General features: G+C 41.1%; 1 protein-coding gene, 1 long non-coding RNA gene and 1 pseudogene across 2 annotated transcripts; 1 reads left to right on the forward strand and 2 right to left on the reverse strand.

Moving 5' to 3' along the window:
• Positions 1–1,759: 1,759 nt before the first annotated feature.
• LOC113029435 (uncharacterized) lies at positions 1,760–3,683 on the reverse strand. Its single transcript, XR_003273414.1, has 3 exons — positions 2,823–3,683; positions 2,305–2,533; positions 1,760–1,847 (listed from the first exon to the last, which is right to left on the reverse strand). It is a non-coding gene; the product is annotated as an uncharacterized LOC113029435 (long non-coding RNA).
• A 3,867-nt stretch (positions 3,684–7,550) lies between these two features.
• On the reverse strand, positions 7,551–57,107 carry LOC113029418 (zinc finger protein 724-like; annotated as a pseudogene).
• Positions 41,383–75,631, forward strand: LOC113029417 (zinc finger protein 420-like). Its single transcript, XM_026180281.1, has 4 exons — positions 41,383–41,400; positions 46,555–46,854; positions 74,269–74,733; positions 75,059–75,631. Exons 1-4 carry the CDS (start codon positions 41,383–41,385, stop codon positions 75,629–75,631), a joined length of 1,356 nt encoding a protein of 451 aa, XP_026036066.1.
• Positions 75,632–144,179: the final 68,548 nt, after the last annotated feature.

The raw sequence follows: 144,179 nt of genomic DNA on the forward strand, positions 1-144,179 counted from the left end.
TTCAGATCTACCATTTATCAGCTCAAACATCCAATGACATGAATGCTTCAAAAGCATGTTTATTGTATTGCTCTCATTTTCTTCTGCTTGTTTTCTTTTTTCTTTCTCAACAGCTGATCCAGGTGATTGATATATGTATTTTTTTGTCTGCTTATTTACTTGGTTTTTGTTTTGTTGCCCTTTATCCCCGTCCCTCTTCTCTGCTGTTATTTTTCCCTCCTCCTTTCTCCCTTTTCTTTTCCTCATTCAAGTCTGTCCCGTATCTAGCAAGTGAACATAAAAAAATAAATAAAATAAACAATAAAAGGTGAATCAAATAGACCATTACGGCAAGGCTGGGATGGTCAATTTGGTAAAGTAAATCCGTTGGGCATCTTTCCTTGCCTTTAGACAATAATTCTGATGGCAAAAGAACCAAACAGACAAAAAAAAAGAAAAAAAAAAAAAGAGTGTGGCTGGTAAGGATGAAAACACATACAGAGCGTAAACTGTCTTTGTTAGTAACAAACGTCAGGAAAGAAAAGACAAAACACACAAACACTCATGATATTCATGAATAATTAGAACGCATCTAAACATTCTGGTCGTGGATTTTTACAGTCTTATTTGCACTCGGTCATCTTCATAATCATCCTGATCAATACATGACAGGGGAGGTCCTGAGGTAGGCGGGGCTCTCTGGTGATGTCAGCATGAAAGGCAGGACCAGCGTCAGCCACATGTTGGTGAAGCATCACAGTACACTGGTGTGGGTTCCTTTCCAGATGTTTGACATTTGACACTTCAACGTTGAGGCGAACAAGAAGACACAGTGTTGGGTGAGGTTACTGCAGGGTTTCTAACTGACCAAAAGCAGAAGCACACAGACCAACAGGGATCAGATGCTGAGTGTTAGAGGAACAAGCTCATCTGTGCTGATCACTGAATGCTGCTGTGTTCTTTTGTTGAAGTTGGCTGGTGGGACAGTCTAATAGTGATATCCTGCCCATCTGAGGAACAGTTTTAAAAAACACATGCAATACTTTGTTTGTATTACAGTCAAAGTTTATGTTAATTTTTGTCCTTTAAAAGTGTTGCTGTACTATAAAGTACTATAATTTGGGCTAAAATGGCTCAGATAGTCTCTCTCTCTCTCAGAGTATCTCCTTTGAAAGTGGAGACTTTTATCCACTGATCCACATCACTTTACCTGGATGTTTTCTTTGAAGCTGGATGAAGACTCCTCTCCCTCAATCCTGTTGCAGCTTTGTGGTCCAGTTGGCCTCTGAGGTCACAGTCAACATTTTAATTTTAAAGTTAATTTTTGTCCTTTAAAAGTGTTGCTGTACTATAAAGTACTATAAAGAGTTAGGAGTTCGCCTTGTAATCGGAAGGTTGCCGGTTCGAGCCCCGCCTTGGACAGTCTCGGTTGTTGTGTCCTTGGGCAAGACACTTCACCTGTTGCCTACTGGTGGTGGTCAGAGGGCCCGGTGGCGCCAGTGTCCGGCAGCCTCGCCTTTGTCAGTGCGCCCCAGGGTGGCTGTGGCTACAATGTAGCTGCCATCACCAGTGTGCGAATGTGTGTGTGAATGGGTGGATGACTGGATATGTAAAGCACTTTGGGGTCCTTGGGGACTAGTAAAGCGCTATATAAATACAGGCCATTTACAGGCCAGGCCATAATTTGAGGCTAAAATGGCTCAGATAGTCTCTCTCTCTCAGAGTATCTCCTTTGAATGTGGAGACTTTTATCCACTGATCCACATTACTTTACCTGGATGTTTTCTTTGAAGCTGGATGAAGACTCCTCTCCCTCAATCCTGTTGCAGCTTTGTGGTCCAGTTGGCCTCTGAGGTCACAGTCAACATCTGTAGCAGAAGAGGAGAAATAAAAATCCAGGTTACCAAAACTGGGACCTTTTCCAAAATAGAGCGTAACTGGAATTTTTCAGCCTTACAGGCAGATAGTCGTCTAAAGCTGCAGCTTTTTCTTTTTAGCTTTTTCCAATCTCTGCTCTCTGCTTTCTCTGTGAACATGTCTGCTTTCTTGGCATGGGTCTGTCTGCTGTTGGTGAAGAGACTAAATCCACATACTCGCTACTAAGATCTCCTCAAGTGGTCTTAACCAGATAACAGTTTAAGAGTAAATGTCATCCTGAGAGTTTCACCTTGGGCAGATGCTGTCTTGCTAACATGCAATCATGAGCATTAATCTATGAGGTGAAAAAGAGATTTTAAAAACTCCAGCCACAAGTTTTATTTCATCTGTGTTTTGGTCAGAGTCCCGTCAGACCTCCAAAATGGTGTCAGAGTGTTTTCTATTCACCTTCCACGTGATGAGCACAGGCCTCAGGTCCAGACCTCCACGGGCACTATAGCCTCTTTGGAGCTAATAGGTGAAAGCAGGTTTTGTTGGGACATGAACTGAAGAGGAAACTGACGAGGAAGGCAAGGATCTTCTTCAGCTCCTCCGAGCCCGAGCCGGGACCTCTTTGCGTAGGCCAGCATTGGTCAGGTAGCCCTCCAACGTCGCTGGATGGCCGACAGTGGAAAACCTAGAGGAGTAGGAGAGAAAAAGCAGCTTGGAGCATGTCTTTATACTGTTTAGTTTTTAGAGCCACAGACTTTCTTTTAATCTCATTGTTCAGGATCTATGATTGATTATGTATTTATTGTATTCCTCCATGACTGTGTGACAGAAAGTGGAAAAAAATCAGCTTTACCTTTGTTGATATGCTTGTAATTTTAATATTGATTACATTGCCCATGAAATAATAGAAAGCTCATATATGAAAATGTATTTTAAAAAAGAAAGTTCATCTGAATACAAAGGAGTACACTCACCTTCCTGTAGATGGAGTTGTAGCGAGCGCTGGTGACCATCCAGGCCTCCTCGTAGAACTGATCACTGATTGGATCCAAAACATCGATGGAGGATCTGTGTAAGCGCTGAGGATCGTGCTGATGGACAGAACAGAAGGAGAGTGAGACAAGTGAAGATATACTAAACAATACTGTGAAATGAACTGACCCATACAGAGTTTGATTCAGAGGTGATTGACACATTATTTGACCACAAGCAATCTTTTCTGGTTTGATGCCGTCTTTGTAGCCAGAAACCAGCTCTCTCCTCGGCTTCCTCCACTACACGCTTCCCCCACGCCAGTCTCCTCAGTCACTATAAAGGGGAGAGTCATGAGTTCCATCACCCTCACCTGTGCCGTCCAACGTCCCGCCACCAGCCTCCACTGCAGCAGGCCAGAGACCACACCCCTGCCACAATAAGTAAAAGTATATCCTTGCTGTACCCTTAATGCTAAATATGCTAAATTAACCGCTCCCCTTGCCCCTTTGGGATTATTCTTATGTCACTGGGATGTTGACCTTCACATTAGAGAGGTGGGCAGACATAATTAGTGTATGAATTTTAAAGTAACAGGTAATAAAGAGAGTGTAGCAAATGTAGTCAGGTTTATTACTCTATATCACACATGAGTGCCCGAGGGAGGCGGGGCTGACTGGGGAGAAACAGGGAACATAGAGACAGGGGTGACTCGACATGAAATGATGAAACGTGGGACACGGGAACAGAAACTAAACACAGGCTAAGAAGAACACTGAGGCAGGGAGAACTAAGATTACTGAGAGCCTGATAAATAAGAATAACAAAAACCAAGAAAAACAATAGTCAAAGAATATTAAACGAAAAACACAAAGCATTGGGCCAGGACCCACTACTGTGACATTTATATGCGATAAAAACATTAAAAACTGGACAATCTGCTCAAATGTTGAAATCTTTCTACGTATACTTTAGGTTCAGCTCTCCATCCTGGCATTTGGTTAAGCATGATTCAAAAATTTTATTTTTAAATCGTTTTATTTTGTTTAACTGGTTTTAATTATTAGTTACTTTTTGTGAAAATTTGTTGCGACATTTAAAAATACATCATTTATTTTCAAAAAGGAAATTTAAAAAAGTATTTTTCAAACTTATTTGATTTAGAGGATCATATTTGACCAACGTAAATTTTTTCATTTCATATAAAATGACTGAAACAGTGAACTAAATATCTGAAATCTTTCCTTGCTTAAAAGTTATAATCCTACTTAAGTTATAGTGCAAACGCTTAAGCAACAAATATACTTAATGCTCATTAATTAATATTTCACTTTAATGTTGCAACTACGCACTCACTTCTGTCTTTAAACAAAATATTTTCCAGTTACAGAAATCATGAAATCCAAACTAAAGTGTTACTGTTGCTATATGCATTTACTATAAATAATCGATGATGGTGCTGACATGAAGGAAGAGAAAGTTACAGGTTGCATCCTTTGAGTTTGTCTCCGTGCCTTTGGGCGATTTTCAGAAGGACAGATGTTTCTGTTCTATTCTTGAATTAATTTTTTCAAACACAAACACTATTTTAAAGCTTCTAGAGAGTAAAATAATAATGATAATTATAATAACAGTAATAAAAACAAAAGCTCTCAGATCCATCAAACCAAGCAGCAGAAAGAACAATAAGAGAAGATAAAACTTTAACCTTGTAGACTTCATTATGTTCCAGCTGCTCTACAGACGCTGTGACCTCGAACTTAAGCAGGTCGTAAAGTATGTGCAGCTCAATAACTTCATAATTACACCCTGTGGTATTTAGGCAGCAGAACAACTAAGAATAACAACTACAAATAATGTTTTTAGGTTTCTGTTGTACTGCAAGGTTCAGTACAGGAGAAACAAACCAAGAGCAAATATTATGTCTCATTTACACCCGAGCACGAAGAGCCTTCAGAATTTATCAAATTGAATCATCTTTGTTTAGATGCAAGAAGAATCATATGGAAATGAAAAAGTATAAATATAAATCCAGAGCAAAGATATCTTCTAAATCAGCGTAGCACATGTGCAGCTGCTGGGATTCACTTAAGCATTCGGCTCGTCGCTGTTGCAGATTTTTCTCTCGCTGTTCTGGCTCACAGCGCTGCAAGCACAAAAATAAATATCCCCAAAGGTGTGAAAGGGAGCTAATTAGTAAGAGTATTGTTACTCTCCCCAGGAGTAGTCCAGCAGTAGAAATCAGTCCAATAACAAGGTGTGTAACATCTAGCAGGGTGACAGAAAAACCCAGGGTAACTTCTAAGGACCTCAACGTCTCTCTCACATTGCGTTTTTTAAACATGTTTCCATTTGTCACTTCAGTCTTTACTCTGAAATACAGGAAGAGAAATCATGGCTGAAACAACTTCTCATGAAACCAGGGGTGTGGTCCAACAGTCAGTTTTGGTGAGGAAGGTTCCTAACTGAGAGAAGTGACCCAGAAGTATCTGTGTAGCAGCCACAATGAATCAAGATCATGAGCTTTATTAACTGATCAAAGTCTCTTCTTTCATCTTCTGTATTATTCAGTTTGCATTGGTAATGCCCATTATTGTAATGCTTTTTTAAGATAAGCAAAACTTTATTTCACTTTGGGTTAGCTGGGATAAGTGATGGATGGAGGGAATTTTACTTCAGCCACAGAAATCCTAAATAGGAAGGAGGAGCTGAGTTACAGTGGATCACTATCCAGCAGGGAAACAAGATTTATTTCAATTTCTTGGCCATGAGTGAGATTTACTAAGTGGGAAAATTAGGGTGATGACACTGTTCCAGAGTGATCTATTAATAGTGCACCAATTTACATTCAGAGATGCATGCAGCCAGTTCATTTCAGCATTAACCGGCTTTCTACCAACAGCAGCACATGGAGACACTGAATCTGCTAAACTAATTAAAACATTGTAAGTTCAGGTCTTCAGTTTACGTTTCTTTGTGAAAACAGCACAGCAAAGGAGACTCTGTGACGTTTTGATATAAGGGATAAATCTTCTGACCAAACCTGCTGGGACTGTGTGAGGTCCTGAGGCTAAGAGTAAGGATTTATCCACAGGAGAGCTGCGTTCTTACAAACCATCCCACTGTGTAAACCTGATATCTGTGGAACAGCTGAGCTGTATGATGTGTACAAGGACACAAAACATTATTTACCATCAGATCCCGAGCCCTCTATGTGTTAATCAAGACACTGCTGCTGTGCTACATCCATAAATAATGAATAAATTAGGAGCTGAAGCTAAAAGGACAGTTTATTTGTACCATCTTCATGTCAACACATTCAAGAACATCACAGATGAAGAAACATTAAAAACTTCCACACTACATAAAGCAAGAAAAATGATTTTTCTTGCTTTATGTAGAAAAAACAGAAACATCAAACACCTCCAAGACTCTCTTTGAAAGAACTAAAAACCTTTATTCTCATGGTCCAATCATGAGTGAACTCCCCGATGAAGCCTTGTGTGCTAAAACATGTCAGAGTTTAAAGGTTAAACATGAGTTTCCAAAACGTTTTGCTGGAGAACAATGAACTATTGGACTGAGTTTCAATTATTTACAGACGAGCAAAACCAGGACAGAGAAAAAAGGACAAAACTGACTCAGTAAAACGACAGAAAATAAGATCCCATGTAAATCTGTATTATGTAGAAGTTCAGCCCAGCAACCAGTTCAGTCCAACACAAGTTTAAATGATTCTATCTGAACTCTGTGGAGCCTGATCTCAAGCTTTTTGAGTCTGACACTGAAACCAGAGGATCTTTCTGTCTCTTCAGATTCACTGTGATCCAGTGATGGGAGTGATTTCAGCCCTGAGTGATCACGCTGATGTTTGCACAGAGCAGACAATGAGGTGAATGTTTGGGCACATTGGTAACAGTGAAACAGTTTATTAGTAACGTGGGATCGTTTGTGTTCGGAGTATGAACTGAGATTCCTGAAGCTCTTGTCACACTGGTCACAGCTGTAGTTTCCTTCCATGTGTGTACGTTCATGATAGTTACGACTACATGAATCTGAGAAGCTTTTGTCACAGTGTCTGCACTTGTATGGTTTCTCTCCTGTGTGGACTCGTTTGTGTCTTTTAAGCTTACATGCAGTGGTGAAGGATGACCCACACTGATCACAGAGGTGCTTTTTAACCCCACTGTGAATCAGTTCATGTCGTTTTAAGTCACCTGATGTGGTGAAGCTTCTCCCACATTCTTTGCAGTATTTCAGTTTGTCTCCAGTGTGTCTACGTTGATGTGTTTTTAGGGTCTGTTGCCAACTGAAAGTTTTTCCACAGACGTCACAACGAAAGTCTTTCCCACCACCACAGTGATGACAGGGTTGAGAACTAGATCCATCTGTGTCGCTCTGCTTCTAAACAAAGACACAAAGACAGTGTAAGTCAGTCCTTCAACATTTTTATCCTGAACGTCGCCTGAAATAAAGAGCATCTCTGCAGACGTCCAATTACATTTGACTGTTTCAGTTAACACACTCAGTTTACTGGGCTGCAATAACTACAATACTACCACCATAATACTACAGTAATACTAAAATCATAACTGACATGAAAATCTGAATAATCATTCAGAGCTGCTTTTCCATGCAGTAGAATTGCTAACATGCTAACACAGTTTAATGAGCAGAGTTGTTCCAAACAGTCAGGCTAAAATGACAAGATAACAATATAAATACATACCTCACAGTAACTGCACTTGTAGAGTCTCTTTCTGCTGTGGATCTGTTGGTGTTGTCTCAGGTAATGTGGAGATTTAAAAGTCTTCTCACACAGGTCACATTTATAAGGTCGTCCCTCAGTGTGGATAAACATGTGTTGTTTTAACTGTGTGTCTGTAGCAAAGTATTTGCCACACTGTTCACAGCAGTACACATCATGTCTGGTGTGAATGCGTAGGTGTATATTTCGGTTCCCTCTCCGGCTGAAAGTTTTTCCACAGATGTCACAGCTGTATGCCTTAATTCCAGAGTGGGTAACTAGATGACTCTGTAAGTTGCTACTGCGAGTAAAAGCTCTGCCACACTGATCACAGCTGTACGCTTTAACTCCACTGTGGATGAGTTGGTGTGTTTTTAGGGAACGCTTCAAGGAAAAAGACTTTCCACACAACTCACAGCTGAACGGTCTCTCTCCAGTGTGGATGACCTGATGCTGTTTTAGTTTATCCTTCCTAGCAAACTCCTTCCCACACTCGTCACAGCTGTATGCCTTAATTCCAGAGTGGGTAAGTAGATGATTCTGTAAGTTCCAACTGTGAGTAAAAGCTCTGCCACACTGATCACAGCTGTACGCTTTAACTCCACTGTGGATGACCTGATGGTGTTTTAGATTAGCCTTCAAAGTAAAACCCTTCCCACACTCGTCACAGGTGTGTGTTTTCTCTCTCTTTCTTGGTTGAGGTTTGTCGGCCTCCTGAGAGCGCTGACTTCTCGCTCCATGTTGGTCCTGCAGTGACAGAGATACAAACAGAGGCAGTGAGTGAAATGCAGTCGTGGAACAAACTCAACCTTCAAACTCCCTCCATTAACACTAGTTTTAAACCTGAAGGTGGAGCGTGGCACCAAACACCTTAAAGGTCTCTTATCCCCACCTGCTGGTAGTTCTAACACATTACATCCAACCTGCTGTTAAAAATAATTCATGACTGTTCAAACACTAAAATCATGCCCATCCCTCCTGATTGCACGCGCAAATAATATAAATTATATTATTTTATAATTTATATTATTTTGTTGTTTCTAATACATATTTCTATATTTTGTATAGATTTATACATAATTATTCAGTGATAATAAATCCTATGTTTGTTTATTTGTTTATTCAAAAAGAACCCCATTAGCTTCCATGTTGCTCGTCTTCCGTCAAATACAATCACATAAAATATTATACAGTAAAGTGGATTCAAGATATCCACATGATTTGGGTCTTACATCCACAATGAGGTTTCACAATTGTTAAAATATAAGCAATCAATAATAATAATACTAATAATAATAATAATAATAATAATAACAACAACATTGAGGCACATTACACAAATTTCAAAAACAAACCATCTCTTACAATATTTACAACAACTAAAAGTTCTGTAAATCGGCTTTTACGTGTTCGTTGAAGTTTTGAATAGTTGGTAATAATTCTCTAATTTTATAAGGCAATTTATTCCACTTAAACGTTGCTCTAAATATAACAGTTTTACAAAAAGTTACTTTTAACTCGAGCATTTACTAAATTGCAGTTTGTTGAAAACTGTGTAATATCATTATGTATTTCATCTGGATACTGCAGCTGAGCAGAAATAAATGTGGTGTGTTTAAGAGAATTGCTTTCTTTATAAATACAAGTAAGCCATAGAATATTTTAGCCTGTACAGGAAGCCAAGAAAGTTGATTATGCATTTTATCAATATTATTATAGTATGAACATCTTAACACTAATCTGGACGCCTTATTCTGGACTAACTGAAGTCTGTTAAGATCTGTCTTATTAGCTGCTGACCAAATGATTGAACAATACTTCAGATGAGACATTACTAGTGCATTAATGACATCTTTCATAATTGAAGTGATACAGAAAGAGCATTTCATAGCCATAGCTATGCCTTGTCCCATTTTCTTAATAACAGAGTCGATGTGCTGAGACCATGAAAGGTGGAGATTTATGGTAACTTCTTATGAGCGCCTGCAATCGTTCTGGTGCTGTGACATGAAAACAAACGCTGACCCGAGACTCTGGCACACAGTTTTGCCTCTTTTGATCATTTTAATGTGCGATTAGTGCACAATCAGGGTGCCTTTCATGTAGGGCTGGGCTATATCATACCGTTGACGGTAATACCGGTATAATGTTGGGCAACGATAAGAAAATGAAATATCACGATAGAATATGGTTAAAACGCGCATGCGCAGTGCTTTTGTTTTCATACGCACATGGAGGAAAAAACATGGCGGTGACGGAGAATGAGAAGGGTGAAAGCGGATCGTTGAATGAAACAGATGAACCAGAATTGGTTTGTAAAAATGCTGCAACTTCAGTGGTGTGGAACTGGTTTAGCTTTCGTACGTCAGATACACAACAAACTCTATTTGTGGTAGGACATGCTAGCAGGCCGTCGTTATTACCGTGTTTTTTGTGGAGTTGTAAAGTATTTTGTCTCGCGTCAATTATATCATCTGCTACATCGTTATCGCAAATTTTCAAATGTATATCGTGATAAATATTTTTGGTCATATCGCCCTGCTCTGTCTGTCACCTTCTGTGTTGAGCTCATAGTTTCCTCTGTAGTGGCTGAGCTGAGTCCAAGTAGCTGAAAATGTTCCTCTGCTGCTCCTTCAGACTCTTCTCCTCCTGCTGATCAGCTGGGACACAAAGCAGATCTTTGTTAGGCTCCACACTGCACTGAAGAGTCAAAGTGTCTCATATGTTCATCTGACAAGTAAAAGAACACATTTTTGCTTCCCGAGGTGGGAAACTTGTTGGAAACAAACACAAAAGGCTTGAGCACTGATACCTGGCATTGCTGGCATTGAAAGATGCAATGCCAGCAATGAGGATTGTCAAGACTAAAACAATCATTAAGCAAAGACAACTAATCCCCACCACGATTTTTTGATACGGGCAACCGCCCGTATCAAAAACCGCTACTGAGTGTCACAAGTTAATCTGGCTGTAGGCTATGGTACTTGGCCAGAGGTTGCGCTGGTTGACTCGACTCCATTTGAGTGCACACAAAGTAAATTGCACACTTTAGCTGTGCAGCGAAAATGAAAATCGCCCGTATCAAAAACCGCTACTGCCTATACTACTGTGCTGTGATGTCGCTCGTAAGGGTGAAACTCATTGTGAAACGTTTGAGAACCACTGCTACAGAACAATGGAGATTTCCGTTATATGGTAACGCCTGCAACTCACGTGACGCCCAGAATTGTACAATACTGATGCTCGAGAGCGCGCGTGTGATGCAAGTATGTGTAGAGTGTTGAGCGCGTGATCAGTGGTGAGAAAAACAACTCACGAAACTTGACCTTTCTTTACTCGTGGCTCACTTGCACTTCTAATCTATTCTTTTGCACACACGCACACACAGCCAGCTGCTGTTTCCTGTTTTGCTACACTCTGGAGAGCCTCGCCTTTAACGGTCTCCTCTCACAGAGAGCAACAGAAAACTTAAAAAAACTCGAGATTGACTGAACTCAGTTCAAAGTTACCTTGACACTTACCTTTAGATGTGAGAGGTAGCGATGGTCTGCTTGAAGCTGACGCTCCGGTGCGTGTGTGAAAAAGATCAACATACTGCTTCAGAAGCACCGTGTCGAGGCTTGATTCGTTTGGCCAGAGTCACGTGATTAGTGACGTCTGAAGCTTCATTTAGAATGTACCTTTTTTTAATTGAACTTTATTGAAACACACAATAAGTATACAACATACAAACACATGAAGTTTAAGAAAGAACAGAACATGAACATACAAAATCAGGGGTAAAAAATTATCTCATCAGTATGCGCAAAAATCAACATATATATATTATTCTGAGAGCCTTTTTGTTGGTTGAGTCTGATATTGATTGTATGTACAATTCCATATCCTTCTAAAAAGGCAGAAATATGGTGTTTTATTAATAAACTTACATTTATGGATAAAAAATTAGCCAAAAGTATTAACAAATTTATTATAAAAAAAATTTATCATTCTTCCTGGTGAACTTAAAGAAACAGAATAAAACATTTTCCCATCATTAAGAAAACTCCCTTAAAATATGGACAATAACAAAACTGTTAAATTCTTCCAGAATCTCTGTGTAGAGGAACAGTACCAAAAAAGATGTGCTACAGTTTCTAGATGATCCCCACAGAAAGTTCAATTAGTATTTATGTGTCTTTTAAATGTTACCATATAGTGACTGGCTGGGTAACATTTATGAAGAATTTTACATGAGATATCCTTCACCTTGTTTACAATTAGATATTTATGGGACCATCCAGACTGTCTTCCAGGTGATATCTGGAACATGTCGGTTCCAGTAAGATATTATATATATGGGAGAGACACGATATCTTCTTGGAATAAACTACGTATTCTCTTATTGCTGTTACCAAGTTCCTGTGAAAAGCAGATTTTTCCCACTGCTGACTCAGCTGGATCAGAGAGAGTGACTGAGGTAGATATTGAACTGTCAGTGTTTTTATATAACATTAAAGTACCTGAGGGTATGGCACCAAGCACCATTGAGAATTCCCAAACACTTACGGGAAAATTATAAAATGTAAGGAATTCATTGTAAGTAAGTCGTACTCCCTCTTTATTAACCAGCTGAGCCACCAATAGGATCCCATTTTGGGCCTAAGTTTCCAGGAAAAGTGATTTATTTTTAAATAAAATATCTCTCTTGTTCCAGATGAGGTGGACGTCACAACAATGTGATTGGTCACTGGCAATGTTGAACCTGGAACAACATTTATTATGATGATGTGGGAACAACACCGACACGAGGATATCAGATCATTCCAGGATGAAGGTCAAAGGGAAAGTCCCTGGGACTCTTCCGGTTATGTTTCCATCCGGCGTAGTCATCTGACCGGTCCGTGCTATATCGCCCGTCTTGACCCGGAGTGGTATAACGTTTTGTAGAAAAGTTGGATCGATTCTCTCTCTCCCTCTCTTTCTCACTCTTACAAAAATAATAAATTCTCTGGGGGGGGGGGGGGGGGGGGGGGGTTTTCTCATACATTTATGGTACCCGGCGGAGGAAACATTGACCGGGATTGAACCGACGGTCGTCTGACTCCTTCTTGATGTGCGTAAAACAAGGCCATTTTCTTTTAGGGTTTCTGTCTATTTTCTGTTAATGGGAAAACCTGTTGTAAAAAGTAGCTACACAGGGAGTGCAGAATTATTAGGCAAGTTGTATTTTTGAGGAATAATTTTATTATTGAACAACAACCATGTTCTCAATGAACCCAAAAAACTCATTAATATCAAAGCTGAATGTTTTTGGAAGTAGTTTTTAGTTTGTTTTTAGTTTTAGCTATTTTAGGGGGATATCTGTGTGTGCAGGTGACTATTACGGTGCACAATTATTAGGCAAATTAACAGAAAACAAATATATACCCATTTCAATTATTTATTTTTACCAGTGAAACCAATATAACATCTCCACATTCACAAATATACATTTCTGACATTCAAAAACAAAACAAAAACAAATCAGCGACCAATATAGCCACCTTTCTTTGCAAGGACACTCAAAAGCCTGCCATCCATGGATTCTGTCAGTGTTTTGATCTGTTCACCATCAACATTGCGTGCAGCAGCAACCACAGCCTCCCAGACACTGTTCAGAGAGGTGTACTGTTTTCCCTCCTTGTAAATCTAACATTTGATGATGGACCACAGGTTCTCAATGGGGTTCAGATCAGGTGAACAAGGTGGCCATGTCATTAGTTTTTCTTCTTTTATACCCTTTCTGGCCAGCCACGCTGTGGAGTACTTGGACGCGTGTGATGGAGCATTGTCCTGCATTGTCATGTTTTTCTTGAAGGATGCAGATTTCTTCCTGTACCACTGCTTGAAGAAGGTGTCTTCCAGAAACTGGCAGTAGGACTGGGAGTTGAGCTTGACTCCATCCTCAACCCGAAAAGGCCCCACAAGCTCATCTTTGATGATACCAGCCCAAACCAGTACTCCACCTCCACCTTGCTGGCGTCTGAGTCGGACTGGAGCTCTCTGCCCTTTACCAATCCAGCCACGGGCCCATCCATCTGGCCCATCGAGACTCACTCTCATTTTATCAGTCCATAAAACCTTAGAAAAATCAGTCTTGAGATATTTCTTGGCCCAGTCTTGACGTTTCAGCTTGTGTGTCTTGTTCAGTGGTGGTCGTCTTTCAGCCTTTCTTACCTTGGCCATGTCTCTGAGAATTGCACACCTTGTGCTTTTGGGCACTCCAGTGATGTTGCAGCTCTGAAATATGGCCAAACTGGTGGCAAGTGGCATCTTGGCAGCTGCACGCTTGACTTTTCTCAGTTCATGGGCAGTTATTTTGCGCCTTGGTTTTTCCGCACGCTTCTTGCGACCGTGTTGACTATTTTGAATGATTGTTCGATGATCACGCTTCAGAAGCTTTGCAATTTTGAGACTGCTGCATCCCTCTGCAAGATGTCTCACTATTTTTGACTTTTCTGAGGAAGGAAAGGATGTTGCCTAATAATTATGCACACCTGATATAGGGTGTTAATGTCATTAGACCACACCCCTTCTCATTACAGCGATGCACATCACCTAATATGCTTAATTGGTAGTAGGCTTTCAAGCCTATACAGCTTGGAGTAAGACAACATGCATGAAGAGGATGATGTGGACAAAATACTCATTTGCCTAATAATTCTGCACTCCCTGTAGGGACAGCAAGTAGGCCTGCAGAGCGAGAGCGAAGTGCTCTAATAGGGTGATATGGTACTACAAGGTCATTAAGATAAGATGGGGCCTGATTATTTAAGACCTTGTATGTGAGGAGCAGGATTTTGAATTCAATTCTGGATTTAACAGGAAGCCAATGAAGGGAAGCCAAAACAGGAGAAATATGCTCTGTCTTTCTAGTCCCTGTCAGTACTCTTGCTGCAGCATTTTGGATTAGCTGAAGGCTTTTCAGTGAGTTTTTAGGACATCCTGATAATAATGAATTACAGTAGTCCAGACTGGAAGTAATAAATGCATGAACTAGTTTTTCAGCATCACTCTGAGACAGGATATTTCTAATTTTAGAGATGTTGCGTAAATGGAAGAAGGCAGTCTTATATGTTTATTTAATATGTGCATTGAAGGATATATCCTGGTCAAAAATGACTTCAAGGTTCCTCACAGCATTACTGGAGGCCAAGGTAATGCCATCCAGAGTAAGAATCTGGTTAGATAACTGTTACGTTTCGGTGTGTCAGTGTTTTGTTTTTGCGTGACTGTTATGTATTTCCTGCTTTACTTTGAAAGTCTGTGTTATCTTAGTGTGTTCAGTTTACGTTTTCCCTGTCTCGTCAGTTCTAATTTGCCCCAGCTGTGTTTCCCTCCTGTGGTCCATTCCCTGATTGCTCCTTCTATGTATTTAAACCATGTGTTTCAGTGTGTCATGGTCGCGATCTCCCCCGTGTTGTAAATAGTTTGGTGTTTTTGTTGTAAATAAATAGTCTGTTGTAAATAGTGGTGAATGGGTTTGTTAATCGTTTCGTTTGAGACACCTTCGTTTTGGGATTTTGGTGGAGGGCCTTCGTGGTTTTATTTTCCTTATTTTTGTTTTTCTACGTTGCACCCCGGTTGCCTAGGCCGGGGTGTAACATATGGGGGCTCGTCCGGGATCGGTGGAGGGTCCGAAGGAGGGACAGCTTCGGCCTTCTGTCTTCGCTGGAGGGTCCGAGGACCGCTTCAGCCTCCGTCTGTCTTCGCTGGAGGATCCGAGGGACCGCTCCAGCCTTCATCCGCCTCTGCTGGAGGGTCCGGGGGACCGCACCAGCCTTCGTCGTCTGCTGGAGGGTCCGGGGGACCGCACCAGCCTTCGTCGTCTGCTGGAGGGTCCGAGGGACCGCTCCAGCCTTCTGCAGCTGGTGGGCTGCGTGTCTATGTGTGCGGCTAGTGAGCTGCTCATCCGCCTTCGCTGGAGCGTCCGAGGGACCGCTCCAGCCTTCATCCGCCTCTGCTGGAAGGTCCGGGGGACCGCACCAGCCTTCGTCGTCTGCTGGAGGGTCCGTGGGACCGCTCCAGCCTCCATCAGCTTCGTCTGCCTTCATCCGCCTTCGCTGGGGGGAGGGTCCGTGGGACCGCCCCAGCCTTTGTCGTCGCTGGAGGGTCCGTGGGACCGCTCCAGCCTTCATCCGCCTTCGTTGGAGGGTCCGTGGGACCGCTCCAGCCTTCGTCGTCTGCTGGAGGGTCAGGGGGACCGCTCCAGCCTCCATCAGTTTCATCTGCCTCCGCTGGAGGGTCCGTGGGACCGCCTCAGCCTTCGTCGTCTGCTGGAGGGTCCGTGGGACCGCTCCAGCCTTCATCCGCCTTCGCTGGAGGATCCGAGGGACCGCTCCAGCCTTCTGCAGCTGGTGGGCTGCGTGTCTATGTGTGCAGCTAGTGAGCTGCTCGTCTGTCTTCGCTGGAGGATCCGAGGGACCGCTCCAGCCTTCATCCGCCTTCGCTGGAGGGTCCGAGGCACCGCTCCAGCCTTCGTCTGCCTTTGCTGGAGGGTCCGAGGCACCGCTTCAGTCTTCGTTTGTCTTCGCTGGAGGGTCCGAGGCACCGCTCCAGCCTTCGTCTGCCTTCGCTGGAGGGTCCGTGGGACCGCTCCAGACTTCATCCGTCTTCGCTGGAGGGTCCGTGGGACCGCTCCAGCCTCCACCAGCCTTCATCCGGTTTTGATCAAACATTTCACTTGGGGTTACATGTTTGATTTTTGGGTAGGGGGAAATGTTACGTTTCGGTGTGTCAGTGTTTTGTTTTTGCGTGACTGTTATGTATTTCCTGCTTTACTTTGAAAGTCTGTGTTATCTTAGTGTGTTCAGTTTACGTTTTCCCTGTCTCGTCAGTTCTAATTTGCCCCAGCTGTGTTTCCCTCCTGTGGTCCATTTCCTGATTGCTCCTTCTATGTATTTAAACCCTGTGTTTCAGTGTGTCATGGTCGCGATCTCCCCGTGTTGTAAATAGTTTGGTGTTTTTGTTGTAAATAAATAGTCTGTTGTAAATAGTTGTGAATGGGTTTGTTAATATTTTCGTTTGAGACACCTTCGTTTTGGGATTTTGGTGGAGGGCCTTCGTGGTTTTATTTTCCTTATCTTTGTTTTTCTACGTTGCACCCCGGTTGCCTAGGCCGGGGTGTAACATAACATATTTCTAAGACTTTCAGGGCCGAGTACAATAACCTCAGTTTTATCTGAATTAAGAAGCAGAAAGTTAGCGGCCATCCAGATTTTTATGTCTTTAAGACATTCCTGCAGTTTAACTAATTGGTGTGTGTTACCTGGTTTCATGGATAGATAGAGCTCCGTGTCATCTGCATAGCAGTGAAAATTTATGCTATGTCTTCTATGGGAAGCATGTATAATGTAAATTGAATTGGTCCTAGCACTGAACCCTGTGGAACTCTATAATTGACCTTAGTGTGTGAAGAGGACTCTCCATTTACATGTACAAATTGGAGTCTATTAGATAGATATGATACAAACCACTGCAGCACAGTACCTGTAATACCTACAGCATGTTCTAATCGCTCTAATAGGATATTATGGTCAACAGTATCGAACGCAGCACTAAGGTCTAACAGGACAAGCACAGAGATGAGTCCTCTGTCAGAGGCCATAAGAAGATAATTTGTAACCTTCACTAAAGCTGTTTCTGTGCTGTGCTGAGCTCTGAAACCTGACTGAAACTCTTCAAATAAGCCATTCCTCTGCAGATGATCTGTTAGCTGTTTGACAACTACTCTTTCAAGGATTTTTGATATGAAAGGAAGGTTGGAGATTGGCCTATAATTAGCTAAGACTGCTGGGTCTAGAGATGGCTTTTTGAGTAAAGGTTTAACTACAGCCACCTTGTAGGCCTGTGGTACATAGCTGATTATTAGAGATAGGTTGATCATATTTAAGACTCAAGAATTAATTAATGGCAGGACGTCTTTGAGCAGTTTTGTAGGAATGGGGTATAAAAGACACGTTGATGAGATGATGAGAGATGATGATGAGATAGCCTTTATTTGTCAGTTGCAGGTCTTTTGCCCACAACCGAGATGACAGACCTTGCCGACCGTACATACAATACACAAACATCACATTGGGGAGACAGGTCAGGCTAGGTAGCGAGGAACAAACATTGAAATGTGTAACACAAAAGGATAATACAGGAATGCACAGATATCAACACACCATAGCACAATAAACACAGACAAGCAACATGGGAAAGAGTTCCAGTGTGTACATCTGATCTGGGACCGCTGCAATCTTTCGATTGCGCCTCCAACTGACAAGATGTCTACATCAGAGGGGAGGTAAGCGTTGGAGGTGGCGTTGGATCCGGGGTAGGGAGGGTGATGCGTCGGTGAGTGCTTATCAGTATCAGTATATGTATGTGTGTTTGTGTCCATAGTTCAGCTGAGACAGTGTCCTTCGCCCTGCCAGGCTAAGTAAACAGTCTTCCAGCCAACCCAGGTGGCCTTGCATGGAATGGGAAGGAACAGACTAAACACAGTCGTTATCAGGGTGTTCAGCTCCGGCCTTGCAGCTGGCGCCGAGAGGGTATCCGCATGAAGTGATGGTATTTTTTACTTTAGTGCGAACAGCTCATATGAATTTCAAAGCAGTTCTACAGTCCAAAACTGGTCTCTCACTCTCCCGTTGGAGAGCCGCGAGCTTCGCCATACTTGCGTTCTGTGATGTTGTCATTTCTTGTGCTCAAGGAGCCAATTTCTGAGAACTCACAGCAGTGTGCCTCCCCGAGATGTAATCCAATTTTGCGCCCAGAGATGTTATTCCGAGCTAGCCCTTCCAAGATGTATCCAGTTTGCAGTCAGAGATCTTATTCTGAGTATTCACAGCAGCCGTAGCCTCTCCAAGATCTTATCCGTGCTGACTCAATGAGCCCATTTTGAGAAACTCACGCCTCTCCCATCGTTCCAATTCCAGTGGGCAGCCTTGTGGGGGTTTGAACAGCCGATTCCGCTTTCTTAATTCTTCGATAAGCCAGGGCCAAGCCAGCTCCGATCAGCCAGAACCCTGTTACCATGGTTCCAAATAGGTAGATATCTTCAGCACTCAGGCTCACCCAAGCCCAAACTTCTCGTTGAGAAAGGGGTGTCAATTGCATTTAGGGACCAGTTGATCCAATCCATAATTCCTCTTTTAGGTTTTAGAGAACAGACTGTGAGAGAGTGTTCCAGGGAAAATACAAAAAAAACCCCACGAGACTAGACAAGGACATAAGCAGGGAAGATTTAGGGAGAGGAGAAAAAGTGCGTCCACCTCCTCCGAGAGCAAAAGAAAGAGCTGATGGTTTGGAGGAAGTAATTATTGAAGTTAACTCAGAAAGATCAATTGGAGAAAAAGAGTCTAACTTAACATCGATGGTACTAAAAGTAGCTGTAGATAATATTACATCTGTGGGATGATTATTGGTAATTTTTTCTCTAATGATAAAAATTTGTTAATATCCAAAGACCAAAAGTCAAGATGCTCGTCAAACTTCACTCCGATTATACAAAAAAGAATCCGAAAAAAGTTCAACCAGTGGCTGCAAAGGGATTTATCTCTGAAAGGTAGAGTTTTAATTACTAAAGCTGAAGGGATATCCCGACTGGCATATGCTGCTCTCTCCTTACATCTGGATAAGAAGATTAGTAAAGACATTGACTGCATGCTCTTTAATTTTATATGGAAAAACAACAGACATATTTTATTTAAAAATAAATCACATTTCCTGGAAACTTGAGTCCAAAATGGGATCCTATTGATGGCTCAGCTGGTTAATAAAGAGGGAGCACTACTTACTTACAATGAATCCCTTACACTATATAATTTTCAAGTCAGTGTTTGGGAATTCTCAATGGTGCTTGGTGCCATACACTCAGGTACTTTAATGTTATATAAAAACACTGACAGTTCAATATCTACCTCAGTCACTCTCCCTGATCCAGCTGAGTCAGCAGTGGGAAAAATCTGCTTTTCACAGGAACTTGGTAACAGCAATAAGAGAATACGTAGTTTATTCCAAGAAGATATCGTGTCTCTCCCATATATATAATATCTTACTGGAACCGACATGTTCCAGATATCACCTGGAAGACAGTCTGGATGATCCCATAAATATCTAATTGTAAACAAGGTGAAGGAAATCTCATGTAAAATTCTTCATAAATGTTACCCAGCCAGTCACTATATGGCAACATTTAAAAGACACATAAATACTAGTTGAACTTTCTGTGGGGATCATCCAGAAACTGTGACACATCTTTGTTGGTACTGTTCCTCTACACAGAGATTCTGGAAGAATTTAGCAGTTTTGTTATTGTCCATATTTTAAGGGAGTTTTCTTAATGATGGGAAAATGTTTTATTCTGTTTCTTTAAGTTCACCAGGAAGAATGATAAATTTTTTTTATTATACATTTCTTAATACGTTTAGCTAAATTTTCTATCCATAAATGTAAGTTTATTAATAAAATGCCATATTTTTGCCTTTTTAGAAGGATATGGAATAGTACATACAATTAATATCAGACTCAACCAACAAAAAGGCTCTCAGAACAATATTTATATATGTTGATTTTTTTTCGTGTACTCATGTAATTATTGTTTTACCCCTTGTTTTTTTATGTTCATGTTCTGTTCTTTCGTAAACTTCATCTGATGGCGCGTTATGGAAGCCTCGCTTCTGTCAGTCTGCCCCAGGGCAGCTGTGGCTACAAATGTGGTTTGCCTCCACCAGTGTGTGAATGTCAGAGTGATTGAATAGTGGCATTGTAAAGCGCTTTGGGTCCCTTGAAAAGCGCTATATAAATCCAATCCATTATTATTATTATTATTATTATTATTATTATTATTAGTTGAAAAACTGTCTAAAGTCTTTAATAAAATGATCAGCATTCTGCTCTACCAGGTGTAACAATTGAGTTTAACATCCAGCCATCCATGAAAACTGAATTTTTTGACATTTAATGGAGTTAGAAGTTAGCAGGAAGTTAGCTCGCTAGCTTCTATCTAAATACAATATAGTCAAAGGAGCTTGCAAAGAAAAGCGTCTGGACTTCTTTAAGTTACTTGAAGACGTTTCACCTCTCATCCGAGAAGCTTCTTCAGTTCTAAGGTCAAATGGTGGAGAGTCCCAGATATAAACCTAGTGGGAGTAACCCCCCACAGAGGGACAAAAGGACCCCCTGATGATCCTCTAATCGCCTGAGACAAGGTGTGAAACTGGGTGTGGGTCCCAATCAGCCAGAGTTTCGGGTGAGTTCATTGTGAAACCTGGCCCCACCTTATCATGCGAATTCCTGAGATCAGATGGCCCAGGATGTGAGTGGGCGTTAAGGCGTCTGGGAAGGGGTTTTGTCTTTCGGGTGAACCAGTTTTTGTCTGAGCGTGTTGCTGGGTCTGAAATGCACCGGGATGTCATGCTTGGAGAAAACTCTCCTGAGTTTTTCTGATACACCGGCTACATAGGGGATGACAATGTTGTTGCGTCTGTCCTTCTTATCAGGACATCTTATCTTGGTCCCTCTGTGGGGGGTTACTCCCACTAGGTTTATATCTGGGACTCTCCACCATTTGACCTTAGAACTGAAGAAGCTTCTCGGATGAGAGGTGAAACGTCTTCAAGTAACTTAAAGAAGTCCAGATGCTTTTCTTTGCAAGCTCCTTTGACTACGATGACCTGGATGACTGAGAACCTTCACAGACATAAATACAATATAGCATGTCCTGACTGCGGGGTTTTGGAAACAATTTGAAACGTACAGCTCTGTTATCACTTCCAACATAAATGAAGACAGAAAACTAAAGTGACGTTTGTAGGGTTACTGAAGTTTGGCTAGCTGGTATATAATGATGTGCTACGTGACCGCTAGCGACACAGCCATGTTAGCATAATATAAACAAGCTAACTTTTTTTCCACTCGATAAAAGTTAACGTGAGTGTTCTCGGAGGTCAGGAACAAATGTAATCGCATGGCAGGATGCTGTAAAAGGACCAAACTTCAGCCAGGAGAACAACTGAGATAATCCATCCACAATACGAGGTTAGTCATTCATATACTGCTGCATGGGCTGGGCTGTAGTTACATCCTAAGGTTTTAAAAACTGAGCTTAAATAAATGATTAGCGGTAATAAAAGCCGAGGGAGGTCAACAGTGATCACTGACTGTTTTAGGAGCTTTTTGAGATTAAATAGAAGAAAATACAAAACATTAAACATGTTAACAACACAAAAGCCATATTAAACGCAGACTACTTTAGGTCCGGAAGTAGGATTCGTCACATCATCACTTAACGACCGGATTGAAATCAGTTACACAGCGATTAAAAAGAAACAAAAATGGCAAGAAGCTGTTGTATTATTAACAGCAATAGCCGGTGACATGAGAGCTACGGGAAGCCGACGTGTAAAGAGATCGGTTGTTATCGGATTACGTCGTTGAAGAGAAATTGTTCAAGCCATGTTTCTGAAGTAACAAAGAGCCAACGGATGGCCTGGATTGCAGCCATTCGAAGACTAAATATAACGTCCCAGAACACTCCAGCTCACAGGTTAGTCTGCTCCAAGCATTTCCACAAAGGTAAGTGTTTTGTAGTAGTTAACATGTAATTTTTCATAACATAATTGGTGATATAAGTTACAAGCAAGTCTGGCGCTGAACAGAAATTGTTGCGCTATGGTCCTTTGTTTATTGTGCATAAATAGTGAATTGTCCTGACACAACATTGCGTTTCGCTTCTGTTATTATGGTACACTGACAAAAACATATACTTTTATTCACAGGATAAAACAGTTTTTTTTTGTATCACTAATTGGCCAGTACAATTACAGCATACAATATTATTGTCACTGCTACATTTCTGTGATGCGTACCAGAAATTATTTCCACTACTAATTAATTACTGTTGAGCTCAAAGGTCCTATTAATAAACTGTTAACGAATGTGTATTTATGAAGACGATTTGTGAGACTGGTAAACTTATGATACGTACGATGGTCTTTCGGTGCATTTCAAGGTCCTGTACCCATCCGTCGGTAAACTGTACCTGGGCTTGTTGCAGTGACCTGAAGTTACTAAAAACGTCATGAGTGTATGCACTCACTCCAAGAACCGTATAATTATAAATATGAGCGTGGTGAAAGTTGGGCAGCATGCTAACGTATTTTGTCCACTCTGTGTGCTCGTCAGGGTCTGACCCTTTCACTCGTTTGATTTTTTCCTCGTATCTTTTCTTTGACTTTTCATCAAGTCTGTCTTTGTACGGACCGGCATTGTTCTCCTTTGTTTTTTACATACCTTTTTTGGGGGGCAAAGAAAAAGCAAGAAGGTATTGGAACCGGAGAATGAACGTTTTGCGGTGCTGCAAATGCTTGCATTTGATTCATTGGTTTGATTGTTTTGCCACTAGTACCCGGCATGCAATGCGCGAAAGTCACGTGGTCTGTCAATCTCTATTCTGGGTGTCACGTGGGTTGCAGGTGTTACCATATAAGGGAAATTACCATTGTTCTGTAGCAGTGGTTCTCAAACGTTTCACAATGAGTTTCACCCTTACGAGCGACATCAAAGCGCAGTAGTATAGGCCTATTTAACACCACATACACATGAAGATGTTTCACCTCTTATCATCCGAGAAGCTTCTTCCGTTCTAAGGGTCAAATGGTGGAGAGTCCCAGATTTAAATGTATTTCAAGCTTCTTAAAGAAGTCCAGACACTTTTCTTTCCAAGCTCCTTAGACTACGATGACTGAGAACCTTCACAGACACCACATACACATATTTGCCAACATTCAAAAGGTGTGTGGGTGTGGGCCAGGTCCTTCGAAAATCTGGTAGGCTGGACGTGACTGATTGTGAGGTTGGACGGTCTAGCCTTCAGAATTGCATCACAACCTCTCTCAGTGGAGTGAAACTTTGCCGTCTGCTCCTTGCTATCTAAAATATAACCGGACGCATAAATTCTTGACCATCTCACACTTTTGTTTAATCAGTTTTCTGTTTGACGTGTTTTCAGCTGTGTGAAACTCCCAGAGGAACCCTCCCGAGGGAATAATAATGTTTTATTGTGTATGAATGCGAGAGTGAATGAATAGTGGCATTGTAAAGCGCTTTGGGTGCCTTGAAAAGCGCTATATAAATCCAATCCATTATTATTATTATTATTATTATTTATTTAATTTAATAACTTTGATCTCAGCCTAACTGATTTAGTCAGGAACAAATAAAACACTGAAAAAAGCCAAACAATAATATTTTTAAGTTGTCTGAGTCAGCGGTCCCCAACCTTTTTTGCGCCACGGACCGGTTTATGCCCGATAATATTTTCACGAACCGGCGTTTAAGGTGTCGCGGATACAACAAAATAAAACTAGTACTGGTACCGAAAAAAAGAAGATTTATTCATAACACACGTGAAAAGACCCAGGAATAATAATAATGGATTGGATTTATATAGGGCTTTTCAAGGCACCCAAAGCGCTTAACAATACCACTATTCATTCACTGGTGGAGGCAGCTATAGTTGTAGCCACAGCTGCCCTGGGGCAGACTGACAGAAGCGAGGCTGCCATATCGCGCCATCGGCCCCTCTGGCCAACACCAGTAGGCAAGTAGGGTTAAGTGTCTTGCACAGGGACACAACGACCAGGACAGAGAGCCCAGGGATCGAACCGGTGACCTTCCAGTTACAGATGCGATTCCCAACCCCCTGAGCCACGGTCGCCCATTAAACAGAGTTAACGATAACAAAATAACACTGAAAACCGATATAAACCCTGAAAACCATACATTTCACACCTGAGCCTCAACTCTCGCAGCCGGTACCAAACGACTCACGGACCGGTACCGGTCCGAGACCCGGGGATTGGTTGAAACAATGACGGCTCGTGCGATCTGACACTGATGTTCCTTGAGTATGAACTTCAGCTTGGATCTCTTTAGAAGTCTTTCTGGGCTCTTTTGTTACCTTTCGGATTATCCGTCTCTTTGATCTGTCATCACTTTTCCTCCTGCGGCCACATCCAGGGAGGTTGGCTACAGTTTCATGGATCGTAAATTTCTGAATAACATGTGCAACTGTAGTCACAGGAACATCTAGCTGCTGGTAGATGGTCTTATAGCCTTTAACTTTAACATGCTTGTCTATGATTTTCTTTCTGATCTCCTGAGACAACTCCTTCCTTTGCTTCCTCTGGTCCATGTTGAGTGTGGTACTCACCATGTCACCAAACAACACCTGGAGTCCTATATATAGGCCCACTGACTTATTACAAGATTGTAGACACCTGTGATGCTGATTAGTGGACACACCTTGAATTAACATGTCGCTTTGGTCACATTCTTTTCATTCTTTTCTAGGGGTACCATCATTTTAGTCCAGCCCTGTTTCATCCATTTATTATTTAAATAATTCAGTTGAAGCATGGTTGAAAAGCAATGTCTGATTTTCATTGGTTAAGATTCATAGAATTTTATTTATTATTACTTTTGTCAGATTAAAGTTTTTTTCTGTGACCATTGTGAGTTCTTCTTTCATTGACTGAAGGGTACCAACAATTTTGTCCACGTCTACAGCGCTACTCCCTCGGACCGAGAAACTCCTCTCTCGGGCCTGGGTGACGGTATTGCTCTTGAGCTCATGTAGAGCACACTGTCCTTGCTAGAGACAGATGAAGGCGGATTCCTCTTCACTCAAGTCTTCCTCCGACAGCTGGCTTCGCCAATTCACTGTTGCTGGCTGCAAAGGGTTACTACTCACTTGCAGAAGGGGCCCCCACGTTTTCTGGTACACTCTCTCTCCCAGAAGAGCCCCGGGAACGCTTGTGTCATCTTTGCATACCTCCACAATTACATATTGTTTAGTCTTTAAAAAAAAAATTGAGGTTTTCCGTGTACCACCAGAGAGAGACTAAGTACTACTAGTGGTATGTGTACCACAGTTTGAGAACCACTGTTCTAAACCATGCTGTGAAACTCCTGGGGACCACCCCTTAAGGGTGAGATTAAAAGTATATGTGTATGACTGAGGGGCTGCCCCTCAGATCTGCTCTGGGAGAAACATAAGAATGTAGAAGAGGTGAAGGGAGTGTGTTTTTAAAAAAAATAAACAAACAAATACGTTCGATAAAGTGCTTTCGGTTCGGTATGCATATGTATCGAACAATACAAAATCTTTTATTTGTTTTATCAACTTTTCTTCCGACGATGCTGTCTGTGTTGAGCGCTCAGTAGATCTGTGTTCGACTACCCCGCCTAGGCTGCACTGTCGAGTGCAGATCCACTGAGCGCAGCGCAAGCTAGCAAGACAGAAGCCAAGCTCGTTGCAATATGGCAACTGCCTCAACGCTACCCGAAATTGAACCTCCCCCACCTTCATTCAGATCTGGCGTTTGAAACTATCTTGATGTTCATGTGAAGCATGACCCTGAAGGTAAGCGCGTCATGGACAAAAGTAAAACAGTATGTCGAATGTGCCACGCAATGCTCAATTGGTGGGAACTAGTGCGTTAGCGCAGTTAGCTCGTTAACATGTTGATGCCGTCCAGCCCCACGCACACGATCCATGGTAACTCGTTAAGGGAGATTTGCAGCGTTATGGCGTTAACGTCATTTTAACGAGTTTAACGCTGACAGCACTAGTGGGAACACAATGAATATGTCTACACATTTATGCCGACATCATCCTAGTGCAAAGACAAGTGGAAGCAGACAAAAACAACAAGCACACATGCCACAAACGTTACCAGAGTCATTTAGGCAGCCGTTAGCACATGATTCTCCTTATGGGGACCTGATATGTTTAATATGCTGCTGAGAGTATAGCCCAGAAGAAGCGTATAGAATAGCTTTTTTTTTGGAAAGAGCCATTTCTCTGTAATAAACTCTTTTCCAAAGATGATTGAGTTTTCTATCAGATTTATTTATTTTTGTTGTTTCATCAACATTAAATTTAAAAACTGTACTTTTGAGTTAAAATATATATTTATAATTTTAATAAATGACAAATTAAAAAGGCATGAACATTTTTTTTTGTATCGAAAAAATATTGAACTGTGACACCAAAGTATCGAACTGAACTGTGAATTTTGTGTATCGTTGCACCCCTAGTTGGAGGTAAAAGTGCTATAATGAAAAACATTTCAAGGAAATGTAAAAAAAAATGTATTCCAGGATAAAACTCAGCTGTCTTTGTCTTATCGGTGCAAATCGGTGTGTCGGCCCACTGGGCATTTGATTCTAATAACAGGCCTCAGTCTCTCCTGCTACTGGTCTGCCATACTGCTAAATTTGGTATCCGTGCTCAAACCTTTTGTGTCTGTTTGCCCACTTGGGGAAGCAAAATTTTTTTGTTTTTTGTTGTCAGATGAACATATGAGACACTTTGACTCTTCAGTGCAGTGTGGAGCCTAACAAAGATCTGTTTTGTGTCCCAGCTGATCAGCAGGAGGACAAGAGTCTGACGGAGCAGCAGAGGAACATTTTCAGCTACTTGGACTCAGCTCAGCCACTACGGAGGAAACAATGAGCTCAACACAGAAGGTGACAGACAGAGCAGGGCGATATGACCAAAAATATTTATCATGATATACATTTGAAAATTTGCGATAACAATGTAACTGACGATATGATTGACCCGAGACAAAATACTTTACAACTCAACAACTTTATTAGTGCAAAAAAAAAAACCCCATTAATGTATTTTCACTTAAACCAACAGCTGTTTTTTATGTGCATTAAAGTTATATAAAAATTTAACAGTGCAAATACAAATGCCTTGGAGCAAATGTCAGCCAATTTCCTCTGGAAATGCCTTTTGGTTAAACTGTCAGCAAGCCATTTGCATTTGCACTGTTAATTTTTTATATAACTTTAATGCTGGACCCAATGCAATTTGCATACCGCCATAACCGCTCAACGGACGACGCCATCTCCACTGCACTCCATCTTGCCCTGACACACTTGGACAAGAAGGACTCACACGTCCGAATGCTGTACATAGATTTCAGCTCAGCATTTAACACGATCATCCCCCAACAACTGATCGGAAAGCTGAGCCTGTTAGGCCTGAACACCTCCCTCTGCAACTGGATCCTGGACTTTCTGACCGGAAGGCCTCAGTCAGTACGGATCGGGAACTGCACCTCCAGCACCACCACACTGAGCACTGGGGCCCCACAAGGCTGTGTGCTCAGTCCTCTGCTGTTCACACTGCTGACTCATGACTGTGTAGCAACACACAGTTCAAATCACATCATTAAATTCGCTGATGACACGACCGTGGTGGGTCTCATTAGCAAGAACGACGAGTCAGCGTACAGAGAGGAAGTGCAGAGACTAACGGACTGGTGTAAGGACAACAACCTGTCTCTGAATGTTGACAAGACAAAAGAGATGGTTGTTGACTTTAGGAGGACACGAGGCGACCACTCACCGCTGAGCATCAACGGCTCCTCTGTGGAGATCGTTGACAGCACCAAATTCCTGGGCGTACACCTGGAGAAGGACCTCGGCTGGTCCCTCAACACCAGCTCCCTGCACAAGAAAGCCCAACAGCGTCTCTTCTTTCTGAGAAGACTGAGAAAGGCCCGGCTTCCACCACCGATCCTGACCACCTTCTATAGAGGAACTATTGAGAGCATCCTGAGCGGCTGCATCACTGTCTGGTTTGGGAGCTGTGCCATATCAGACCGCAAGACCCTACAGCGGATAGTGGGAACAGCAGAGAAGATCATCGGGGTCTCTCTAACCTCTATTGAGGACATCTACACCACACGCTGCATTCGCAAAGCCACCAGCATTATGGCTGATCGGACACACCCCTCTCACACACTCTTTACACTCCTGCCATCTGGAAAAAGGTACCGAAGCATTCGGGCACGCACATCCAGACTGTGCAACAGCTTTTTTCCACAAGCCATCCGTCTCCTCAGCAAAAAGGGACTGACTGATAAACACGCACACACACACATACACTAACATTATCACTCAGCTTAACTCAAATACCTCAAAACATTGAGACTGGACTGACTAACCAACACAAGCGCAAACACACTGACCTACACCACCAAACGATCGCACACACCAACCTGTAAATGCTCTTTTGCACAATATTATTACTAGATATATTATATATTATTATTTTTTTTGCACTAACTTGTCTTGTAGCACCTTGGTTCCTGGAGGAACGTTGTTTCGCCTCACTGTGTATTTTTAAACTGTATATGGTTGAAGTGACAATAAAGTTGAACTTGAACTAATGCACATAAAAAACAGCTGCTTGTTTAAGTGAAAATACATTGATGGTGTTTTTGCACTAATAAAGTTGTCAATTATATCGTCAATTATATTGTTTTCACAAATTTTCAAATGTATATCGTGATAAATATTTTTGGTCATATCGCCCTGCTCTACTTTCATGTGTTACTGTTTAGGCTTATATGTGTTTGATGTTTGGTTTCTTTTTCTTAATGTAAAAAACCCTTAGGTTACAATCAGACATTTTTCTTCACTGAACCAAGCTGGTCATTTTACCAGCTCAGCTCTAATTCATATGACAGATAATATATGGTATAAACATCTAGATGATGGGAAAGTGGTATTCTTGTACTTTAGTGCTGCATTTGATTTGATAAATGATGATCTTTTGATTGATAAACTAAAATGTTATGGATTTTCACCAGCTGCTTTGTGCTGGATGAAAAGTTATTTGGACAGAAGATAGCAGAAGGTTTATTGTAATGGTTATTTCTCAGTTACGAACTGCGGTTTACCCCAAGGCAGCTGCCTTGCTCCACTTCTCTATTCAGTTTCCACTAATGATCAGCAATATGTCTTGACTTAATCTTGGGTAAATAAACAGTATGTTTTGTGAGACTGACATGCTTGATTCAGCTGAACAGTGTCTCGTCGTCTCTTTGCTGAAATGCACTCTCTGTATGCTCTTTGTGGATTATAGCTCGGCATTTAACACCATTCTTCCATACAAACTGGACGCCAAGCTAAAAGAACTAGGGCTTCCTCACAGCACCTGTAAGTGGATCAATAGCTTCCTCACTGACCGCAGACAGAGAGTGAGAGTGGGATGTTACACATCTCCAGCCCTAAATCTAAGCACTGGGTCGCCACAGGGCTGCGTGCTTAGTCCACTGCTCTACTCGCTTTATACACACGACTGCGCCCCCGCCCACCAGAGCAACACCATTGTAAAGTTCGCAGATGACACTACTGTGGTGTGGCTCATATCTGGGGGAGATGAGTCTGCCTACAGAGATGAGGTGGAGCGGCTGTCTTCATGGTGCAAGGATAATAACCTTCTCCTAAACACGAAAAAGACCAAAGAACTCATAATTGACTACAGAAGACACAAGACAGAAATCCAACCACTAATCATCAGCGACGACCATGTGGAGAGGGTGGCAGACTTCCGCTTCTTGGGAGTCAGCATAGAGGGAAACCTATCCTGGAGTGTGAATACCTCTGAGCTACTGAAAAGGACACAACAGAGACTGTACTTTCTGAGAGTGCTTAGGAAGAACAACATCACACAGAGACTGCTGGTGTCTTTCTACAGAGCCTCCATCGAAAGCATACTAACGTACTGCATAGGCATATGGTACGCTAGCTGCACAGTGGCTCAGAGGAAAGCACTACAGGGAGTAATCAACGCTGCCCAAAGGACAATCGGCTGCCCTCTCCTCAAACTGAAAGATCTACACAGTTCTCGCTGCCTCAAAAGAGCCCATAACATCATAAAGGACACCTCACACCCTGGACACTCCATGTTCGAACTGCTGCCTTCAGGCAAACGGTATAGAACAACACACACAAGGACTAACCGACTCAAACACAGTTTCTATCCAATTGCAATATCATGTCTTAATGCTACAAAAAGTAGATGACTCTCATTGCCCTGGTTGTCATTTGTGCCCTTGATGTTGGAATGCTTTTAGACATGTTTTGTTGGATGCGCTAACAAACTGATTGAGTGATTGATAGTTTGAGTGGTATATCAACTAGGTTATATGTTGAGTGTCTGTATGGGGCCTTAGGCCTGGATTGCGTGGGTGTATTTACCGTATGAGAATACTGTATTTTATATGTATTTTTATCCTTTATATCCTATCTATTATAGTTTTTTAAGTATTTATCTTTCGTGATGTTGCACTGACCGGAGACATCTTTCAATTTCATTGTACTTGTGACAATGACAATAAAGAATATTCATTCATTCATATTCATTCATTCATTCATTATTTATATTCATTCACTCTGTGGGATCCAACTCGAGTCCCAGGCGCTGAAAGGTGGAGGCAGAACACACTTCTCCGAACGGGCTCCGGAACTGTGTCCTAGAGTGAACTTGGAGCCCGGGCTTGTCCGGCTCCGATCTCCCCCATGGGGGATGTTAGGCATGTTGTTCTTCTTGTGGTCCGACTGCTTGGCTGGTGATGGGGCACCCTGAGCAGCAGCAGGCGGGACATGTTTCCTGGGCCAGTGGGTCTTAGGGTTCTGTGATCCTAGGGGACCCTGGGCCGCGACCTGCGGGGCTGGGCGGCGAGGGATTTTAAACGTCGGCACACCGGCTGGATGGCTGGTGACCTGAGCGAACGTGCGGCGACTGGGTGGAGGCGGGGGCGCAGCCTGTGTCTTCCTAGGGAGAGCCTGAAAAGGATAAGCGGAAGCGAATGAATGGATAGCGTCCATGTTGTTTACGTGTTACAAACCCTTGTGATATATTTTTTTAAGTGAAAGGATTGAGAGAATGGTCAAAAGGAAAATGCAAAAATGTAGTTAGACAGGAAGATTAACACTTACCGATTGATATGTACATAGGGAAAGCCACGGCAGTTGTTGATGATACCTGGTTCCCGGTTGTTGCGAGCTCATTTCCCGCAGGCTCTTCTGCACTTCGGGCGTCGCGATGAGGCTCAAAACACCCCAGTCAGACGAAGTAAAGGCAATCTGCGGTGTTAGCGGGCCAAAACTTTCACCTGCTTTTAGTTGATAGAAATAGATTTCGCTCTCTCTGAGGCTGAAGGAATAGCCCCAAAATCCGCCGGAGCTGAGACGGATGCTGTCCTACATTGGGTTAGCGGGTGCTGGCTGAACCCTACAAAGATGCATTCGTGTGAGTTGCGCTGGAGTCGCGGGGGCTCTGTAGCTAGTTACTGGGGTCTGAGAGACCACAGTGAGGTTGGCAGGTCTGGCATCCATGTTGTTTGCGAAAAAAGAGAAAAGTCTTCTTTTTTCTGAGGGAAAAAAAAACAGTTCAATTTAGGCCTAAATGTTAAATTATTTCTCCTGAATGTGAGCGAGAGAATAAACCTATCGCTGTGAATGTAAATCGGACCTGCATCCGATTGGCTAACCGGGGTGCGAGGGGAGCCGCCCATTTGTTATGTGATTGGCAGTGGGGCGAAGTTAGGCACGCCTCAGAGACGAGTTGGTCTCCGGCGCAAATTTTTGAACGAGCTAAGCAGCATTCGGGAGCTAAGCCGGGGAGTAGGACAAACGCTTTTTCTTTCTGCGCTGGCTGCGGCTGCGGGTTCGAGTAAGAGCGAAGGGAGAACTTGAGAATTTGAGGAAGAGGGATCGTTTGAAGAAAAAAGACTAAGGATTTTTTCAGGAGTTTTCCCCTGTTTTTGAATATAAGGTTTTGGGAAATAGAGGGTTCCCTAAGTTATTCTAGGGGTTTTTTTTGTTGTTGTTGCGCGTGTTTTGGAGAAAGACGGAGGGTTTTCCAGGAGGTTTCCTGCTTATTTGCCTAAGGGTTGGGTTGGGAGCCGTGAGAGTTCTATCGAGTTATTCTAGGGGTTTTTTGTTGTTGTTGTTGTGCGTTTTGGGAGAAAAGACGGCGGTTTTTTCAGGAGTTTTTTGCTGGGAGCCAGGGCGACAGTTTTTTGCGACTCTGACTTTGATTCTAAATCTCCTTGTTCGGATTATACAAATGCAAATAAATTGAAATAAAGTCTTCCCCCGAGGCATGCAACCTGTATGTCTCGCCATACTGAATGTTACAAAAGCACAAGTTTAACTAAGCGCTTTTACTCTGGTTTAACACATTTTCACACACACAAGCATGGTCCCAGAGACACGAGAGTGCACAGACACACAGGCGCGGGGGCGCGCACGCGCGCACACACGAGCAATCAGTTTAGGGCAAAAACCGGAAATCAATTTTTGGCAATCAGTTTTTGGCGCAACATCAGTCATTCTTACACAAGTACTGTCTCATATAAAATATATAAACTAAATATCTTTGAAACTGTCAAGCTCTTTAAGTTTTTGCAGCTTCCCCGCTTGAAAGGGATTGATGCATCTACCACAGGTGTTTAACTGGATTTCACTCAATGACCAGGCAGTTCTTTTGTTTTCCTTTTTCTTTAATCTTCTTTTCGGTCATAGTCAGCCATAGGTGAAAAACCTTTAAATACAAACCAAAAAACAAATTGTTTGTTATCACACATCTGCAAATACTGTGAACAATCCCAAACATGTTTTTTAACACATCAATGCAGTGCATAAAGCTTTGTAGTACAATATTTACAAGTAATTTCCCCATGGGGATCAATAAAGTATCCATTATTATTATTATTATTTTACTTGAGTATTCTTAAATACTGCTTTCTATTAAAGTGCTAAATTAAATGATCAATCTGCATTAGAACTTAAGCAGTAACAATAGTATTTATAACCAGCTTCTCTTAACCATATGCAAGCATTAACAGTCTTCCATATGCAGACCAACAATAAACAATGGTGCCGCTCGTAAACAGGCGACCAACTTGCGGCACAGTGCTAATGCTACGTAAGCTAGCAGCAGCCTCGATTCTTTAGCAACTCGCTTCAAAGTCTTTTAACATAGGCTGTATCCCAATTCAGGGTCTGCAGCCTTAAAGTACGCAGCCTCAATGGTCCTCAAGCGCCGCATACTCAAAGACCGCTAAGGCCGGAAGTGTGAGGCTTGTGAAATGGGACGGTCTAGCCTCCGTCGCGCTGCCCAGGTTGCCTAGCAACCATGATAGCTGGAAACGTGTGGTTGACAGAAATGAAGGAGAACATATTTTGTTCGTTTGTTTGTTTCTACATGAGCTTTGTTTGACTTAATAAGTATCTGAGGCTGAGACCACAGGACTGTAAAACATGATTGTTGGGCTTCATATATGTACTGAACAGTCATATAAGATTAGCTAGTAAATAACAAATAGTTAATGTTGTTCATGAGACTAAAGTCAGTGTAAATATGATATGGCCAATATTATAGTTATTATACTAATCATTATTAGTTATTACAGCAGTGAGTTTGAACTCTCAAATCAAATCACTTCTATTGTCACATCACATGTGCAGGTAAACTGGTACAGCACATGTGAGTGAACTCTGTGTCAAATACTGAGCTTCAGTAAAGATACTAGTTGCAGCTATTTATATATCCTATCACCTTAAATCTTCACTCAAAGACACTCAAGTATCTTTGACAGTGTATATATAGATGTATCATATATAAGAGACAAATGTTGTTCCTTCAGTATGTTGGCATTACTAAATTTGGCTCAGTGCTTACATATATGTGTAAAAAGAAAATGTACGAGCTGTGATAACTGTGTCTGATAGAATGACGAGTAGAATGATATATGAAATATTCCTTTATTGGGTGAGAAAATCAGACCATGTCATAACTGCCTTAAGTCACACAGAATAGATATCAGAGCCTTAAACAGGCTGACTTTTGCTAAATGGGTCAAACTGGGCAGAAAGTCTACAAACACATAACATCCTTATGTTATGTGTTTGTAGACTTTCTGGTGAAAGTGACCTACTTTCATCTACTTTCATCTCCCTGCAGGGAGGGGTCACTTGCCCCTCCCTTCCTTCCCTCCCTACTCACACTCTCATTACACATACATATAGGATCTTGGGGGTGGGCACGATACACGGAATCCAAGTTACCATCAGGGTGTACACCCCACCCCTGGCGTCGTTGCCCACCTCTCAATTTTAAATACACGTAGACATTGAGGGCTATCAGGAGGGACCATGCGCTTACCTGCTGCTCTCTGGCAGGTAGCTCCAAGCCCTCCTGGGTTTTAAATGCACCTTAGAACACACATGCATCAACACTACAATGAGCGGTTGGAGGGAGGTTTGGAGTCTTCTCTCACCCCCGTTCTCTGCGACCTGCTGGAGCGGGGGGGCTAGGAGGAGGAGTTGGCCATCCGACTGCGGTCTGGAGTGTGGGGCCTCCCTGCTGCTGCGAAGTCGGGGCGGTCTGCCTCCCCCCACCGCAGGGAAAAGGGTAACACCACCTGGGTCTGGGTGCAGTTCCCCCCTCCAGGAGCAAGGGTACCTAGACCCGGTTTGTAGAGTACGCTTGGGGAGTGTGATCGTGTGTACAGCGTCTCTTTATGTTTGTCTCCATGTTGGTTGAGTGTGGAGTAAGTGTATATGAGAGCACGAGGGTGGGAATGGATGTTTGTATCTGTGTGTGCCTGTATGTCTGTGTCTATATGTCAGGTTGGGTATCAGACACCACCTCTCTGGGGACATCTCAGGCCCTCCAAGGTTTGGAGGCCTATCTCCCCCCACCACCACTTCCCCTGCCAGTGGCAGATGCCCTCAGACATCGGTGTGTTGGTGGTTCTTTGTGTCTGGGGATGGGCGTCTCGGCCTGGGGCTCGGTCACTCAGGCACAGCTGGCTGCCGGCGGAGCTCACGGGCACGTCACTGCAACTCCCCCTGGCTTCTGCTCCGCGGCTGCTGAGTGAGCCCTCATCTGGGACTCTCCTCAGCTCTTTCTGGGACAGTGGCGCGGCTGCCCCTCTGTTGGTCTTCCTTGGTCTCTTGTGTTCTGGGGGCCTCTGGATGTCTGGAGTTTTGATCTCCTCCATACCTGCTTCATGCCCTGGAGGACGGGGCTGTGGCCCCCCCACACCCTCTAGCAGATCATTACATGAAGGAACCTTTTAAAAAAACAAGCGCGTCCATGCTCACAGGTGTACACACGGGTGATCACACCCACAAACTACACCCTTTTTGGCTCCTACCTCAAAGCACACTGTGTTCTGTTGATCTTATGTGCTGCACAATAATGTTTAATATTTAGTATTTACTGTCATATTCCCATATATCATCGTGATGTTGTTTATTCTATTACTCTTGTTCTCTTCTGCTTGTTTTCTTTTTTCTTTCTCAACAGGTGATCCAGGTGATCGATATATGCATTTTTTGTCTTTTTTTCCTGCCCATTCTGTTGGTTTTTGTTTTTTGCCCTTCTCCCCGTCCCTCTTCTCAGCTGTTTCTCTTTCCCTCTTTCTTTCTCCCCTTCTTTCCTCCAGTCAAGTCTGTCCCATATTCAGCAAGTGAAAATAAAATAAACAATAAAAGGTGAATCAAATGGACCATTATGGCAAGGCTGGGATGGTCAATTTGGTAAAGTAAATCTGTTGGGCATCTTTCTTTGCCTTTAGACAATAATTCTGATGGCAAAAGAGCCAAAAGGGATAGGCAAAAAAACAACAACATAAGGACGGAACAGGCAGACGAGACACAAAGACATAACAGGGACACACAAAGGTGAGGGAGACTTAAACCCAGAGGACACAACAAACACACGCTGAAGACACGATGCTACAAACATAGTGGGGAGACACAGACATGAGAGTAACCTAAATAGATAAAACTAAACAGGGAAACAGAGAACACAACCATAGAACTAACTGAAGGTTTAAGTCTCTACTATACAAACCAGAACATAATACAAACGGGCATAAAACTCAAAATACCGGCCCGTGACAAAAACGAGCTTTCTTCATTTCTTTCATTTGTAACTGATGGTGAGTAGTATTTCTAGTACATTAAAGCACATCCACAGTGTTTCGTACGTCTCTTTATTTTTTTTTATTCTAATTTGAATTGATATTACAGCACTAGTGTTTTTTTTTTTTTTTAAAAACAAACGATGGAAAACATGAGATGAAACGCAAATTCACATTTGAAGTGTGTATCTGGATTAACTTTTTTATTGCTGTATAATAATCGACACGACGTTTGCGAATGGTGGTAGATTTTCCCTTTCTGGGTCCTTGTCCATTAGGTTCCTCTTGTGTCTCAATCCTCTGTGTCCCTCTTTGTGTGATCGTTTTTATACGTTTGTGAGTTTGTGTGTGCGTGTGTGATTGTTGTTGTTTGCTTGACAAAGGCAAAGTGTGCTTTGCAATATTACACACAGTAAAGCAGCCCAGAGTTCAAAGTTCAAAGTTTGTATTTCTTCATAAAAGTTCAAAATAAAATATTTACTACACATTTCAGCCGGTGTCAGTCTCTGTTTCACTCTCTAACTGTGGCTTAAGTACATAAAACATTCAAGAATCTGATAGATTAATAATATCAGACAGAATGTGTTCCCAGCACTCGATATCTCCCATTTGTGGTCTACTTCTCCTAGTTTTACATATCAACTGACATTATTGTCTACATCACCAGCACTATAGAAGTGAGTGGGCTATTATACCATAGTGCATGTTAAGGTAAATACTGCACAAAAAGTAAGTAGCATCTTGTATGAGATGATTAGGGTAAGCAGTAATGTGTATGTGAGCCTAAAGAAAAGGAATTTAAATACACCAGTACCAGCTTCAGATCATATTGTATATTATATGTTTCTACTTCTTTTAATATGTCATCTGTCATGTTTATATGCAGTGACAATTGTACATGTGGAGTTGTGCTCATATTTGGTTTTTACATTCAGTGTATCATTTGTAAAATGTTGATATTTCTTTCTTTTATTATTGTCTTGTTTGTTTGCACGTGCTTGTAAATACAGCAAATATTTACAACCTTTGTTTTTTGAAGAATGTTTATGTTTGTGGCAATCAAGCTATCTGGCAACATGAACCTCATCTTCATGCCCATCATGTGGCTATGGTACAGGATTTAGGTTTAATGTGATGCATATGCAGGTTACAGCCGGGGAATGGCAGTAAGCTGTGGAGTGATTTGGCATGTTCGAGTACTGTTACTCTAAATTCTCTCACATATAACATGATAAAGCCCTCTTACCCAATGTCATGGAGTTTCACAGGTACACAGAGTCAACACTAAGTCACATCAAAGAAGCCAATGATGGTGAAATGGGAAGTTGATGGTGTCATTATACATATCCAGGAATATGTGGCTGAGGATAGTTGTCATGAAAGGTGTAGGAACATACCCCACTACCAACTCAGTGTCAAAAGAGTTATGTTGGGAAAAAAGAGTGTTCAGATTTGCAGCTCCTTCCTCTTGAAATCAGCTGAAATCAACAAAAACTGAATGAGCTGATCTCACTTAATAGACTTAAGGAGATTTTCAACTTGAATGACTTGGATGCAGCTATTTCAGCCTGCAAATGTTTGACCTGAATATTATTATGTTTTTTTCTGTCATTAGACACTTTTCATCACTTTTCATCATGTTCAAGTTTTCCTTCTTTATAGATTCTGAAGTTTTGGTCGTTTTAGTTTCTAATTTTTATGGCCTGTATTTAATGTACTTAATGTATGTATTTGTTTGTTTGTGTATATGTTACCAGTTTATGCAGCTTTATTGATTGTTTTGCTTGAGGTTTTTTAATCTGATGAGTTTTAATTTCCATAGTAAAATAAAATAAATAGGTGCATTAGAAAAACAAAACAAAAAAAACTTTCAAGCTGAGACGCAGACGCTTCCTGTAAGGTGGAATAAAGATGAAGTGAGATGGCTCACACAGTAAACTTTATTATCCAGCTGCTGTGGATTAACACATCAGCAGAATTTATTTGTTAATTATATTCATAGAGAGAATTAATTGGCTGAGATTTTTGGAAAGTTGTTATTATATCTCTACCAAATGTCTTTATAGGGTTCATATAACACCACATGGGCTTGTCCAGGAGCTGAACCCGGGAGCTTGCACACCCAATCATTACCCAGACCAACAAGCCACAGAAACAATGCAGTTTTAGCAATGTTGAATGTTGGAGCAAATACATGAAACACGACAGAAGAATGTATGAAAGAATATCTTGAAAGCCGATGCTAGCTAAATGTCCTGCAGCTGTGTGTGAGGCATTCAAGGAACTTATGTGGCGAGAAAACTGTCTCAAAAGAGTGACAGATGCCTACAGTATGATAAACACACAAAAACAACTGACCACACAAACTTTCTGATCAGAAGGAGGCTTGTGAAAAATCTCAAGCTACAAGTTGAAGGAGCCATTTCAGTCGTTCAAGATAAAATGCCACATTTGTTAATTACAGAGTTCAGGACTGTTACATGTTACATTGTTACAAATAATTGGAGCCATAAATAAAAGACTAAAGAGACAAATGGGAATGTGGTTGCAATCCAAAGTCAGAGTAAGATTTTTTTCATTTTCGCAGTCTTTTATTTACAGTCTGTTTCTTCTGGTGGTAAACCTGTTTCACATGTTTGGACCACATTTTAGGCCTACATAGCTGCTGGTTGCAGCTATGTATGTTGTTTGCAGCAATGCTGCGAAGAACATCTTAAAAATACTAAATTCTTCATTGATTTGAGTTGTGGGGTTTGCTACACGTGGCAGAAAATTAAAGAGTAAACAGTGAAAGCCACAAACCCAAGTCACGAGATCCTTGAATTCCATTTTTAATCTGAACAGAAACTTCCAAGGGTCTGTGGACAATGGATGACCATCCAGTCCAGCAGGTGGTGATAATGTACCTTAAAGCGCTGACCGCCAAAAAGAAGAAGAAGACGACGAACACGACAACGACGAAGAAGAAGCCACAGAGTTCCCGTTTCATTGCTGTTTGTTTCTCAGTTTTTCCCTCTCCCATCTAAAAGTAAGTGCCAAGGTAAGTTTGATCTGAGTTCAGTCAGTCTTGAGCTTTATGAAGTTTTCTGCTCCTCTCTGTGAGCGCGGGCGGGAGAAGACCGTTAAAGGTGAGGCTCTAGAGTGTAGCTAAACAGCTGGGTATGTGTATAAGTGTGCAAAACAATAGATTAGAAGTGAGCCACGAGTATAGTATGGTCACGCTTTGTGAATTGTTTTTGTCACTACTGATCACGCGCTCAACACACACTCTACACGTGCTTGCATCGCACACGCGCACTCTCAAGTATCAGTATTAGTGATGGGATTTCCGGCTCTTTTTAGAGAACCGGCTCTTTCGGCTCGGCTCACTAAAAAGAGCCGGCTCTTTCGGCTCCAAACCGGCTCTTCAGGTTGTTTTGTTGCTGTAGTTAATTTATTATTAACAATAATATAAAATTATGCACAAAAGGAATTACTAATGTAAAAAAAAAGTGGTTTTATTTATATATGTTTATATATGAATATATGAGGTGGCCCCTAGAGACAAAACATGTACAAACTCTAAAACACATTTCTAGCGTTAACTGAACTTCCAAAACAGAGCTAGTAGATCACTTAAATTACACAATTGAAAGCATATGTGTATTGTTTGTGTATTTATACACAAGCACTCATATATATTCAAATAATTTTAAAAAAATGTTCATTTACCTGTTACTACCACACACCAAATCAGGTCGTTGGTACTTGCTGGCTTGTGTAGCCACTAAGTAACAAAAGCTCAACACTGCGCCTAGCATTCTGGAGCACTTCTGTTGTCTTTTGTACGTGTTTTAGAGTTTTTATGTGCTTCTGAGTTTTTACGTGTTTTGGAGTTTGTACGTCCTTCAGAGTTCGTACGTGTTTGTACGTGCTTTGTCTCTAGGGGCCACCGTAAATATACTTTTATTTATTCACTCCACATAAAATGTGATAAATAAATCATATAATACAAAAACCAACTATTCACATTTCAACTTTTAACTATTTAAATTTTCAGCTTTTAACTTTTAAACAAATTTAAAGTGAAACAACACAAAACACTGCAAACCACAACACAATTAAATATAATTTAAAATATGAAAACTAAAAGAAGATGCACATTCTCTGTCATATGGGTCTGCATGAATAAACTTTCTGAATCCTTTATCATCTGCAACTGAAAATAGTTGTGGATGATTACTATACCTTTCTAATGTGACGTTGTTGTCCCTGGCTCTCTTTCTCTCTCTCTCCCTCCCGCTCTGTTCCTGTGCTACTGCAAGCGTAACTAACGCCACTCCCCCCTCTTCCCAGCGCAAAGCACAAGGCTCGCGTGCAGAGTGAAGCGGAAAAAAAGTGCGAGAGAGGGTGAGAGAAAGAAAAATAAAAAACCACGGCTCGCGATAAGGAGCCGGCTCCCGTCGTTCATGTCAAAGAACCGGCTCTAAGAGCCATTTCGTTCACGACCGACACATCACTAATCAGTATTGTACAATTCAGCTGGACTGGCCATCGGACATACCGAGCATTTCTTTGTTTATCGCCCACTTTGCCCCAGAAAGAGGAAAACAGCGTATGTTGGCGGAAAAGTGCTATAATGAAATCCATTTATTTATATTAAAACACAGCTGCCTTAATCTTATTGGCGCAAAGTTGTGTCTGCCCACTGGGCATCTGATTCTAATAACAGGCCTCAGTCTCTCCTGGTACTGCTGTGCCATACTGCTAAATTTGGTATCGGTGCTCAAACCTTTTGTGTTTGTTTCAAATAAGTTGCCCACTTGGGGAAGCTAAAACTTGTTCTTTGTGCTGTCAGATGACCATATGAGACACTTTGACTCTTCAGTGCAGTGTGGAGCCTAACAAAGATCTGTTTTGTGTCCCAGCTGATCAGCAGGAGGAGAAGAGTCTGACGGAGCAGCAGAGGAACATTTTCAGCCATCTGGACTCAGCTGAGTCACTACAGAGGAAACAATGAGCTCAACACAGAAGGTGACAGATACTAGTGATAACTAATACTCCATTAAAAGCTGAAGTACTGATATATATTTTACGCAAAACTTATTGATCCTTGTGCTATATTAATGTAATGTAATGTTTTAATAATGTAATAATACAATGCCTACACTGTAGAGGGTGACATTGCCTCTAAACAGGAACATGAGCAGGGAAGAGGTTAAAGTGGGATTGAGCAGGTGGGAACCCTAAAATCAGCTGTAGTGGCTCAGCGTGGGGAAAAGAATCACAGCTCACAATAATTTCTGTTGAGAGCTCCAGTAGATTTTCTTAAAGTACAGGCTGTGATCAGCTGACCTGCTGCTCTCTGTGGATGTACACAACTGAATTCAACCAGATGTCAGCAGATGTTTCATGAGCTGTCCTGGCTGGTTTCCATCCTCTACACTGACAGTACACTGTCTTTATATTAGACACTATACTGTTGGTATGAAGGTGGAACTCAGTGAATGAATGTCAGCATCATGAGCTTCAGTTTAAATGAATCTCTGCTACACTTGATGTAATCTAACTCTGACATGAGCACCACAGTCACTGTGCACCAGTCACACACTGTTCTTTACTTTAAATCCATCACAGTTCAGCAAACGAACCTGTTTATCCTGCACTAACCTGCAGAGGATCTACATGCAGTCTTTAAATAACACAGTTAGTCTGCCTCAGATTGTTTTGCAACAAGTTTTACAACCTGAAAAAACAATGTCACATGTACAGACATGTATATTAATCAAATCCCACTGAGCAGTCCTTACCTTTAAACCTAACCCCCCTCTTCCTCTCCTGTCCTGTGTGTCGACCTTGTTCTCATTCGACAGCGTAACATACCGACGATTTGTCACATCCCGAGGCGTTCCTCAAGCACGCAAAAGTTAACCTTCTGTATTCCTATGATATGCACCGGGTTGTGGATGGAAAGCAATAGATTGGCGCTGCCGGCAGTAATACACGTTCCAGCTGTGTATTCCAGCTATGACCATAACCTGATCCCTAACACAAGCACCACCTTAATCATGTTAGATAGTGTTTTCCAAAACGATTACAGTAAACGTACATGTGTAGATTCATTCCAAACGGTATAGGGATGTGTTGGGTGGCGGAAAGCGTAACATACTGAAGATTTGTCATCTAGCACAAGCATCAACAACCTTTAAAACCCAAAGAGCCATTTGGACCCAGTTTCTAAGGAAAAGGAAACACTGGGAGCCGTAAATACTTGTAAACATCTAAAAAAAAAAAAAAAAAAAAAATATATATATATTAGGGGTGCAACGATATTCGTATCGATATTGAACCGTTCGATACAGTGCTTTCGGTTCGGTACACATATGTATCGAACAATACAAAATTTGTAATTTATTTTATCAACTTTCCTTCTGACGATGCTGTCTGTGTTGAGCGCTCAGTGAATCTGCGTTCGACTACTCCGCCTAGGCTGCACTGTCGAGCGCAGATCCACTGAGCGCTCAACACAGACAGCATGTCAGAAGGAAGAGCGCAGGGCAAGCTAGCGAGACAGAAGTTAAGCTCTCCTTGCAACATGGACCTCCCCCACCCTCATTCAGATCTGGCGTTTGGAATTATTTTGGTTTTCATGTGACGTATGACCCTGAAGGTAAGCGAGTCATGGACTAAAGTAAAACAGTATGTTGGATGTGCCATGCAATGCTCAATTACATGGGTGGGAACTAGTGTGTTAGCGCAGTTGGCTCGTTAACGTGTTGGCCGTCTAGCCCCATGCACGGGGCGATCGGCGGTAGCTCGTTAACGGAGATTTGCCGTGTTGTGGCGTTAAGGTCATTTCAACGAGATTAACCTGAAAGCACTAGTGGGAACACAACGAATATGACTGCACATTTACGCCGACATCATCCTAGTGCAAAGACCAAAACAACAAGCATGCTACTAACTTTAGCCGAGTCATTTAGACAGCTGTTAGCACATGATTCTCCTTATGCTGCTGAGAATATAGCCCAGAAGAAGCGGTTAGTATAGCTTTTATTTTGGAAAGAGCCATTTCTCTGTAATAAACTCTCTTTTCCAAAGATGAGTGATTCCTCAATCAGATACAGGGCTTGCAATATCGCTAGCCCGACGTCCTGGGGCTAGCGATTTTTTTCAGTCGGGCTACCAAAATCTATCTCTTCCCTGCCCGTCGGGCTATTGTAGGAAGGAAAAATATATGTCAATGCTTTTGCATTCTTTCAGAAATGTAGCTGGGTAATTATGTCATTGGCATCGGTGAGCCACTGTCAATATGTGACATATTGAAATCGCGTTTGAATTTGCGCTTGTTTTTTTGCTTTCACTTTGCAATCGTGCGAACTGTGTATAGAGAGCGACAGCACTGATCTGTGAGTGATGATAATTTGTGCACCAATTCCTCTGACATCGTCTTATTAATCGTTAGCTTACTACGCAAACATGACAAGTGAAATCTCCCGCAGCAAGCTTAAACATGTGAGAGGTTGATCGCGCAGAGAATCGCTGAGCTTATGTGAGTGCGTGTGTAAAAGCAGCAGTATATATATTTTAGTTCTGCTGAGCCAAATAAGACAGGTCAGGGTGAAGAACTGACAGCCAAAGAAAAGCTTACCGCAAAACGGAGAAGTTATGACAAATCAGACTATAAGGCAAAAAGAAAGTGCAGCTTTATGGTTTCATGGACAAAAGAATTTCTGTGGCTGCAATATGACGAGCTAAATAACCAGGGCTGCACATAAGTGGTCCGCAGGTGCGCATTCGCTGTCAAAATAAAAAACACGCACAAGGGTTAGGGTTAAATTTAAAAACTGTACTTTTGAGTTAAAATATATATATTTATAATTTTAATAAATGACAAATTAAAAAGGCATGAACATTTTTTTTTTATCGAAAAAATATCGAACCGTGACACCAAAGTATCGAACCGAACCGTGAATTTTGTGTATCGTTGCACCCCTTATATATACTGACCAACCTGTGCACTGCCTGGATTGATTACAAGAAGGCCTATGACTCAATGCCCCACAGCTGGATACTGGAATGCCTAGAATTGTACAAGATCAATGGGACCCTAAGAGCCTTCATCAGGAACTCAATGGGGATGTGGCGTACAACACTAGAGGCCAACTCCAAGCCCATAGCACAAGTCACCATCAAGTGCGGGATCTACCAAGGAGATGCTCTGTCCCCACTGCTGTTCTGCATAGGCCTGAACCCCCTCAGTGAGATCATTAACAAGACTGGCTACGGATACCGACTACGGAACGGAGCAGTTGTCAGCCACCTCCTGTACATGGATGACATCAAGCTGTATGCCAAGAGTGAACGAGACATCGATTCACTGATCCACACTACCAGGCTATACAGCAATGACATTGGAATGTCGTTCGGACTGGAGAAGTGTAGTCGGATGGTAACAAAGAGAGGGAAGGTAGTCAGAACTGAGGGGATTGAACTACCAGAAGGCAACATTGCAGACATAGAGGACAGTTACAAGTACCTGGGGATCCCACAGGCGAATGGGAACCATGAAGAGGCCGCTAGAAAAGCTGCAACCACCAAGTACCTGCAGAGGGTCAGGCAAGTCCTGAGGAGTCAGCTGAATGGTAAGAACAAGATCTGGGCCATCAACACGTACGCCCTGCCCGTGATCAGGTACCCTGCTGGGGTAATAGGCTGGCCAAAGGAGGAGATAGAAGCCACTGACATCAAGACAAGAAAGCTCCTTACCATGCATGGAGGGTTTCACCCCAAGTCCAGCACCCTGAGGCTGTACGCTAAGCGGAAGGAAGGGGGCCGGGGACTGGTGAGTGTCAGCACCACAGTCCAGGATGAGACAAGGAACATCCAAGAATACATTGGGAAGATGGCCCCAACTGACCGAGTGCTCAGTGAATACCTCAGGCAGCAGAAACCCAAGAAAGAGGAGGGAGACGAGGAACCATCATGGAAGGACAGGGCCCTGCACGGTATGTACCACCGGCAGATAGAGGAGGTGGCTGATATCCAGAAATCCTACCAGTGGCTGGACAAAGCTGGACTGAAAGACAGCACAGAGGCACTAATCATGGCAGCACAAGAACAAGCTCTGAGCACAAGATCCATAGAGGCTGGGGTCTATCACACCAGGCAAGACCCCAGGTGCAGGCTGTGTAAAGATGCCCCAGAGACAATCCAGCACATAACAGCAGGGTGCAAGATGCTAGCAGGCAAGGCATACATGGAACGCCATAACCAAGTGACCGGCATAGTGTACAGGAACATCTGTGCCGAGTATAACCTGGAAGTCCCGAGGTCAAAATGGGAGATGCCCCCAAGGGTGGTGGAGAATGACCGAGCTAAGATCCTGTGGGACTTCCAGATACAGACGGACAAAATGGTGGTGGCTAACCAACCGGACATAGTGGTGGTAGACAAACAGAAGAAGACGGCCGTAGTGATCGATGTAGCGGTTCCGAATGACAGCAATATCAGGAAGAAGGAACACGAGAAGCTGGAGAAATACCAAGGGCTCAGAGAAGAGCTCGAGAGGATGTGGAGGGTGAAGGTAACGGTGGTCCCCGTGGTAATCGGAGCACTAGGTGCGGTGACTCCCAAGCTAGGCGAGTGGCTCCAGCAGATCCCGGGAATAACATCGGAAATCTCTGTCCAGAAGAGCGCAGTCCTGGGAACAGCTAAGATACTGCGCAGGACCCTCAAGCTCCCAGGCCTCTGGTAGAGGACCCGAGCTTGAAGGATAAACCGCCCGCAGGGGCGTGCTGGGTGTTTTCTTTTCTTTCTTTTTTTTTTTTTAATATATGTGTGTATATATAAGTGTATATGTAAAAAATCAGGGAACAACAATAGGAAATAAAAAAAAGTATAGACCTGGTAAATATTTATATATGTATACATTTTTATATATCTGTGTACAATCAGGAGGGATGGGCATGATTTTAGTGTTTGAACAGTCATGAATTATTTTTAACAGCAGGTTGGATGTAATGTGTTAGAACTACCAGCAGGTGGGGATAAGAGACCTTTAAGGTGTTTGGTGCCACACTCCACCTTCAGGTTTAAAACTAGTGTTAATGGAGGGAGTTTGAAGGTTGAGTTTGTTCCACGACTGCATTTCACTCACTGCCTCTGTTTGTATCTCTGTCACTGCAGGACCAACATGGAGCGAGAAGTCAGCGCTCTCAGGAGGCCGACAAACCTCACAGAAGAAAGGGAGAGAAAACATGCACCTCTGACGAGTGTGGGAAGGATTTTACTTTAAAGGGTCATCTAAAACAGCATCAGGTCATCCACACTGGAGAGAGACCGTTCAGCTGTGACTTGTGTGGAAAGTCTTTTTCCACGAAGGGTTACCTAAAACAACACCAACTCATCCACAGTGGAGTTAAAGCGTACAGCTGTGATCAGTGTGGCAGAGCTTTTACTCGCAGTAGCCACTTACAGGATCATCTAGTTACCCACTCTGGAATTAAGGCGTACAGCTGTGACATCTGTGGAAAAACTTTCAGCCGGAGAGGGAACCGAAATATACACCTACGCATTCACACCAGACATGATGTGTACTGCTGTGAACAGTGTGGCAAAGAGTTTGCTACAGACACACAGTTAAAACAACACATGTTTACCCACACTGAGGGACGACCTTATAAATGTGACCTGTGTGAGAAGACTTTTAAATCTCCACGTTACCTGAGAGAACACCAACAGATCCACACCAGAAAGAGACTCTACAAGTGCAGTTACTGTGAGGTATGTATTTATATTGTTATCTTGTCATTTTAGCCTGACTGTTTGGAACAACTCTGCTCATTAAACTGTGTTAGCATGTTAGCAATTCTACTGCATGGAAAAGCAGCTCTGAGTGATTATTCAGATTTTCATGTCAGTTATGATTTTAGTATTACTGTAGTATTATGGTGGTAGTATTGTAGTTATTGCAGCCCAGTAAACTGAGTGTGTTAACTGAAACAGTCAAATGTAATTGGACGTCTGCAGAGATGCTCTTTATTTCAGGCGACGTTCAGGATAAAAGTGTTGAAGGACTGACTTACACTGTCTTTGTGTCTTTGTTTAGAAGCAGAGCGACACAGATGGATCCAGTTCTCAACCCTGTCATCACTGTGGTGGTGGGAAAGACTTTCATTGTGGCCTCTGTGGAAAAACTTTCAGTTGGCAACCGAACCTAAAAAGACATCAACGTAGACACACTGGAGACAAACTGCAATACTGCAAAGAATGTGGGAGAAGCTTCACCACATCAACTGAGTTAAAACAACATGAACTGATTCACAGTGGGGTTAAAAAGCACCTCTGTGATCAGTGTGGGTCATCCTTCACCTCTGCATGTAAGCTTAAATCACACAAACGAGTCCACACAGGAGAGAAACCATACAAGTGCAGACACTGTGACAAAAGCTTCTCACATTCAGGTAATCGTAACAGGCATGAACATACACACATGGAAGGAAACTACAGCTGTGACCAGTGTGACAAGAGCTTCAGTAATCTCAGTTCATACTCCACACACAAACGATCCCACGTTACTAATAAACTGTTTCACTGTTACCAATGTGCCAAAACATTCACCTCATTGTCTGCTCTGTGCAAACATCAGCGTGATCACTCAGGACTGTAATCACTCCCATCACTGGATCACAGTGAATCTGAAGAGACAGAAAGATCCTCTGGTTTCAGTGTCAGACTCAAAAAGCTTGAGATCAGGCTCCACAGAGTTCAGATAGAATCATTTAAACTTGTGTTGAACTGAACTGGTTGCTGGGCTGAACTTCTACATAATACAGATTTACATGGGATCTTATTTTCTGTTGTTTTACTGAGTCAGTTTTGTCCTTTTTTCTCTGTCCTGGTTTTGCTCGTCTGTAAATAATTGAAACTCAGTCAAATAGTTCATAAATAATAATAATAATAAAGGTTTTTAGTTCTTTCAAAGAGAGTCTTGGAGGTGTTTGATGTTTCTGTTTTTTCTGAAACCACCTGAAAGAAAAACTATTTTTCTTGCTTTATGTAGTGTAGAAGTTTTCTCAGATGTTTCTTTCATCTGTGATGTTCTTGAATGTGTTCACATGAAGATGGTACAAATAAACTGTCCTTTTAGCTTTAGCTCCTAAGTTATTCATCATTTATGGATGTAGCACAGCAGCAGTTTCTTGATTAACACATGGAGGGCTCGGGATCTGATGGTAAATAATGTTTTGTGTCCTTGTACACATCATACAGCTCAGCTGTTCCACAGATGTCAGGTTTACACAGTGGGATGGTTTGTAAGAACTAGGACTGCCACATAGGATTATTTTGATAGTCGATTAGTCACTGATTATCTTTGCAATTAATCGACTAAGATCATGCATCCATTGGACGTAAAACGTATAGTTTATTGCACCAGCATGCATCTGCTCTTATTTAACTATTATTAGCTTACAACTTGAAGTGTTTAAGGAAGCTCACAAGGAATATATTTACATGGTTCACCGGGTGTATATAAAAAGGTGCAGAGATAGTGCTATGTACAAAAGTGGGGGTACAGGGCTCCAGGGAAAATACACTCGCTCCTCATCAAACAATCCATGCACAAGGTCAGGCTCTCTCTCTCTGACACTCACCACAGGGAAACATTTGTTAGTTCAAAGCTCAGGAACACGAGGGAAAGCTTGCAGGTAACTTGACGGCACTAACACGAATCATACATAATGATCCATCAAAGAACAGCAGTCACTCCCTGGCTTAAATGCTGGCACACTAATGAGTCTCAGACGTTTGTTCCTCTGAGTGGCGTGGGCCAAGGGCGTGAACCCGCAATGAGTTCCACCCCGGCAAGAGAGAGACAGAATGAGAGAGCGCGCACGAGAGCGAGAGAAACGCAGAAACAGCTTATCAGCACCCTGCTGATCCTCCTGGCCGTGACAGGTCCTCTGGTGATGTCACCATGAAAGGCAGAGAGCCCCGCCTACCTCAGGACCTCCCCTGTCATGTATTGATCAGGATGCAGAGTTGGGTTGAGTATCCAAAAAAATGTACTCAAGTAAGAGTAGCATTACTTTAAAATATTATTACTCAAGTAAAAGTGAAAAGTAGTTGTCAAAAAAGTTACTCAAGTAAGAGTAAAAAAGTATTTGGTGAAAATACTACTCAAGCAGTGAGTAACTGTTTTAAATGTCCGATTTATTTTATAAATAAATGCTATCAGACAAACAAAAATGAATAAATATACAAATTTTAGTATCTTCAAAACGTTTTCAGAGAAAATATTAAAACGAGGCATCTTCAACACATGTTCATACAAGGAAGCTCAGTTTACCATAAATTGTATGGGTTGCATTTATTTCTGCATATTTAGCAAAAATGTGCCATTTCTTCACTCAGTGAGGTGATGGTTAAGCTTCAGCAGCAGTTTGCTCTCAAGGTTCTTTCTGTGACGCTGTAACTGTTTAGCAGTGAACAGGAGTCCTGCATGACTAAGAAGTTCTTCACAAGCTTCAGACCACCAGATCCCTGTGCAGAGCCCAGTCCCATCACGTTCTCTGATGGCAGTGAACATACATATGGCGCAGTGATGTACCTTTGCTGGAGCTGCAGCCATAGTGTGAGACTAGTAGAGTCCAAAGCTAAACTGACACCTCTCAACCACAAAGGCGATCCTGTTAAAGCAGAGATGTGTGGCGCCGTCTTTGCTGCCCGCCTGAAGATCTACTTCCAGAGACACTGCAGAATCCAGGTCAAAAAATGGTACCACCTCGTCGACAGCCAGACCGTCTTGGGTGCAATCCAGCGTGAGAGCTACGGTTTCCAGACCTTCTTCGCAAATCGCATTGGTGAAATCCAGACATTTGGACATCCACTGATGTCCAAGATTGGTGATGGATTCCCGGGTCAGCAAACATTGCAAACATTCTCACCAGAGGGGCCAATCCAAATGCCCTAACCGAGGACTCCGAGTGGCAGTCGGGTCCAAAGTTTCTCCAACTTCCTGAAGATGAGTGGTTGAAGAAATCCACCGGAGAAGTCGCTGCCCAAGCTCGAGAAAAGGTCACAAAGCTACAGAAAAAGACTTTTGTTGCGGTCCTTACCAGAATCCACATCAAGGCAGCTCAGGACTCAGCACACGTAGAGTCGAGAAGACCACTGGCAGGAGTAGCAACCCAACAGCTAATCGACGCAAGGCGATTCAGCAACCTGAGAAGGCTGATTGGGACCGTGGCGTGGGTCTGGAGGGTTGCCAAAAAGTTCATGAGATCCAAGACCAGAGACCAAGAAAAGTGGGAAGTAGTACCATCTTCGGGTGTCCTCACAGTCAGTGAGAGACGAGATGCTTTTCGAGACCTTTGCCAAGAAGACCCAACACTGTGTCTTCTTGTTCGCCTCAACATTGAAGTATCAAATGTCCAACATCTGGAAAGGAACCCACACCAGTGTACTGTGATGCTTCACCAACATGTGGCTGACGCTGGTTCTGCCTTTCATGCTGACATCACCAGAGAGCCCCGCCCACCTCAGAACCTCCCCTGTCATGTATTGAACAGGATGATTATGAAGATGACCGAGTGCAAATAAGACTGTAAAAATCCGCAACCAGAATGTTTAGATGCTTTCTAATTATTCATGAATATCATGAGTGTTTGTGTGTTTTGTCTTTTCTTTCCTGACGTTTGTTACTAACAAAGACAGTTTACGCTCTGTATGTGTTTTCATCCTTACCAGCCACACTCTAACTGCAATTAAGAAAACAAACTTTAGAAATTGTCGACTCAGTGACTTCATAAAATATTTAAGTGGTTCAGGTAGAGCCAGTTTTTAAATGACCATGAACACTTACCTTATTGTATCTGTACAGCATGTTTTTCTATTAGACAGATTTGTAACAGAGGCCTTGCTCTCAGTAAGTTTGAAGTCATTTTCTGATTTAATTTGTAATCTCTGACCTTTGTGTATCCTGCTCATTTTTCATGCTGCCTTTATAATAATAATGGATTGGATTTATATAGCGCTTTTCAAGGCACCCAAAGCGCTTTACAATACCACTATTCATTCACTCTCACATTCACACACTGGTGGAGGCAGCTTTAGGAGTTTCTGTCTTTTGTATTTGAAGATAATTCATTGAATATACTCAGCTGCTTCCCTTTGGTGCCTCACACATCACTTTGTGAAGTTTTTCAGTGTCCAGTTATGTTTTTTATTGCTGTTTGAATTCTCTGTATGTTTGACCCTGTAGACTGTTTAATGGACTGCTTGTCTTCCTGTTTGTAACCACTGCCTGTTTAGGACTAAAGATTTGGATGGTAGACTTTAATACAGCCTCTGCGTGTCGTCCCTTTGTGTCCTCATCCTCTGTGAATGTATCACAGATGTTTTCATTATAATATCATTATAATAATAGAGTAAGATGGCGCCATTGTACGGCAGGCCGTCCTCGTCTCTGTTGTCGAGCTCTTTTCCTTGATATTTGTTTATTATTTACTATCTTTCTGGCACTATGCCCCCCAGATGGTTATGCATTAATCACCTATGACCGGGATACTCTGTTAAATCTTTGTTTTCCCCCCATATGCTGGGTTGGATCTTGGGAGACACTACATTTCCATGTATCATCTCTTCCACTGGTTCATACGGTTCCCCTCTCTGCCCCCCGCCTAACAAGCGTGACAGGAAGCGGGGCAAACGGAGTGGGTTTCGGGTTCACTTTAAGGCTTACCTTAAAACATCAGCTGCAGCTAATTCCCTCACCACCGCGGGGATTATACGACTTCCATCCGCTCGGGATCCATTGTCCTTTGGGCTGCTCAACCATCGCTGGATCTGTCCGGTCGGTAAACAAGCCTGTCCGGTTTCTCCGGTAGTCACTCTGCCTGTTCGTGTTTGGATTGGTTCCCCAAGTGATGGTGTTCGTCACAGGTATTTAAGCCAACTAAGACGTGCTTCCAGCAGAGATAAGATGCCTATCTCTCGGATGGTTCTATTAAACGCAAGATCGCTGGTGAATAAAACCTTCATCTTAAATGGCCTCTTCCTCAACTCTTGGCTTGATGCTCTGTTATTGACTGAAACTTGGATTCGTCCTGGTGAGTCCTTTTCCTTTTCAGAGCTACTTCCCCCGGACTGTGTATTCTTTAGTTCACCGAGACCCTCGGGAAGAGGTGGAGGCGTTGCCTCTGTTTTTAAAAACAAACTTAAAGTTCGGCAACTGCCCTCTCCTACCTATTGTAGTTTTGAGGCTCAACTATTGGAGCTTGCCGGACCCCCAACGATTCTATGTGCTGTGATTTATCGACCACCTAAATATAATAGGTCTTTTATTTTGTGAATTTGCTGACTTCTTAGGTTCATTTTTATTAAGTTATGACCAAGCTCTTATTACTGGATATTTTAACATACATATTTGTTGTGCTGATGACCCCCTAGCCAAAGATTTTCTTGCCCTAACTGAGTCTTTTAACCTTACACAGTGGGTCAGGGAACCTACTCATCTTAAAGGCCATACCTTGGATTTGGTCCTCTCATATGCTTTGGATATTTGTACTATGGACGTTGATAATGCTGGTATTTCTGACCATTTTTTGCTCGTGTTTGATGTTGAGCTATGTGCAATTGATTTAAATTCTAAAGGCTGTCATCGCCCTGTACGTATCATTAACTCTGAGAATGTGGCTAACTTCATTACAGCCTTTTTGAACTTTGCCTTTTTTGATCCAGATTTCACTGATACTAACTGTTACACACCTCCCTTGGTTGATGATTATGCCAACGCTATGTTATCCACCTGTTGTTCCATCTTAGATACTGTGGCCCCTATAAAGATGAAACGTCCCAGAACTTCTCATCAACCATGACTAAATGACACTATATGAGCTTTACGTCGTGTCTGTCGTCAATCTGAAAGGAGGTGGAAAAAAGACAGGCTTCAGATATCCTATGGCATTCTTTGTAGGAGCCGCCTTCTATACCAGAACTCCATAAAGGCAGCTAAAGCAGCTTTCCTATCAGATATTATTGAGACTAATAGCTAACAGCCCCGAATGTTATTCAAAATTTTTAATTCAGTCTTAAGTCTTCACTCTTAAGGGAATAATTGAACAATTGAGAAACTCAAATTCTGTGCATGATATCCTTTCATCCTGAATTATCAAGGAAAGTTTTGAGGAAATTGGGCCTTGCATCTTATTTTTAATGAATTTATCATTGTTAGTGGGCTGTGTCCCAACTGCTTTTAAACATGCGGTAGTGCACCCTGTTCTTAAAAAAAGTAAGAACTTTTTTTTGCAGAGGACACAATTCATTGTTTTTAACACTTAGTTTCACTTCAGCTCTGTGTTTGTTATAACTTTACTCTTCTGTGCGGCTGACAGACCAACAAAAGCACATGCGAGAGAGGCCCACAGACCAGCTGGACCACATACGCTGTACACTGGCTTCATCAACACCAGAGCTCTGGGCAGGTAGACGGGCCATCCCCAGACTGCCAGCAGACTGCAAACGTGCTCTCCACACTGAGCCATAAATTATGGCTGTACAACTCATGTTACATGTTACAATTAGAGAAGTCAGAAAGACCGATTCATCTTTCTTATTAATGTAACCGCTGCATTTCCTCACTTCTCTTATCTCACCCTTCTTCTTCTGCTGAGGCTGCACAACACGAACCTTTGAGATGTGGAAGAACAGGAAATTCTCATCGAAGAAGATCCAGTGTTTGAATCTGGTCTAGGGCCTTTCTGTCTGGAGTCTTCCCATGTCTGCTTATGTTCTCTCTGGTACTCTGGTGGCTTCTCACAGTCCAAAAACATGCATAGGGTTAGGTTAACTGATGATTTGAAATTGACCGTAGGTGTGAAAAGTAGTAGGAAAGCTCCTAACTGAGAGAAGTGACCCAGAAGTATCTGTGTAGCAGCCACAATGAATCAAGATCATGAGCTTTATTAACTGATCAAACTCTATTCTTTCATCTTCTGTATCATTCAGTTTGCATTGGTAATGCCCATTATTGTAATGCTTTTTTAAGATGAGCAAAACTTTATTTTACTTTGGGTTAGCTGGGATAAGTGATGGATGGAGGGAATTTTACTTCAGCCACAGAAATCCTAAACAGGAAGGAGGAGCAGAGTTACAGTGGATCACTATCCAGCAGGGAAACAAGATTTATTTCAATTTCTTGGCCATGAGTGAGATTTACTAAGTGGGAAAATTAGGGTGATGACACTGTTCCAGAGTGATCTATTAATAGTGCACCAATTTACATTCAGAGATGCATGCAGCCAGTTCATTTCAGTATTAAACGGCTTTCTACCAACAGCAGCACAAAAACAGCAGATTTGATCATGGAGACACTGAATCTGCTAAACTAATTAAAACATTGTAAGTTCAGGTCTTCAGTTTACGTTTCTTTGTGAAAACAGCACAGCAAAGGAGACTCTGTGAAGTTTTGATATAAGGGATAAATCTTCTGAACGAACCTGCTGGGACTGTGTGAGGTCCTGAGGCTAAGAGTAAGGATTTATCCACAGGAGAGCTGCGTTCTTGCAAACCATCCCACTGTGTAAACCTGACATCTGTGGAACAGCTGAGCTGTATGATGTGTACAAGGACACAAAACATTATTTACCATCAGATCCTGAGCCCTCCATGTGTTAATCAAGACACTGCTGCTGTGCTACAGCCATAAATAATGAATAAATTAGGAGCTGAAGCTAAAAGGACAGTTTATTTGTACCATCTTCATGTCAACACATTCAAGAACATCACAGATGAAAGAAACATTAAAAACTTCCACACTACATAAAGGAAGAAAAATAGTTTTTCTTTCAGGTGGTTTCAGAAAAAACAAACATCAAACACCTCCAAGACTCTCTTTGAAAGAACTAAAAACCTTTATTCTCATGGTCCAATCATGAGTGAACTCCCCGATGAAGCCTTGTGTGCTAAAACATGTCAGAGTTTAAAGGTTAAACATGAGTTTCCAAAACGTTTTGCTGGAGAACAATGAACTATTTGACTGAGTTTCAATTATTTACAGACGAGCAAAACCAGGACAGAGAAAAAAGGACAAAACTGACTCAGTAAAACAACAGAAAATAAGATCCCATGTAAATCTGTATTATGTAGAAGTTCAGCCCAGCAACCAGTTCAGTTCAACACAAGTTTAAATGATTCTATCTGAACTCTGTGGAGCCTGATCTCAAGCTTTTTGAGTCTGACACTGAAACCAGAGGATCTTTCTGTCTCTTCAGATTCACTGTGATCCAGTTATGGGAGTGATTCCAGCCCTGAGTGATCACGCTGATGTTTGCACAGAGCAGACAATGAGGTGAATGTTTTGGCACATTGGTAACAGTGAAACAGTTTATTAGTAACGTGGGATCGTTTGTGTTCGGAGTATGAACTGAGATTCCTGAAGCTCTTGTCACACTGGTCACAGCTGTAGTTTCCTTCCATGTGTGTACGTTCATGATTGTTACGACTACATGAATCTGAGAAGCTTTTGTCACAGTGTCTGCACTTGTATGGTTTCTCTCCTGTGTGGACTCGTTTGTGTGATTTAAGCTCCCTTGCAGTGGTGAAGGATGACCCACACTGATCACAGAGGTGCTTTTTAACCCCACTGTGAATCAGTTCATGTTTTTTTAACTCACTTGGTGTGGTGAAGCTTCTCCCACATTCTTTGCAGTATTTCAGTTTGTCTCCAGTGTGTCTACGTTGATGTTTTTTTAGGTTTTTTTGCCAACTGAAGGTTTTTCCACAAAGGTCACAACGAAAGTCTTTCCCACCACCACAGTGATGACAGGGTTGAGAACTGGATCCATCTGTGTCGCTCTGCTTCTAAACAAAGACACAAACACAGTGTAAGTCAGTCCTTCAACACTTTTATCCTGAACGTCGCCTGAAATAAAGAGCATCTCTGCAGACGTCCAATTATATTTGACTGTTTCAGTTAACACACTCAGTTTACTGGGCTGCAATAACTACAATACTACCACCATAATACTACAGTAATACTAAAATCATAACTGACATGAAAATCTGAATAATCACTCAGAGCTGCTTTTCCATGCAGTAGAATTGCTAACATGCTAACACAGTTTAATGAGCAGAGTTGTTCCAAACAGTCAGGCTAAAATGACAAGATAACAATATAAATACATACCTCACAGTAACTGCACTTGTAGAGTCTCTTTCTGGTGTGGATCTGTTGGTGTTCTCTCAGGTAACGTGGAGATTTAAAAGTCTTCTCACACAGGTCACATTTATAAGGTCGTCCCTCAGTGTGGGTAAACATGTGTTGTTTTAACTGTGTGTCTGTAGCAAAGTATTTGCCACACTGTTCACAGCAGTACACATCTTCTCTGGTGTGAATGCGTAGGTGTATATTTCGGTTCCCTTTCCGGCTGAAAGTTTTTCCACAGATGTCACAGCTGTATGCCTTAATTCCAGAGTGGGTAACTAGATGATCCTGTAAGCTGCTACTGCGAGTAAAAGCTCTGCCACACTGATCACAGCTGTACGCTTTAACTCCACTGTGGATGAGTTGGTGTGTTTTTAGGGATTCCTTCCAGGTAAAAGACTTTCCACACAAGTCACAGCTGAACGGTCTCTCTCCAGTGTGGATGACCTGATGCTGTTTTAGATGACACTTGGAAATAAAACCCATCCCACACTCGTCACAGGTGTGTTTTTTCTCTCTCTTTCTTCTGTGAGGTTTGTCGGCCTCCTGAGAGCGCTGACTTCTCGCTCCATGTTGGTCCTGCAGTGACAGAGATACAAACAGAGGCAGTGAGTGAAATGCAGTCGTGGAACAAACTCAACCTTCAAACTCCCTCCATTAACACTAGTTTTAAACCTGAAGGTGGAGTGTGGCACCAAACACCTTAAAGGTCTCTTATCCCCACCTGCTGGTAGTTCTAACACATTACATCCAACCTGCTGTTAAAAATAATTCATGACTGTTCAAACACTAAAATCATGCCCATCCCTCCTGATTGTACACAGATATATAAAAATGTATACATATATAATATATAAATATTTAACAGGTCTATACTTTTTTACATTTCCTGTTGCTGTTCCCTATTATATATATTTCTATAATTTTCTAATTTATTCAATGATAATAAATCAAATGTAACAGTTACCAGCCTGGTTCAGTGAAGGAAAATGTCAGAGTCTGATTGTAGCCTCAGGATTTCTTTAAAACTTTTATTCCCTACACATATCTGTATTTTCTACTCCTTACATTTTCAAAACAGGCTTGTTACTTTTGGTTTAAGCCATTTGAAGAGAGTAATTTCATCGCTGCAGGCATCAAACATCAAACTGATTTGAACCTAAACAGTAACACATGAAAGGCAATCCTGATCGTGCACTAATCACCAGGGTATGAAACATAAAAAGAGATGAAAGAGGCAAAACTGTGTGCAAAACATAGTCAAGAGTTAAAGTGGACCAATGTTCTTTTTTGGCACAACACCTGAATCACTGCAGGTGCTCATAAGTTGCCGTCACGGTACTTCAGCATCCAGCTAGCAATACAGAAGATGAGCAAGAATAAATGGATTCATATCTTTTAAGTGGCAGGTAATTTAAAACGCAGCATTTCTATCAGCTCAAAAAACATCAGCAAACACACAAACTGTTTGTGTGCGGTGTGTCTCACAGTGTGTTGCTGGCTAAAGGTCCAGCTGCTGCACATCACAGGGAGAGAAAAGAAAGAGAGCTAACTTCACTCAGAGATGGAGAAAGATAAGACACACAGGACAGGAGAGGAAGAAGAGAGGTTAGATTTAAAGGGAAGGACTGCTCAGTGGGATTTGATCAACTGGAGATTAAAGTTTACATGTAAGTCCTCATGTGTTGAAATCAGATATTGGGTCTGTACATGTGACATTATGTTTTTTCAGATTATGAAAGATGCTGCAAAACAATCTGAGGCAGATTAACTGTGTTATTTAAAAACTGCATGTAGATCCTCTGCAGGTTAGTGCAGGATAAACAGGTTCGTTTGCTGAACTGTGATGGATTTAAAGTAAAGAACAGTGTGTGACTGGTGCACAGTGACTGTGGTGCTCATGTCAGAGTTAGATTACATCAAGTGTAGCAGAGATTCATTTAAACTGAAGCTCATGATGCTGACATTCATTCACTGAGTTCCACCTTCATACCAACAGTATAGTGTCTAATATAAAGACAGTGTACTGTCAGTGTAGAGGATGGAAATCAGCCAGGACAGCTCATGAAACATCTGCTGACATCTGGTTGAAATCAGTTGTGTACATCCACAGAGAGCAGCAGGTCAGCTGATCACAGCCTGTACTTTAAGAAAATCTACTGGAGCTCTCAACAGAAATTATTGTGAGCTGTGATTCTTTTCCCCACGCTGAGCCACTACAGCTGATTTTAGGGTTCCCACCTGCTCAATCCCACTTTAACCTCCTCCCTGCTCATGTTCCTGTTTAGAGGCAATGTCACCCTCTACAGTGTCGGCAACAGAAAATACACATATGTTTTATTTTCCTTCATTTTCTACTTAACTGATTCAAACAGAGAACCTTTATTAGAAATAAATAGTTTATACTTCATTTACTAATCTTAATTTATTATTACATTAATAAAGCACAAGGTTCAGTTAACTTTGGATAAAAACAGGTGGTAAAAATGTTCTTCAAGGAGCTACTTTTACTTTCTTACTCTGATTACATTTCAGAGCCTGTACTTTTCCACTTGAGTAAACAAGTTAAATCAGTACTTCAGCTTTTGATGGCATATTTGATGGAGTACTTCTTTACACTAGTATCTGTCACCTCCTGTGTTGAGCTCATTGTTTCCTCTGTAGTGACTCAGCTGAGTCCAGATGGCTGAAAATGTTCCTCTGCTGCTCCGTCAGACTCTTCTCCTCCTGCTGATCAGCTGGGACACAAAACAGATCTTTGTTAGGCTCCACACTGCACTGAAGAGTCAAAGTGTCTCATATGGTCATCTGACAACACAATGGACATATTTTAGTTTCCCTTTCACCTTCATGTTTCCCTCTCACCACATATCTAAACCAAATTCATGACCAGCAGCTTTTACAGCTGTGGCTCCAGCAAACATCAGCTGATAGTACAAAGTAATATTAAATAAATTCTAACAGCTTATCAAGCGTAAGCGTGCTGATGTTGTTTCGCTGTTTTCCTTTCTCTGGCGCAAAGTGGACGATAAACAAACAAGAGAGACGGGACTTGGACAGAAAAGCCGATCAGCTGATCATTGAACAGTTTCATGATTGAAGTAGCAACAGGAGAGGGAGGGGGAGAGAATGAGAGGAGAGGCAGCTGTGCAGCAAAGACACAGAATAACTCCAGCTTTGTGTCTGTTTTTTTTTTTTATTCTAGCTTCTAGAATTGCGTTCTTTTTCAGCTCAATACGGATCTATTGTAATTGGCCCAGCCCAGAGTTGATCATGACCAATTGGCTAATCCACCACCTTACACTGTTTACACTGTTACAAAAACAAACAAACAAAAATGAAAAGTCACTGTTGGGTCTGTGTTTCCACAAGCCCCGCTAATTCTAGAGACTTATTCATCATGAAGAAAACAAGACAGTCGATCGATCGATTATTTGCGCAAGGGAGGCCTCGTCTGTGTCCACCACGAAAATGACCCCCAGATCTGACCTCCTGCTGCCTTTTATTGGGAGACAGTTCACACAAAACACGTCAGAACAAAGCCACGCCCCCTTTGTTCTAAGACAAAGCATTTTATGTATATGTGTGAACTTCTGTGAGAGTGTGTGTGTGTGTGTCAGACCTCCTGCTGACCAAAGGGTCATAAACCCAGGAAGCTTACATAAAAAGAAACAGATCTTTCCGGTAGGATGCATCTACAATAAAACCTCCCCCAGTACAGAGTGGTTGGAGAGGTGGTCAGGATCAAAGGAATGGCTTTGATCCTACTGCTTGAACTAAGACTGTACAAATTTAAGAAACACAATGGCAACATTCAACAATTAGACTTAACAGTCACCATCGGCCCACCGGGCAAATCCCCGGTATGCCCAATGGCCAGTCCAGTTATGCGGTCAGTTGGTGGGTAACATGATCTCCGAAAACGTTAGATCACTTTGCAAATAGGTGATGTCTTGATAAAAGAAGCAGATATTCGAAGTTTACACAGCACCATTGTTACCTGAAAACATCTTAAACGTTTATTTTGTCACCCAGAAAGAGTAATATTTCAAACTCCGCCACTCTTCATTCCTCTGCCACTGCCTCGCTTGTAGTGATGTGCAAATCATGAACAAATCGTTCAACACTCGAGAGTCTGTTTACTGCAGGGGTCTCAAACTCACATGGGCCGCGGGCCACTTCTGGGACCGTCATCTAATTGGAGGGCCACTTTAGTGTCCTAGCAGTACAAAATAACAAACACGAAAACACCCACTAATATTTCCTAAATTTTAGTGTTTTGTTTGGTTTATTTAATTCCAAATATTGTGTAAGAAAGACAAAATGGCAAACATGAAGGGAATTTTTTTCTCACTCTTAACTATCTGAAGCCTTTAAGTTTCATTTGTCATATGCAAGTTAGCACAGGATCAACATTGCAATGAAATATATTTGACGAGCAGAAGACAGTCACTCAGCAGTGTAGTACAATATAGTACAGTAGTTTCATTGAACTACCAAATAAACAGCTCTTTCTGGCCAGACACGTGGAAGCACCTTTGCCACAAATTTGTTTGTATTTAACAAAATAAAAATGCAGGCATAAGCGTACACTTTAGTTTTCAACTGCAAGTGAAAATTGTTTTCTTTCCAAATAAATCTGTCACTGAACTAACACAGCCAATCCCTCAACATGTTTGCACTCTCTTGTTACCTCGGCCAGGTCCGCGGCTCCAAACCGTGGTAAGGAGACCTCTGGCTAATACTTTGGGGGCTTGTAGTCGGGAACTAGCTTTACTGTCTGCGTCAACTTTGCTAGCGAGAGACAGAAAGAGGCATTGAAAGGCTGCTCCAGCAGAACTTTATTGTTTCGGAGGAAAACATGAACACGGTGTACAGTCGAGTATTAACACTCGACTGTCCCTCCCTCATGCTCACACACACACAGCAGGAGGGGCGGTCCCACACGTTCTCCCTGCAGCAAGGACTACACCGCCCATGAGGCTACAGTCTTAAAGGGCCATGCCTGTAACGCTCTGCCATCGTATTAAATCATTTTTCGTATAATAATTAAAAAATAATAATTTCTTCACATCAATATGCAAGTAGAGGTGACGTGGGCCGCAAATGGCGGGTTTGAAAGCCCTGCTTTACTGACAAATGACTCATTGACTCATCCCTGTTGCTGTTAGCAAACTAATTTCATTAGTAGAAATATATCTAGTTTAAAATTATGGAGAAAAACAACATTCAGTTTCTTAACATAAACATTTCTGCTGTGAACTGGAAGAAAAAACCCTGAGTAGAAAGCTCACATCAAGACAACAGCTCCTCGGTTCACAGTAGCACCGATTCACTTTGGTGAGTGACTCATTGAAACTCGATTCAGTAAAAAGAATCAAATTTACCATCGCTACTCGCTTGAGTTTTGGACGAAATGCATTCTGGGATTTTTGCATTTCGTCATTTCGAGCTGATTGGAGACCAAAACAGCCAATCAGATTTTTTTGCATCGAAGTCTGTGATCGGCTGGTTTTGTGGCACAAATATAACGGTGTACAGCAGGGGTGTCCAAACTTTTTTCACTGAGGGCCACATACATAAAAAATATAGGAGGGGCTGGGCCACTTAATAGAAATTAGGTATATAACCTTAACTTTAGTGTATTAAAGTTAGAAAAATCACTTAAAAGTGGTCAAATGTGTTATATTGTTGAATATAATTAAAGACAAAACTGCCTTCATCCCAGCTTTCCATAAATGGATCTTTATTGATTTATTCAGAAAAAGCTTTGGTAGCTCATTCTCAGAACAGCAGCCTCAGATTTCTTCTTAGACAGAAGATTTACAGCACAGAGGAAAAGAACAATAAAGGGGAAAATGGGACGGGTACATTTCAAGTTTGTTATTTAAGTTATTAGGCTTAGCAACACACCTATTAACGTTCGTTTTGAAACAATTATCAACATTAACAGACTGAACCGGACTTAATAACAGGAGTGCATATAATTTTAGTAAACTATTCTGGTGAGTATCAGCTGCGCTGGGAATGTAAATCGGGCCATCCAGCTGCGGTGCTGATCAAGGAGCAAATCTGCATCAGATGAGATCAGCTGACTGCATGTGAGTTTTACAGCGATGTGTAGTCTGTGTGTTAACAAGAAAAACGCATATACGAAAAACAGAATTGATGCGCATTATTGATATTTGAAGCATGTGTACCTGCACATGCATGCTTATTAACACACGGTTACTGTTGAATATATTTTTCACTCACCTAAAGCGCTCGTGCTCTCGTCCACTACCCGCAAAAAAAATAGCAGCTGTGCGGTGTCTGTGGCATCGGTGCTCTCATCGCATGCGATGGAGTAAAAATCAAAAGCACAGCACAGCCCCACTCCCCCCCATCATCCTGACTGACACCCCCATCACCTCTGTGGACTCATTCCGCTTCCTGGGTACCACCATCACCCAGGACCTGAAGTGGGAGCCCACCATCACCTCCGTCATCAAGAAAGCCCAGCAGAGGATGTACTTCCTGAGGCAGCTGAAGAAATTCAACCTGCCAACACGGACGATGATGCAGTTCTACACTGCAATCATCGAGTCCATCCTCACCTCCTCCATCACCGTTTGGTACGCTGGAGCCACTATCAGGGACAAACAGAGACTGCAGCGTGTTGTGCGCTCTGCTGAGAAGGTGATCGGCTGCAGACTCCCATCTCTGCAGGACCTGTACACCTCCAGGACACTGGGGCGTGCAGCTCGGATCTCAGCTGACCCTTCTCACCCTGGACACAGTCTGTTTGACCTGCTCCCCTCAGGCAGGAGGCTCCGGTCCATTCGCACCAGAACCTCTCGCCATAAGAACAGTTTCTTCCCCTCTGCTGTTGGACACATGAACAATAACCGTATGACTGTTCCCACCACTAACACATGACCCTACGCTGTGTTCACTGCATGATTCCATGTTTGGCACTGATCACCACCTGCACTCATGTATATATCTTTCAACGCAGCACTTTTAATTCTTATTCTCATGTATATCTCATGTATATCTCATGCACATATCTTTCTACGTAGCACTTTTAATTCTTATTCCTACTTTTATTTTTTCATGTCTATTTAATCGCAATTTATGACACTATGTTTGCACTGAAGCACCGCAGCAATTTCCTAATGTTGTAAACCTGCTCAACATTTGGCAATAAACCCCTTTCTGATTCTGATTTCTGATTCTGATTTATCAGACATTTGCAGTTTAATGTTGGCTGATGAGTCATCAATGCGTCGCACAACTGGATTTCTGGACATGCTGACGTTGTTGAAGTCCTGCACTTTTTCCGGGCACATTATTTCGGTGACTTTAATGAGGCCGTGTTTTAAGAGGTCTCCATCTGAAAAAGGCTTGCCATGTCTTGCGATGAGTTGGGCGACCTCATAGCTGGCTATTTGAGCCTTTTCCTGGACAATTTGAGCACGAAAAAAAATCATTGTTGCTGACCCTGCAGGAGAGCTACCCTTTGCTTTCATTTCTGCTCCATCTCAGCACCAGTGTAGGATGCATAGGCCTGATGTTTGGTTTCATAATGACGTAGTACATTATACTCTTTCATAACTGCCACAGTTTCAGTGCAGATCAAACAGATACACTTCCCTTTGAATTCTTTGAAGAAATATTCACTCTCCCACCGTGTCTGAAATTTTCTGCACTCACTTTCTACCTTTCGCTTCTTTGGTTCTGCCAAGTTTAGTAACTTTCTTCTGTGATTGTCCTTTTTGGTGGCGCAACTGACTTGATCAACAGCAGCTCCCCCTGTTGTTAAAACTAAGAAGTGCAACAAACTGAAGCAAAAGTTTAAGTGCGCGCCATATTCTATTGTATTTATAAAATTACTTGCGGGCCAATTAAAAATTGATCGGAGTTTGGACGGATCAATGTTACTTTGACACTTACCTCTAGATAGGCCAGAACAAAAAACTGAGAAACAAACAGCAATGAGCAGGAACTCTGTAGCTGTGTCCCAAGTCTATAAGAGCACCTGGCTGCAGCCACTGTGGAGCTCCACAGTACCTTCCTTCTTCTTCTTCAGTCAAGTTTAACGGCAGCTTGCATCCAAAACTGTTGTATTACTGCGATCTCCTGGCTGTTAACCGTCAGTCACTCCTGAATCCCCAGATCCTCTTGATGAGACCAGTACTTCTCAAAAAACGAAAAACCACCACTTTCCCTTCACCATGACTTAACTTATTAACCACTCACAGTAACTTCCACGGTATCCATGCGTGTTTATGGCTACTGTGGAGGTCACGTGTATCCGGTTACTGTGGAGCTCCACAGTGGCTGCAGGAAATGGGCGATAGAAAACCGATCGGTGCTCATGCCATTCCCAATATGCGCTGGCAGACGTCGGGGCAGCATGAGTACCAGCATTTTTTTTTTTTTTTGCCGATGCCCGTGATACCGCCCGTGTCTAAAACCGCTACTGCCGCCGGTGTTCCAGATCTACTGGCGTTTAGATCAACTGGCGTTAGTCGAACAGATGTGTGGCAGAGCTGCTACCGACAAACCAGCAAGAAAACGCCAAATGTGTCAACTGTGACACTTGTGAGGTTATCTCAAACACACTCCGTCAGTCGTGATGCTGTTGAACAACAAAATGTTTAAAAATGTGGCGAGTTTACCTGGTGATATCCTCATGCGCGACGCGATCGCGAAAACAGCAAACAAGTAACACCACGCCGATGTTGTTCACAGGACAGCAAGAGTAAACGATCGGGAGACTCTTGTCGTCGTTATCGTTCCCCTCGCACGGTTTATTTCTCCGATTTCAGCGTTTTTGCTTCGCAACTAAAGCGAGCAGTTTACTTTGTGCACTAACATGGAGTCGAATCAACCAGCGCCACCTCTGGCCAAGTGCCACAGCCTACAGCCAGATCAACCTGTGACACACATCTGCAGCACGTTTGAATTCGTGTCATGCACAACACATTTGTACCTTTCAATTGTGTCTGTTTGTGCGTCATGCAAATAAACCTTTGAAAAGAATGAAATGATATCATATATTCCTTATTGGCCTACATTTGTACAAAATTCCAAATTATATACACAAAGTCATAGAAATCACCACTCCAATTGGTCATTATGATTTTGATATTCTCTTTTTCCATAACAATGAAGTACACCTTGGACAAATATGACACATCAATATTTCATTAGTGTTGTCACATCACATCCTGTAAGCATCGTCTGTCTGTGTCTTTTCCCTGGAAATGAATATTTCCAGCCAATACAGGCAATCCATCAACATGGCTGGAGAGTTATATATGTAAAAGATTAACATATGTGTTTAAAAGTTGAAATGTGTGGCTGGTAAATCTGGATTACACTAATAGTTAAAAAGTTAAGAGATAAAAAGACTTACGGGGATGTTAGTTCAGTTTATGCCTTCATACAAGGAAAAAAGGGAACACCCCAGTTATATTTTGGTCTTTGTTATATCGTTCAGTGTTGATTCAGTATTTTCTAATTACACTTTACATCTTCCATGGCATTACTTAAAAAATATCACTAGGTGGCGCATAGCGGCCAGGAGGAGCGTAAAACCCCCCTGGGAGGCAAATCTGCAGAATAAATCCTGCAGTTGAATTGTAAACAAGTTCATGATCTGTGCCTCTTTATTTCAATACACAGCTGTGGGATCTAGGATCGCACCCCTCCCAGGCACCTGTCACACCAGGGGGGCAACATATACAGTCTGTATAAGTGTGGTTAATCCAATGAAGATTTGTAAGGAGATGGCAGTTACTGTGAATTCACAGCAGTTACACAGTGATTAGTAATAAACAGCCAGTGAGAGTGAGTGGATATAAGAAAGTCAGTGACTCAGGTGTGTCGCTTGGTTTGTCATCTGTTTGTGAGACTGGAGGAGACGTAGAAATCTTTTGTTCTAAATCTTAGTTAGGAAGGTTCCTGTTTGAAAACAAGCACTTTTTGTGAGAAATGCAAGAAGTACATCTGCAGAAAGTACACAGTTACATTCTGTCCATCATGTGGACAAAATAGAAAATGTTGAGCATTGAAAAACTGAGAACGTTGGGCAAGTTCAAAAGAAATGTGTTTGTAAGAACGAAAAACCAAATTGTTCCTAAAATAGTTATGGAAAGTCTAACTGTTGTATGTCTGTGTTCTACATGTTTATCTAATCGAAAATAAAGGTGCTATTGTTTTATTGCAGTTTTTGGATAATTCTGAGTGGATTTACACAGTATGGGTCAGAATGACCCACAACAAAATCAATGTCAATTGTTTGTTCTTCAACATAATACAAGGGTTCATTTCCAAAACTTGCTTATGATCTTCAATTTGTAGCAGATCCACTATCACACAGCAGCTGGAGCAGTTTCAAATGGGGGTCAGTCCACTGCTGCCACCTGTGGCCAAGTGCCACAGCCTACTACTAGATTAACTTGTGACACATCTGCACCTGTTTCTAGGATCACATTAAGTAGAGGCTGAGTGGCTGCACTTACCCCTGGTACATCCAAATCTACCCACAAACATGTTGAAAGATGCAATGCCAGCAATGTGGATTGTCAACGCTAAAAACAATCAGTAAGCAAAGACAACAGGGATCAATTCTTTCTGTTTATTTAGCACCCACAACATTTGTAGCTACCTTCTGCACAGGGGAAGTCCACACACACTGTGTGGTACCACTTTCCACAGAAGGTGCATTCGATCTGCAAGACTGAATGAGATTGTCAGAGTCATTGTCTGACTGTTTATTACTAATCACCTGCTGTACATTCACAGTAACTGCCATCTCCTTACAAATGTTTATTAGATTAACCACACTTATACAGACTGTATATAACAACCAACTCTAAAATGTTTGTTCACAGAGAAAAGTCACAGACAGACTACGCTAACGACATGTGATGTTACAACACTAGTGAAATATTAGTGTCATTTCATTCTTTTCAAAGGTTTATTTGCATGACGCACAAACAGACACAATTGAAAGGTACAAATGTGTTGTGCATGACACGAATTCAAACGTGCTGCAGATGTGTGTCACAGGTTGATCTGGCTGTAGGCTGTGGCACTTGGCCAGAGGTGGCGCTGGTTGACTCGACTCCATGTTAGTGCACAAAGTAAACTGCTGGCTTTAGCTGTGAAGCAAAAACGCTGAAACCGGAGAAATAACCACGATAACGACGACAAGAGTCTCCCGATCGTTTACTCTTGCTGTCCTGTGAACAACGTCGGCGTGGTGTTAATTGTTTGCTGTTTTTAAACACTTTTAAATGAGGATATCACCAGGTAAACTCGCCACATTTTTAAACATTTTGTTGTTCAACAGCATCAAGACTGACGGAGTGTGTTTGAGATAACCTCACAAGTGTCACAGATGACACATTTGGCGTTTTTTTTTTGCTGGTTTGGCAGCTCCTGAAGCGCAAGACTGCCACACATCTGTTCGACCAACGCCGGGTGCGGTTGCTGGATTGGGACACAACTAAAGAGTTCCTGCTCATTGCTGTTTGTTTCTCAGTTTTTTGTTCCGGCCTATCTAGAGGTAAGTGTCAAAGTAACATTGATCTGAGTTCATGAAGTTTTCTGTTGCTCTCTGTGAGAGGGGGTGGGAGAAGACCGTTAAAGGCGAGGCTCTCCAGAATGTAGCAAAAACAGGAAACCACAGCTGGGTGTGTGTATAAGTATGGTGTTATATTTGTACCACTATTCCTAACGCACGTAAAAAAAAATTGCAGGTGCAAGTGTTGCATTTTGAGGAGAAATTTATTTTGATCAAAGAAAAGCTAAATTTGAGGGAGCAAAATTCATTGCTGAGTGCAAGAAAAATGTATTTCAGTGTTTGCTATTATCCACACACACACACACACAATAGCAGCCCCTCTCGCTCAAGTTTTGCATTTGCGCTTGCTTGCAATGTGTTGCTTCCGCTCTCAACATAGCTGGACTGGCCCGGTGTTCACCGGTGGGCCGATGGAAGTTTTTCGTTTTAAATGGGCCGATTTTTTTTGTTGTTGTCTTTTTTCCCCTGTAAACAGTGAAAGGTGGGGGATTGGACAGATGCTGGCAGACGTGTAAAAATAACTCAATTGTTTGGTAGTGGCTATGGTGGAGCTTTTACAGATTCAGTAAAATTAGCAAGTGGTGGAGGCCAGCAGGTGGATGAGGGAAAGGGGCGGAGGAGGAGAGACCCGAGGTGGCTGGGTGGGTGCTATGATGTTACTGGTGAACTTTATTTTATTCATAAGGTTAGTTAGTAGAGTCGCCTACCTCTGTAAAAAACGGAATCCTCTGGTATTCAGAGTTAATATTAGGCGTTTGGTATTGAGCTGAAAATAAACGCGATTTGTCCCGTACTTCAGCTACAATAAACAAAGACAAAAAGTTGGAGTTATTCTGCGTCTTTACGCTGTCAGCTGCCTCTTCTTCTCTCATTCTCCCCCCTCCCTCTCCTGCTGCTACTTCAATCATGAAACTGATCAATGATCAGCTGATCGGCGTTTCTGCTGCAAGTCCCGTCTCTCTTGCTTATTTACCTCCCATTTTGCGCCAGAAAGAGGAAACTAGCGGAGGTCGCGTTAAACAGCAGAAGCGCCTTTAAACTTGATAAGCAGTTGTTAGAATTTATATAATATTAATATCTAGTATCAGCTGATGTTTGTTGGAGCCACTGCTGCTGGTCATGATATCGGTTTGGATATCTAGTGAGAGGAAAACATGAAGATGAAACCAGGAGATGTCCTTACTGAATCATCAGAGCTGAACAGGTGATGGAGAAACAGGTTTACATGAATGGGTTGAAGAAAAGCTATGAACTGTTTCTGAGAGACAAATAACACGAGGATCCTTTTCTATGTAGCTGACAGCTGGTAACTGTGCAGGGGCGGATCTAGCAAAGTTTTGCCAGGGGGCCAGGTAGGGCATTAACAAGAAAAGGAGGGCACAAAAAATACTTTTCTTTCTTATTCTCGTTTAAAATTTCTCGCTTTTAACAAATAGTTATCCGAATCTTACAACCAAAGTTTTCATCTGATGTCAAATGTATAGAAATCCATTATTGTACATAGTAATTTTTTTCAGGGTCCCAACATAATTTCTTCAGAAGATAGTACTGTACATGATGCCAGTATTTTCCCACATTTTATAGATACTGCACCAGTACTTTGTGTAAAATGGCATCAAAAAGTCAGTTAAGTTTTATTCTTTCTCACCTGTCTTTCTGTCTCCTTTCACTTTTTAAAGGTTGCCATGTTAGAAAAAATATTTTGCCCTGCCATGCTGTTTATTGATGTGGTAAATTAATAGTTTATGAAAATATATCTAAATCTGTCATTTATTATTTTTAATATTTAGTAATAGTCAATGGACAATAGAAATTAAACTCTTTAAATAATAAGTACATTTTTTTAAAGACAGAGACTCTACAGTACGCAGCGGTAGCATCGCTTCCACAATGGAGCCCGCAATCATTTTTTAAGCTCACCTTCAGACGCTTTCTGGGGCAGGGATAGCTCAGTAGGTAAAGTGGTCGCCCCATGATCGGAAGGTCGGCGGTTCGAATCCACTTAACGGCTACCCTGAGGTACCCCTGAGCAAGGTACCGTCCCTACACACTGCTCCCCGGGCGCCTGCTTAGTGGGCTGCCCACTGCTTCACTGAGTGAATGGGTCAAATGCAGAGAAAAAACAAGTAATTTCCCCATGGGGATCAATAAAGTATCCATTATTATTATTATTATTATTTCTGTGCTGCTGAAGTAAAATCACGTTTTGCCTGCTTAGCAGGAGTTGCCGCGGTGTTATCCATGGATGATGAACAAGGATCACTCAGAAGTGTTCGTCTATGCTCTCGTGTCAGGCGCTTCAGTAGATTACTCGCGCTATTAACAGCAGCCGATAGTTTTTTCTCCCCAGGACATAGCTTACATATTACTGTAATGTTCTTCTCTGCTTGTTTCAGAAAAGTGAAGTGACGGGAATATGTCCATTTCATAAAACCGCCACTCGCTTCAGCCGAGTCCGACATCTTCCGCTGTAGAATACGACTACGCAGCAAACTGGCGCGAAATGACGTGCAGCTGCACTACAGAGTTTACTTCTATGTTTAGAAGATAAATTATTGAAATTAAATAATGATATTCAGCGAGTTTAAACAATGTAACGCAAGTACATTGTAAGTAACTGTAATTAAAATACCTAAAAATGAACAGTAACCAGTTACTCTACTTTTCAGTGGAAAAGTCATTTAATTACAGTAACGCGTTACTTAGTAATGCATTACACCCAACACTGATACCATGTCATAACTGCTTTAAGTCACACAGAATAGATATCAGAGCCTTAAACAGGCTGACTTCTGCTAAATGGGTCAAACTGGGCAGAAAGTATACAAACACATAACATCCTTATAGAATATGATGTAACACTATAGATCAACTTAGCTCAGAATATATAAAGCATATAAACAATTACAGAAATATGATGCAACAAACACAGCAGTGCTACTAATGCAAAATACTCAAAGCTTCATAGAACTGAAACAAACATTTATTTTTAGCTCCATTCTGCTGCTGATACATACTTTAGGTTTCTGAATATTAAACTTGTTGCTGCCTTTCATAGTGTGTAACTTGAAGGCCCTGAGTACTTTCTCCCACACTGAAAACACTGGGATGATAACATTATTTGAACATTACCTAATAAGACTGATTCAGGACACACAGTTAGTGATTTTAAACTTTCCTAGCAGTCCTTCACAAACAGGGAACAGTCTGTCTATTCTCTCCATCTGTCAGCTGCTGCTGGCTCCTCCTCTTCCTCACACACTGCTCCACACCCACTGCCGTGCTATGAATTGTGGGATATATGGGACCACAAAGTGTACACCGGACCACACTTCAAATCTGGGGAAATCGACGGCGCATTTGGAGTACACTGCGGATTGGGACAGCTGTCGTCGCGTCGCTGTGATGTAATAGGTCTCAAAATGCGTATTCCGGAGCGTGCGGTCGCTGGATTGGGACACAACCTATATCATCCGAATTGTCTACATTAGAAGTAATTACTTCCTCTTCTGCCTTTCATAGTCATGTGCGAAATACGGCTGTATAAATGGCAGGCGTCCAGAGAAAGGAAAACAGCGGATGTCGTGCTAAACAACATCAACACGCTTACGCTTGATAAGCTGTTAGAATTTATTTAATATTACTTTGTACTATCAGCTGATGTTTGCTGGAGCCACAGCTGTAAAAGCTGCTGGTCATGAATTTGGTTTAGATATGTGGTGAGAGGGAAACATGAAGGTGAAAGGGAAACTAAAATATGTCCATTGTGTTGTCAGATGAACATATGAGACACTTTGACTCTTCAGTGCAGTGTGGAGCCTAACAAAGATCTGTTTTGTGTCCCAGCTGATCAGCAGGAGGAGAAGAGTCTGACGGAGCAGCAGAGGAACATTTTCAGCCATCTGGGCTCAGCTGAGTCACTACAGAGGAAACAATGAGCTCAACACAGAAGGTGACAGATACTAGTGTAAAAAAGTACTCCATCAAATATGCCATCAAAAGCTGAAGTACTGATTTAACTTGTTTACTCAAGTGGAAAAGTACGGGCTCTGAAATGTAATCAGAGTAAGAAAGTAAAAGTAGCTCCTTGAAGAACATTTTTACCACCTGTTTTTATCCAAAGCTAACTGAACCTTGTGCTTTATTAATGTAATAATAAAATAATATTAGTAAATGAAGTACAAACTATTTATTTCTAATAAAGGTTCTCTGTTTGAATCAGTTAAGTAGAAAATGAAGGAAAATAAAACATGTGTGTATTTTCTGTTGCCTACACTGTAGAGGGTGACTTTGCCTCTAAACAGGAACATGAGCAGGGAAGAGGTTAAAGTGGGATTGAGCAGGTGGGAACCCTAAAATCAGCTGTAGTGGCTCAGCGTGGGGAAAAGAATCACAGCTCACAATAATTTCTGTTGAGAGCTCCAGTAGATTTTCTTAAAGTACAGGCTGTGATCAGCTGACCTGCTGCTCTCTGTGGATGTACACAACTGATTTCAACCAGATGTCAGCAGATGTTTCATGAGCTGTCCTGGCTGATTTCCATCCTCTACACTGACAGTACACTGTCTTTATATTAGACACTATACTGTTGGTATGAAGGTGGAACTCAGTGAATGAATGTCAGCATCATGAGCTTCAGTTTAAATGAATCTCTGCTACACTTGATGTAATCTAACTGTGACATGAGCACCACAGTCACTGTGCACCAGTCACACACTGTTCTTTACTTTAAATCCATCACAGTTCAGCAAACGAACCTGTTTATCCTGCACTAACCTGCAGAGGATCTACATGCAGTCTTTAAATAACACAGTTAATCTGCCTCAGATTGTTTTGCAGCATCTTTCATAATCTGAAAAAACAATGTCACATGTACAGACCCAATATCTGATTTCAACACATGAGGACTTACATGTAAACTTTAATCTCCAGTTGATCAAATCCCACTGAGCAGTCCTTCCCTTTAAATCTAACCTCTCTTCTTCCTCTCCTGTCCTGTGTGTCTTATCTTTCTCCATCTCTGAGTGAAGTTAGCTCTCTTTCTTTTCTCTCCCTGTGATGTGCAGCAGCTGGACCTTTAGCCAGCAACACCCTTTTTTATTGTCAGTTTGTGTGTTTGCTGATGTTTTTTGAGCTGATAGAAATGCTGCGTTTTAAATTACCTGCCACTTAAAAGATATGAATCCATTTATTCTTGCTCATCTTCTGTATTGCTAGCTGGATGCTGAAGTACCGTGACGGCAACTTATGAGCACCTGCAGTGATTCAGGTGTTGTGCCAAAAAAGAACATTGGTCCACTTTAACTCTTGACTATGTTTTGCACACAGTTTTGCCTCTTTCATCTCTTTTTATGTTTCATACCCTGGTGATTAGTGCACGATCAGGATTGCCTTTCATGTGTTACTGTTTAGGTTCAAATCAGTTTGATGTTTGATGCCTGCAGCGATGACATTACTCTCCTCAAATGGCTTAAACCAAAAGTAACAAGCCTGTTTTGAAAATGTAAGGAGTAGAAAATACAGATATGTGTAGGGAGTAAAAGTTTTAAAGAAATCCTGAGGCTACAATCAGACTCTGACATTTTCCTTCACTGAACCAGGCTGGTAACTGTTACATTTGATTTATTATCATTGAATAAATTAGAAAATTATGGAAATATATATAATAGGGAACAGCAACAGGAAATATAAAAAAGTATAGACCTGTTAAATATTTATATATGTATACATTTTTATATATCTGTGTACAGCAGGAGGGATGGGCATGATTTTAGTGTTTTTTAAAAGTCATGAATTATTTTTAACAGCAGGTTGCATGTAATGTGTTAGAACTACCAGCAGGTGGGGATAAGAGACCTTTAAGGTGTTTGGTGCCACACTCCACCTTCAGGTTTAAAACTAGTGTTAATGGAGGGAGTTTGAAGGTTGAGTTTGTTCCACGACTGCATTTCACTCACTGCCTCTGTTTGTATCTCTGTCACTGCAGGACCAACATGGAGCGAGAAGTCAGCGCTCTCAGGAGGCCGACAAACCTCAACCAAGAAAGAGAGAGAAAAAACACACCTGTGACGAGTGTGGGATGGGTTTTGCTTTGAAGGGTTCACTGAAACAGCATCAGGTCATCCACACTGGAGAGAGACCGTTCAGCTGTGACTTGTGTGGAAAGTCTTTTTCCATGAAGGGTTACCTAAAATCACACCAACTCATCCACAGTGGAGTTAAAGCGTACAGCTGTGATCAGTGTGGCAGAGCTTTTACTCACAGTGGTAGCTTACAGAGTCATCTAGTTACCCACTCTGGAATTAAGGCATACAGCTGTGACATTTGTGGAAAAACTTTCAGCCAGAGAGGGAACCGAAATATACACCTACGCATTCACACCAGAGATGATGTGTACTGCTGTGAACAGTGTGGCAAATACTTTACAACAGATGCACAGTTACAACAACACATGTTTACCCACACTGAGGAGAGACCTTATAAATGTGACCTGTGTGAGAAGACTTTTAAAGCTCCACATTACCTGAGACAACACCAACAGATCCACACCAGAAAGAGACTCTACAAGTGCAGTTACTGTGAGGTATGTATTTATATTGTTATCTTGTCATTTTAGCCTGACTGTTTGGAACAACTCTGCTCATTAAACTGTGTTAGCATGTTAGCAATTCTACTGCATGGAAAAGCAGCTCTGAGTGATTATTCAGATTTTCATGTCAGTTATGATTTTAGTATTACTGTAGTATTATGGTGGTAGTATTGTAGTTATTGCAGCCCAGTAAACTGAGTGTGTTAACTGAAACAGTCAAATGTAATTGGACGTCTGCAGAGATGCTCTTTATTTCAGGCGACGTTCAGGATAAAAATGTTGAAGGACTGACTTACACTGTCTTTGTGTCTTTGTTTAGAAGCAGAGCGACACAGATGGATCCAGTTCTCAACCCTGTCATCACTGTGGTGGTGGGAAAGACTTTCGTTGTGACCTTTGTGGAAAAACTTTCAGTCGGCAAGCCACCCTTAAAACACATCAACGTAGACACACTGGAGACAAACTGAAATACTGCAAAGAATGTGGGAGAAACTTCATCACATCAACTGAGTTAAAACGACATGAACGGATTCACAGTGGGGTTAAAAAGCACCTCTGTGATCAGTGTGGGTCATGCTTCACCACTGCAAGGGAGCTTAAAAGACACAAACGAGTCCACACAGGAGAGAAACCATACAAGTGCAGACACTGTGACAAAAGCTTCTCAGATTCAGGTAATCGTAACAGGCACGAACGTACACACATGGAAGGAAACTACAGCTGTGACCAGTGTGACAAGAGCTTCAGGAATCTCAGTTCATACTCCGAACACAAACGATCCCACGTTACTAATAAACTGTTTCACTGTTACCAATGTGCCAAAACATTCACCTCATTGTCTGCTCTGTGCAAACATCAGCGTGATCACTCAGGGCTGAAATCACTCCCATAACTGGATCACAGTGAATCTGAAGAGACAGAAAGATCCTCTGGTTTCAGTGTCAGACTCAAAAAGCTTGAGATCAGGCTCCACAGAGTTCAGATAGAATCATTTAAACTTGTGTTGAACTGAACTGGTTGCTGGGCTGAACTTCTACATAATACAGATTTACATGGGATCTTATTTTCTGTCGTTTTACTGAGTCAGTTTTGTCCTTTTTTCTCTGTCCTGGTTTTGCTCGTCTGTAAATAATTGAAACTCAGTCAAATAGTTCATTGTTCTCCAGCAAAACGTTTTGGAAACTTATGTTTAACCTTTAAAACTCTGACATGTTTTAGCACACAAGGCTTCATTGGGGAGTTCACTCATGATTGGACCATGAGAATAAAGGTTTTTAGTTCTTTCAAAGAGAGTCTTGGAGGTGTTTGATGTTTCTGTTTTTTCTGAAACCACCTGAAAGAAAAAGTTAGTTTTTAATGTTTCTTTCATCTGTGATGTTCTTGAATGTGTTGACATGAAGATGGTACAAATAAACTGTCCTTTTAGCTTCAGCTCCTAATTTATTCATTATTTATGGATGTAGCACAGCAGCAGTTTCTTGATTAACACATGGAGGGCTCGGGATCTGATGGTAAATAATGTTTTGTGTCCTTGTACACATCATACAGCTCAGCTGTTCCACAGATGTCAGGTTTACACAGTGGGATGGTTTGTAAGAACGCAGCTCTCCTGTGGATAAATCCTTACTCTTAGCCTCAGGACCTCACACAGTCCCAGCAGGTTCGGTCAGAAGATTTATCCCTTATACCAAAACTTCACTGAGTCTCCTTTGCTGTGCTGTTTTCACAAAGAAACGCAAAGTGAAGACCTGAACTTACAATGTTTTAATTAGGTTAGCAGATTCAGTGGACTTTGATCAGTTTTTTAAACAATATCTTTTAACTATTTTTTTCATTTTCACAAATAGTACACAATTACATAACATAATAAAGTGTTAATAAATAAAGTACAGAACAATAAAAAACAACCAAAAAACCCCCACCAAACAATCCAAAAACAAAGCAACAACAAAAACAAACAGACTGAGAACTAAGCACAAAACAAAACACCAGCTCAGATCCACGCAATCAATCAATCAATCAATCAATCAATCATTTAATCAAGTATACAATACAGTACAATGCCTGTGGTCCCAGTACGACGCAGTTTCAAATTCATTGCTTAAAACCTACATCGAACATCCCTGGTTTAAAGTCAACGTTATTCACAATAGGGGTGAACACAGATGTTAACTTCAACCTTCCCGTCGACATACTGACCACCAGGCCTAAAGTGTATTAAGTGTGATTTGATTTTTTCCTAGCTTGAACTAATATCTTCAAAGTTCTTAAAGAACAGTAAGACCCTTAATGGATACTTGTCAGCGGTTGTGTGGAGGCGAGGAAGAGATGACCCAAACGCAGGACTCACTGTGCAGGGTGATGATGATTTATTGGAATGAGTGGATAGACAGAGCAGGAACAAAAGGACCAACAGACTGAAAGACTGAATGGCTGGCTGAACTGAACACAGGCGGGAACGACAACATAACATCAACAATGACACGACAAGTAACAGGTGGAAACTGAGGGTTTAAATACACTGGCTAATGATAACGATTAGGGACCAGTGAGAACACAGCTGATCATAATAGAACTAATAACACACAGGAACCAAACATGAAAACAGGAAATGTGAACAGGTGAATAAACTGAACATGAAACAACTGAAAACACTGACTGGGTGAACACCCAGGAACCCTGACAATACTTTAAAAGAGAAGTTTCAATCCCCAACCAGATAGAGTGTGAGTTATTTGTGACCCAGTCATGAATATAGCACATGTGAGTACTCAATTGATATGTTCTAATATTTGGTAAATCTAGACCCCATACTGAACCTGGGAGTTGTAGTGTAGCCATCATACGTTTGGTCTGCGTTTGCTCCATATAAAAGACCTTAGCCAGCCGTTCAGATCCTTCATCACCGTATTTGAAAATATAACTGGAATCATTTGAACAGGACATAACAGTCGAGGCAAAATATTCATCTTAACCAAAGCTATACATCCTAGCCAGGAAAAGGGTAGGGAATTCCATCTCTTATTATAAATATCCCTAAGTATACAAAACCTGTGGGCGACCACTTGAAGGGGAAAGAAAACAGTCCAGTTGGCACTGAATTAAGGCTGCCAATTGGCATAGCCTTCTACTTAGTCAAATTTACTTTATAACCAGAAAATTGACTAAATGTATCAACAATGTTAAGTAAAGCCGGTATTGATGTCTCTGGATCAGAAATAAATATTAAAACATTATCTGCATATAAACTGATCTTATGCTCATAATCAATTTGCAAGCCCCGTTGTTACGCCCCAGTCTAGGGGTACAGGAACGTAGCATAAGAGTTAAAAAAGGAAGTGACCCCGCCCTGGTCCCCAAAACCATACACAGAAAAAACAATTTCTTAAGTAAATGGTGGTTTATTTATCTACACTGAAAACTAAGCTCCGGGGTAAGCAAAGGCCAAAATAACAAACAAAACAAGCTAAGTCAGGAGAAGAGGTGCCATCTAAAACCCTATGTGAAACAAAAACCAAACAAAAGACAAATTTTGTCTGTTCTTTGTCTGTTGTCTGTAACTCCCTAACTGAAATAAACAGGAGAAAACAGTAGTGATGTATCTTGTGTCTCGAAGCTTCGAAGCGTGTGTCGGGTAATCTCGGGGGAGTTTTTGAGGCTCGCTTTGATTACGTATGCAATGACGTTCGAGGCCTCGCGGGCAGTCCGTACCACATGACTGATTCAGGAACTGGCTCGCCGGTTCGCGCCAGATTCGAAATAAAATGGGCAGCAAAACACAGCTGATTCCCTCATCACGCTGTGTTGTGGAACTGGATTACCTACGTGTTACATAGTTACTTGAGCATTTCTTCTTCGATGGAACCAGCAAGGAAGAGATTTTTTTTTTTTATCTCATCTCTCCTAATATAGTATGCACACAGTAATAAATATCACAAGTACCATAATATAAATAAACAACACTACAGATCCTATAATCTGATTTCTTTCTTTTAGTTTATTAAAAAGTGAAGCGCCACACACTACTTTGTGTCATTATCCTGATGTACATAAGCATGATTACACAGTTACACAATCATACCAAAACTCTGTGTTGATAGTTTCCACTTTGTCTTTTGTATCAGACATACTGAGACGATATTCGTGATAAATAACCATGAAAACAATTTATTTATTCAGTTTAGCGGTTTACACATCACATCATTATAATCAAAGAGCCTGTTTCACTTGAATCGTCCACTTGATGGCGGAATAGAGCAAATGAAATCACAATGTTTCAAACCATGAGTCGACCAGATGGATGGAAAGCTTCAGTTCATCAAGAGGCTTCATCTCACTATCACTAGAAAACAGTACAAGAAAAATAATAAGGCAGCTCACCCCTTCTGTTTCAGTGTCTATTTACAATGTGCTAGTTACAATTGAAGACTAATTTACACACTATATACAAGCTCAGTAATTCACGAGAATCACAAGCATGAGGCCAGGGTCAGGTCTGCTGCTGCTGTCAGTGGCTGGCCCTACAACAACTGCTGGTGAGGGATTTTGAAAAGAGCCACATGATCAGGGACCAATCAGCCGCCGCCAGCTCTCCAATCGGGAAGGACCTGTGGAGTCTTAAAGACACAGCACAACAAAAGTACAAAGCCAGCCCAGGGCCGTAACACTGTACATCAGGTGCCCTCCCTATAGCCTTGGCTAACGATTCGATGGCAATAGCAAAAAAAATAGGTGACAGGGGGCAGCCTTGCCTCGTTCCTCTAAACAATGGGAAACTATCTGATTTCAGTCCATTAGTCAAAATGGACACCAGAGGAGTATCATACAGAATATTTACCCACTTAATGAAATCATTAACAAGACTGAATTTATTTGAAGTGTAAAATAAGTATGTCCATTCTATCCGGTCAAAAGCTTTTTCAGCTTCCAGAGAAACAACCAAACCACTCATGTTCCTTTGCTGAGAAGGTGCCTGACATTATTACGGGAATTACGGCCTTTTATAAAGCCTGTTTGATCTTCTTTAATAATTATAGGCAAGAGAATTTTGAGTCGAGTAGCTATTTTAGAAAGTATCTTCTGGTCCACATTTAGAAGAGCTATCGGTCTATAAGAGGAACAAGACTCTGCACACTATTAGCTTCCCTTAGAGTCTGAGGTAAACTATTGTTCAAGAATGAATAATTAAACATATTGACTAATGGATCTATTAACAGCTCACTGAATTCTTTATAAAATTTACTATTAAATAATGGATTGCAATGAATAATAATGGATTGCATTTATACAGCGCTTTTCGGGGCCCTGAAAGCACCATCAGGTCTTGGGGCATTTCTGTTTTTATAGCGTTTAGTACTTCCTCTCTAGAAATGGGAGCATTGGGGGTGGTCTGTTGTTTTGTTGGTATGGTAGGCAGATCGAGTCGGGAGAAGAAATCCTCCATTAATTCCAGTGCGTCAACTGGTTGTTCAGATGCATGAATCGGTCTTTCTGACTTCTCTAATTGTATTGTCTCAATTTTGACAACTGCAATGCCTGAAACATGTTTTTGCTTAATATCCTTTGTAGCATGAGTTGTACAGCCATAATTTATGGCTCAGTGTGGAGAGCACATTTGCAGTCTGCTGGCAGTCTGGGAACGGCCCATCTACCTGCCTAGAGCTCTGGTGTTGATAAAGGCAGCGTACAGCGTATGTGGTCCAGCTGGTCTGTGGACATGACCACTGACAGTCCAGGGCATTGTTGTTTGTAGACATGTGCAGTGTAATTTTTCTTTTATAGATTTAAAACTTCAACAGTATCAATATATAGGACCACTATAACAGCAGGTGTTTCAAAGATTTTTCCATGTCACCTTTTGTTTTAAGTCTCAGACAGAAAGGTAATTGTTGTGTTTAAATGCCTCGTGAGTGTTTATTTTATTTTTTATTTTTAGGCCTGCTCACACTTTAGTTTGGCCGCTGTGTTTGGAACACAGCTGAGCCTGAGTATGTGTGTGAGAGAGAGATGGAGCTTCATCTCTAAGTTCTCATTCTTCTGTGTTTCTGTGCGAGGTTTGTTAATACCAGTTTTTAGCCTCATAGTACTCGTTGGATTGATCTCACTGCCCATATGGAAAAGAAATAGAAAAAATGTATAAAAGACTTCATATAGTGAATCATATAAGGCTTATATGATTTACTCATGAAAGTGGCCACTTTCTCATTACTTTCATATATTGTTTTAGTAAGTATCCAAAACATACAAAGTTTCATTTATATAATTTTTCAAGGGATCTTAAATCTGTTTTCACTCTTGTATGCTTTTCATACAAGTTCCACACAAGACAGATACAAACTTTATAAGATTTATATATATCTTTTCCATATGGGTGAGAACGACAGGAAAATCAGGGGAATGCATTGTATATTTACAATATTCTAGAATGACTTGTGAAGCTGTTTATAAGAAAGTGTGACGTCAAAGGTTCAAACAATTGCACTTAAAGACAAATTCTTTAAATTCTTTAAATGTGTCATTCATTTGCTTTAAGAGGAAATTAATTAGGATGATAAGGAACAACCCAGAAATCACCAGGGCTCAAATCTGCCAATCTACAGTGAGGAACCACAGCCAGTACTGAAGATGTCCAGGTAAAGAGTAGAGCTAATGTAGAGCCTTGAAATTGCCATATTTCTAATGGCCACCAGAGGGCAAACCATCTGGTTGACAAAAGTCTTCCTGTTGTATAGACGTTCCTAATTTAATACTGAGTAGAACAAAAAATCAATTTTTGTAAACTGTGTAAACACTCAGAGTCAGAAAGGACGATTCCCCATCGAAGCTTTCTGGCTAATGACTTCACTTATCACAGCCTGTTTCAACACACCACGATGGCTGAAGTGATGATGCTTCATAATGAGTCTCGAAACGAGTAGATGACATCACAGTCATGGCCTCTATCTATTAATACTGTCTATGGCCCTTCCACCTGCTTTTTAAAAACATACCTTTTCCCTGAGTTCAAACACTCAATAAAGTTTGGAAATAAATCATCACAGGATGATCAGTGTGGTAGTGAAGATTACTAAATGGTAATCTTAAGCGTGTAATTTAAGGTCTGTACCTGTTGACAGTTACTAAAAGCAGTTTCTGTGAAGCCCACTCATTAAACGCTATTAAAGACAAAGTCACAGGGAAAGTCCTCTTAAATGTGGCCACAGAAGCTGGTCACCCAGTAATGTCACTGTTTTATTCTGAGAATTTAGATGTGGGCGGTGCAAACCACTAATAAAACCGACACCCACAGGTCAACAGGAACGAAACTGGTGGAAGATCACGTCACAGAGAGTCCCCGTGCTCAGCCAATGGAAATCCTTTCCACACACCGAGGGAACATTTATCAATAAAACATATTAAAATACTTCTCTGTATGTAATAAACTAACTAACTTTACCTTTCCTGTCACTATTAAACAAAGTAATGCAAGTTTCCAACAAGTCAACAAAAGAGTGAAACAAAAACATTCATTCAAACAGATGCATTTAATTCTCCATGTTTTTATTAGAGATGTGCAACAATCCATTTGAACACTGCTGCCCTCAGCTCTGGAAATATCGCTTCCCATAATACACAAAACTGTGTTATTGGAAAACTGTGAAAAAATATCAAAAATAAAAATAATAATTAGTAAAATGTTTCCCTTCAGTGTTAAATGGATTGATTTTACAGCAGCTTATGTTTACGGTTAAACTCGTATACTTGTGTTTCATGTCCAACATTGTATTTAATAAATAATCTGTTTGTACTGGCTGTCGTCTGAAGATCTACGATTCTACTACCACTACTACTGCTGTTAGTAATGTTAATACTACTACTATACATATTAGCATGTTTAAACAAATTACAGACACATTAAGCTGTTCAACAAATTTCAACAAAGTTTGTTGAAACAAACATGAGGAAGGAAGCTGCTCACCACAGCAGTTTATGGTTGGTGTGTTTCCATCAGTGTTTATTTTTGTGTAAATACATCACCAAACAGCCCCTAATTCAGTGACAAGCTACAGTATATAAGATGAGCTGCTGTCACACTTTGACAAGTTCATCAGCTGGTAACAAACCTGTTCACGGCTCAGATCCAGACTCAGATTTGGTGCCTTTCAGCGTCTCAACATGTGTTCGAGTCTCTCCACCAGCCGCCTGATTCTTCTGATCTCCCTGAGTGTGATGATGCTCATCTCTGTATCAGGTACAGGTTTTATTTCTCTGTTGTCAAAGTTCAGTAACACCAGCTAACAGATCAGTAAATTATTTATACAACATCTGAGAGTTCAGCTTATTTCATTCTCCATGATATCTGAAAGGCTCTGAAGAATAATGACAATGTGTGTGATGATGTGCTGCAGGGGCTGACCACGTGGGGAAAACCTGCTATAAAACACATTCTAACAGACTTGTAATAAACATGTCTACACCTAAATGGGCAAAAAACATCATCAGCTGCTTTGAAGACAACAGACCAGGCTGCCTTCATGGCTATGTGTAAGTAGAACTTCTTCTAAATACACTTAAACCAAATAAAATGTAGAAATGAATTCTTGATTAAAAATCCACAAACACAACAATGAAAATGAGATTTGCACTGAAACCTTGATGTAGCAGATAAATGTTCCCCTCTCTAACATACAGCACTACTGTTTGCTCTGTGATTGTTTCTAATGTGGTGACGTTGGGGAATCTGTGAGTTTGTGCTTATGAGCTTGGAGGAAACCTGAGCTGTTCTCTCACAGCATAATGCAAAATGGACCCTGCACATGTTCAGTTAACAATAAAGTGAAAATGTCTAATCCTTTGATTTGTCTTCTTCGCTCTAAACTTCTTTCTTTATTCTTCTGTTTTTTCGTCCAGGGTTAAAACACGTGGAAATAGAACATTTTTCCTCAGACCAAACACCGAGTGGCTTAAAAGGAAAATAAATGAGGTGAGAAACGAAATATTAATAAAAATGTGGACACAAAGTTTAGAAAAACCAGCTGTGACTTTCTAGCAAATATGTGAAGATTATAATATAGGTAATAAAAAGACACTGTGTGTATCTGTCTAATGGTGCTTCTTCTTCTTCTTTTCATGTCACCTTCATTCTTTTACCACCACAGGGAACTCTGCTGTGTCCTCCAGTGATTTCTAAATGAAGATGATGGAAACGATGAAACAAAAGCTGTAGGAAACAAGACCCTAGTATTTTTTGCTTGTTAATTCACACTTTAACAGAAATATTTATTAAGAAATGTTGACTTTTCTCAGTAATTACTGATAGCGCTTTAAAAAACAGTTTTGTTTATAATTGTTACAAATTTTATTAAGTATGAATGTTTGAAGTTTTCTTATTCTGTCTTCAATCTGAGAACAAAGATAAATGAATAAAAAAGTTTTTGCAATCAGATTGTTTAATGGTCTGTGTGATTAATTATTATTTGCTGTAGGTGTTATAACTGACAACAAAATACTTATTGTTGTGATTATTTCATGATGACGTCATGATCACAGGACACCAGGAGGCAGCATTTAACCGATATGGCAGAAGTAAAAGTGAACATTCAGAAATAACTTGAAAAGTTATTCACAAATACATATTTTATTCATACTGATTAAGACACCCATACCTCCCTCTCCTCAGCCACCTCCTCCAGCTCCTTTAGGGAAACACTGAGGCGTTCCCAAGTCAGCCAAGAAACATACGTCTTTGTCCTTCCTTAGATTGCAGATAATTAACTCCACTCCTCACATCTTAGTCCCTCCCACTGCAGATGGCAGCAGAGGAGGTATAACTATAGATTTAACAGGATCTTAACAGTCATCTTTGAAACTTTTGTGAAAGTGGTGTCAGTGTAAGAAAGAATAATGTGATGTCAAACCTATTTGTTTGAGTCACAGGAACAGAAATAGTGAGATCAGCTTAAATAACTGAAGCTATTGATCTTTAAAGAGTCCTCCTTCTATTATTGTTTGTATATCTAGCAGAGCCAAAGAGCCTAATATTTTAGGCCATGTATTGTGTCTCTGCTTTTAGGATAACAAACAGGTATGATTCAGTGATTTTGAATCACTGAGAGACAAAATATAAAAATGTAATTACTGTAATTACCTCCCTGCTAATTAATCTTTTTTTTTTTTTTTTTTGGAAGTGACATCAGAAACAGCAGCATGTGACATCACGTGATGGCGGAGCTTCAGTTCATCCTTTGTCATCCTTTTTTTTTTTTTTTTTTTTAGGACAGGGGGAAAGAATGAAAGAAAGAGGGGGAGAGAAAGAAAGAAAACCAAAGGGGAGAAGAGACGGTGAGAAGGGGGGGAAGAGAGAGAGAGAAAAAACAAACAAACAAAAAAAAAAAAAAAAAAAAAAAAACTCCTGGGTCACCTGTATGGAGAGAGAGAAAAACAAAAAAAAAACCAGGGGAGACAGCAAACAACAAAGAGCAACATAATAATAGAAAAAAAAAAAAAAAAAAAGCACCATCACAATAAACTAGATAGCAGTAGATATCAATAGTTACTAAATAATAAACGATATTGTGCAGCACGCAAGATAGACAGCGCACAGTGTGCTTTGAGGCAGCAGCCAAGAAAGCTGTAGTCCGCATCTGTGAATACCCATGTGTACACCTGTGTGCATACCTGTGTGGATCAGCATGCTTGTATTCCAAAGGTTTCTCCATGTAATGATCTGCTAGGGAGTGTGGGGAGCCACAGCCCTGTCCTCTATGGTATCAAGCAGGTATGGAGGAGATCAAAACTCCAGACATCCAGAGGCCCCCAGAACACAAGAGACCAAGGAAGACCCACAGAGGGGCAGCTGCGCCACTGTCCCAGTAAGAGCTAAGGAGAGTCCCAGATGAGGGCTCACTCAGCAGCCGCGGAGCAGAAGCCAGGGGGAGTTGCAGTGACGCGCCCGTGAGCTCCGCCGGCAGCCAGCTGTGCCTGAGTGACCGAGCCCCAGGCCGAGAGGCCGGGGGCACCCCACCTCCGAAGGGGCCCGAGCGAGCCCCAATAAGCGGCCGCCAAGGAGTGAGCCGGTGTGTACCCGGACGCCCACCCCCAGATACAAAGAACCACCAACGCACCGATACCTGAGGGAGTCCGCCACCGGCAGGGGAAGTGCTAATTAATCTTGCTAGTGTCGTTCTTCAGTTGTTTCAAATCTCTCATCTCCTGCTTGAACGGACTCAAACTATATATATATATATATATATATATATATATATATATATATATATATATGGAGAGAGAAAGGGAGATGTTCCTTTGGTCTGTGGAAGGGCTTTCCACAGACCGAGCACAGGGACTCTCTGTGACGTGATCAGTTTCGTTCATGTTAACCTGCGGGTGTTGATTTTATTAGTGGTTTGCACCTCCTACATGTAACTTTATGGGGGTTTCCTTTCAACAACCATCTGCAATTAATGGGTGACCCAGTTTTGTGGTCAAATCTGAAAGTACTTTCCTCTATGACTTTTGTTTTTAACAGCTTTTAATGAGTGGTCACCACAAAAACCACCTCTATTCTTTGTCATTTTCAACAAATATACACCATAATTTAGCTTAAGATTACTGTTTTTTTTTTTTTTTTAGTAATCTTTAATACGCCACTGATCACATACAAAATACATGATTATCCATTTCAAAACTGTATTAATAAATCATTTGAACTCAGGGGAAAATGTATGTTTAAAAAGCAGGTGGAAGGGTCATAAAGAGTATTAAATGACAGAGGAAGCCATGACCATGATGTCTCCAGAGGATGCAGCCGACGTTTTGGGCCACAGCTGAAGAGTCATGAGAGGGGAGAGGAGATGTAACAGACTGGGACATCCTAAATTTGGAAACTTGTCTTAACGTGATGCCAGTTAAAAGTAACCTTTTCTGAATCATACCCACTGAATGAAACCAGTTATACTTCAAGAGTGCCTCACTTTCCCCACTTTCTCAGTCTATTAAAGGTGTTAGGAACTGTGACATCTTTCAACATGGAGCACCGTTGCTAATACCCTTTCTTGGTCTGTGATTTCATGTTGCTGTAGTGTTCTCTGTTTATGATTTGCTATATTCTGAGTTTTCCTATTCATGCGAATGCATCCCATAATCTCCAAAGTTGCCAGAAACACCTTACCAAGGAGGTGCCTTAGTCAGCTGCTCAAACAACCTCAGTTCTTTCTGTTAGATGTGGGCACTATCAGTTTTGCTGTGAACACCTGAATGATCTGAGGATGAGTCCAGACACCTATTAGACAAAGCTCCTTTCTTCAGCTTTAAACTATGATCCTACACTTTCTAGTCCTCCTTGTCCTCCATGTGTTGATCTCTACCATCCCTCTCTATCAAGTGTGTCTGTGTATGATTAATACATTTGAGTTTTAGAGAGTTTTACATTTGCAACACATTCCAAGAGGATTTGGACTTTATAAAGGAGCTTTGGATGAGCTTATCTTGGAGAACTGGGAAAAGTATGCAGTTGAATAAATGAACCATCTGTCTGTGAGTCCTTGCATCAGGAAACAACAAATCTGTCTCCTGAGGGACAATCCTTTAGGTTCACTTTCTCTGTTTCATTAGTTACAATAAGACTTATTGACATTTAACCGTTTTAGTTTGTCAGTTCTAAATCTCTTGGAAACCCCCCGAATAACAGATCTCACACTCAATCACTACCCACAACATGTGGCCAAACATGAGGGTAGGAACATAAATCAGCCAGTAAATTAATAGCTTTGCTGTCAGACTCGGCTCTGTTACCCACAAACAGAGTAGCACACACAGTCTAACTCAGCACTTCCTTCTTGCTTGCTCTCTCTTCTCTTGCAGAGTCTGATTTGTGATGTTATACACTTTAAGGCTGAAACTGATTTTTAGAAGCTGTGACACACTGACCTCTCACATGAAGTCAGGAAGACTGCTCTCAGACCCACCTCTGCTAGCTGTACACGTAATCCAAGTAGACCTTAGTGGTTCCGGTCAAACAGATGATGTGAGTTAATCTTTATTTTTTCAAATCTTGATTTGTCCCAGGTGAATGTCTTCAGAAGAAAGAGCCAATTTGGTAAGAATATTTTAGAGGATTTATTTTCCATATTTTGTTTTTCTTACTTTAATATAAGCAATCAGAGTAAGCGGTCACACGCTGGTGGTTATCAAACTGAAAAGTCAACCCACAGTTTATCAATCTGGCTATGAATGTGATGACATGTAAGAGGTAATGTTGGCAGCGTGTGACACAGGGCTGAGTTTAAATTTGATGCAACAAACCTGAACATAGTGTAAATGGAAAGGCTTTAGGACCCAGGGGATTTTAGGGAGGGTATAAAGCAGAGGTGGTAGTGGGTGCTCACTGTTTCTCCCTACAGAAGTGACACAGATGTGGTTTGTGGGGACGCTACAAAGTTTTTGATAAACAATATCAGTGTCACGTCTGCACCTCTGTGTTATACTTCTTGTTTTACTTTGACAGTCTGTCATTTGTTAAAGTATTCTGCTTTGCTTCCTTTGTCTAGGTCTGATCACTCCCAGCTTTGCTCTCCTGCTGTGTCGCATTCCCGCGTCACTCTCAACTCAGTTGTTGTGTTGAACCCTCACTGGACTGTGTGTTTCTGCTGTCCTTCTGGTATTATTCAGGTTCTGTTTCCTGGTTTTGTTTTATTTTTCACTTTTATGTTTGTGTTTCTAGTTTAGCTTTATTGTATTTCATGTTAAAGCTTGTCTGATGAACTTGCTTAAAGAAACATATTTAACATATTTAAACGATGCCTTCTCTGTGCAATTAATGAGTTATGAAATAAAATATGTCACATTGGCTTTTACATGTCAACACGTGCAAGAAAAAATAACTTAAAAACCTCTGGAATTAAACAATGGTACAGAAATAATGCCTCATCTGCATAAGAAAAAATACCAGTACTGGGTCTGTATGGATCTGTCGGTAAAAAAAATTGACCATGGCGTTTTGAGTAGAGACCGGCCTACCAGGTATTATAGGAAAAGCCATAAAGCCTTTGAATGAAAACAAACGTTGTTGTGACAGTGATGTGCACTGTCTTGTTGGAATATATGATTTCTATACATTTTACATCAGATAAAAACTTTGTTTATACGATTTAGATAATTAATAAAAGCGTGATATTTTAAATGAGAATCAGAAAGAAAAGGTTTTTTTCGTGCTACACCTAAACTTGTTTTATATCTGACCCAGATAGACTGCAGGTCATAACTTCTTACCTAAAGTTTAGTTCACCTGACACCTGCCTCGAGTCTCTCCTCCTCCTGCCTCACCTTTCCCTCATTCACCCGCTGGCCTCTGTGGAAGCTTCGCCACAGACACCACCAAACAATTCGGTAATTTTTACACATCGGCCACAATCTGGCCAATCCACCACCTTTCATTGTTTATGCCGTTACAAAAACAACAAAACCATCGGCTTGTAAATAACCATTGGGCTCACCGGGCAAATGCACAGAACAAGAGCTCACAAAACAGCAGTTCGGGGATGATACATGGGTCCTCTGTCGGAATACAGGAAAACCCAGATCCATGAAATCCATGAATCATTGATCTTACTCCTTCAGTCAATACTCAATACTATGGCCCCAACTTGTGGCCATAGGTTAGGGTAGGAACATAGAACTCTGCTCTCTCCTTTGGATCAATTGGATCCCAACTACACTTCACTTTCCTCTCTCCCTATCTTGCTCTTTTTCTGGTGTAGTGTGCACTCTGGTAAATGATTTTATGTTTTTAAGGCTTTAATTGGCTGGAAAGGCATGACACACTGTGCTCTTACATGCTTAATAGATTTTTAAAATTCATTTTAAACAGCAGTTTTCATGGCAGCTCTGTGCAGTTGGTGTTGTCTTACGGACAGAAAACTGTCGGCCTGATTTACTCTGTAAATGTATACTTTTAAATGAGCTCTGTCTGTAGTCAAAAAGTTACAAAAATGTCCACTGAACATGTAACTTTAACTGTAGGCTGGTGTACTGAAAGGAACCAACCTAAAAAAGGATAGACAATAAGAAAATCCCTTTCATTGGAGGCTTTGCTACAACCACACAGTCAAGCTTTGGATTCTGCTGTTCAAAGCTAAAAATGTGGATCTGAAAAACCCTTCGATGATAACTCCTATTTGGTGAAGAAATAGGTCAAAGTTCAAGGTCCGGCCTACTTTGAACAGCACGTAGTCATTGAGCTAAAATGAGTACATGCATGGATTGCACATCAGCCACAATTTATCAATCTAGCTATGAGCGTGATGACGCGTAAGAGGTGATGATGGCAGCATGTGGCCAGTTTGAAGAAAGGAGAAGAAAACAACAAACGTGAACATATAAAGACATGAAGAACACACAGTGGGAGTGTTTGTTGCTGTACATCATTTCCTCAGAATACCTGCTCAATTTCCACATTTCCTCTTTTTGTGACAAACTACAGTATATAAGACCACACAAGCGTCAGCCTAACAAACTTGCTTAGAGCACTGATCCAGAGTCAGATTTGGCGCCTTTCAGCTCGTGAAGATGTGTCCGACTCTCTCCATCAGCCGCTGGATTTTCCTGCTCTGTCTGCCTGTCGTGATGCTCGTCTCTGTGCAGAAAGGTACAGCTCTTCTTTTAATGGTGTTTGCAGTGTTTTCGCTATATAGAAGGAAACACTATCTTTATTGTATCTCAAACTTTAATGCAACCAGAGAGATGTTTAATATTGTTTTGAAAATTATCAATGTCTTTCAGGAACATTTAATAATCATGAATAATAGCAGTATTCCTAATATTTGTTGAGTTCATTTCATACTTACAATAACACTCGTGTCATGTCATGCTGATTAAGCTCATTGTTGTTCTCTTTTCATGCAGCCCATTCCTCAGCTCAGAGTTTGGGTTTGCCGTGCTGCCACAAGGTCATCACCCAGGAAGTAAAGACAATCCAAAGTTGCTTTGAACAAAAACCACGCTATCGCTGCAGGCAACACGCCTTCCTGTGAGCAAGCCTAGATTTAAACACAACTCTGAAATTTTCCATGTTAATAACGAGTACATTATACATGTTGCACTGAGACACTGATGTAACAACATGTTTCACTTGTTTGTGTTTCTGCTTTTAGCATCATCAACAAGCGGCATAAAAATAAGATATGGTGCATTGATCCAAATTCTGAGTGGCTCAAAGACAAAATAGAGAAGGTGAGTCAAAGGTGACATCGCTCAAAGTGACTCTTCTGCAAACAAGATTACTGGATTGAGTTCCACTAAAGGAAACACCCGACTAAACTAAGTTGCCAAACGTCCATCTTCCATCATAGTCAGCACGATACGTTGACTACAGTGAATTTATCACTGGAAAATCCCCTCCCGTCTAGTTTAGTCGCTGCGTCTTTCAGCTGCCTCAAATCTCTCATCTCGCGGTTGAATGAACTCCAGCTCCATCATCTCAAACTGTGCCTGGTGACAGCAGACGTTCTTTTCTGGAAATCCACTGTGAGCTACTGGTTTGGGCCGCTCTAACTAGGACCTGCAGGAGAGCTGGTGCCACTATGCACACGAGGTTGGCGACTGTCACCAACTGTATCCCAGGATGGTGGAGGTGGAGTTCAACTATGGAATTAGGAACTAATTCCACTGACTAATTAACACTGACTTCACATCCAGTGAAGTCAGTGTTTTATAAAGAGATATGGGATGAAAGGAAACCTCCTCTAAAAATGTAGGAGGGGGAAGCCACTCATTAGCCTTTGCTGGTGTGAAACTGATGGACGATAATATCAGACTCCCGCTGTGAAGTAACGTAGAAAGACAAAACTATAGATCAGCCTAACAGACAGTAATAATAAAATATTCTGTAAAATATTTCTAACTGTAAATATTTCTCTGTTTTCTTCTCCACAGGGAGAACTGAAATGTCCTCCGGTGATAAGTGTATGAAGCAACAATGAGACCACAAAAACATCAGAGCAAAGAAGCTGATGACAACATTTTGTACTTATTTAATTGTAATTCTTTTTGCAGATGTATTTATTTATTTATTATGTAAGTTATTATTTTAGCCTTTAAGCCATCAACATCATTCCTAATTTGTTGTAGATGACAGTAATAAAAGTTGTTCTTTGTGACTCTAAATAAATATGGATCATGTTTAAAGTAAAATCTAATGCAGTTTGGTGATTCTTTTCTGGGCGGCAGTGCAGAGAAATTTCTGTTCTGACTCAGTGTCACATTTCTTTCAAATTGTTAACATGTAAAATATAACAGGTAGAAATCAGTTCATAACAGAGCTGAGGCAAAACCATTATTTTTATTAATCCTTACAAATAATATTAACGAAAAGCTGATAATGAAAGAAAACTTTCACGTAAGAGGAAACTGAGGAAAAGTGTTGCTTTGGATCATGTACATTATGTGCATTTATGAGGACACTGGGCCATGAAACCTGTATCTGTATCGGGTGACCTGATGTCCCTCTTTAAGCGCAGCTGCACAACATTTTATGTCCCCCTGTCCCACATTTTGACCGACTCTGCAGGACATGCACTTTCATAAGGTCTGGCTTTAGTCAGTGCAGCTGGATGGAAACATTTCTTATACTTAAATTAAGTTGAGCCTGTCTAATTCTATACCCACAGAGACTCACAGGGAAAGTCACAAAAGTCACACGCTGTGCAGATTTTGGTAAATATGATGGAAATGAACACAAAGAAAATGATGCAGCAATATACTCTGAGAAACTGAGGGAAAATATGATGTGATGTGACATTATTTGTAAGTCATACTTGGCTAAAAATTGCTAAAATATTCAGAAATGGCTAAAAAAGGCATGTTGATCTATGGACACATCATTACTGAAACCCAAAGACTGTTACCAGGCAGAACAGCTGAATAAAATACAGCCTATTGTGTGAGATCATAACAACAAAGTTTAGCCTCCTTTTCTTCCTGTTGTATTGACTTAGCAAGAGAATTTAAAACATTGCATTAAAATATAAGATATTTGACAGCCTCCCTGCTTTGGTAATGTGCTGTTGTCCCACACAAACACTGTGTTTGTCCCACATTTAGTTTATTCATCATAATCTGAAGGCTGAACATAGAAATCCAACAGAGTCAAAATGAAACTGTATGAAGGATTCATTTTACATGCCTTCATTAAATTGTATATAAAATAAGTAAATAAGTCAATAACCAAAAACTTTGAAGAGGTCAGATGGGAAGCTGTTGTCAGATTTATCCAGTTTGATGTTGAATGATGGAGGCGTTATGATACCAGAGGTGTCTGTGGCTCTAAAGCTGAGGTAACATCCCGTCTTGCCAAAACGAGTCTAAAATATTAGAATAAAATATGTGATTTTACAGTGACGTCACAACAGAAGCTACATTTTCTTGCTGACCAGTCAGGTTATGGTTTTAATCTGTGTTATGCTGCCGACAAAATACACCAACATGTGATGTCCATAACTCGCATTAGAAATTAAATTTGTTTCTTCACTCGTTTATGTTTTTCATCACCACTACCGTTGCCATGGCGCTCATTGTTGGCTGTGCAAAGTCATTTCTTGTGGAAATTCAGACACATTTGGTCCTGTGTGTATTCAAGCTGTGTCATGAGATGTTTCAGAGGTGAAACATGCAAAGCTTTACAAGCTCAGGTCTGCAATGACTCTATTTATAATGTTACGGGTCCCAGATGTGAAGACCACAATAACAAAAAGAATACAAATCTGTAAAAATAAAGGTAGAGTCTCAGAGAAAGAATCACAGGAGCACTCGTGTCTTTTCCCGAATTGCATCTCTTATTTCAGATCAACAAATATAATTTACATCCAGTGCTTTCACTTGTCAGATATGCTCAATAACTGTAAAAGGTAAATAAAAGGCATTTGGCAAATATATGCATCTATGGTCATTACATTTCTCCAGTTTACACTGTTAACCACACTATTCCTTCACTCATTTACATCAGCAGTGCAGATAGCATATAATGCCTTAAACGTCTTATTGCTCTTTCTCACATATAGGGCAAACTCAAAATAGCTTATCCACAAATCTGATATAAGTGCATAAATCTTACTAGATTAGACAAAACACACCTGGATGTATTACTTTGCAATGTAACAACATAAATGTACATTCATTCTTAGCTTATTCTTAACATTTCCACATCACTTGAACCATAAAGTATATATAAGATATTTTAATCTCAAATAATCTGATGTCAGGGCCTTTACAGTTAAATTGGAGCACCACACACACATATTTGCTTGTTAAATGGAGTTTACCAAGTTTAAATACATCCCGCGGGCTGGCGAACTCTCGCGGTAACTCTCGCGATAACTCGCGGTAACTCTCGCGAGACTTGGGGCTGCGCGGCTCGGCTTTACCACCGCTGCGGTGCCGCGCTTCAGTAATTTTCAACTAAACCCCACTTAAGGTTACATCGGCGGTGTCAACATAACTCTCAGTAAACACCGAAGTAGAACAAGGCACAAAACCCTCATACACTGTATTTTTAAGACGATACTGACCTGTAAAAATAAAGGTAGAGTCTCAGAGAAAGAATCACAGGAGCACTCGTGTCTTTTCCCGAATTGCATCTGAGAGGACAGGAAGTTGGTCCGCTCTAGGCAACCGCGGGCGAACGACTACAGTGTCAACAGTTCCGCTTATTATTTCTCACTTTTACTCTCCTCAATTGTTATGGACTACACGTAATGAATGTAAAATAATAATTGTCTTAATTGCTGACATATGTTTTTCTTAAAAATAATAAAATTTCCCAAAATGTGGTAGCACATTTGTGTTCACCACACGCTCCCCAACAGCAAAAGTGGCTCCTGACACTTAACTTGAATTATAAAAAAAACCCTCTAAACTAACAAAGTCTCTTTACAGAAGTCCCTGGAATATTCCTCTTGCCCAGGTGTCCTTAGACTTCAGGCATTCTTCTTCCTGAGATTTCTGTTCGATTCAATAGCAAGGAACAACATATGAAACAGGTAAGTAAGGGCTAAGGGTGAGGGGAAAGGGGTAGGGGGGTTGGGAGTAGAGAAGAGGGTAGTAGAGGGAAGGATATGGCGAAGGTTGGACGTTGATGGTGTTCACCGCAGGATGAGCCTGATAGGCTGGTTGACCCAAGGATGGGTAGGTGAAGAATGTGGTGGGACGTCTCTGCCTGCTGGACTGCCTAAGATGAGATGGTGGCTCTGGATGGATGTCATCCCCTGGCTCCACCCTGGGTTCTGGCTCTGGGTCAGGAAGCTCTACTGGATCAGGACTGGACTCAGTGACGTCAACTTCTTCTTGAACCTGAGGCATCTCCTGATCGTCACTTAGTTGAGGTAGGTCTGGGTCTCTTAACACAATTAGATCCTCTTCCGGAACCATGGCACTTTTTTTTCTAGGTTGGACACGAGCCCTTAAGACTTGTCCTAGTTCACTTGGACCGGAGCTCCGTTGCACTCCACTTGGAACTGGTGTGACTGGAGAATGGCCCCCTCGAGGGTATCTGGGTACACCAAGCCAGTACAATGGCTCACCCTCTTCCGAGTCAGTTGTGTCAGGGTTTGGCTCTGGTGTCATTGGTCTTCCGGTGGACTTCTTGTTTCTCTTGTGTGGTCTTGTAGCCTGACTTTGGATAATGTCCACTGGCAAGTCATTCACTTGTAACAACAAGTTCCTGTGCAAGGTGCGAACAGGACGGCCTCCCGCCTCTGGACTCACTTTGTAGACGGGGTTGTCGCCCACTTGCTCCCTCACAATGTAGACCGTTTGCTCCCAGTAGGGTCTCAGTTTGCCAGGGCCCCCCCTTTCACTCAGGTTTCGTACCAGTACTCGGTCTCCTGCCTGTAGCATTACTCCTTTGCATCTTTTGTCATAGTTTGCTTTGCCTTTGGAACTTGACTGTTGACTGTTTGCATTTGCAATGCGGTATGCTTCTGTCATCTTCCCTTTCCATCTTTCTGCATACCCATGTGGTGTCTCAGTGTTGTTTTCTGCCATGAGACCAAAGAGAAGGTCTACTGGAAGACGGGGGTGTCGACCATACAAGAGGTAGTACGGAGAGAAGCCAGTCGATTCATGCTTGGTACAGTTGTAAGCATGGATAACATGGGGTAGATGTTCCTTCCAATTTTGTTTCTCCTTTTCTCCCAGTGTACGCAGCATCTGTAACAGGGTGCGATTCAGCCTTTCAGTAGGGTTGCATTGGGGATGGTAGGGGGATGTCCTTGAGTGACCAACGCCTGCGAGTTCTCTTAGGGACTTGAATAACTGATTCTCGAACTCGCGACCCTGGTCGTGGTGGAGCTTGGAGGGGTAGCCGAATTTGGGAATGTAGTCATTGAAGAGGCGGTCTGCCGCGGTCTTTGCGGCCTTATTCTTGGTGGGATACGCTTGTGCGAACCTGGTAAAATGGTCTACAACAACCAGTATATATTCAAACCCACCTTTACAAGACTCTAAGTGCAGGAAGTCAATGCAAACAAGCTCAAGAGGGGAGCTGGATGTTATGCTACCCATGGGTGCTCTCTCGTGTGTCGTTGGCTTCTTCTGCTTGATGCACTGACACTTCCTTGTGACGTACTCTTCAATTTCTCTCTTCATGAAAGGCCAATAGAACCGCTCTCGAGCCAGGTTCAAGACTTTCTCCACGCCGACATGGCCCATGTTGTTGTGGAGGTGTGTGAGAGCTACCTGTCTGTAGAGAGTAGGTAGGACCAGCTGCTTGCGTCCTGTAGTCTTTCTATAGAGAAGGTCATTCTCCATGTGCAGCCGACTCCACTCTCTCAACAGTCTCTTTGTGTTAGTGTCAGCCTTGTCATCTTCTGTTGGTCTTATGTCCTTCTCTACCATGTCAATGACTTTTCCGATTGCTGGATCTGCTCTCTGCGATTGTACAAGTTGGTCATGACTGATTGACTGTAGGGGTTCTTTGATGGGTAGGTTTGGTGCGGTGAGGTTAAGGGCTGCAATCCATGCTACGTCTCCTTGCTTCGCTCTTCTGCTCCCTTCCCAAACTGCACATACGGCTTCCTCCGACAGTTCCTCTGAGCACTCTCCCATGAACCTCTCAATGTCAAGTGGGCAACGTGACAGCACATCTGCATCAATGTTTACTTTTCCCGGCCGATATTTGATGTCGAAGTGGAAGTCTGCCAATTGTCCGACCCAACGGTGTCCAACTGCATTGAGCTTTGCTGTGCTGAGGACATATGTCAAGGGATTGTTATCTGTAAAAATGGTGAAATGTGGAGCATAGTAGAGGTAATCCTTAAACTTGTCACAAACTGCCCACTTGAGGGCGAGAAACTCTAGTTTTCCGCTGTGCAAGTGGTAGTTTTGTTCAGCAGGTGTGAGCGTGCGAGACCCATACCCAATCACTCTCATCTTGCCTTGTTGGTTCTGATATAGGACGGCACCAAGGCCCCTCTGGGATGCGTCCGTGTGCAATATAAAAGGGCGGGTGAAATCAGGGTACGCTAACACTGGTGGCTGAGTGAGCATGCCGATCAAGCGCTCAAGGATCTCTTGGTGTTCTTTGTTCCACTGTATCAGGGCTCGAGAAGGCTGCTGAGTGTGTTTTGCTCTGCCTCTAGTTGGCTTTGGTGGCAGTGTGTTGGACGGGACTTGGAGCAAGTCATACAACGGTTTGGCTATGCGGGAGAAGTCCTGCACATACGTCCGATAGTAGCTTAGGAATCCCAAAAGCTGCCTGACTTCTCCGACGGTCTGTGGCCTTTTGTGTTTGAGTGCCTGTACTGCCTCGGTATCTTTGGGGTCCACCTTTACTCCATCTGCAGATACCAATCGGCCGACATAGCGAACCTCTTTACGGAACAGCTCACACTTCTCGGGTTTTAGCTTTACACCATGCCGTTGTAGGGCTTGGAGGACTTTCTGTAGCACTTGGACATGTTCGTCAAACGACTTGGAAAAACAAAGCACGTCGTCAAGGTAAGGGATACAGCACTCGTCTCTGAGGGTGTCAAGCATTTCTTCCATGCTCCGTTGGAAGGCTGCTGGGGCATTAGACAGTCCAAAGGGTATCCTCACCCATTCATAGAGGCCCCACGGGGTAGTGAATGCCGTCAGGTACCTTGAGCCTTCTGCGATGAAACCTTGATGATAAGCTTTACCCTGATCCAGGATCGAGAACCAGCTGTAACCACCTAGCGAGTCTGTGAGATCCTGGATCCGGGGGAGTGGGTGTCTGTCTGGCACAGTCTTGTTGTTTAAGAGACGATAATCGATGCACAAACGTAAAGACCCATCCTTCTTCCTTACGCAAATGACTGGAGCAGCATACGGCGACTGTGACTTCACTACCCATCCCTTGACAATCAGCTCTTGAATATACTCCTTTACTTCCCTGTAGAGGGGTTTAGGGATAGAAGCATAGGCCCTCTGGACTGGTGTATCATCTTTGAGCCTGATTTCCATTTGTAGTGAAGGGATACAGCCTATGTCTGTGCTGCTACGAGAGAACGCCTCACACTCTTCCCTTAACACCTTTTCAACTGACTTCTGTTGGTCCGGACTCAGGTGGCTAAGATCAACTGGGGGTAGCCATGACTCAGTGGACAGTTCAGAAACCGGGGTGGCTGCGCTTACCTCAGCTATGGTGATGGGGCTCTGTGTGGGTTGAGTCAGCTCTGATGTGTTTGTGGGTCGGTCTGCCTCAATAACTTTAGCGACATGTTGAATAGTACCCAGGGCTGTTCTCTTCGGTATAATTATTTCGTGTTTGGAGTGGTTAGAGATGGGGACCTTAACAAATGGCCTTTGAGGGTTGTTGATCTCAAGGAGCCCTTCCCCAACACTCAGGTGTCTCAAGGCAGTGTTCTCGTCGGGTTCGTACAGCACCAGGGGGTCACAAATGTCAAAACTTTGGGGTACTCTGCACCACACTTGGACTGCTTTTCCAGCAGGAATGGTCACATTACTCTTCCCAATTCTCACTGTGGCTGGGTCACATTCTGCTCTTTGTGGTACTTGTATGAAGTTTACCATAGCCATCACTTGCTCTTCGTCTGTACCAAAAGCTTTGCGTAGGAGACTATACAATAGAGCACTGCCCTCTCGGTCTGACTCTTGTGTTTGGATAATGGCGCCAAGCACGTTCGCTCCCAGGAGGGGCTGAGGGAGTGACAGCTTACTGACAAGGAAAGGGGCTTGCACAGTAAGATTGGGATCTTCGTGACCAGCGAGAGTGACTGTAAGTTCAACCCACCCATCATAAGGAACTGCTTGTCCGTTAACCGCATAAACTTCAAGTCCATCATTTAACAGCTCTTGGAGGGGTCGCACCTGATAGTTAGGAATAAACCGCTGAACCCACTGTCTGTCCACTAAACTCACTTGTGAGCCAGAATCAAATAACACTGTCACTGGATAGCCACCAATCAAACACTTGAGGAGGCTTTTCTTTCCAACTAGGGGGACTTTACAGCTGTTTGGTGTTAAACTTTGGCAAGAGGTTACCTGTTGCTTTCTCTGGTCTCGCTTTGGCTGCTTTCTTTTTAGCTTACTGCGACGTCTTGCACACTCAGTAGTAAGCTGTGCAGAGGAGGACCTTACTGGCTGGGACTGTGACTCTGCGCCGGCCTCTGGCTGTCCCTCGACAGAGACCGATTCCAGTTTCCCTGAGTTTTGGTCCGCTTTAAACATCCCACCGCTCGGTGTCCTGACTCGCAGCATACAAAGCAATGACTACAGTCCTGCAAGTTCTGTTCAGTACACTTTGGACAAAGGAACGCTTTCTTTTGAGGAGGTCTGTTGGGGTTGGCTGGGGTTTGGAAAAGCGGGTTGGGAGGTGGTGGTGGGGACAGCTGGCAAGGCTTTGCCTCCTGTTGTTTAATTAGGCTGGCGACCATGTTAGTTAGAGTCTCTACTTGGGCGGCAAGTTGTTTGATTGTTGGTGAGGATTGTTCTTTGGCTATCTTGTCGTTTGCTTCGATCCCAGCACTTTGGGCTTGTGCACTCTTTTGGCGGGCGACTTGGCCTAACCTTCGCTGGTGTTCATTTTCATCACTGATAATCTTTGTGACCTCACTAAGAATCTCTTCGTCAGTGACATTGTTGTTTGAGGTGAGAGGTCTTAGTCTTTGTCGCAAGTCTGCGTACTTAGCCCCCAGGCCTTGATAGATTGTGTGGAGGAAAACTTCCTGGACAGTTCTTGGGTCATAGGAGATCTCAGTGTTGGCCTGCTTCGACTGAAAAATAAGCTTCTGTTTAAGTCCAATCATGCGATACAGAAACTGCTGGGGCGTCTCTTGTTCACTTTGTCTAGCACACATTAACTCCTGGAGCATTTCAGTTGTCGCTTTTTCTCCGAGATGAGACCTCAGAAAGCCCTGAAGTTCATGGAGAGACAGGTCATCTTTGAGCATTAACATGTCCCGGAAAGTGCCAGGCTTCACAATTCTCAACACACCTCGAACAATTTCAGCCTCCACAAATCCTTCTTTAACTCCTTCATTAATCTGCTTGGTGAGACTGTTGTAGCTGATTTCGGAACTGTTGTCTCCAATCTGTCCCCCAAAAACTTTGAATTCTCTGCGTGGTAAGTACGAAAAGTCTCTTACAGTGACTGGCTGCTTAGGGCTAATCTGTATGATTGGTTGTGGTTGCAAATTGCTCTGCTGGCGTGCTACAGCAGGTGACTGGGCCCTTACAGTTCCACATAGTCTTAGCCTCTCACCCAGTGTCTCATACGCTTTCCTCAACTCCTCTAACTGTTGTGTTTCTGCGTTTGCATAGGGGTTTGGTGATATATCTGGTGGATCTTCCGGCGGTTGTGGGTCTAGCACGGTATTGGATGGTTGTGGACTGGGCATGGCATGTACTTCATTCTCACCAGCTGTTTGCACGGCAGGATTACTTCCCTGGATGACTAGATTAATCAAATCATTCAGCGTCAACAAATGACTCATGCCCTCATCTTCAAGTTGCAGTAGTGTGTTTGACTGTATGTAGGAGGTGATATAGTCCATACAACCTTCTTTATCATCCTGACTGAGCTGTGTAGTGTCTTTGTTTTCTGATGCGAGGCTCTTAGCGAGTTCGAAGAGGTCTTGACCTTGGAGTGAAAACAAGCGTCTCCTGATATTCCAGGCGAGTTCCTTTCTCTCGGTCGACATGTTGTATGTATTTCTGATTATCCTTCAGCTCGATAGTGACTAGGATGCGTCACACTCCCCTCACTGAAGTACGGTTCCACGTTGAGGCAAAGGTCCCCTTTTCACCTCACTACCTGGACACCTACTCGCTGGCTTGGCTGGAGTAACGGCCTTGTCACGATTGTGTCGTGGTTCTGGTATCACTGGATCTGCCCTCGACGACTGTAGAGGAGAGATCCCGGACGAGCCCCCACAGTTTGTTACGGGTCCCAGATGTGAAGACCACAATAACAAAAAGAATACAAATCTGTAAAAATAAAGGTAGAGTCTCAGAGAAAGAATCACAGGAGCACTCGTGTCTTTTCCCGAATTGCATCTCTTATTTCAGATCAACAAATATAATTTACATCCAGTGCTTTCACTTGTCAGATATGCTCAATAACTGTAAAAGGTAAATAAAAGGCATTTGGCAAATATATGCATCTATGGTCATTACATTTCTCCAGTTTACACTGTTAACCACACTATTCCTTCACTCATTTACATCAGCAGTGCAGATAGCATATAATGCCTTAAACGTCTTATTGCTCTTTCTCACATATAGGGCAAACTCAAAATAGCTTATCCACAAATCTGATATAAGTGCATAAATCTTACTAGATTAGACAAAACACACCTGGATGTATTACTTTGCAATGTAACAACATAAATGTACATTCATTCTTAGCTTATTCTTAACATTTCCACATCACTTGAACCATAAAGTATATATAAGATATTTTAATCTCAAATAATCTGATGTCAGGGCCTTTACAGTTAAATTGGAGCACCACACACACATATTTGCTTGTTAAATGGAGTTTACCAAGTTTAAATACATCCCGCGGGCTGGCGAACTCTCGCGGTAACTCTCGCGATAACTCGCGGTAACTCTCGCGAGACTTGGGGCTGCGCGGCTCGGCTTTACCACCGCTGCGGTGCCGCGCTTCAGTAATTTTCAACTAAACCCCACTTAAGGTTACATCGGCGGTGTCAACATAACTCTCAGTAAACACCGAAGTAGAACAAGGCACAAAACCCTCATACACTGTATTTTTAAGACGATACTGACCTGTAAAAATAAAGGTAGAGTCTCAGAGAAAGAATCACAGGAGCACTCGTGTCTTTTCCCGAATTGCATCTGAGAGGACAGGAAGTTGGTCCGCTCTAGGCAACCGCGGGCGAACGACTACAGTGTCAACAGTTCCGCTTATTATTTCTCACTTTTACTCTCCTCAATTGTTATGGACTACACGTAATGAATGTAAAATAATAATTGTCTTAATTGCTGACATATGTTTTTCTTAAAAATAATAAAATTTCCCAAAATGTGGTAGCACATTTGTGTTCACCACAATAACATGTGTATTAGTAAAACCACTGTCAGTCGCACACCTCTGATGTCAGAGCTGACATGGTCTCTGAGGTCAGTGAACTAGCTGATCAGTTATTTATAACTCCGGTGTTTCTGTCACTGCTGCAGACAGTAAGCATAGAAATACAGTGAATCATCAATACAAAGGAAAAAGAGAGTCACCTTTCTAAATTGATCATTTATTCTCAGTAACAACTTTTAACATGAGCCTGAAAATCAGCATTTTGTATTTTATTGATGCTTCTCTGTGGTTGCAGTTTCATCTTCATCCAGGAATTCATATCTGTGTTTGTAGGAGATGCCTTTAGGACACTGTAGTTCTCCCTGTGGTGTAGAGAGTGAGAGAGGAAAGCAAAAGTGGAGAGAGAGGAGAAGTTGTAGTTAGATAAACTGAAGCACTTGGTTCATTTATTCCAAGCAAACACTGTTATCTATCTGCCTGCACTACTTCTTGGTTGGTTTTTCTTACAGACCAAGAAATTTCATATTTTTAATTCTATCACAACTTGTTTTTAACAGTAAAAGAAGAACTTCACTATGTTGGAAAGCGAGGTAACATTTCAGACATGTGCACAGCTTTTAATAACTACTTCTCTACAGTGCTTGATGCCAGTAAGGGTCTTGCAGTGGCGTGGTGGTTAGTACTGTTGCTTTATAGCAAGAAGGTCCTGGCCTCAAATCCAGGACTGTCTTTCTGTGTGGAGTTTGCATGATCCTGGTACTCCTGCTTCCTCCCAAAGACATATATATGGTGCATGTTTCTGGTGACCATAAAAATGGTTAATGGAAATACACCTCAATTAAACTTAAAAACATGAAAACGTTGTTGAAAAACTGATTGAAAGAAAATAGCAAAGCAAAAACCAAAATCATTTAAAAAAATGTAATGTGTATCAGTGTAGTCAAATATTTGGCTACAGCCCTGAAATGTATTCGTATGAAATTGCAGTCAGCCCAGTTGTTTTTGTTTGTATAGTTCTTGATGGGCTCTTGTATGCGACCGTGGCGCAGGAGGTTGGAAAGCCTGGAACCGGAAAGTCGCCAGTTCGATCCCCGGGCTCTCTGTCCTGGTCGTTGTGTCCCTGGGCAAGACATTTCCCCTACTGGTGTTGGCCAGAGGGGCCGATGGCGCGATATGGCAGCCTCGCTTCTGTCAGTCTGCCCCAGGGCAGCTGTGGCTACAACTGTAGCTGCCTCCACCAGTGTGTGAATGTGAGTGAATGAATAATGGAATTGTAAAGCGCTTTGGGTGCATTGAAAAGCGTTATATAAATCCAATCCATTATTATTATTATTATTATTATTATTGTATGTGTGGTGGTGTGAAGGAGGAAAACTGGTAAAGGTAACTAAATAGTGTTAAGGGTGCCACCTGGGGAGGGAGTACACCCCAGGAGAGATTACAACAGCCAGTCTAAACGTTGTAACAGTAACAAAAGGCACACAGGCTCGTCATTAACAAGCAGAGGTTTGGCAAGTCAATTTCATAGAAGACAACTTATTAGAGAAACTACCACCAATATAGAGCCGCAGATAAGAAACCGACTTAAATAGCAGGATTAGCAATACCAAACCTTAGATTAAGACATTTCATTAAGACACAAACATTACTTAAAAGAACAAGGTTCGCTGCCACGTGCTGCCCTAGTTAAAAATAGCAGCTCAATAAAATAGTTAATCAAAATGGTGGAGACCGGCCACCTGGGGAGGCAACCTACAGATCGGAGTGCCCAAGGGTGCCACCAATTACTCTACCGTGCAGTCTTTCTGTAACTTAAATTGTGTGTTATACTTGTTTCCCAGTGTGTACACTCATATGCATCAGAGGGAATTCCACCACACGTCCCTAGCCCCCACAGCAAGCGGCCGTGCCTTCACTAAAGCAAAATAAAAGAAACCTATAAATCAAGCAACATAAAACACAAAACAACTCAGTAAATGATAAACAGAGAAAAAGGAACAAACACACACAGGCAACCTTTAAAACCTAACAAAATATAATAAAAAGTTAAGACTAAAACACCATAAAACACAAATAATCAATCAATGCCACACACATTGCCGCTCTTGAGCTTTAGGGGAGATGACACTGATGATTTACCTTTTTAAAGTTTTTTGCCAAGTCGGGGTTTAATTGTGAGTTGCCTCCTTTTTAATGTGTGTCACATGTTGATTTGTTTTTATCAAGTTCACTGTCGCTTATCCTGTCTCTCGCATACTGTAATACAGTTTTATAGTTTTAACCGTATTTAATAAAGTAAAGCTTTTAATTGTTTTAGGTACTACTGTTACATGGTTGATTTTATTTTGTATTAACATGAAACCCTTTTTAACTGACTGTGTGCCTGCAGCTCTGTACTATTGAAATAGGTACCTCCTGCGGGTCACAAACACCTTTTAGATGTTTTAATTCACACACTGATTTTCATAATGAAAACTACTTTTGAGGAATCATTGCAGTCCTTAAACTGTGTGCGGTTTAGTGTTGTCTAACAAACTGTAGCTAAAGGCCTGATTATCTCTAAAAATACTTCTTGAAAGATCATATCCCACAAACTTAGTTTAGAGAGACCACACTGTCTACACTGTATATAGTGAAGTCTGCAGGTGTTTGAACATTGAAATTTGTTTTGTCCCTAAATTATTCTGGAGATCATCAGAATGAAAAGTTATTGGCCATGATTGCACAGCCCCTTTTTAAAAAAAAAAGATTCCACAACATTATTGTATGTCAGGTGGTGCTCAGGGCTATCCAGACTGACAAGCGGGACATTCAAGGTCACCACTCCGGTGGGGAGGGAGCCTGAGATTGTCTAAATTGGAGTCTGTTCTATCGCAAATGCAGAACAAAAGGTTTTAAGACAGCAAATAAGTTGGTGCTCTAAAAAACACGATTGTTTGCTTGCAGGACAGCAGCAGGAGATGAGTCCTCTGTCACAGATGGTTGGTCAGTGAAGATGGTCACCTGCAGGTTCAAGCTCATTGCATCTCCAACCCACATCCACTGTCACTGCACTTAAGGGAAGTTATTGTTGGGTTTATCTAAGTACAAACCCTGCTGGAACAATTAGACAATCAACTGCAGCAGCAAAACAAAACACAGCTCTTCGTGTGATCACACGCGAGGGAGGCCAACTGAGGTCAAGCGCTGTTCCTTCCACTCGAACCACGTCAGAGTGTCTGCAGAAACTCCCGTTAGTGCTCCTTTTATTGCAATTACATGAATATGCATAGTCTCATCTAGAGATGGACCGATCCGATATTACGTATCGGTATTGGTCCGATACTGACCTAAATTACTGGATCGGATATCGGAGAACAATAAAAAATGTAATCCGATCCATTAAATATCACGAAAGCACCTCGCAAAACTTGCAACACGCCGTAACTCACCTCAGAAAGTTAGCACGTCGGAGCAGTATGCATCACGTGATAGAGCGGCTGTGGCATGCGGACCTGTCAGTGGTCTGGATAGCATTTGGAGCTTCGCTAGCAACCTGGCATTTCATCTCCGACAAAGTTATCCCCGAGAGAAGTAAAGCAAGTGTGTAAGTCCATCTCTGAATGTTTGTAAAGCATTCCTGCGTTAAGCTTAACAAGCGACTGCCTCTTCTTGCTGCTACTTCAATCATGAAACGGCTTAATGATCAGCTGATCGGCTTTTCTGTTGCGAGTCTGTCTGTCTTGTTTGTTTTTGGCCCACTTTGCACCAGAAAGAGGAAACCAGCGGCTGAACAACAGCAGCACGTTTAAGCTTGATAAGCTGTTGTTAGAATTTAGTTAATATTACTTTCTACACCAGGATCTTTTTCTAGCTGACGGCTGGTAACTGTGCAGGGGCGGATCTAGCAAAGTTTAGCCAGGGGGGCCGATAGGGCATTAACAGGGAAAAGGGGGCACAAAGACATACTTTTCTTTCTTATTCTCATTTAAAATGTCTAGCTTTTAATAAATAATTATCTGACACCCAAAGTTTTAATTTGATGTAAAATGAATAGAAGTCAATTACTGTATATAGTGACTATTAAGTCTAATATATATACCCTAGTAAGCTATAGTACTTTTTCCTTTGAGAGGGTACCATCTGTGCAGTCTGCAATTTTGTTGAAGAAAGATGTTGAATCTATTTAATATTTCTTGAAAAATAATTGATTTCTGTGCATTTTTTTGATGATATGTTTCCAAATACAAGTGACAATCCTAAATTATCACTCTGACAGTTATGTTCTGTTAAAGACTTTCTTCTGCACTTACATTTGGATCACCTAAATCCATGACAGTCATTTGAGCAGTAATGCCACGACTGGAAACAAGCAATCCCTGAAATATTACAATATACCAAGCTTCTGTGTTTGAATACAAAACAAATGTGTTGTGTGATCTAGAGACTGCACTTGTGGCTGAACCGTAAATACATTTTATTTTGATTTTATAAATAATGTAACTTGCAAAACAAAGTTGTGGAAAGCCTTAACTTAGTTTCAGGATAATTAAATCTGAGCCTTTGTTTCACTGTAAGATTCTAACAATGATGGCAACATAACTGTTTGTTGTTCAGCAGAACAGTGTCCAGTATGTTGGCTGGTAGACTTTCTTACATAAAAGTTGGGCTGATTTTAACAGCATTACAAGCTTTCTTGGTTTTTTGAGGCACAAGTTCTGGTAACTAATGAGGTTGTACAGTGTAGTGATCATTTTGAAGCAAAGGGTGATACTGATGTTCAAGAGCCGCAGGTCATTTTGACGTTTGATGATCTTCTAGCATCTTCTAGTGATCATTTTGAATCAGTTGACAATGCTGATAATGTGATTGAAGTTGACACTGTGCAGAGGGGTGGTGGGGTTAGGACTAAGGATAAACCTGATTTTAATTCCAGAGAACTGCAGCAGCGTGTTGATTTTAGAACGATTGCTGTAGATAGTCTAGACCATGTTCCAGCCAGGGTTAGAGGGAGTTTGGGTAATTTAATTGATGAAGCCTTAGATAATGGATTGCATTTTTATAGCGGTTTTCTAGGCACCCAAAGCGTTTTACAATTCCACTATTCATTCACTCTCACATTCACACACACTGGTGGAGGCAAGCTACAGTTGTAGCCATAGCTGCCCTGGGGCAGACTGACAGAAGCGAGGCTGCCATATCGCGCCATCGGCCCCTCTGGCCAACACCAGTATGCGGTAGGTGAAGTGTCTTGCCCAAGGACACAACGACCAGGACAGAGAGAGCAGGGGGATCGAGCCTCATCTGTAACCTCCCGTTTACAGATGAGCTTCCCAACCACCTGAACCATGGTCGCCCCAAGCAGATGATGATTATAATACAGATTTATCTCTGGAGGAAATCATGTAAGTGCTTCAGACTAATGATGCATCAATATCTTGGGAGGAGTTGAATGTGATTGTCACAGTTGCTCATAACAGGAGTGGAGGAGGCATTTGTTTGAGACTGGGCAACATGTTGTATGATGACATTTTGTCAAGAAAAGGGAAACATCTATATAATCTCCAAAGTAACGATAGTAACTTGTGCTTTTGTGCCTCGTACACTCTGTCAATGGTTGTGTGTCTGAGGATTAAAAACGACTTTATGCAAAACAGCTACACAGCAATGCAGGACTCGAACTGACCTCATGTCCCATTGTTAATCAGTGGTGCTGGTTTCAGTCATTATGTAAATGTGCTGTTTATTATGTCAGGAAACCTTCATCAGCTGAGACTGAAAAATTCACTTGGATGAGTGAAAAAATGTTTCTCCCACTGAAAACACTACGTGCAGATGAACAGAATCATTGTTTTGAGATTTTACCAGAAAGGCTTTAGGACCCAGGGGATTGAAGGGAGTGTAAAGCAGCGGGCGCTCACTCTTTCTCCGCGGTTCTATCACAGAGGCGTCGCAGTCAGCAGATGTGGTGTGTGGATGTTTAGACGTTGTTGGTAAGCAATATGAAACTGAAAATTAGAACTTGTATCATCCTGTGAGAATATAGCACGAGTGTGGCTCATACTGTGTGTACTTATGGAAGGAGTGCTGAAGTATAACATTTAGATAAGGCTGGTTGGCATTCAGGAGCACGCTCACAGTAAAAGAAAGACGAGGAACAAAGCAAATGTTTTGATGTTTTGGATCATGAAACTGAAAGAAGATTTGAAATGAACTGTGTGTTGTATTTTTTGCATTTAGTTTTGTTACTGACTAACAAGAAATGAACCACGCTGTGTGGCAGGTGAATCATTCAGCTTAAGGTGTGAAATGTCCTGTAAAAACTGTGAACTGTAAATATATACTGGTACAGGTATGCAGCCCAAACTGTAGGATGGCCTCTGTGTGTGATATTGTTTTTCCACTTTTCTCCCTTCTTACTTCTTTCCATTCTACTTATTTGAGTCAGGTCAATGGTCTCGGGTTTACAGTCGTGTTTTCAGTTATTTTGTTTGGCATGGTGCAATACGACAGCCGGGCAAAGTACAATCCCTGAGTGGAGGCTTAATACCTCATTGAGGTTTACCCCTGTGTTCATGAAATGATGACAGGATGCTCTGAGTTTCTCCTGTTTCCAGATGTTTAGTGCATGTAATACCTGCCTGTGTGTGACTGTGTTTATTCTATTGTGTGTTTGTGACTAAAAAAGCTTAAAGGATTCCTGTTGGTGCCATTACTCTTTCTTTTCATATGAGGCTCATTTTAACTATAATTTTATTACAAATGGTTTAATAAAAAAGTTCTGTATATATTTTCTGATATTGACCTCTTGTCACCTTTATTCTGAATTTATTCCTGCATGATTTGAGATTAGATTGTGTATGAATAACATAAAGGGCTTAATGACTATGAAAGGACACACTAAATAACCTTGTGGATGTGCTTGTCGATGGGTGTTTGTTGGTCTCTCAGTAAATGATGACCTCAGAATAGTCTGCTTAAATAATGCAGTTCTTCTTTCTGTGACAAACAACAGTTCAGACACTTTGACAAGTTCATCAGCTGGTAACAAACCTGCTCACAGCTCAGATCCAGACTCAGATTTGGTGCCTTTCAGCGTCTCAACATGTGTTCGAGTCTCTCCACCAGCCGCCTGATTCTTCTGATCTCCCTGAGTGTGGTGATGCTCATCTCTGTATCAGGTAGTTTTTATTTCTGGAGTTTGTTTTGTTGTCAAAGTTCTGTAACAACAGCTAAAAGTCTGTTTCTCAACCTGGTTATAAATCTATCTGACCTTAATGCAACTTGCTCACTGTGAGCTAACTGTGTGAAAAGAGACTAAAACTATCACAGACTGTAACAGAGCAGCTGTTTCTGGATACATTTAAAATGCAACTCTACATTTTATATGACTGATTAAATCCAGCTGTATTTTTGTCAGTTATATAATTTTTCATATTACACATAATAACTGGATCAGTAAATTATTTATACAACATCTGAGAGTTGTTTATTTCATTCTCCATGATATCTGAAAGGCTCAAAGAATAATGACAATGTGTGTGATGATGTGCTGCAGGGGCTGACCACGTGGTAAATGACTGCTATAAAGATCATTCTAAGCAAAATGCAAGAACCACGTTTACACCTCAATGGGCAAAAAACATCAACAGCTGCTTTGAAGACAACAGACCAGGCTGCCTTCATGGCTATGAGTAAGTAGAACTTCTTCTAAATACATTGAAACCAAATAAAATGTAGAAATGAATTTTTGATTAAAAATCCACAAACACAACAATGAAAATGAGATTTGCACTGAAACCTTGATGTAGCAGATAAATGTTCCCCTCTCTAACATACAGCACTACTGTTTGCTCTGTGATTGTTTCTAATGTGGTGACGTTGGGGAATCTGTGAGTTTGTGCTTATGAGCTTGGAGGAAACCTGAGCTGTTCTCTCACAGCATAATGCAAAATGGACCCTGCACATGTTCAGTTAACAATAAAGTGAAAATGTCCAATCCTTTGATTCGTCTTCTTCGCTCTAAACTTCTTTCTTTATCCTTCTGTTTTTTTCGTCCAGGGTCAAAACAAGTGGAAATAGAGCATTTTTCCTCAGACCAAACACCGAGTGGCTTAAAAGGAAAATAAATGAGGTGAGAAACAAAATATTTATAAAAAAAAATGTCAACACAAAGTTTAGAAAAACCAACAGTGACTTTCTATCAAAAGTGTGAAGATTATAATATAGGTAATAAAACGACACTGTGTATATCTGTCTAATGGTGCTTCTTCTTTTTCTTTTCATGTCACCTTCTCTCTTTCACCTCCACAGGGAACTCTGCTGTGTCCTCCATATTTCTAAATGATGATGATGGAAACGATGAAGCAAAAGCTGTAGGAAACAAGACCCTAGTATTTTTTGCTCATTTATTAATTCTCTTTTTCTTCTCTTTTCTTCTTCTTTTCTTTTTTCTTCATCTTCTTTCACCAATTCTTCTTCTCTCTTTCACCACCACAGGGAACTCTGCTGTGTCCTCCAATGTTTTCAAATAAACATGTAGAAAATCGATCAGCTTAAATAACTGAAGCTATTAATCTTTAATGAGTCCTCCCACTATAGTTTGTATATTCCAGCTGCACCACAGTGTTTAGAAGCAGTGACTGTCTGTCCTCTTACATGTCTTGTAGGTTTCTTAATTCACACGCTGATTTTCATAGATTAAAGTAAGATGATAAAAACGATGAAACAAAGTTAAAGTAAAGCAGCTGCTGGAAACATTTTTGCTCATTTATTAGTTCACACTTTGACAGAAATATTTGTTAAGAAATGTAAATTCCATCCATTCGCTTCCGCTTCTCCTTTTCAGGGGCGCTGGAGCCTATCCCAGCTGTCATAGGGCGAGAGGCAGGGTACACCCTGGACAGGTCGCCAGTCTGTCACAGGGCCAACACACAGGGACAGACAACCATTCACACATTCACACCTAGTGACAATTTGGATTATCCAATTAACCTATCCCCACAAGCTGCATGTCTTTGGACGGTGGGAGGTATCCGGAGTACCCGGAGGGAACCCACACAAACACGGGGAGAACATGCAAACTCCACACAGAAAGACCCCGGCCTGATGGTGGAATTGAACTCAGGACCTTCTTGCTGTGAGGCAACAGTGCTAACCACCGTGCCACCGTGCTGCCTAGAAGAAATGTAAATTATTTTTTGCAAATTATTCATAGCGCTTTAACAGTCTTGTGTTCACACACACACACACACACACACACACACACACACACACACACACACACACACATATATATATATATATATATATATATATATATATATATATATATATATATATATATATATATATATATATATATATACACACACACGATACAAAGCAATTTTACTATATAACATGTTTAAAACCAGGGGGTACACCAAATTGCTTCACAGTAAGGAATAAAGAGTAAAATGATGACACTGAACAGTAAGACATTTAAAGAATGTAAAATAGAGAAACAAACAAAGGATTGGCAGAATTCATGATAATTTAGAGAAATGAGTAAAGATACAGCAGTTAGTGATTGGTGAGAATTAGCAAATATACTACAAATGTCATTAAATATGAATGTTATTCTGTCTTCAAGCTGAGAACAAAGATAAATCAATAAAAGCTTCTGAAATCAGATTTTGTTTAATGGTCTGTTTGATTAATTATTATTTGCTGTAGGTGTTATAACTGACAACAAAATACTTATTGTTGTGATTATTTCATGATGACGTCATGATCACAGGACACCAGGAGGCAGCATTTAACCGATATGGTAGAAGTAAAAGTGAACATTCAGAAATATTCACAAATTCATATTTTATTCATACTTTCATTAATGTTGCAGGAGCAGCAGACTGAGCACAGACACTCATACGGTCCTCTCCTCCTCCAGCTCCTTTAGGGAAACACTGAGGCGTTCCCAAGTCTGCCAAGAAACATGCGTCTTTGTCATTCGTTAGATTGCACATAATTAACTCTATTCCTCACATCTTAGTCCCTCCCACTACAGATGACAGCAGAAGAGGTGAAGACGAGGCATGAGACAAGATTTAACAGGTCTATTGCGGAGGTGTGGTCCCTGGCTCAGCTGCAAGGGCGAAGTAGTACAGTGAGCTCAAGGGGGCGGTGCTGGAGAGGCTGGTGGGGCCACAGCTGGTGGCGTTTGAACTGATGACAATCTCTTGTCATCAGTGACAAGCGAGAGACTGGCATGAGAATGGAGAGCTGAGACCGGCGCCGAACAGACTGTGGGTCGTTATATGTGCGTGTAATTATAAAAACTGATATCCAAGAGCACAAACATTGTGTGTGTGGAAGTCCATCTTACAAGGACGTTAACAGACATCATGGAAACCTTGTTTTAAAGTGGTGTCAGTGTACGAAAGAATAATGTCATGTTAAACCTATTTGTTTGAGTCACAGGAACAGAAAGAGTGAGAAGTCTGATCAGCTTAAATAACTGAAGCTATCGATCTTTAAAGAGTCCTCCTTCTATTATTGTTTATATATCCAGCTGAGCCAAAGTGTTTAGAAACTCTCTGTTCACCACACCAGACTGACTTCACTTCGAATCCGTTCTGTCTGGTTTGCTCTCTCTGAATAGTGATTTTGTGCATTTTGAAGCTTAAACTGGTTTTTAGAAGCTGTGATTCTGTCCTCTTAAATGCCTTATAGATTTCTTAGTTGACAGACAGCTACTTTTGAGGAATCATCGCAGTCCTTCGACTGTGTGCGGTTTATTGTCGTCTCACAAATTGTAGCTGAAGGCCTGATTTTCTTGAAAATATACTAGTTAATATTCAAGGATGTTTTATAAATGTGACAGGTGAGACCTGAGTCTGGGAACCACCCCTGGTGGGCGGAGCTGGTCTTTGCTCCTTTCATAAGCTCAGGTGTGGAAGCTGCTTGGTCCAAGTTGGTGTTTTTAATTTCTTTCCATGAAAGCTTGATGCGGGTCCCCCTAAACTTCTGTCAGAACGGTAGGTTACACAACAATGTACCACTTGAGCTCTGGTTGTTGTGGCCGAGGTTTACAGTTATTTGCACCCTTGTAGGTGGGAAACATTGCGTTCCCGTGAGAACAGTGTAGTGGACTTCACCGCCACTTACCCACATTTATTAGGGTGTGACGTGAACTTGTGGACAGGTAACAAAAACAATAGGCCTACAGCTGAGGAATATTCCTGTGTTTTACTGTCCTGCGTAAGTCACCTCCTGCCTTTTATTTACAGAGTACCGAGCTGCTGCTTTGCCAAGTGGATTTCTGGCTGCGGGCAAAGGACCCGACACATCAGAGTGTTTTAATTTGTTTTATACTGGTGTAAGTCGACAGACTGTGACTGCTGCGGCTGTCGATTTTGTTTGTTTCTTGTTTTATTTTTCTGTGTCAGTAGGCACCACAGAGATTGGTTCTTTTAGTATCTTAACCCCTTTTTTTAAATATATATATATATATATATATCTCACTGACTTTAATTATTAAACATTTGCACATAAATAAGTGACGTCATATTCAGTACTTTTGACAGTTCACTCTTCGGCCGCTCCATCTTATTAGGGAAATTCCACATACATAAATGTAAGTTTCAAAACTCAACCCCATCATTTAATTTGTTTTTGATTGAAATTGAATATTAGTTAAACTCTCTTAAATTAACTTCCAATAAAAAAGGTTTATCATTGATTGAAGTTCATTCAGAAATGTTTAAGGAATGAGCTGTCACAACTTTCAAGTACAAAGTTGTTATGAAGTCTGTCACATTCCCCCCTTTTTTTCTTTTTTTATCCTTTATTTATTTATCCTTCTTATTTCATTGTGCTGTATATTGTTACTCTTATTTGCCTTGTATGTCTACTGTACAAACTGAACTGGAATGACTGACTGTTCGCTTTATAAGTTCAATAAAGTTTGGGGAAAAAAAAAACCCTCTTCGGCTGCTCCCTTCTGCCGTATTTTGCGGCAAAATTATCCACACCCAGCGCCGCGCTATGAATTGTGGGATATATGGGATCACGAAGCGTGCACCGGACCACGCTTGATATTTGGGGAAATCGACGGCGCATTTGGAGTATGCATTTGAAGTACACTTCGAATTGGGACAGCCGTTGTCGCGTGGCGGTGACGTAACTGCACTTGAAATGCGTACTTCAAGCGTGCAGACCCTGAATTGGGACACAGCCCCTGTCTTTGTGGCCTTTGCAGTGGAATTATGTCTTCACAGATGATTTATTACCACATCATCTGAAACCATAGAGGTGGTGAATGACTCTTATCTTTTATTTGATAACAACAAGGGGGGAAACTTAATATCTCACGATAAGATAAATACCATGTCCTAATATTTTAGTATTTATATGATAAAATGTATTGAGTCTCTGCTTTTAAGATAGCAAACAGGCATGATTCAGAATTTTGAATCACTGAAAGACGAAATAGAAAATGTAATTACTGTAATTACCTCCCTGCTAATTAATCTTGCTAGTGTCGTCCTTCAGCTGCCTCAAATCTCTCGTCTCCTGCTTGAACGGACTCAAACTCCATCATCTTGACCTAGGGCCACTCTAACCACTGTGCTGATGCAGCTGCAGACTGCCACCAACTGTAGTCCAGGACAGTGGATCTGAGACTTATTAGTGAGGCAGCACACTCTAGAATTATTCTATTTATACTGATAGAACAAAAATCCATTTTTGTAAACTGTGTAAATGCTCAGAGTCAGAAAGGACCATTATCCACGTGTGACGTTCTGCAGTGCAGACCGAGCGAAGGTGTGTGTGGACCCAGGAGCAGACACAGGTGAGGAGACGGTTCAGGGTGAAAGGCTGAAGACATGCCTTTATTTGGAGCGATTACAAGAGTGCAAAAATAAAAGACACTACAAGAATGGTGACGAGTGCTAAACTAAAACTTAAACTGGGAAATAATAGAAGTGACTATGAGAACCGACTATGGGAAAATAACCGTGACGACTATGAACTAAACTTTGGGCTGGTACATGAACTACAAACATGACCAGCACAAAATCCTGAAAGACACATAACGTGTAATGAACACAGACGTAGCGACGCTGAACACGAGGAGACTGAGGACTTAAATACACACATGAGGACACAGCTGACTCCAATGAAACATAATGACAACACAGGGGAGAGTAACACTCGACACACTAACACGAGACACGGACCTTCAAAGTAAAACAGGAAATATGACAGGCGCAGACTAGACACTAAAGTAAACCTAAGAACAAAACTCTTAACCAGAATAACACTGAAACTTAGGAATATAATAACAGGAAAACTAAAGAATCGGTAAAAACACCTTAATACAAGAAACTGAAAATGCCTGATCAAAATGACCAAAACTGTGACACCATGATATGCTTACTGGTTAACGACTTCACCCATCGAAACACCGCGATGGCTGTAATGATGACACTTGATAATGAAAGTCAAAACCAGTGGATGACATCATTGTCATGGCTTCCTCTATCTTCCTCTCTTTATGACCCTTCCACCTGCTTTTTAAACATACATTTTCCCCTGAGTTCAAACGACTTATTAATAAAGTTTGGAAATGGATCATCATGTATTTTGTATGTGATCAGTGGCATATTAAAGATGACTAAAAAACAGTAATCTTAAGCTAAATTATGGTGTATATTTGTTGAAAATGACAAAGAATAGAGGTGGTTTTTGTGGTGACCACTCATTAAAAGCTGTTAAAAACAAAAGTCATAGAGGAAAGTACTTTCAGATTTGACCACAAAACTGGGTCACCCATTAATTGCAGATGGTTGTTGAAAGGAAACCCCCATAAAGTTACATGTAGGAGGTGCAAACCACTAATAAAATCAACACCCGCAGGTTAACATGAACGAAACTGATCACGTCACAGAGAGTCCCTGTGCTCGGTCTGTGGAAAGCCCTTCCACAAACCAAGGGAACATCTCTCTCTCTCTCTCTCTTTCTATATATATATATATTAACCAGGTGAATTAAAATGCTTGAACGTATAACATGGTTGTGTCAATATTTACATGAGGGATTAAAAATATGAGAGAAAAATGAATGTGTTGTGCTGGAAAAACAGCTGATTAAATTTATTGCATAGATGCTAATTTTCATAATCAATGTGCAGGCTGAACTCAAACACAGGGCTCAGGAAGGTCACTTTAAGTGATTTTACTTACAGTGAACTATTTATCTTAATTTATTAGTTCGTGAAGATCTGAGCTCAAACGCCAACAGGAGCGGGTCAGATCGCTCCTCCACAGATCCTATTTCAGATTACTGCCTCTCAGGGAAACAAAACAGGACTTCTGCACAGAGGAGAAAACAAGTAAGCTACAGGCAACGTTTCATAGATGTGAGGTGACAACTTAAGAATCATGTGTGTTTAAAAATATTACGAAACATTTAAATACATCATCCAGCAGCTGGACTTGGACTTATTTGACATACGGTTGACGAAAGGGTGTAAAATTCCCTTTAGGGTGCAGAACTTTCCTCTACACTAATTTCAGTAAATAAATAAATCTTTTAATTCTTACTTTTAGTGCTGCTTATTATTGCAATAATCATGAATCATGCAGACCAGAGCTTGCTTCACAGCAGCTTAATTCGGCTACAACTGCTAATATTGCTGCTACTGCTATAAAATGTCAGTGCTTGTTGGATGACTATTCATATTTGGGTTTAGGTTGCATATTATCAGGCTTCAACTCATTACAGAAAATGTTAGCTTGGAACAAACTAAACAACAACCCTCAGCACTGGAGGAAGAAAGCTACCAACCACAGCAGTGTGTGGTTGTCATGTTTCCATTGTGTGTCAATACATCACCAAACAGCCCCTAATTCAGTGACAAGCTTCAGTATATAAGATGACTCACTCTCACACTCTGACCAGTTCATCAACTGGTAACAAACAAACTTTAGATCCAGACTCATATTTGGTGCTTTCAGCGTCTGAACATGTGCCCGAGTCTCTCCACCGGCCGCCCGATTCTTCTGCTCTCCCTGAGTGTGGTGATGCTCATCATCGTATCAGAAGGTATCAGAGTTTTTGTGTATTTCTGGAGTTTGCTCTGTTGTGACAGTTCAGTATCATCAGCTAAAAGTCTGTTCATCAAAGCGGTTATGAATCTATCTGACCTTAATGCAACTCAACAACTGTCATTAGGAACTGAAACTACTGTAGATTGTAACAGAGCCGGTGTTTGGTGACACATTGCAGCTGACTACATTCGGGAATTTGTTTTAGCTACTTGGAGAAACTCTGGACAAATTTAAAGCACAACTTGAAGATTTTCATGGTTAATTAAAACCACTTGTTTTATATTATACATAATAATTAGTACAACATTTATGTAGCTTTATAAATCACCTGAGAACACAGTTCATTTTATCCTGTGTAAAGTCTGACAAGCTCTGAATAATAATGAGTATAATGTGTGATGGTGTGTTGCAGGGGCTGGCCACGTGGAGAGTTCCTGCTATCATGCTGCTGAGTACTCTAAAACTAGGAAAAACAGCCATGTCGCACCTAACTGGACAAAAAACATCATCAGCTGCTTTAAACAAGACCAACAGGGCTGCACACCTGGCTACCTGTAAGCAGAACTTCCTTTGAATGTAAATAAAATGTAGGGCTGTATCCAAATATTAGCATTTTTGCATCTACATACGAGGAGTGAGCCTTTGATTTGCCTTTCTCTCTTCCTCTCTCTATACTTATTCCTTTCTTTTCTTATTCCAGGGTTAAAACAAGAGGAGGAAAGACATTTTTTCTCAAACCAGACACGAAGTGGCTGAAAAAGAAAATAAACGAGGTCAGAAACAAAATATAAATCAAACTGTGGGCACAAAGTCTAGAAAAAACAACATTTCCAACTGAAGTATTCAGATTATAAATGAATTAAAAGGTTATACAAAGACTCTGGACTTTTCTAATGTTGCTTCTTCGTGTCTTCTTTTCATGTCACCTTCTCTCTTTCCACACCACAGAAAACTCTGCAGTGTCCTCCAGTGATTTCTAAAAGAAGCTGATGTGGGAACAAACAAAGTTGAAGCAAAGCAGCCACAGAAGCATTTTCCAGTTCAAACCTTTACAGAAACATCTGCTGAGAAACGTTTTATTATTTCTGTAAATTATTTGTAGAGCTTAAAAATCAGATTTTATGGAACTGTTTAGTTAAGATGTTTGTAAATATGAATATTTCAAATGACCTTATTCTGTCTTCAAGATGAGATTGATGTCAAATTCTAATAAAAGTATTTAAAATTCTGATTTGTTTCATTAGTCTGTGTGAGATTATTTATTATTTGCTGTCAGGATTTAAAGTGACAATACAACACTAACTGTCATAGTTAATGTGGGGAGGTACCCAGGGGCCATTTTAGACCATTTTGGGGGTGCTTCAGCAACCGCAAAATGAATCAAAGCACCCCCAAAGATTTCTTACTTTTTTGACAATATTTGCTGTTTGTGTGACACACTACTAAAAATATAAAAAGCATACAGTACTTGGTTGAGATGGAACATTTTAACAACAAAAGTATAGATAACCCTCCCCCCCGCAAAGTGGTTTGTTCCAGCTCAACTCTCCCCTACTCTGGCTCTAGCGCCTTTCTGCCAGAGCGATGGTGGCTGAGACGCAGCAGAGCGGAGGTGTAAGTGCCTGGCCTAAAACATGTTGGCTGCATTTAACCTTCAGTTACTCTTTATATAGTTAGGTAGGAGTCAGTCCATGTTTCTTTTTAGCTGAAAAACATTACACCCAGGTAACCTGCAGTGTTGAAAACGTGTTTCCGACAATGTTTGCTACCCTACAATCCGTCCTGCTCCGTAGTAAAATCAGCAACATATGACCGTCCTGTTGCTCCCATTGAAATGTATACAGCGTATTTAAAATCTAAAACTTATAATTGTCCGCAGCCTGCTGTGGTTACCACTGTCCTGCTTGAAATGGATACTAACTAGCTAACTTACTGGATGCCCATTAACCTTATGACTCCTGTTGTGTGTGTGCGTGTGTGTGTGTGTGTGTGTGTGTGTGTGTGTGTGTGTGTGTGTGTGTTTGTGTGTGTGTGCATTGTGTACAGAGAGACAGCCAGGTTCATAATGGATATAAGGAAGTTTTTTCAAAAAAAGGAGCCACATTCAGGTAAAAGTGTAAAAATCAAATGATCCATCAATCAAGAATAATGTTGGATCAGTGTTTCAATGTTTATCTTTTATTAGATGTTCATGTGGTTTGGTTATTTGCCTTTTGGTTGAAAGTACACTGAGAGAGAACTTTTTGTTAGTGATCATAATAGTATTTTTTATATATTAATTAAATTTTTCATCTAATTGAATACAATCTATTTGTGTATGATTGTCAGTCCAAAGAGGGAGAGAGGAAAGAGGGGAACGTGAGGAGAAAGTACAAGGTCAGGAAGAACCAGGTAAGAAAACAGACAGGGAACAGTGACAGGCACAACAGAAACTGTTAAACTGACAAAGAGAAAAAACCTGATTTTACTCACAATCTGGAAGTTGTGTCCTCCCTATATTAAAGCTGCTGTACAGAATCTGCAAAACAAACTGGGTTGAAACATTTTTGACCCTCTTTAACAACATTCCAACATAACATTATAATTGATCGGGGAGATTAAAATTAATTATATATTTTTATGTGGTTCAGCCGCAACTCTACTAAAACCTCAGCCAGTAATAGGTAGGCCAACCTTTGGACCGTCCAGTTGTCTGTATGACTGCTGCAGTACATGCATCACATTTGCACACTATCAGAAAGAGCCAAACAGCCCTGGTGGAGTGAGAAGCTGCAAAGAGAAGCAGATGCTCTGTTTACATTCTAAATATGTTTTAAGCTTGTTTCAAAGATTCTGCACAGCAGCTTTAAATGTTTTCTAAAAGCACACAGACACTTATCAGTGTTTCTCAAACTTTTTACAGTGTGGACCACCTGATAAAATGTCAAGCTCTCCTAAGGACCACTATGAAAGCATGAAACTCATAAATCTTACAACACAAAATTAGTATCTGCAATAAAGATTTTTTCATGCATTGTATACATTCTACCAGAGGCAAATTTGCCTCCATTTATATATATATTTTTTAAATATTTTGTAATAATTGATTTGTAATAATTTATTCTGTTTTGGGAGTGTTTTTTATGTATCTGTATTATATTATACATACGCATTAAAAGTGAATCTCTGTCCAAAAAATGCACTCAGTTTACTTTTTTACTCACTATGAGCATCAGTCATTATTCTTCCCCAGTAATTAAGGTTAGGAAATGTATTTTTTCTATTCCAATCCATTCTTCTTTAGCAGCATTTACATAACCTTTATCTGATTTGATGGTTTTGTTACAGACTTTTCAAAAAAGTGTTTTGTTTTTCTTTCACAAATGTGGGGATTAAATTGTTAAAATGTACAAAACAGTGATGTCATGTTTTGTGACGAGGACCCAGGCACAGAGAGACTTGATGAATTTAAGAATCTTATGATTTAATAAAGAAATTTGCAGACTTGCACAGAGATGGTAAAATTACGATGACTGATAAAGGAGACGAAGACAACAGACGATGAGGACAGGGAGGATGCAGGGACCGAAAGAGACAGGGAAGAAGTCTCATTGTGACGAGTAAAGTGTATCTCAGCTGGCCGGGCAGCTCTCTGGGTGCTCAGCCCCCCCAAAGCTCTGATCCTAGAATCGCCCCTGGAGGTACCCAAACACAGACATCAGAGGCCTGTACAAAGCAGGATGATTCAGGCTTATTTAGTTAACCCTGCGTTCTCTGTGCAACCAAAGTGCTTCACTGTTTATCAGCGTACATCACCATGGTAACTTATGCTCCTCTCCTTGCACCTTTGCCCCTCCCACTACAGTTGCCAGCAGAGGAGATGTAACAGACTGGGACATCCTCACTTTGGAAACTTGTCTTAACGTGATGCCAGTTAAAAGTGACCTTTTCTGAATCATACCCACTGAATGAAACCAGTTATACTTCAAGAGTGCCTCACTTTCCCACTTTCTATTAAAGGTATGTTAGGAACTGTGACATCTTTCAACATGGAGCACTGTTGCTAATACCCTTCCTTGGTCTGTGATTTCATGTTGCTGTAGTGTTCTGTGTTTATGATTTGCTATATTCTGAGTTTTCCTATTCATGCGAATGCATCCCATAATCTCCAAAGTTGCCAGAAACAACTTACCAAGGAGGTGTCTTAGTCAGCTGCTCAAACAACCTCAGTTCTTTCTGTTAGATGTGGGCACTATCAGTTTTGCTGTGAACACCTCCTGAATGATCTGAGGATGAGTCCAGACACCTATTAGACAAAGCTCCTTTCTTCAGCTTTAAACTATGATCTACTCTTTCTAGTCCTCCTTGTCCTCCATGTGTTGATCTCTGCCATCCCTCTCTATCAAGTGTGTCTGTGTATGATTAATACATTTGAGTTTTAGAGAGTTTTACATTTGCAACACATTCCAAGAGGATTTGGACTTTATAAAGGAGCTTTGGATGAGCTTATCTTGGAGAACTGGGAAAGGTATGCAGTTGAATAAATGAACCATCTGTCTGTGAGTCCTTGCATCAGGAAACAACAAATCTGTCTCCTGAGGGACAATCCTTTAGGTTCACTTTCTCTGTTTCATTAGTTACAATAAGACTTATTGACATTTAACCATTTTAGTTTGTCAGTTCTGAATCTCTTGGAAACCCCCGAATAACAGATCTCACACTCAATCACTACCCACAACATGTGGCCAAAAGTGAGGGTAGGAACATAAATCAGCCAGTAAATTAATAGCTTTGCTGTCAGACTCGGCTCTGTTACCCACAAACAGAGTAGCACACACAGTCTAACTCAGCACTTCCTTCTTGCTTGCTCTCTCTTCTCTTGCAGAGTCTGATTTGTGATGTTATACACTTTAAGGCTGAAACTGATTTTTAGAAGCTGTGACACACTGACCTCTCACATGAAGTCAGGAAGACTGCTCTCAGACCCACCTCTGCTAGCTGTACACGTAACCCAAGTAGACCTTAGTGGTTCCGATCAAACAGATGATGTGAGTTAATCTTTATTTTTTCAAATCTTGATTTTGTCCCAGGTGAATGTCTTCAGAAGAAAGAGCCAATTTGGTAAGAATATTTTAGAGGATTTATTTTCCATATTTTGTCCTGTACTTCAGCTAGAATAGAAAAAAAGACACAAAGCTGGAGTTATTCTGTGTCTTTATGCTGCACAGCTGCCTCTTCTTCTCTCATTCGCTCCCCTGCCTCTCCTGTTTCTACTTCAATCATGAAACTGATCAATGATCAGCTGATCGGCTTTTCTCTCTTGTTTGTTTATCGCCCACTTTGCACCAGAAAGACAAAACCAGTGGATGTCGCACTAAACAACAGCAGCACGTTTAAGCTTGATCAGCTGTTGTTAGAATTTATTTAATATTAATTTCTAGTATCAGCTGATGTTTGCTGGAGCTGGTCATGATATCGGTCTGGATATGTGGTGAGAGGGAAACATGAAGATGAAACCAGGAGATGTCCTTACTGAATCATCAGAGCTGTGATGGAGAAACAGGTTTACCTTTTAGGTAACAAGAATGAGTTGAAGGGAAGTTATGAACTGTTTCTGAGAGACAAATAACACCAGGATCCTTTTCTATGTAGCTGACAGCTGGTAACTGTGCAGGGGCGGGTCTAGCAAAGTGTTGCCAGGGGGGCCAGGTAGGGCATTAACAGGGAGAGGTGGGCACAAAGAAATACTTTTCTTTCTTATTCTCATTTAAAATGTCTCGTTTTTAACAAATAATTATCTGAATCTTACAACAAATGATTGATAGATTGATGCATATATAGAACAGTGCATCACTGTCACAACAGTGTTTATTTTCATTCAAAGGCTTTGTGATTTTTTTCCTATAATGGCGGGCCAGTCTCTAGTCAAAATGTCGGTCGATTTTTTTGTCCCAGTCCAGCCCTGTATGCAGCTCATCTGCAGTCTGGTGTTACCTACATCTTCCTATTCGGAAGGCAGAATTTCCGAGTTTCCGAGTACAAACGAAAGCACCACGACTGCAGTTTTCGTGTTGGATGTAAAAACCGCACAATACACTGTGACATAGGCTAGAATCATGGCGGCGGCCAACGACGGTCCAGGCGTGGGATTTCTCTCGTGGAATTATGCACATTATTTTTTCCTTCCAATTGGTAGGTGGCACAGTGCACTTGTGGCGAGTAAGCAAGCTCGAAGACTGGCACTCTTGCTGGGTTTCCAGTTCCGGAATCAAGACATTAACAAGAGAATTTTGAATAAAACCGAAGTTACTTTCCCTAGTAACTAGTTACTTTGAAAGTAACGAGTAACTTTAAGTAAGTTACTGAGTTATTTTTGATAGAAGTAACTAGTAATGTAACTAAGTTACTAATTCAAAGTAACTTAGCCAACACTGGTTGTGTCTCGGGCTCAGTGTCAAGTCTGCACCTCTGTGTTATACTTCCTGTTTTACTTTGACAGGCTGTCCCTTGTTAATGTATTCTGCTTTGCTTCCTTTGTCTTGTAGGTCTGATTACCGCGTTACTCCCATGTGTATTTAAGCCCTGTGTTTCTCTGTCAGTTGTCATGTTGTGACCTCAGCAATTTTTAGACAAGAGAGAAGATTAATTTTATTTCGATGTGGAGCAGATGGAGTGAGTTCCTCCTGAATGATCTCTGAGTCTGAGTCCAGAAACCCTTTTCAGCTGCTTGAATCCATGAATCATTGATCTTACTCCTTCAGTCAATACTCAATACTATGGCCCCAACTTGTGTTGTGGCCATAGGTTAGGGTAGGAACATAGAACTCTGCTCTCTCCTTTGGATCAATTGGATCCCAACTACACTTCACTTTCCTCTCTCCCTATCTTGCTCTTTTTCTGGTGTAGTGTGCACTCTGGTAAATGATTTTATGTTTTTAAGGTTTTAATTGGATAGAAGGCATGACACGCTGTGCTCTTACATGCTTTATAGATTGTTTAAATTAATTTTAAACAGCAGTTTTCATGGCAGCTCTGTGCAGTTGGTGTTGTCTTACGGACAGAAAACTGGCGGCCTGATTTACTCTGTAAATGTATACTTTTAAATGAGCTCTGTCTGTAGTCAAAAAGTTACAAAAATGTCCACTGAACATGTAACTTTAACTGTAGGCTGGTGTACTGAAAGGAACCAACCTAAAAAAGGATAGACAATAAGAAAATCCCTTTCATTGGAGGCTTTGCTACAACCACACAGTCAAGCTTTGGATTCTGCTGTTCAAAGCTAAAAATGTGGATCTGAAAAACCCTTCGATGATAACTCCTATTTGGTGAAGAAATAGGTCAAAGTTCAAGGTCCGGCCTACTTTGAACAGCACGTAGTCATTGAGCTAAAATGAGTACATGCATGGATTGCACATCAGCCACAATTTATCAATCTAGCTATGAGCGTGATGACGAGTAAGAGGTGATGATGGCAGCATGTGGCCAGTTTGAAGAAAGGAGAAGAAAACAACAAACGTGAACATATAAAGACATGAAGAACACACAGTGGGAGTGTTTGTTGCTGTACATCATTTCCTCAGAATAGCCTGCTCAATTTCCACATTTCCTCTTTTTGTGACAAACTACAGTATATAAGACCACACAAGCGTCAGCCTAACAAACTTGCTTAGAGCACTGATCCAGAGTCAGATTTGGCGCCTTTCAGCTCGTGAAGATGTGTCCGACTCTCTCCATCAGCCGCTGGATTTTCCTGCTCTGTCTGCCTGTCGTGATGCTCGTCTCTGTGCAGAAAGGTACAGCTCTTCTTTGAATGGTGTTTGCAGTGTTTTCGCTATATAGAAGGAAACACTATCTTTATTGTATCTCAAACTTTAATGCAACCAGAGAGATGTTTAATATTGTTTTGAAAATGATCAATGTCTTTCAGGAACATTTAATAATCATGAATAATAGCAGTATTCCTAATATTTGTTGAGTTCATTTCATACTTACAATAACACTCGTGTCATGTCATGCTGATTAAGCTCATTGTTGTTCTCTTTTCATGCAGCCCATTCCTCAGCTCAGAGTTTGGGTTTGCCGTGCTGCCACAAGGTCATCACCCAGGAAGTAAAGACAATCCAAAGTTGCTTTGAACAAAAACCACGCTATCGCTGCAGGCAACACGCCTTCCTGTGAGCAAGCCTAGATTTAAACACAACTCTGAATTTTCCATGTTAATAACGAGTACATTATACATGTTGCACTGAGACACTGATGTAACAACATGTTTCACTTGTTTGTGTTTCTGCTTTTAGCATCATCAACAAGCGGCATAAAAATAAGATATGGTGCATTGATCCAAATTCTGAGTGGCTCAAAGACAAAATAGAGAAGGTGAGTCAAAGGTGACATCGCTCAAAGTGACTCTTCTGCAAACAAGATTACTGGATTGAGTTCCACTAAAGGAAACACCCGACTAAACTAAGTTGCCAAACGTCCATCTTCCATCATAGTCAGCACGATGCGTTGACTACAGTGAATTTATCACTGGAAAATCCCCTCCCGTCTAGTTTAGTCGCTGCGTCTTTCAGCTGCCTCAAATCTCTCATCTCGCGGTTGAATGAACTCCAGCTCCATCATCTCAAACTGTGCCTGGTGACAGCAGACGTTCTTTTCTGGAAATCCACTGTGAGCTACTGGTTTGGGCCGCTCTAACCAGGACCTGCAGGAGAGCTGGTGTCACTATGCACACGAGGTTGGCGACTGTCACCAACTGTATCCCAGGATGGTGGAGGTGGAGTTCAACTATGGAATTAGGAACTAATTCCACTGACTAATTAACACTGACTTCACATCCAGTGAAGTCAGTGTTTTATAAAGAGATATGGGATGAAAGGAAACCTCCTCTAAAAATGTAGGAGGGGGAAGCCACTCATTAGCCTTTGCTGGTGTGAAACTGATGGACGATAATATCAGACTCCCGCTGTGAAGTAACGTAGAAAGACAAAACTATAGATCAGCCTAACAGACAGTAATAATAAAATATTCTGTAAAATATTTCTAACTGTAAATATTTCTCTGTTTTCTTCTCCACAGGGAGAACTGAAATGTCCTCCGGTGATAAGTGTATGAAGCAACAATGAGACCACAAAAACATCAGAGCAAAGACAACATTTTGTACTTATTTAATTGTAATTCTTTTTGCAGATGTATTTATTTATTTATTATGTAAGTTATTATTTTAGCCTTTAAGCGATCAACATCATTCCTAATTTGTTGTATTTGTTGTAGATGACAGTAATAAAAGTTGTTCTTTGTGACTCTAAATAAATATGGATCATGTTTAAAGTAAAATCTAATGCAGTTTGGTGATTCTTTTCTGGGCGGCAGTGCAGAGAAATTTCTGTTCTGACTCAGTGTCACATTTCTTTCAAATTGTTAACATGTAAAATATAACAGGTAGAAATCAGTTCATAACAGAGCTGAGGCAAAACCATTATTTTTATTAATCCTTACAAATAATATTAACGAAAAGCTGATAATGAAAGAAAACTTTCACGTAAGAGGAAACTGAGGAAAAGTGTTGCTTTGGATCATGTACATTATGTGCATTTATGAGGACACTGGGCCATGAAACCTGTATCTGTATCGGGTGACCTGATGTCCCTCTTTAAGCGCAGCTGCACAACATTTTATGTCCCCCTGTCCCACATTTTGACCGACTCTGCAGGACATGCACTTTCATAAGGTCTGGCTTTAGTCAGTGCAGCTGAATGGAAACATTTCTTATACTTAAATTAAGTTTAGCCTGTCTAATTCTATACCCACGGAGACTCACAGGGAAAGTCACAAAAGTTACACGCTGTGCAGATTTTGGTAAATATGATGGAAATGAACACAAAGAAAATGATGCAGCAATATAATCTGAGAAACTGAGGGAAAATATGATGTGATGTGACATTATTTGTAAGTCATACTTGGCTAAAAATTGCTAAAATATTCAGAAATGGCTAAAAAAGGGATGTTGATCTATGGACACATCATTACTGAAACCCAAAGACTGTTACCAGGCAGAACAGCTGAATAAAATACAGCCTATTGTGTGAGATCATAACAACAAAGTTTAGCCTCCTTTTCTTCCTGTTGTATTGACTTAGCAAGAGAATTTAAAACATTGCATTAAAATATAAGATATTTGACAGCCTCCCTGCTTTGGTAATGTGCTGTTGTCCCACACAAACACTGTGTTTGTCCCACATTTAGTTTATTCATCAGAGTCAAAATGAAACCTTTTGAAGGATTCATTTTACATGCCTTCATTAAATTGTATATAAAATAAGTAAATAAGTCAATAACTAAAAACTTTGAAGAGGTCAGATGGGAAGCTGTTGTCAGATTTATCCAGTTTGATGTTGAATGATGGAGGCGTTATGATACCAGAGGTGTCTGTGGCTCTAAAGCTGAGGTAACATCCCGTCTTGCCAAAACGAGTCTAAAATATTAGAATAAAATATGTGATTTTACAGTGACATCACAACAGAAGCTACATTTTCTTGCTGACCAGTCAGGTTATGGTTTTAATCTGTGTTATGCTGTCGACAAAATACACCAACATGTGATGTCCATAACTCGCATTAGAAATTAAATTTGTTTCTTCACTCGTTCATATGTTTTTCATCACCACTAACGTTACCATGGCGCTCATTGTTGACTGTGCAAAGTCATTTCTTGTGGAAATTCAGACGCATTTGGTCCTGTGTGTATTCAAGCTGTGTCATGAGATGTTTCAGAGGTGAAACATGCAAAGCTTTACAATCTCAGGTCTGCAATGACTCTATTTATAACATGTGTATTAGTAAAACCACTGTCAGTCGCACACCTCTGATGTCAGAGCTGACATGGTCTCTGAGGTCAGTGAACTAGCTGATCAGTTATTTATAACTCCGGTGTTTCTGTCACTGCTGCAGACAGTAAGCATAGAAATACAGTGAATCATCAATACAAAGGAAAAAGAGAGTCACCTTTCTAAATTGATCATTTATTCTCAGTAACAACTTTTAACATGAGCCTGAAAATCAGCATTTTTTATTTTATTGATGCTTCTCTGTGGTTGCAGTTTCATCTTCATCCAGGAATTCATATCTGTGTTTGTAGGAGATGCCTTTAGGACACTGTAGTTCTCCCTGTGGTGTAGAGAGTGAGAGAGGAAAGCAAAAGTGGAGAGAGAGGAGAAGTTGTAGTTAGATAAACTGAAGCACTTGGTTCATTTATTCCAAGCAAACACTGTTATCTATCTGCCTGCACTACTTCTTGGTTGGTTTTTCTTACAGACCAAGAAATTTCATATTTTTAATTCTATCACAACTTGTTTTTAACAGTAAAAGAAGAACTTCACTATGTTGGAAAGCGAGGTAACATTTCAGACATGTGCACAGCTTTTAATAACTACTTCTCTACAGTGCTTGATGCCAGTAAGGGTCTTGCAGTGGCGTGGTGGTTAGTACTGTTGCTTTATAGCAAGAAGGTCCTGGCCTCAAATCCAGGACTGTCTTTCTGTGTGGAGTTTGCATGATCCTGGTACTCCTGCTTCCTCCCAAAGACATATATATGGTGCATGTTTCTGGTGATTCTAAATTGCCAATAAGTATTGATATCAGTGTAAATAGTTGTCTGTCTCTCCTGTGTTGTTAAATAATAAAATAATAAATCTGCTGCATTGCTGTGAGACAAATAACACCAGCTGCTCAATTATTTTGTCCCTGACTACCTGTCATGATGGTTTGTTCCTGCCTCTATCGTTACATAAAAGAAAAAACAAACCCAAATACCTCAAAAGGAATTGGCGGGTGTGCTGGAGGGTGAGAGAAGAATTTCACAGCACATGGTGTAGTTCTTGTTGTGAAGAAAGACGGGTCCATCAGTTCTGTATGGATTGGTGCAAGATGAATGAAGTGTCACGAGTTGATCTTTAACCTACACCCCGGGTCAACAAGCTCCTAAACTGGTTAGATACTGCTCACTGGTTTTTTGTTTTTTTTTTGCGTAAGAAGGACTAAAGCAAACATTCATAGCACATCTCCTGATCTGTATAAATACGTTATCCTGGAATTTAAAAATAGTTTGACTCAATGGGCAAAAAACTGGGACATCAGATAAACCCATATCAGATGCAGGTCTCATCTGTGCTCATACATAATGTGCTGCAATTTTAATTATAATTGGCTGAATTAGATGTAATTATGCCTCGTGTTACATGAACTATATAAAAAACTATCCCTAGTTTCTTCTTACATGCAAGTTTCCCTTCATTATCAGCATTCTGTGTTTTGATAAATAATGCTTTTACTTTAACTCCTTTATTTATTTATTTCTACCTGTAATGCTTTGAAATCCTTACAATTTGAAAGAAATGTGACATTGAATCAGAACAAAAATCCCCGCTGCACTGCCACCCATCATTCATGTCAAAGAAATTACAACAACCAGAAGATTTTAATATGCTCCATATTTATCTATTGTCCAATACTATTGATTTTATTTATAGTCACAAAGAACTTTTTATTACTGTATTCACAATAAATTAAAATAACATCAATTGCCCAATGTGGAAAAAACATTATGAATAAATATGTATAAATATATATAAAATTTATTAATTATTTAAAAAAAACATAATTGTTGTCTGCAGCTTCTTTACGCTGATGTTTTTTGGTCTCATTGTTACTTTATTCACTAATCACCGGAGGACAGTTCAATTCTTCCTGCAAGAGAAGAAAAAAGATAGAGTCAAAACAGAAGTTTTGAGGGCTTGTAATGTTTTATTGGTACAGTTTCTTTCAGATAGATCGATTATAGGCGGTCTTTCCACTGAAACAGACTGTCTGTTATCTGAAGGAATTTTGGTTGAAAAGGTTTTTAATACTAATCGTTCCAGTGGTAGCTAGGAGTAAAGATGGCAGTAAGAATTCAACAATCTATAACGTGTTTAAAAATGATTTAAAAGTGAAGAATGAGGGGGTCTTTGGAAATTTTAATGACTGCATTGAGATTTGAGGCAGCTGAAGACTCGGCACTACAGCAAGTAGCTCAACTATGAGGGAAAGTATTGTTCATTAATAAATGTTAAATAACAAATGCAAGTAAAAAAGTATGGCACTTCTGATTAGTCGGATTAGTACAACATGATCCAGTAATATACATTTCATTTGTTTGAAGAAGAGTAACTTTGTGTAACGCCATGCCTTACTCACCTTCTCTATTTTGTCTTTGAGCCACTCAGAATTTGGATCAATGCACCATGTTTTATCTTTATTGTCTTTTATCCTAAAAACAGAAATGTGAAAGAGTTAAACATTTTTACATATATGCCTTGAGACACTAAGTCTTAGTTTTCCTCTCTCATTCTTATCAAAATCATGCATCATCTGTTATTTTACAGATTATCTGGTAATACATCATCTATGAGTACATCTATTCACTACAAAGCCTTTAAAGAGAGCTAATCATGATTACATATGGAAAATATTTGACTTTGTTTGAATCACATTTTGCTCACAGGAATGCGTGTTGACTGCAGCCATAACGTGGTTGTTGTTCCAAACAACTTGTGATTATCGTTATTTCCTGGGTGATCACCGTACGGCAGCATGGCAAACCCAAACTTCGAAGTGAGAAATGGGCTTTATAGTCTGGGACAAAGAGAAAAAAAAGGACACGTATGAGATTAAACAGCACGATAAAACTTGGAATAAATTTACAGCAAACTAATTAGACCTATGCGGTAATTTAATGTAAATTTGTCTGTAAAAATATATATTGTAACTAAAATATAATGGGGAAAAATAATCTCTATCAACTCTAGATCCTTTATATGTCCGCTAATTTCTATCAGCCACCTTCAAAAAGAAAAAAACAAACAGACAACTGAGCAAACAAGAGCAAAGCTTCTCCTCAGAGAAGTTCAACCTTTTCAAAGTTTCAAAACCTTCAGCTCCTTATTTATCTCAAAAGATTTATTTAATTGCTATTTATTGAAATGCTGTGTTGAGGATGTTTTTAGTCACTATAAAATAAAATATTAAATATTTTTCTGGTTGGATTACCATCTGTACTACAATAATGATAGTTTTTCATTCTCGATACTTTAAACACTGCAAACACCATTAAAAGAAAAGCTGTACCTTTCTCCACAGGGACGAGCATCACAACAGGCAGACAGAACAGAAAAATCCAGCGGCTGATGGAGAGAGTGGGACTCATCTTCACGAGCTGAAAGGCGTCAAATCTGACTCTGGATCAGTGCTCTAAGCAAGTTTGTTAGGCTGACGCTTGTGTGATCTTATATACTGTAGTTTGTCACAAAAAGAGGAAATGTGGAAACTAAACAGGCTATTCTGAGGAAATGATGTACTAAGAAACACAACCACAGACAAACACTCCCACATGGTGTCTTTCATGTCTTATATGGAATTTATTTTGGGAAAGTAGTGGTTTAGTAGTTGTGTGTAGTTACTCAAAGAGTAAGATTGTGGATTGTGAGAGGAACAAGGAGCAGGAGGGAGCTTCCTCTGAAGAATGTGGGCTCAGCCTTGGAGGTCATTCAGAGGGTTTCATAGAGGGTACTCAAAGCTCTTCACTTGTTTTGTCATCTTGTTTACTTGAAATTTCCAATAATTTTAAGTACACTTTTTTTTTCTTCAATTTGTCATAATGGGGTACTGGATGCTTTTAGAGAACTTTTGGAATGCTCCTTGATGCATGCTCAATCATCCAGGTAAGTAAATCTCCAAAAGTTGATTCTGTTCATCTGGACGTAGCGTTTTTGTGGGAGAAACATTTTGTCACTCATCCAAGTGACTCCTTCAGTCTCAGCTGACTGCAGGTTTCCCAAATCTTATACACAGTACATTTGCATAATGACTGAAACCAGCCCAGTGAAGGAATAAAGGGCTGGGAGGTCAGTTCCTTAATCTTAATTATGCAAATTCTCATGAACATTGATCAACAACCACTGACCAAAACCCACTGACCAAAACCCACTGATCAAAGACCACTGATCAATGGCCATGAGTACCATTCACAGAGAGTTAGGGAATGGCTGTAATCACAGCACTGTAAGATGGCAAAAGATGTACCCTTAGCCCCCCTCCTCGATTTATAGATGGTCTTTCCCTTTTCACATAAATGGCCTCCTTGACTCCGCCCTCAAACCAGCATTCCTCCCTGTCCAAGATGTGTACATCCTCATCATTGAAAGAGTGTCCACTGGCCTGTAGGTGTAAATAGACTGCAGAGTCCTGGCCTGACGAGGTAGCTCTTCTGTGTTGTGCCATCCGCTTTGCCAGAGGTTGTTTGGTTTCCCCGATGTATAAATCCTGGCAATCCTCCTGGCACTTAACAGCGTACACTATGTTACTCTGTTTGTGTCGAGGGACCCGATCCTTGGGGTGGACCAATTTTTGGTGCAGCATGTTTTGGGGTTTAAACGCCACAGAGACCCGGTGTTTAGAAAAAAATGCGTCTCAACTGCTCCGATACTCCTGACACATATGGGATCACTACAGGTTTTCGCTTAGGCAGCGGTTGTCCTTCTTTCCTGGATCGGCTGGAGCTTTCTTTAGGTGCCTTTCCAGCTTTGACAAAAGTCCAGCTGGGATAACCACATTCACTCAGGGCCTTCTTGATGTGCTGTTCATCTGCCTCCCTGGCCGCTGTGTCAGTGGGGATGGTGTCCCACTCACAGTCTAAGAAGGCTAACCTGACACTTTTCATATCCTCCCTGGTGAATTTGATGTGTCGGTCCACCGAGTTAATGTGATCTGTGAATTGTGGTACGTCCTCAGATTTTATTTTCACCCAGGTGTCATCCACATATCTGGTGGTGTTCCAGAGTAGGATAGCAAAGCCCTCTTTTCCACTTCTTCCATGTATAAATTGGCTACGATGGGTGAAACTGGGGAGCCCATGGCACACCCATGTTTCTGCCTGTAGAACTGACCCTTGTATGTGAAGTAGGTGGAATGAAGACACAGTTCCAAAAGCAAACACACTTGGTCGATGCTTAGAGTGGTCCTGTTGCTGAGGTTGGGGTCATCCTGTAATCTCTTACGGACTACCTCCAACGCTTCTGTGACTGGGATGCAAGTGAAAAGAGATGTAATGTCGTACGAGACCATGGTTTCATCTGCCTCCATAATGACATCTCTCACCTTCTCAACAAAATCCAAAGTGTGGATGTGGTGTTCAGAGCTGCCTACCAGCGGGTTGAGGATCGAAGCCAGAAACTTGGAAATTTTATAGGTCACAGAGTTAATCATACAGACAATTGGTCTTACAGGTGCACCCTGTTTATGTATCTTCGGTAAGCCATACAGACTTGGTGTAGATCCCCCTGGATATAGCCTGTGGTATCAGTTCCGGTCAATAGCCTTGTCTTGTTCCAACTGCTTCAGTCTATCACCCTCTTCCTGTAACCTCTTCCTGGGTCTCGTTTCAGGGGCTCGTAAGTATTTTCATCACTGAGCAGTGACAAAATTTTCTCATGATAGTCTTTCTGGTTTAGCAAAACTGTGCACCAACCCTTGTCTGCCAGAAGGATCATATGTTGTTGTCATTACTAAGTGATGTGAGTGCCTTCCTCTCCTCTATGGTGATGTTGGATGCTGGGGGCTTTGCATTGCTGAGACAGGCCGAAACTTTCCTCCGTAGTTGCTCTGCTTCCACTTCTGCAATATTGTTGTTTCGAATTGCTGTGTCTGTGGCTGTGATTAGTTCCACTAGCGGGATTTGTCTCGGTGTGACAGCAAAATTCAACCCTTTAGCAAGGATGTTTTTCTCTGTTTGGGTGAGCTGTCTGTCAGACAAATTCTTCACCCACTTGTCCACAACCTCGATGTCGCATAATTAAAATTAAGGAACTGACCTCTCGGCTCTTTGTTCCTTCACTGGGCTGGTTTCAGTCATTATGCAAATGTACTGTTTATAAGATTTGGGAAACCTGCAGTCAGCTGAGACTGAAGAAGTCACCTGGAGGAGTGACAAAACATTTCTCCCACAAAATGCTACGTCCAGATGAACAGAATCAATTTTTTGGAGATTTTGGAATGCTCTGTTACAAAGTTACTATTGTTAGTCTAATGATTGCCTGAACTCAATTTTCCATGTTCAGAGGGCCATGCTGATTAATTAAAGTGGCATTTATCATGTCAGCCACCCTAAGTGGGTATATTGATTTGTGTCATCCGTCTTCAAATCCCTAACTTTGCAGTTTTTCAGAGCCAAAACTGATAGATTGAACAAATTTAAAAAGAGGTGGATTTAGTCCCAGGGCCTTGATTATATATATTATCTATATTAGTCTATAGTCCGATATTTTGTGTCCGTCTATCTTAGAAACAAACAAACAAAAAAGACATGGATTAAACTGCCATAGCACATGTAGTTGTGCAGGGAAGCAGAAGATACATGCATGGCAGGATCTAACCAGTTTGTGCAATTTATAGCCATCCTCCAAATTAAATCCTGCGTCCACAGCAGACAACACAAAGCAGATTATTTTACCAAACATTGTTCTGAATTTAGATTACCTGATCTTGATTTATTGATTTATTAAACCTGTGTTTAAGAATATCCTTCATAATTAAAGAAGTGCAGTTTCCCACTTTGTCCACATTGTTGTGCTGTATGCAAAGTCAGTAAAGACGACTGGTTGATTCAAGGTTTTCTTTTCTCCACTAGATGGTGGAAAAACTATGAGAAACACTGACCACTGAACACTAACCTTACCATGACTGCTGCAGTGTGTTGTTACCTCAGACTGATGCCGTATACTGTGTGGACGGCCTTTGTGTGGTCTTACTTTCAAAGATTTTCATCTTCATGGTTTCAGTGCAGAGTTTCAGATTTACTGCCACTTCAATCACTGCTTAAGATTGTTCTACGGTAGCTCTGAGAGGCTAAATGGATTGTAACTTAAGAAAACACCAGCAATAAGAAAAATGCTGCAAAAGTGCACAAAACACAATGTAAATAGGAAAAACGACAACGGAAATAGGAAAAAAACAGATTTCCAAAAGCACAAGGGAAGTGTTTCTGGGGAGACAATAACCCGACGGACCAGTTGCAGGAACCAAAATATGCTCAGAACTGCACTGGGAGGCACTTAAAAGAAGTGGAGGATCTCTCGGTTTGGTGAGGAAAGAAAAGATGAGAGGTAAGTGTGTTAGCATAATAGCATAAAAATCTGTCATCAGTATTATATGAATCATGATAAAACACACCTACCATGTTTTGGGTTCCTGCAACTGGTCCGTCGGGTTATTGTCTCCCCAGAAACACTTCCCTTGTGCTTTAGGAAATCTGTTTTTTCCTATTTCTGTTTTCTTTTTTCCTGTTTCTGTTGTTGTTTTTCCCTATTTCCGTTGTGTTTTGTGTGCTTTTGTAGCATTTTTCTTATTGCTGTTTTTTTATTAAGTCGCAGCCCGTTTGGCCTCTCAGGGCCACCGTACGTTTCTGCTGGAAGATATTTAAAACAGCCCCTTAAGCCCTTGAAAATTTAAACCATGTTGAGAAGCACGTGTTTATTTTCATAATCTCAGTTGAAGAAATCTAAAATGGTCTAATAGAGATCATGTGGAGGGTTTGGGGTTCTAACCACTAATAGTGAGATTTTTAGACAACCTGCTCCACCATATGAATATCTATTTTTTTTAACAACTCAGAATGTCTTTGTTATTTTTAGCTGCCAGACAGATGAATCTGTATAATCTGTAAAGGTAGCAGGTTCCATGTTTTCCATGTTACATTTAAATCCACTCCTGGAGGACGGTGTACATCAGTAGAAACACTGCATTTTATAAATAACTGACTTCATTTAAGATTGGTCCTCTTAATTTATTGAGTTTCTGGTAATGATGTTAATTGATTGTTATGTTTTAATCATTTCTGAATTGACCGCGTATGTCTTGCATGGGGCAGATTTTAAAGTGGAGACTTTTTTTTATATCATTTTGTGCTTTTGCCACAAATGACACAACGTTCTTTCTTTCGTTTAACCTCTTAGCTGTAACTTTGGACCTTTCATGTATAAATAATTTCTGCCATCTGTAGAGTCAGTCAAAAGTTATAGAGGATTCAGGGTTTTAATGAAAATGAGTGTTCACAAAGCACATATCCATTTTTTATTTTTTTATTTTTTCATGTAGCTTTAAGCTAAATATATTGAAATACTAAATGATGTGGCTGTGTGTGCCTGTATGTCTGTGTCTATATGTCAGGTTGGGTGTCAGGCGCCACCTCTCTGGGGACATCTCAGGCCCTCCAAGGTTTGGAGGCCTATCTCCCCCCACCACCACTTCCCCTGCCAGTGGCGGACTCCCTCAGGTGTCGGTGCGTTGGTGGTTCTTTGTGTCTGGGGATGGGCATCCAGGTACACGCCGGCTCACTCCTTGGCGGCCGCTTATCGGGGCCTGGAGCCTGGGGCTCGCTCGGGCCACTTCGGAGGTGGGGTGCCCCCGGCCTCTCGGCCTGAGGCACTCAGGCACGGCTGGCTGCCGGCGGAGCTCACGGGCGCGTCACTGCAACTCCCCCTGGCTTCTGCTCCGTGGCTGCTGAGTGAGCCCTCATCTGGGACTCTCCTCAGCTCTTTCCGGGACAGTGGCGCAGCTGCCCCTCTGTTGGTCTTCCTTGGTCTCTTGTGTTCTGGGGGCCTCTGGATGTCTGGAGTTTTGATCTCCTCCATACCTGCTTCATGCCCTGGAGGACGGGGCTGTGGCCCCCCCCCCCACACCCTCTAGCAGATTATTACATGAAGGAACCTTTTAAAAAAACAAAAAACAACCGCGTCCATGCTCACAGGTGTACACACGGGTGATCACACCCACAAACTACACCCTTTTTGGCTCCTACCTCAAAGCACACTGTGTTCTGTTGATCTTATGTGCTGCACAATAATGTTTAACATTTAGTATTTACTGTCATATTCCCATATATCATTGTGATGTTGTTTATTCTATTACTCTTGTTCTCTTCTGCTTGTTTCCTTTTTTCTTTCTCAGCAGGTGATCCAGGTGATTGATATATGCATTTTTTTTTCTCTGCCCGTTCGGTTGGTTTTTGTCTTTTGCCCTTCTCCCCCGTCCCTCTTCTCAGCTGTTTCTCTTTCCCTCTTTCTTTCTCCCCTTCTTTCCCCCAGTCAAGTCTGTCCCATATTCAGTAAGTGAAAATAAAATAAACAATAAAAGGTGAATCAAATGGACCATTACGGCAAGGCTGGGATGGTCAGTTTGGTAAAGTAAATCCGTTGGGCATCTTTCTTTGCCTTTAGACAACAATTCTGATGGCAAAAGAGCCAAACAGGACAGGCCAAAAAAAAAAAAAAAAAAAGCTTTGAGACTTTCCCAAAAAGTACAAATGGATTTAATAACAGGTCCACTTTGCTGTCCTTACAACACTTAGAAACTTTCACAGGAAATAAACTGACCACTTCCTTCCTCGTTTTTAAAAACACAGAGATTTTACGTTATTTTCTGTACAAAGCTACCGAGAGCACCAAGAGCAGCAAGCAGGTTTTTTTTAATAACTTGATGTTTGGAAATTCCCTCATCTCAACTAATGTTTTTATATATGGGCACTTTAAATATAGGCTCCAAAGCAATAATATTATGTAATGTTGACTAAATGAAAAGTTTAAGCTATCATGGAGTATTAGGAATATACAATGCTAAAATGTGAGGGTTTTTTGTTTGATCTTTATTGAACATATCAGCCTTATTTTCACTGTACAATACTTTTGTTTCACTTTTGTAGAATTGTAGATTTTTACAAGGTGTGGAGATGAGTTTCTTTGATGCCACAGTACTTTTATTTAAACCATATCAGACACCTTTTTAAGTGACTTTATGAATGAAAAGATAAGACCGTGTTTCTGTCAGGTGGCAGGATCTCTGTAGTCAAAAGTATGGCATCTGCTCTGGGACTTCCCCACCGTTCTGTGTGCATGCAGAAGGATGCGAAAAATTATAGTTTGCAGCCTGTCTAACAACATGCCTGGTTATAAAGCAATTCCTTTATATATATATATATACATATATATATATATATATATATATATATATATATATAAAACCAGGCATCAACTTATTAAGTTTTCAGCAAACTGACAAAAAAGTTTTTCACACTAACACCCAACTCCTACAAAAATAGAAAAACTGTCATACTTCGGCCCTGATGAGACAACCTAGCCTGCAGTACATGACTTCCAATGATGAGTCATTTCAAACTCTCTAAACAACAGATAACAACATGTGAACAGCATCACTATGGAGGTGGCACCTGGTGTGCTTTTGGTGGTTTCATTCTGATTCCTATCAAATATTAATAACAATGTGTATTTACAGTAAAAAAAAAAAGACACAGTAGCACTAAATGTGAACATCAAAGCTTCGTGTTATCCCACTGTGTTCTTTAAAATTTGATCTCAAAAACACTTCACAAGGCAAATCAGTTAATACATCCACCATAAGCACAGATGCATGAAATTACTCAGAAGTATGTAGAGTTAAATATTTAGATACATTTATATGAAAAGTGAGTAAATACTGCTGATAGCAGGTGATTAGTTTGTGATTTTACTCATTACTGCTCTTGTATTGAAGTTTGCATCCCATTGCAGGTAGGTCACATGCAATACTACCATGCTTATGACTGCATAGCATTAGCAATTTAGGGACAACAGATTGTGTTGTTTACGTTTCTTGAAGGAAACACTTTATTCCCATATATATTTTTTGGCCAGAGACAGGAAAGCAGGGGAGACATGCAACAAAGGGCTGCAGGTCAGACTCAAACCCAGGCCTCCTGCTCTCCATGCTGGCAGCATATGGTTCCCTGCACACCCACTGAGCTAAACTGGTGCCCATGATGCTTGTATTTTAATTAGCGTGGATATTTAAGACTGGGTGGCTTACATGACATTTTCTGGTTTCTAATGGGTCGTAGCACTTTGACCAAATATAGCAATCTAGCAGTACACAGATTCCAAGGCTGCGTCAACAGCAGGTAACATCATAAAAACAGCATCACTTTTTAGGTGGCACCTGCTGTGGATTCAGTGGTTTAATTCATGTCAAATATTGATAACATTAATGTGTCATTAGAGTAAAAAAGACATGGCAGCACTAAATGTGAACATCAAAACTTCATGCCATCCCCCTGTGTTATTTAAAATTTGATCTGAAAAACAGCTCAGGGCTGGATCACAAATCAAATCAATGACAAATAATGAATGTGATAAACTAGATAGAAACCACATCTCAGAGGTCATATGAAAAGCTGTATATGGTCCCTGACATTGTTTTTTTGTTTTATTACAATTATTTTGTACGTCCTTGGAGAACCACACAATCGCCAGGAATTTTATTAGCTACACCTGATCAACTGATTGTTCATACAAATATCTAATCAGCCAAACACATGTCATTAAATAATGTAATTAGGCATGTAGATATGTTCAAGCTGACCAGCTGAAGCTTAAAGTTAGCATCAGAAAGAGGAAGAAAAGTGATGTAATAGACTTGTTGTCAGACATGCTGGTTTTAGAATTTCAAAAATCTACTGGGTTTTCCAACACTACTGTCTTTGAGGTTTACAAAGGATGGTCTGAAAAAGAGGAACTATACAGTTAGCGACAGTTAGCAAAAATGTCTTGTTGATGCCAGGGACCAGAAGAGAATAGGGAGACTGTTTGAAACTGATTAGATGGCAACAAAAGACCACTTGTGGTTGCCTTTCCTGTCAGATGAGGACATGAAACTGAGAGTATAATTCACTCACCAAAATTGGAAAATGTGACATTAAAAAAAAAAAGCCTGGTCTGATGAGTCTTGATTTCTGCTGCAACGTTTGGGTTGGGGTGGCTGTAGCTCAGGCGGTAGAGCACGTCATCTACTGATCGGAAGGTTGTTGGTTCGATTCCTGGCTTCCCCTAGTCTGCGTGCCGAATATCCTTGGGCAAGATATTAACCCCAAATTGCTCTCCGATGCATCCATCGGACTATGAATGTGTGTGAATGTTACTTAGAACAATGTGCTGGTGTGAATGGGTGAATGCACAAGTTGTATAAAGCGCTTTAAGTGCTCAGAAGAGTAGAAAAGTGCTATATAAGAACCAGTCCATTTACCATAGAATTTGGTGTAAATTTAATGAAAGAATGGCTCCAGCCTGCCTTATATTAACAGTTCAGATTGCTGCTGGTGGTGTAAGTGTATGGGGGATATTTTTTTGACATACTTTGGGCTCATTTGTGACATCAGTAAAATGCCACAACCTGTCTGATTTTTGGTGACCACATATACCTCCGTTTATGACCACAGTGTACCCATCTTCTGATGGCTGCTCCCTGCAGAATAATATGCCATGTCACAAACCTCAAATTCTCCTTAACTGGTATCTTAAACATGACAATGAGTTCACTTTAGTCAAAGGACTACTACACTTTTGGGATGTGATGGGAGACGAGATTGACGTGTCAACTTAGACCAAAATCGGTGGAACATTTTCATCACCACTAATGAAGTGGCCTGTTATATATAATTAGATTAACCAGCAATAGTGTGAAACATATTGAGCGCGTGCACCTGCTCTGTGTCAAACGCTTCTAATAGATTCATCCGGTGGCTATTTTCACAGCTCAGCCTGCCACAGACTGTTTCCTAACAGGTGGTTGTCATGGCGATTGCCTTAACATGTTTGCAACAAAGTGACCATCATTTCATCATATCCTGTGTAGCTCTTTGTGAGCATGACTAAAGGTGTGATCTTTCTTGGTGAATAATAAAGCCCTTTGAATTACAAAAAGCTGACTTTGTCTGAGCATGTGGCTCATGACCCAGCAGTTCTTCTGGTTATCTGTCTTATTGGGCATAATTACTTCCCCCTTCCTGCATTTTATATAGCAGACATTAGAGAGAAGGCAGGAAGTTACCAAGAGCTTTAAATGAAATCCTTTCCTTCATGGTACGTGGAAACTATGAAGTCACAGTTTCCACTGTCAGTGGAAATTCTTTGAAAACCAAGAATCCAAAAATGTATCACTTGTTATTTATCCCCTTAACATCGTCCAGTTTAACAACTTTCTGTTTTCTGTTTCCCCCTTTTCTATTAAATGTTAACCTACTTGGGGTACCAAAATGAACATCTTATTACAGAGGATCTCAGTTAAAAATATTGGACGTGTTGGCTGCAGGTGCTTTTTTCGTGTTTGCACACAACCAGTGTTGGTTGATCGTTGGCTTTATTCCCCCATCATCCCCCACCCCCTGGCTGCCAGGGAGTGCAGCTTGGGACTCTTGTTGCCCACGTATGTACCCAAAGATAACCAACAACACCAGGAATAGGCACTGCCCTTGCTAGGTGGAATTTATGGCTATAAACACACATTTTTAGGGTGCTAACTCAATATAAGTGAAGTGTCAAGTTCAGAGAAATCCCCTAAAAAATGTTTTAAGTTTAACAGCTGTAAATGTGTTAAATAACTAAGATTAATAATCGCATTAAAAAAAATTATAAATATATTCTTGAGCAGCACTACTATTGAATGTTCTGGTTTCCTCTCAGTATATAATAACTGAATGCAAATGTGTAATCACATTACTGCATGTTGTGACAAATCTGTTTGCAGGTCTTTTCCAATTAAAGTAAGGGAACTGTGCTTGACATGAAAATAAAATTATATTTTTCACTTTAGACTTAAATGGGATTCATCAGGAACTCTAAATTAAGAAACTTTTCATGGGTATAAAAGAGAATCCTAAATATGTTTCACCTGTTTCTTTCTGTCACTACTCGAGTTCATGAGCACACTGAAAGGGAGAAGTGGGAGAGATTAGTTTCAGGCTGACTTCAAGACACCACAGTTGCCCAAAAAAGTGCACACTGCTGCCACATCAGTACTAGAGGTTTAAAAACCGAGACCAAATGAGTGTTTCAAACACCCACGGCCTGTGCTGAGAAATGTACCAAAGAGTGTTGCCCCTTCTTTACTGGAGCACGACCAGCATTTTCACACCCATTTCCCACAGTATCTGTATGAATGTCAGTTTGTTGGTTTCAACGTCAAAGCAGGGCCAAAACAATTCCTCACCAGTCTTACACTGGAAGGGTGTGGGGAGGTGTTAAATAAGCGAAAGGTGAATGCCACGAGAAAGCCAAAAGAACATCAGCAATAAGCAGAAATAGGAAAAACAAAGAAGCCACACTAACCGGCCAAAGCACATCCCCTCTAAACCTAAAAAAGCTTTGGTTTCAGTAAGCAGGATTACTGATGTACAATGAGACACATTTTCACATGAAAAAACTGAAGATTTCACAAGATCAGGACGTCTTGCAGACATTCAGCCTGATTTAATTTTCTACTTTACTAAGTTTGAGCAGTCCCCTCCTTTATGACCTGATCCACTTTAAGTTATTCCACAGTGCATTTAGAATCTATTGATTTCCCCCTTTTTCAAAGATTTAGTCGGTGTGTGTCAACAACACTGTCCTCACCTCTCAGCTGTTTGCACAGGCCTTCGTGCATCAACTTTACACAAGTGGTAAACCGCAAGTTATGTAGACGTGGCAAAAGTTCAAAGAGATGATGTATGTTAGTGTACAGCAAAAAGGATACAAGTGAAGCAGATGTGTCCTGTTTATGTGAAGGTGGGAAAATTAAAATGTTCTTTAATCTCAAGTTATTAAACTGAAAAGTGAAACTACGTGTGGGAAACTTTAGTTTACTCAAGAAAATGCATACATGCACATATCGCATTGTCCTTTGAGTTCCAGATAGACAGCTGCTGGCAAACCAGCCAAGATGTTGTGAAATATGACTTTTGCGCCCCGAAATTGAACGTATTAGATGTGGAAAGTAAAAAGTGGAGGATAGGAGGATTAGCAGCTGTAACTCCCAAACTGCAGCTCCAGCAGATTCCAGAAACAACATCAGAGGTCTCTGACCAAAAGATTGCAGTTCTAGGAAGCTAAGATATTGTACACAACCCTCAAACTCTCAGGCCTCTGATGGAGGACTCAAGCTCTGTAAATGTATCTCTCTCTGTTCATGCACCACAGTCTCAGATCACTCCATCAGTTCATACCTTGAATTTTATGGACCATAGCAGGATATTTTGTCATACAGATGGAAGGGAGGGTCCTATCAATGAATGAGTCCGGGAGTGTGAAGAAGACCGATTATTCTTTCCTTTCATTTTCTGCTTTATTTTCCATTTTCTATATTTTAAGCTTGTTTCAGACAGTGGGTATACAAAGGCCCAGTATAAGATAAAGATTAAAGAGGATTATTGTTCAAGAATAGAAATATTCAGTTGGAAAAGCACAGATGAATGCTATACATCATATTAATGCTAGGTTTGTGACATGGCACTAAATTAAAATACTCCAGAAGAAGACTTATAATGAGAATTGGACTGGACCTACTCAACTACTCTAAAATTTCTTTATCTGACATGTCTTATTCACCCACACATTCATTCAAGTATTTTTCTATGTCTAAGTGGTTTATAGCTAACATTCACACTCTAATGAAAACACCTGGAGAAATTCAGGCTTCAGTATCTTGCTCAAGGACACCGGCATGCAGAAATGGAACCACCAACATTTGGAGCAGATAACCTTCTGAGCCACTGCCACCAACTAATGGGCTTGGTGCAACACCTGCATGTGCTATATTTGGTTGCACATTGGTCTGATTAGATTATTATATGTCAGTTTTCTCTGACACCCCCTACGTACAGTGGTTTATTTTATAAATAATAAATATTACTGCCAAACTTTGCTGGTTTTATGGCTTTGAACGGGAAAACTTTCCAGCTTGGTAACTTAGAATTTATAATTGCAGAGAGCC

The sequence above is a fragment of the Astatotilapia calliptera genome, chromosome 9 (genome assembly GCF_900246225.1).
Source record: "Astatotilapia calliptera chromosome 9, fAstCal1.2, whole genome shotgun sequence".
Classification (NCBI taxonomy): domain Eukaryota; kingdom Metazoa; phylum Chordata; class Actinopteri; order Cichliformes; family Cichlidae; genus Astatotilapia; species Astatotilapia calliptera.

Excerpts from the sequence above, each read along its gene's own strand:
- LOC113029417 (XM_026180281.1), top strand. Across the intron at positions 46,855-74,268 it reads GCCACTTACAGGATCATCTA|GTCATCCACACTGGAGAGAG; the intron begins GTTACCCACTCT and ends AAACAGCATCAG. Across the intron at positions 74,734-75,058 it reads ACAAGTGCAGTTACTGTGAG|AAGCAGAGCGACACAGATGG; the intron begins GTATGTATTTAT and ends GTCTTTGTTTAG.